The sequence below is a fragment of the Metopolophium dirhodum genome, chromosome 1, assembly GCF_019925205.1.
Source record: "Metopolophium dirhodum isolate CAU chromosome 1, ASM1992520v1, whole genome shotgun sequence".
NCBI classification, from domain to species: domain Eukaryota; kingdom Metazoa; phylum Arthropoda; class Insecta; order Hemiptera; family Aphididae; genus Metopolophium; species Metopolophium dirhodum.
In genome coordinates this window covers 13,320,916-13,465,094 of record NC_083560.1, presented here as the reverse complement: position 1 = coordinate 13,465,094, position 144,179 = coordinate 13,320,916, and the positions used below count along the sequence as shown (strand labels likewise).

The window sequence follows — 144,179 nt, the reverse complement described above, 5'->3', positions numbered from 1 at the left end:
TTGACATAATGTATTGATCAAGTGTTTGTATTACTCTCTTATAATAATATTAACATACTTCTAGGTTGCGTTTATTTCCCACCAAACTCCAAAATCGAATTATATAATAAGCATTGTGATATAATAGAAAAGTTTTTATTAAAAAACTCTATTAAAAATTTTTTAATTATTGGTGATTTTAATGTAAATGAATTTTCATTCACTGATTATACTTTATTTAGAAATCCTATATCCACTACACTTGTTAATTTTTATATCGATTACTTAAATTTAAAGCAGGTTAATAACATTACTAATAGTCACAATGGTATTCTAGACTTGATATTTTCAAACTCTACTGTTGATTCTATGCATGCCTCTAATTGTTCATTAATACCTTTAATTGATTCATATCATCCACCTTTAGAATTTATTTCTCACTTTCCAACACCAAATATTTATTTCCAAACTATTTCTCCTGTAATTTTCAATTTTAATTCCTGCAATTTTAATGACATTCATGCTTTTTTGTCTCATATAGATATTATGGATAATATAACTACCTTGAATTTAGAAAATGCTATATTGAAATTCCATGAAATAATTAATCATTCTTTTGATTTATTAGTTCCAATGATAACTTTAGATCTTAATACTGACCATAACGTTTCTTGGTCAAATTATAATTTAAGAAAAATTATTAAATTAAAAAAATAAGCGCATAAAAAATATAAAATTTCAAATTCTTTATCTGATTATTCTATTTTTTCTAATTTACGCAAGGAATGTAAACAACTATCTAAACAACTTCAATTAAATTACATACTTAAGATTGAAAATAACATTAATATTAATATTAAATCATTTTGGAAATATATTCAATCTCTCAAATCAAATAAATCCAATATTCCAATGTCAATGTTTTTTTATAATACAACTGCTCATAATATAGAAGAAATCTCTCAATTATTTGCTAATCATTTCTCCTCTGTTTACTCTAAAAATAAATTGCCTGATGATATTCTTGAATCTCTTAATGTTAATATGCATGATATAAATATTAACTCAATGTACATTTCTGAGGATGAAATTGCTGATTATTTAATATCTATTGATGATAAATCATCTAATGGTCCCGATGGTATTCCACCGATTTTCCTAAAAAAATGCTTTTCAGTGTTAGTCAAGCCATTACACTACTTATTTAATCTCTCTTTATCAACTGGTGTTTTTCCCACCTTTTGGAAAAAATCATTTGTTACACCTATACATAAATCTGGGAGTAAGAATGATATCTGTAATTATCGGCCAATCTCTAAACTTTCTGCTATACCTAAAGTATTTGAAGCTATTATTTCTAAAAAACTGTCCAGTATATTATTAAATTATATTAGTCCCGCTCAGCATGGTTTCTTAATGAAGCACTCGATTTTCACCAATTTACTATTGTATCAAAATTTTCTAACTAATGCTTTAGATCAAGGTCTTCAAGTTGACACCATATACACTGATTTTCAGAACGCTTTTGACAAAGTTGATCATATTTTACTTTATTATAAATTAAAATCATTTGGTATAGATGGAAACTTTCTTAAATGGCTATATTCGTACCTCACAAATAGAACTCAAGCCGTCAAAATCTCATTTCACTCATCACAAAATTTTCAGGTCTCTTCTGGTGTCCCTCAAGGTTCCCATTTAGGTCCTCTACTGTTTCTAATTTTCATTGATGATTTACCACATTATATATTAGATAACTCTAACATAGCACATATTTTATTATTTGCTGATGATGCCAAAATTTTTTGCAAGATAAATTCTGTAGCTGATCAAATAAATCTTCAATCAATATTAGATAAGTTTGTTATTTGGAGCAAAAATAATTATTTACCATTAAATATTAATAAGTGTAATGTAATTTCTTTTACCCGTAGAGCTAATCCTCTTTTGAATCAGTATATAATTAATGAGTGTTCCTTATCAAGAGTTAATTCAATCAAAGATTTGGGAATTCACTTTGATAGTGATCTTGGCTTCAAATTGAATCATAAATCAATCCTCAAAAAATCATATAAGATGTTAGGTTTCTTAAATAGAAATAGTAAAGAATTTAAAAATCCTAGATGCTTAAAATTACTTTATACTTCTTTAGTTAGATCTAACCTTGAATTTGGCTCCCTTGTTTGGTCGCAAAATCTAACAACATTTTACTCTGAACTTGATAATGTTCAAAACAAGTTTCTCAAAAATATTTCATATAAACTAAATCTTCCTTTCTCCAGAGACTCAATTATACCAATTCAGGTATCATTGGATCTTGATAGTCTTTCTCTGAGACGGAATCTTACAGATATAATGTTTATTTTTGACATTATTAATGGTTTTGTTCTTTGTCCTGAATTATTAGCAATGATTGGTTTCCGAATTCCTCGTCTTTATACGCGCAATCTAGATTTATTTGTTATTCCACATTATAGAACTAATAGTGGAGCCTTCTCTTTTCTACCAAGAGCTCTTAGGTTAGCCAATTTAATCTCCCACCATCTTGATTTTTTTAATTCTACTCGTGTTAATTTTAAACTAAATACTGTATTGCTTCTAAAAAAACCACATTTTATCTAATTATTATTATTACTTAATATTGTTACTTGTCGTATACATTTATTATTAGTCATTTATTTTTAATTTTAAAACATTATTTAAATTTTTGTATTTTTATTACCTACTTAATTTATATGTATTTTGATTGTTGTCATATTGTTATATTATATACTTTGTAAAGGGCTATTGCCCGTTGAATATATTCAATAAATAAATAAATAAAAAAAAATAAAATATCATATACCTATATAATATATACAGTGGGTACACAATGTATATAAATAGGTACCTGGTGGGCGGCGGGTGGGTGGCGGGCGGCGGCCGATACCCGCATACAAGTTTCCCTAAAGATGGCTGATGGACGGTTATTTCAGTGTTATTACTAATTTACTGATATTGTGACTTGTTAGATAGCGATAACATACATAATATTATAAGTTATTACGTAATCCGTATTATTATTTCTGATTCTCGATATTCATATTTCACATAACCCAACTCTCGTAGTCGTCTCATTGATCGTTCATTCGTTGTCAATTGGCTTGCAAATTGTTTACGTTGCGCGTCGTTTTCGAGCGTGTCCGTTGTATACCTACATAAAGCCAGACGATACCTGTATAAAATGGTCTGGTGTGTGGTGCATTTCACGTTGGACGATACTGTGGAAGTTGTTCCTGGGCCATGGTTTCGTAAAGACGGAAATTGTGCGTGGCCGAAAACATCAAATATTAAAGACATAAAAAAAGCTATTGTTCTAAAAACACGACCAAATAAGCAAGATTTCTCTTTTTACGAAGCACGATGTTTGGCTAGTAATATCGGTAAGCATTATGGCAAACTATTTATTATTTGCTGTTTAACTATTTTGTATAATAGGTAGATACTTCAAATATATAGGTATAATATTATCCCTATCGGTAAATTTCAACTGACCAAACTCTTTATTTTATTAATGAAAAACTGATACAGAATAGGTACATCAGTTTTATTATTTATTATTTAATATAGGTACCTATATAATCATGATAAAACTAATGAAGAGTGATACTTGGCTGTATGAAGCATTGCAGTTTGCCCCAAAGTCTCTATTATGTGTGTGGTAGAAATTAGAAATTAGATAGCCAGTGTGGGATGGGAGACTGTCATACCTCCAGTATTATTATGATGGTTATATTGTAGTACTAAGCAACTTTTGTGCATAATATGTAGTGGTGAAACTGGCTTAGGCATACCTTAAGAGGAATAAAATAACCTTATTTTCATTATGTACCTAATTAAAGTTTATTTTCGTTATTATTATTGGGTACCTATACCTAATTAAATTAAATAATTTCGGGTCCATTCCTATCAAGTGCATTTTGATCTAAGCGCAGTACAGTCGAAATAAATGGTAGGTGGGTATATTGTATAATATTTAGTATCTTGGTATATATTGGGGAGGGCACTTATACTTAAGTCATTTGCTTGTGTGATGTATTAGGTATGTATTTATTTAATATAATTTTAAATATTTCTAGACAATTTTCAAATGGCCCAAAAAAAATGTAATGTTGCGAAATGTAAATCTGACCTTTCTTCAATGGAAGATGATAAGTTAAAAAAAAAGAGAAAAATTAAAAAAAGGCAGTATAAAACTCGTTTAAGCTCAGAATCTGGTATGTTTTAATAACATAATATTTAGATTACATAGTTTTTCAGATATAAATGTTAGGTATAACAATTAAATTGTTTGCATACCTTATAGAATATAATGTTTTACTTATTTAGGTATTTCATTTTTATTTATTAATATTAATTTATAATTCCATCATAATTTGATCAAATACCTATTTTGTTTTTAGACAGTGAAAAATCTGATCAGATATGCACAAAAATGCCCTTCCATGTTATCATTCAGGTAAATTATTTATTTGTTTTTATTAAATGTTATTACGTTGAATTAAGTATCCACTTTTGTGTAAACCATTGTAAATCAATTAAAAATAATTAATACCAATTTAATACTTTGTTAGACGCAGAACCTCAACTTCAAAAAAAAAACCACCAAATACAAAACATAACATTAAATAGTATTGAAAGTCGACCCAATGGATGGTCTCCCTTAAAGAACTCCATTATTGATACAGCAGGTGAGAACTTAATATTAAGTAGATACCTATAGCTGCTTAGTAAAATACCTATTTATATTTACATCTGTAATAGCTATTACCTAATAGTACTTAGAACTAATTAATTTGATTTTATTATATCTTACAGCAGTAAAGATTCCTTTATCTAATATTCATTCAGAAAAAGAAACTATAATAATGAGCAATACAAGGACAAATTCTCCTTTAAAACTTTCAAATGAGAAGTTATCATTATTTTCTGGTAATTTGAGTTTTGTTATGAATTTGACATTTTTTTATAGTAATAGTTTATATGCCTATTTTGTTTCATAATAGAAAAAAAATCTCCATACAATCAAAGATCGTCTCCATCAAATAGTATGTATATAATTAATGTATTTCTACTATTTCATCATATAATATAAAAATTTAATTTTTAAGGAATAAAAAGATGTTTATTTTCTGATATTGATAAAGAAATAATTATAGTCACTTAAACTCTAACTCTGCTGATGAGGGCTCTACTAAAGTGTTATCTGGTTAGTAAACCATGTTAAAAATAATCAATAACTATTTTAACAGTTATATATTTTGTTAACAGTAAAAAGTTCAGAAAAAGGAAGTTTATCTACTGATATTTATGAACATTGTCACTCAAATTCTAATTCTCCTGATTTAAATAATGACTCTTCAAAAGTATTATCTAGTTAGTAAATTGTGTTAAAAATAACCAATAACCATTTTATAAGTTATATATTTTGTTAGCAGTAAAAAGTTCAGGAAAAATAAGTTTATACACTGATAATGATGAACATAATCATTCAAATTCTATTACTCTGAATCTTAAGGACACTCCCAAAGTATCTGGTTAGTTAATACTATTTATAAATAATTTATTTTAATTTTAATATTTACTAATTCTGTTAACAGTAAAAAAAATATCAAATACAAAATCTTCGACAATTTTTAAAAAAGGTAATTATGGTTTAATTAATGTTTTGATATTGTATTATTCAGAGTTTTGTTTTATACTATTTTTTTTGACTTATGCATGCAAAACTAACAAAAATCATTTGAAAGTATTTTAAATGTTTGAGCTATGCTATACATCATTTAATAATTTTACATATATAAACATGGTACTTTTTGGTTATTCCAACTGCAATTCAATGTCACAACCTACCGCAAGTCTTACTTCCGTTTTTTATTACACATTACACATTACACACAATTTAACATTAATATTAGTTAAAATAATGTATATCAGTATAAATATAATTTAACTAATAATTTGTTTTAACCTTACATACAGTAGAATCAGTATTTAACATAACACTGTATAGGTGTTAACACTACTGGGTACCTAGTAATTTAATTTTGGGACCATGGCGTTTTCATTTATTTACACTTCTATGTAACAATTTTTTTTAAGTAATCGTCCAGTTTGCCAAATAGATACTTCACACTTTCTCTATAGACTCTGTAAAATACTGGACTAATTTGATAAATTTAGCTTTCAGAAAGTCTTAATAATAATTTTAAAGATAAAAAAGTAATAAGTTTAAAAATAAAAATACCAATACATATCCATATCCATTTATGAAAAAACTGTTATACTTGCATCATTTACAACAAAATAAATTGTATTTATATATTATATATAAAAAAAAATATAATTCATACCTTAATATTTATTTAATCAAGTACAATAACCATTCATGTTAGCTGGTTATATGTATAAAAGCCATGAGGCTTTTACCGATATCTGTATCAAGTGATTATTGTCATACATTATTATTTATCTTTACACAGGGTAATTTTTTAAACATGCTCATGCCCATTTTTCCCTTTTATATAACATTTATTCAAATTTTGATTTTTAGAATTTTTAACTTTACCTAATAAGACTGTATTTTCAAATTCCCAATGTTTTTTGTACTATATTTAAGAAATGTCCTAGCTGTGACAATACAAACATCTATTTTTCAAATGAGAACCGCCCTTTTTACTGCAAATTATTTAGCTGGTAATTTTCTTGAAAACGTTGATGTATCTAAATCTAAATTTTAATTAGTAGTTTTGGAGTTATTAAAATGGTTGTACAAAGGTTTAATTATCCTTAAATATGATTTTACAAAAATATAAGCTATAATAATGTGTAATATTGGATGTAATATTCATTATACTACTATCATTTTTACAAATTATTAATTATATTGCTAGATGAATATAGTAATAAGTAAATACTAAAATTTTCAAATCATCTAAGTCCCCTTAAATATAGAAAAATAGTATACTATTAAATTATATTCAATCCTTAATTTATTTTATTAATTTTGTGATTATTACAGACAATCAGTTTAAAGATATGGTTTTACATAACTTAATCATTTTAAAACACAGCATCAGAAATTTGGATGAAAAATTGGATTTGTTAATTGAAAAAAGTTCAAAAAGAAGTACAGAAAATTCAAATATAAATTATGATGATGATATTGACTACAGTAATCTATATTGTCTTTTCCCAATTGAAGATATAAGTACTCTTAATGATATCGAGGAACAATTGGTGTCGGATAAAAAATATCACAAATCATTGGTGAGTATTTTTCATACAAATGTTTTTATAGTCATTTTTATAATATATTTTTGTTGTAGACAAATAAACTAATTGGTCTTGGTGGCAAAACGGTACAAATATATATAAAAAGAGTTATGCAGCTTTTGTTCTCTGATGAACTTTTAAAATTATATTCATTCAATGGTCGAGGAAACAAAAAAAAATGTTTTTCTAACCTAGTGATTTCAAAACTAATATTTGGTAAGAGCTCTTCTTATAGACTATAGTATAATAATTTGTATTGATATGATTTTTTTACCTTTATACCATAAAATTATTTAATATTTTGTATAATGACCTTGCATGCATATTTAATTAATCAGTTCAATATTCAACTTTTTTTTTTAGCCTCATGTAATAAGATAATAATTTTCATTTGGTACATTCATTAAATTAAATAATAATAATAAACTTTCACAAATCTATAATTTTATATTATATTTTCAGACTTAATTTATTATAATAAATAATTATTGACCGTTGCTTTTTTGGTATACATTTTTCAAACTATTTATCTTCCCTTATACGTAATTATAATTGAGTATAAGAAAAATATGTTGTATAATCCTATTGAAAGTTATTTTTTTTTAAGTTAATATACTTGATTAGTTTTATTATTTTGTAAACTTATTTAAGTCACCAAATATAAATTTTCCTAGTATCTTTATTGTAGTAGGCCAATGCTCTTTTAATACATACTTAAGTATTGAAGACCTTAATAAAATAAATGTAAATACCTAATTAGAAATGAATCAACATTTATTCTTTTTATATATTATTATTCAAAAAAATGTCAAGTCATATCTTGTTTAATTGTTTTATATTTCTAGGTTCTATAAAATTGTTGAACAAATTCAACTATGATAATGCCAATGATGATGCTGAAAAATATATTAAAAATGCTCTTATTCAGGCTCCGTTCAACATCAAAAAAAAAATATCCAATACTGAAACTGCAAATGATTAATTTTTTATAGTTTTTGAAATGTACACATAAATATTTTTTTTTATTTTATAGTTCTTAAACATGCATAAGTCGATGCAAGGTACATGCATAGCAGTATACACTAATACATATTATAAAACTATATAAGATACCAATGTGTTCGTTTATTTGTTATTTTTACACTCTATAGTTCCTTATTTTTAACAATTTATGTATCAATCCGGGAATATTTCAAATTTGATGTTACTACAACTGCAGGGAATTTGTTAGATCTTATGTGAATCATTTCATGTGTTATAAGATGTTTGTGAAGTTTACTGGTAGTACAAGAAAAAATGCAAATTCCAATTTCTAGAGTGTACTAATAATACATCCTATATTATATTCACCTCATCCTAGTAAATGTACATATAGATAAGTATTTGTTTAAGATTATATAAAGATTTGATTTGTGTTGATTAAGGTTTATGCAATAATTAAGAATGTAAGGTATTGTTTAATTAAAGATTTAATAAGCATTATAATTTGAATGCTAAATCAGTGTTAAATATTTAACACTTCTTTAATATTCGATTCGATTTCATTTCACCTTTATACAGCGTTCAGTAAAGACTAATATGCTTCTAATTCCATCTAAAATCAATATTAAATAATGTTTAATATTAAGAAATGAATCTTTGATCAACTTTGATTCAATGTTGACATGCTATGTGGGATGTGGCCCGCAACTGCGCAAGATCATTTGAGTTAGCCATCCCTATGCTAAAGTGATTCAATTAAATATAATAATATAAAAAAAACAGATAAAATGTGTAATTTATAATAGTTTTGAAATGCAATCAATAAAATATTAATATGTACATAAAATACAAAAAAAAATTATTTTGATGATGATGGCTGGTAAATTTCTTTTTCTGCTATTTTTGTGTACTTTTGTGCAGAACTAAGTGCATCGAGTAACGTAGTTTCTTTTAATACAATACTAAAAAATTCACTAAAAAAATAGTTTTTAAAATGTGTTTTCACAATAATAAATGATTTGATAGTTTTATCCAAAAAACGACTTTTTTTGTCTGTCCACAACACAAAAATGGTAGAAAAAATTCGTAAAAAATTTGCAAACACACGCACATATTGACAACAAACTGTCTGTACTAAGTACAAAGTCACAATTTTACTAAGTCACACACCGTTTTAATAATTATAACATTATGTATGTTTTACGTTGCTGAAAACGAATAACGATGTGTCGGACTGTTCTTGTAATAAAATAGGTACAATGACGTTTTGAAACAACATTAATTTTACTAATTAAAACTTGTTAATAGAACCAAAGAGGAAATAACATACAGATCTAAAGCCACGGTTGTGTCAGAGTGCTTATTAAAAGTTAAAACGGGATAAGACCTAACGATTATATTATTTTACACGAGACGGCTAACTTGCTAAACTCATACCTATATTTTGACCTGTGTAATTTTAAGAAAACAGGTCGACGTAAAAGTATTAGTGTATTATCAAGGTTGCTCTAAACGCTTTTTTTTCTAATATATAGTTTCTTTATCAGCCTTTGGTGTTGTACGGTGTGGAACATTTCCGACGACATAGGTTGCAATCGTTATTTGAACAGCAGTCACCTGGTATAACTTTACTCTGCTATTACCTACCTGTAAGAGAAACGCCATCGAAGGCCGCGTTATGTTGCGATTACCTATACTATATAATGAGTGCATTAAAACTCTAGAGCACTAAGCCGATCTCAATTTGTTAACATTTAGATTAACAAAAAAAATTTTTTTTTTCGTATTCTAAAAAAAATATTATGTGTTAGCTACCCTTTACCTATCTACAGCCTATATGTGTTGAAAAATCAAGCTATACACCCTCTAAGTTTCAAGTAATAATCTATGGAAATAACTTTTATTGAACACGGTAATTTTTTGAGGCTATTAATATTTGATAAACCAACATCCAATTTTAGTTGCACCTATAACCCAGTTTCGCCCGCCAAAAAATGAAAAAATATATAATTTAGATTATATAAGTGTATATTGGTTTTGGAGTACCTACCTAGGTACATTAGTTCACAGATAAATTTGGGAGCTTTGTGAAGGAAATCGACCAAGATGGACAATTCATCTGCGGTGGATTGGGTATAGCACTTGGTATAAATCGAACCTACCCACTGTGCAATCGATGTTTTAAAACATCCTAACAATGTAAATTTTAAGTAACATTTCTAACATAATTTTTAGATGTTATTTTTATATTAAATAATAGTTTAAAAGAAATAAGTTTAAAAAGTTCTGTGAATTAACAATTATTGAACGTATGTTGCGTTTAAAAATATATACATCATATTAATGTAATCCTAAAATGTCATAAAAATGTTTGATTACCGTGTTGTTCAATAATAATGTTAAAATTACATCCTATTTATGTTTTTACATAGAATTAAATATATTCTAAAAATAAATAAATATATAAAATAAAACCCTTATGACTATATATAAAATGTTATTGTTGTGTGTTGACGCGCTGAACCGCGGGCATCACGTATTCCCGTCGCGCGACGGGCGACGGCTTGTTCAGTCGCCTGCACGCAATCTTATAGGTACAAAACTGCTAAGAAGATATTAATATATTATCACTCATAACGTATATTGATATTTTGGTGCTGAATGCTGATCAGTGATCACTGTTTTATTTTTATTTTACGCAAGTACGCAACTGTGAAGTGTTTTATAATCGTTTTATAGTTTATACATAATACACATTGTAAAATGTCGACTAAAAAGGTAAGTTCAAAACACCAAGCCGCATGTGTTGTCTTCATCTTACAAATATAGGTACAAGTCATATAAGTGTACACTACTGCAAATTGTCCGTACGTATTGCTAGTTATTAGCTTTAATATTAAAATAAATTAAGACTGAGACAATACATGCGAGTGCGATGTTTTCTCAATGATGTATTTACTATTTAATAAAATAAATAGGTACATGGAAAGGTTTACATTTACGTCATGTAGGTATACAAATGTTTTTTATTTTAGAATAAAACGACATGGGTCATAGTTTTATTTTCTATATCTAAAGATTATAGTGTAGTACCGACTAACTGGCTGGTGCAAAATGAGACATTCAATTTAACAAATTGTAATGTAGAGTATTGTTATTAGCCAGGTGGCCATGTAACTAGCTTGGAAATATCTGAAGCTAAGAATCCAGAACAATCATGGTGCACATACGAGATCTAACGGCGTCCGGTATCGTCGCTAGTACCGCAATAATAATAATAGTTTTTGGTCACAATGACCACACAGTACGGTTGTACAAATTAATTACAAAATATAACAAAAATAATAATTATTGGTGTGTACCAAAAAAGTACTAACACCTAAAAAGGTGAAGAATGAAAAAAACGACGAAGTGAACGAGTGAACGACGAGAGAGAGAGATAAAAATATGACAACAAAGGCGTTGGGCGCAATAATTGATAAAGAAAAACACAAGAAATATTAAGATAATTTACATATAAACAAAGACAATAAATATGATAACTCTAATAATCAATAATAATAATAATAATAATACACAAGGAATCACGATAGGATAAAGAGAGGAGTGGCAGGTGGAAATGACCGATAAGAACAGTCGTGCCGCCGTGCTCATTAGCATATCACAGTTGATAATTTTCAGCGCCAACACCATTATATACAATAATATAATATAATATTCACATATATAAGCACCTTCACACTGCACACCTCAAATATTTATGAATTTCAATAAATAAATAATTCCTCAAATGATTTTTTGAAACATTTGGTATTATTTATTTTATGAAATAAACTCCTTGTAACATACTAAGCTAATAAATTGAATAACCTACTTTAAAAATTATCATTATCATTCATCTAAAATATGATCATTTTATTATTTTAATTACCTAATTATTTATTAATTAACAAAAAAGACGAGTATAGTTTTAACACTAGAATATATTTTATTGTTAATAAAAGCTATTATCTTATACATTTTTTTTATTTGATACCTTATCTAAATATTGTATATTTGAATAAATTAAATAAATAGTATAAATGGAACGATTTATATGTGTTACATAATTAACTGTATAGCAGAAATGAGTTCCTTGGGTTTTTAAATTTTATACATTTTTAACATACAGTGAAAGATAATAAATTAAATAATATTTCAATGAAACTAATTTGTTTGTTATTATGTAATAATAGAATCAATAGGAAGTTTAGTGGCAGGTAATAATATGCTGTTTAGAGTTTCTTTCTGGCTGCGTTCTGTCTGGCACCATCTTAATTTAGTAAAAGGAAGATGAACTACAAATAATAATAACTTCGATTAAACATTTTTTTTGTTATGTCAAGTTAAATTAATCAAATCGTTTACAAGTCGCTTGTACAGATTTAAATTATTAAATTAATTTGCTAGTTAGAAAGAAGTAACAATAAATCATGGCACAACGTGAAATAACAGAATATTCTAGGAACATTTCGGTGCTTCTTTAAAAGATTACTATTTACTGGGTGCTTAGTTTTGTAACCAAGTAAGCAACAGTGTTGCTTAATGTACTAACCAGCACAATTAAACAAATTGTATCCATACAAATGTAATGTAAGCAGATTAACAAACTTAAATTGTTATTAGAAACTTGTATACATGTTAATAAGTACAGTATTTAAAGTTTGTATTTACCCCAGCAAAGAAGATGGACAAATGGACAATAGTTATTACTACACATATTATATACGATTATATTAAATTACAACAATAAATATTATCTGGAATAAAAATAGCATGATGGTTATTTGTATTGTTTTGAAAGTCAAAATAATGAAAAAACTATTTGGAAAAATTGTGTTGAAAATTAAAAAAAAATGTAAAGGGTTTTTTATAATCTTAGGTTCTTGCTTTTTTAGGAATGTACAAACTTTAACCTATTAAAATTATGTAGTTTCGGGTGGACTTTGTGTGTAAATATGTTATAATATGACTTATATCTAATCACTAATAAGTACCGCAGCATTTAGGATTTTTATGACCCAGGATAAAAGATATTATTATGTTTTTCAAATCAATTCAGTAAGTATATAGTAGGTACAGTAAGTTTAAGTTGTGCCTCTAAAAGTTATGTATAATGCCAATTTGGAATGATGTCGATCAGTTCGTCCCACTGCAGGTGACATCGGCGCAGGTCATTTAAATGGGCGTGTGTCACATAAATTGACTATGAATACGAACATAAAACTATAATAATGTAATGTACTCGTGAGCTTGGTACCTACTATCGTAGTACTAATAGTAGATAAGTGGCTGCCGAGATATTATAGTTGCGGGTCGCAGACAGTTTGTTTGATGTTGTAGTCGTGGTTGATAATAAATAAAGACAGTTGTTGTTTTATTGTGAATTTTAATATATTGTTGATAATTTTTCTAAGTCCAAAATATGCTCGTACAGAGTGGCGTGAAGGTGCTTGCACTAATGGGTGGTAGTACACGTCTGAAAACAGGCCGATTCGGGCTCCCTTATATATGAAGTTCCCCGTACCCCCTGCCTATAGATACTGTATCTCGGCTCACGGATGTGATGTGTGTGACCAGCGTTCCGGCCCACGCATTTTATGACTTCCTTATATTTCTACGTATTGCTAAAAATGCTAATCTATGATTCAATTGAATAATCATTCTACTCTTTTATATTTCTATATTGAACTTTGTCGCGTACAGCGTTGTAATTAAATTAACCATTATTTTATATTTTTATATTTGAATATTGTCGTTCACAGGACTCCCCGAGTGATTATATTATTCAGTGAGCCTGTCTTCTCATGCTAAACAGTAGGAAATCCTATTTCCGTTCTAATATCCGATTTATGCCGAATTACAGTATAGCTAATCTATAGTATAGTATAATTACTATTATATTACAATGATGTTGTTAAGTAGTAACTGGCTTACTACATCTCCCCCTTTAAAAGTTGATTTTTATCGTCTAAAATGAGAAAAATTAACTCAAACTTCCTCCATCAGTTCAAGCACTTTCCTATGATTACAAATTTTACATATATCAATAATTATTACATGTTTACATTTTATGTTTTACATAAAATACATCATTATAATTATATGGTACATTTCACCATATTAATTATTATTGACAGAATACAGATTATGATTCACAATATTACAGTATATATTTTGCTTATTATCTAGGTTAGTATCTTATGTGATTAACAATATATTCTTTTTTTTTGTGTTTTTGTTTACATCAATAATCTTATCTTAGTGTTAATATAATATGTGTAATAATATTTTAATATAACATGAATTCTTAAAATCTATTACAATATATTTTTTTTTTTTCGTGCAATATATATATATATGATAAAATAGTGGTGTTTACTATATTTTATTTTCCATTACCATGTTAATTATATTTTAAATAAATTAGATTAATATATTTCTTATTCCATCACCATGTTAATTACGCCAATATATGCTAATATGTTCCTAACTTTCTCTTTTTTTTTTTTCTACGTTTACGTTTGCTTCTATATATATATTTTCCATTAATCGCTATATCATTATATTTTATGCCTAGTTAATATTACTATCCCTATACTGTAATTAGATTGTATCTTTTTACTACAGGTCCAGACCAACAATAAACTATTGTATTCAAGTTTTATTACATGATAAAGACTAGTATTAAATCGATTCTATTCTATTCTATTTTCGCAATGATCTCATCTTGCTAATTGAACCCGTGTCGCCAGAGTGTGCTGCAATTCAAAGCATCCTCCCGCGACACTGGCTAAACTAATAAGATTTTGTAATTTCTTATTGTGATTTATCATGGCCATTTGGTCCCTTGGTGATCCCGTCAAAAAAATCTGCTATTCACACGATTTTCCCAACCAATCACCAAACGATCAAATTCCAACATTTTCCCTTAAGTGGTCAAACCGTTCGGTGCATAATAGTGCACCATTTGTCAGTCTCCAATAAAATAGACAAAATATGCCCCTATTATTTACCGCCCGATTCCTAATGTTATTTCTTAAATTATCATTATCACTATCACTATCCGACCACCACAGTCCAGCTGCTTCAGTCATATTAATATTTCTAATGACAGGCTCCCGTGTCCTATTGTTAGCCATTTCCCTACTAATATTACTATTAATGCTTATATTGTTATTACTAACATTATTTTCAATATTGTCGCTATTTTTTAGTCTATACAACCTATAATTATTAATATTCAAATACTGTGCCCATGTTGCCTTGTTTATTCCCTTATTCAATTCCCAAAATTCATTGATGACCCTTCTTGCCAGTGCTATATTGTCATTTAATTGTTGTTCATTTTCGTTGCCCGTGATTACAGGTGGTTCCGTGCGGTTATATATTATGCTCGCTACGCCTATTGGTTTAGCTCCGCCTCGGTCGGTCATTCGATTGATGTTCAGGTGGTAACAAAATGGTATTGTTGATACGTTACACGCGTATGGGTTCCGGAACCAATCCCATAACGTTTGACATAATTCTACGATTTCCGCTTCCGGAAACCTGCCAGGAGGGATGTTATTCCTATCCCCGTAGTAATTGTCAATTAACGTCCTAAGATTATGTGTTGTCTGTCTCATAGGCTCCTCCCCCGCATATCGGTATATCTCCATTTCACCCACGTACATATCATTTTTTTGATTTGATTAATCCTAATTTAATTTAATCTCTATATTATAAATATATATATTTTTTTTTTTTTAAAGTTGCGAATTTACTATATCGTCGCGGGCTCGTATTGTATTCATTTCCGTACATTCTAACGTTCGTACTAGGTATCGATATCTCTCCTTCCTGACTAATCTATAGTGCCTCACTATAGTTGTCATTATCAACAGCATTATTATTACTATTATTCCTAGTATTCCGCATAATATATATTGGTAATTAATTACACGTTCCTCTGGAATGCACACAACTGCTTTCTCATTATTATCCATATAATAACTGTCCTTCGTTGTTTCGTAATTTATATTTTCACTTTCTGTGGTCCTCCAGTGTTGCATTGATGTTTCGTCCGTAATATTATTTAATTCGTCATTCGATATTGTGCGTCCGGCTCTTGCTGCCCGTGTAGTGTGACCTACTGTGCTAGTTACGCTCTTATAATCATTGTTTACTTCCGTGGCGTTGAACTCGATTGACCCAGTTGTCGTGGTTGTTATGTTTATTTGCATTACACTGTTTTTGTCTACATTTTCCATATCTCTTATCCTAATAAAATTTACAAAATAGTCTGATTCCATTTTGAATTGTTCATAATATGTTCCATTTTTATTTTTTAATTGTACCACACATGATTTTTCCATGAGGTACTCATTTTCAAAAGGATATGGTTGAGGCACACTTCCGTGATATGGCGTGCTACATATAATTTGTAACGATTCCATATTACATTCATTGTATTGAAATTGTGACATGATTATTGTGTCAGATTGATAGTAGTCTATTCCTACCAGATTTCTTCTATAATTTTCTTCGTTTTTATAATAGATCTTGATTTCTGACCCCTTGCCGGAATTTGCATTTTCCTGGCTTTTTACTGTTCCAATTGCTATCGTTATTAATGAAATCCATCTATAATATCCATATATTTTATTCTTCATATTAAAATGCTATCGTGAGCACATCCCACGCCGGCTTATCGTTTAATGTATACCTAATTTGTGTACTATAAATATTCCGTATCCTATGCTATATCTATACTATATATATGTATATATTTTACTATGCTTTATGACTACATTTGATCCTATCCTATTATTACTTAATTATTTATAATTAAAATTTTGTTATGTGTTTATTCGACTTCTTCGTTATTCACATTATTGTCTTCGTAATATAGTTTCACATCGTTTTTGTGTACTGTCACTTTCTTGCGATTTCGCGATATAACTACATTTTCTGAATCTAATACGTCCAGTACTTCGTATGGTCCCTTCCAAAGTGGACTTAACTTATTTCTTTGAGTATGATCTTTAAGTAAAACCATATCATTGATTTTTAATTCTTCCGTATTTGTTTTCCTATCATAATATCGTTTATTTACTTCTTTATTCTTTATTAATCTGTTCCGTGCAATTTGATGAGCTTCCTGGAACTTTTGTTTAAGATCGTATACGTAATCGTCATAATTGTACCTAGGTTCCGGGTTTGCTTTCAGTTTAGCTGGTATGTTAATATTCTTGCCATATAATAACGCGTATGGCTTTTACCTTGTGGACGTATGTTCCGTAGAGTTGTATACAAACATTGCGTAAGGTAAAAGCTCATCCCAATTGTCTAAACTTTTACTTACATAGTGTCTTAAATACTCTGCCATCGTCTTATGGGAACGTTCCAACGCGCCGTTGCTAGCCGGGTGGTAGCCAGAAGTCTTAATCTTATTTATTTTTAACAATCTACATACGTCTTTGAAACAATTTGACATAAATTCGGTGCCCTGGTCGCTTAAAATTTCATCCGGTATTCCATGTATACAGACAAAATTTATTACGAACGCTTTTGCCACCACGTTAGCGGTGTGACAAGGTATTGCTACCCCTAGGCTGAACTTTGTTAAGTCGCATTGCATCGTGAGTATATAATTGTTACCTAACCCGGTTGTAACCAACGGTCCCACAATGTCCAAAAATATTTTTTCAAATGGTTTCGTACTAGTGGTAGTAATTACCATTGGATATTGAATATGTTTGTTAGTATTCTTATTCATCTGACATGCTGTACAATTCTTTATATATTCTTTTACGTCCTGTTTCAAATTCGGCCAGTTAAATTGTTTCTTTATTTTCTTTACGGTTTTGTTGATCCCTAGGTGTCCACCCAATACGGAATTATGTAATTGTTTAAAAATTACTAATTTTTCTTCCCCGCTAAACTCTAATTTGGTACAAATTATTATCTCTATGTTTGTATTACGAAAAATGTATCTTATCATTGATCTAACTTTTGCCCAATCTAGTCCGTCTTGTCGTCCTAATTGGTTCATTGCTAATTTGGTTAATTTATGTTTTTCGCAAAAATACTTAAGATTCAGTAAAGCAACGTGTAAATTTTGGTACGTGGCTAATTGTTTTTTTTTCGTTTTTGTTGTTAAAAATATTATGTACCTATCTCCGCTTTTGAATTTCACGACGTCGCCTAAATCTTTATGAGATTTTAATTGCTTGTCTCTACCAAATCTCATTTTTAATTCGTAATTAATACCTGATCGAAAATTATAATATTTTTCGATTTCAGATACTATGTGGTACTCCGACGGACTATTTATTAGTTCGCCGTGTACTTCTTTAACGTCTTTATTAGATATTACTGTTGTTTCGAATTTTTGCATAAAATTATCATAACTTTCGTCCTTAATTTCTGTAATATTATACATACGCGATAACGCGTCGACATTGGTGTTCAACTTGCCCATTTTGTATACTATCTCATATTCGTATTCCTCCAATTGTAGTCTCCACCTTGCCAATCGGGATAATGGGTCTTTTAAATTAAATAGCCATGACAAAGGCCTATGGTCCGTAAGAATTGTAAATTTTCTACCATATAAATACGGTCGAAATGTTTTTACGCCGAATAAAATCGCCAAACATTCCAGTTCCGTTGCCGAATAATTACATTCCGCCCTATTTAAAGTTCTAGAACTGTAAGCTATTGGTAAATCCGATCCTATTTTACCTTGAGATAATATTGCACCTAGCGCCCTACCGCTAGCGTCTGTCGTTAGTATAAATTGTTTTGTAAAATCCGGATATTGTAGAATTGGTTCTGAACATAATATTTCTTTTAATTTATCGAAAGCTTTTTGACAGTCTTCGTCCCAATCAAACTTTACGTCTTTTCTTAATAATTTTACTATTGGATTAGCAATAGCACTATAGTTTTCTATGAATTTTCTATAATACCCACTAAGTCCTAAAAAACTTTTTATTTGTTTAACATTTTTAGGAACCGGAAAATCTTTTACAGATTTAACTTTCGCTTGGTCCGGTTTGATTCCCTCGTCACTAATAACATGACCTAAAAATAAACATTCCCGTTGTAAAAAACTACATTTGTCCGGTTCTATTTTTAGATTGTGTATACGTAATCTCTCGAATACGTCTATTAATTTTTCATTGTGGTCTTGTAAATTTTTAGCATACACTATTATGTCATCCAGGTATACTAAACACTTCATTCCTATTAACCCTGATAACACGTTTGTCATCATTTTTTGAAATGTCGCCGGAGCTGAACTTAGACCCATAACTAATCGTTTAAATTGATAATGCCCTTGTCCCGTCGAAAATGCCGTAAGTTCTTTTGATTCTTTAGCCAAAGGTACCTGAAAATACCCCGATTTCAAGTCTATCAAACTGAACAGTTGACATTGTCCTAATTGGTCTAATATTTCCGTTATATTTGGTAATGGGTGAAACTCATTTAAAGTTACTTCATTAAGTGCCCTAAAATCGATAACTATTCTGAATTTTTGTTTCCCTGAGGCGTCCTCCTTCTTTTTGACTAATATTAATGGTGCGTTAAACGGACTCATTGATCTTTCTATGATTTCATCTTTCATCATTTGACCTATTTGTTTTTCTATCTCCGGTTGTTGTGAAAACGGTAAACGATATGGTTTTTTATAAATCGGTTTCAAATCCTTAGGAACTTTTATTACGTGTTCTGCTGCCGTAGTACACGTAAGATTATCCCCTTCTAAATAAAAAATGTCCGCATAATGTTCACATATTTTTACTATCGAATTATATTCGTGAACTTGAAGATGATCAGTACGTATCAACGCCCTGACCCGACGCGAGCGTTCAGTGTCAATTGTGTTTATACACCGTACGCTATCTGTCAAAACATCCGTGTCGTATGAAATATTACGCAATTGACCTACATTTATTTCCTGCGTCATTTCAGATATATTTAATATGCTTATTGTAGTTTTGTTGTTTTTGACTGTATTGTAAATATTTGCGCAATATACGCCCGGTATTAATTCTTGTTTATTAATTAAAATATTTTTATTATTCATTTCTGTATCGGGTATATCGATTTGTACTATTGCCTCTGAGCGCGGTTTTAATGTAAAACAGATGTCACTATCGCTTCCGGTTTTATTATTATTTATTGTTAGCGTGTTATTAGCGACGTCTATTACTGCATGATTATCTATTAGAAATTTATTACCAATTATTCCGTCTGCCAAAATCGGAAAAATATTGTTTACAACATAAAATTGTGTTTCGAATGCTTCATTATTAATTATTAATTCTATTTCTGTTTTTCCTATTGTAGAAACTATTTTTTCATTGATACCTTTCAAATAAATTTTTTCGTTTTCGTTAATTTCAGTGTTTCCTTTTAATGCATTAATTTTGATTATATTTAGATCCGCCCCAGTATCGACTAATAATTTAATTTGATTCTTATTAAAACTGGGTGATTCTAAAGTAATGTGGTTGTCTATTAATTTTGCTGTGATGTGGAAAATCCTGTGTGTGGGTCTTGAACTATTTCTTGGACCAATCTGACTCCCACTGGTGATGGTCCGTTGGCGTTTCCCGACGTGCTCCTTTCGTTTTTCTGTTTTGTATAACAGTTTGAAATTTCATGACCTATCTTATTGCAGTAACTGCAAAGTACGCCCTGAGTATTGTTATTGTCCCTACGAACATTATTGCTGTTGTTCGCATGGCGCGTGCCGTTTACACGATTATTGTTATACGTATTTTGTTGCGCATTAGGTCGATTGCTCCAGCAATCTCGTGCTATGTGATTAGATCTACCACAAGTGTAGCATCCGGTGCCTCGGTTAATATTATTTTGTTGTACATTATTGCCATTGAAATTCCGTCCATAGCCGTTTCCGCCTCGTTGACCGCCGCGATTAACCATGTGTGAGCCATATCCGCTCTGATTATTATTCCCATAGTTATTGCGGTTGTTGTGATTAACATATCGGTTGTTATACCCGTTGAAATTATTATTTCTATTGCTTTGATTTGAATTACCGTTTCCTCCGCGATTAACTGCGTTATTTGTATTACCACTATTTTGTCGTTTTTCCTCGTTATTGACGTCTGCCTGTTTTCCATTACCAATTTGTCTCTGCAATTTGTCCATTTCTACTTTTGACTCATATTCGAGCATATCATCGATCGCCGTTTTGAAACATTGTTCCAATGTACTGGGATTTCGACTTTTCAGTACTGTATATAGGTGATGAGGTAACCCTGTCATAAATATCATCATTGCCTGTTTCTTTGTTTGTTTTTTCACTATATCTGCCTCGGCCTGAGCTAGACCTATCGTACTTGCCACGCAGAGTTTATAATATAACTCTTCGATTCTACTAGCGAATTTTGCCACACTTTCTCCCTCGGCCATACGTGCCGTGTTTAAAGCTATTGATAGGGCCCTCTCCGATACTTTTTGTTCGAATGCCCCTTCTAATATTGTTTTTATTGCTCCCCATGTTTCTAAATTTCGATATTTTGTTACTTCTAACGCATTTCCCGTTAACTTAGAAGTAATTATTTTTAATAATATCGGTGTATCTGCTTCCGTTGTTTCTTTAATTGCGATTTCACAAATATTTATAAATTCGGCTACGTCCTTTTTGCCCGTGCAAATAGGTATCATAGCAATTGCTTTATCTAAATCCATTTTACTCATTTTTTTCTTAACCACTGACTCTAACTGCACGTGAATTACGCTTGAGTCTGACCTAGTACCTAAACGACCTACGGTTTGTTTTCGTGGCGTGGTACCTATCTGTTCTGTTAAACTATGTGTTCTTACTAAATTTTTTCTAACAGTTTTTTCAGTTTTAACTATGTGTTTCCTAGTTTGTTCTAAAAATTCTTTCTTTACAGCGTCTTTTAAAACTGCCTCTTTTAATACTTTCCTAAATTTATAATTTTCAACTTTTATTGAACTGTCCGCAGAACTAGTATCAATATCTGAACTATCGGATTCTGACATATATTTATCTAAACATTACATATATATAATTTTTAATAAATTATATCTACTAGGTACTTATAAATTATATCTACTAAATTTATTAATATCCTATCCGCGTGAGTAATTACCAAAAGTATTTACTCTACATGTATATACAATTATTGATTTATAAACTAATAATACGTAACTACCGTCACCAAAATTAATAATACGTAAAAATTATTACTTATAAAATAAATATCATGCACAAATAATAAAAAGAAATTACGTAAACGCGCGTCGTACGTTGGACATGGATGAGTACCTATCTAATAACACGTAAAACGTTCGACCGCCTATGTTACGCGTGTTAAATTTCGATACGGTATCCCCTCACCCGTTTCCCTCGCCCTGTTCCGCGATGTTTCTTATGCGTACGCGCTCGTACTACGCTCGAATATTATAACGAAAAATTCCCTGGTTAGCTACTCCGTAAATCCCTCTAATAATATTCGACTTCCTATCCCCTATTTTTATAGACTATAGACTATAAAAGTCTTATTACTAATTTTTCCTAAATGATTTAATTTCCTAATTTACGCGCTTTACCTATCTTCTAAACTCTAACAATTTTTTTGATTTCTAACAATTATTCTATCAACTTATTCTTAGTAATGTTATACTATTTCTTATCCTAGGGCGCCCCTATAAAAAAAAATTCCCTCTTCTTTTTTTTTCAAAACTTTTCAAAATTTGACGTCAATTACTTTAACAAGGTCATCTACTGCCTTTTAATTCAAAATCTATTTTCTTCAATATATATCAATTAACTTCTTTCAACAATTATATTCTATATTTCAACTCAAAATTCAATATTTCACTTTAATCAATTATTCTCATATATAATTCAAAAATGCTACGCGCGTGCATCAATTTCCTAGATCAGCCTATCGCTGTCTACTTTAATTTATTAGATCAGTCTCCGCTGTCTATCACAAAATATCATAAAACACTTAGGTCAGTCCCTGCTGCCTATCACAAAATACCATAAAATACTTAGGTCAGTCTACAGCTGTCTATCACAAAAAATCTTAGATCGGTCCTTGCCATCTATTTACCATAAAAATCCTAGATCAGTCTACAGCTGTCTATCATAAAATACGTATATAGTTCTTCTCAAGCTTGTTTCCTATTTTTTTTTTTTCTTTATTTAATTTTATTCGAATATTTTTCCCTAATATTTTACACCACCACCAAGTATAAAATAAACGCAGATATATGTATCAACGTGAGACGTGCACTTCAAGCTATACAATTTTAATTTTAATTATCTATCTTCACTTAATTAATATACTCACAACAACGTTGTTGCCACTGCTGTGTTCATTTTCCTTGATTGACTGCTGGCCCGTCTTGAATTGTTCGTTGATTCCGGAGTCGCCTTGGTTGATCAGACCTTGACTGTTACCTCCGTGGAGCTGCTGACGTGGTGTAGCCGCTGCGTCGGTACTGGATCTCCGAAGTTGAATGTAGCCGCCTTGACTGCTAGACTCGCCTTTGGAAATTTAAATCCACCGCTTTGACTGCTCGCCTCGTCTTGAAACTCCTTGAACCTCCTTTTTCGACTGCGCCAGTGTAATGTACTCGTGAGCTTGGTACCTACTATCGTAGTACTAATAGTAGATAAGTGGCTGCCGAGATATTATAGTTGCGGGTCGCAGACAGTTTGTTTAATGTTGTAGTCGTGGTTGATAATAAATAAAGACAGTTGTTGTTTTATTGTGAATTTTAATATATTGTTGATAATTTTTCTAAGTCCAAAATATGCTCGTACAGAGTGGCGTGAAGGTGCTTGCACTAATGGGTGGTAGTACACGTCTGAAAACAGGCCGATTCGGGCTCCCTTATATATGAAGTTCCCCGTACCCCCTGCCTATAGATACTGTATCTCGGCTCACGGATGTGATGTGTGTGACCAGCGTTCCGGCCCACGCATTTTATGACTTCCTTATATTTCTACGTATTGCTAAAAATGCTAATCTATGATTCAATTGAATAATCATTCTACTCTTTTATATTTCTATATTGAACTTTGTCGCGTACAGCGTTGTAATTAAATTAACCATTATTTTATATTTTTATATTTGAATATTGTCGTTCACAGGACTCCCCGAGTGATTATATTATTCAGTGAGCCTGTCTTCTCATGCTAAACAGTAGGAAATCCTATTTCCGTTCTAATATCCGATTTATGCCGAATTACAGTATAGCTAATCTATAGTATAGTATAATTACTATTATATTACAATGATGTTGTTAAGTAGTAACTGGCTTACTACAATAATTTATAAGAAATAAAATCCAATATCGGTTCGATTTTATAAAAGTATTATGGTGATAATTAGGGCCGACATATATTTTAGGAATTTTAATAATTTTATTGGTCAGTCAAAACAATAGGTAGATTATACCAAAATGTCTTTCATAACCGAACGACTCTGTACACAAAAGTTTATTTTGCATATTTTTGTATTTTTAGTACCTACATATTTTAGGATTTTAAAAGATGTTTAGAGCATATTTATGATTCTGATATATTTAACTCTTTGAATCGAGAATCAAAAAATTATAGTAATAATAAATATTAATTTTCTTGTACCTATCGAAGTTATCAGTCCTGGTTTCTAGTTTGGTATACCGTCAATAGATAGTGGTCAATTGATAGCGCAACAATAGATAGTGGACAATGGATCGCGTGGCAGTTGATCGTATACGACAATTGATAGTGTACAACGTTTTTGACAACATTTTCTTTTTATTAAAATAAAAAAATAACATTATCAAATTTGAAATTAAAAAATTAAAAAAAAAATTAATTTAATAATATGTGTTTAAAATATATAAAGAGTGAAAGAGGCACAAATATTTTGGTGGATAGTGAATACATGTATCAGAGTGAATGTAATAAGCCCGAAATAAACACTAACCTAACCTAACCTAACCTAAAAAAGCTAAAAAAGCAACTACCTAGTGTCGCCTCATTGAAAAGAACTATGCAATGTGTTCGTCAAAAGCTATTAGCTCCGTCATATCCAGTTGACTTTAATTTTAATAATCCGGAAAAATTTAAATTAACAGCTGATGGGGAACTTTTTCTTCAGTACGATAGTGGGTCCAATGATTCTAAACGTATTTTAATATTTGCAACAAACAGACATTTTGAATTAATGGAAAATAGTGAAAACTGGTTTTGTGATGGAACTTTTTCTAGTGCTCCTTCAATATTTTCCCAATTATACACGATTCAAGGAATACATTATTCAAACGTTTTTCCATCTGTTTATGCTGTACTGCCTGACAAAAAAAGAGGAAACTTACAAATGATTTTTTCGAGCTGTTAAATCCTAATGTTAAGGCAATTAGTTAGAGAACCTATTATTATTATTATTTTAATTATTGACAACTTTGTTAAAATTTATTTCTGAAAACCTATTATTATTATTATTTTAATTATTGAGATAAATTATTTGTAAATTATTTATTAGGTCTTATATTTAATAAGAGTTAAAAAAATTAAAAATAATGACACTACCAATTGTTGTACACTATCAATTGTTTATATTACCTATCTATTGTCGCGCTATCAATTGACCACTATCTATTGACACGGATCCTTCTAGTTTATACTCATGCGGTGCGTAATAAATCAATCAATTTTATCATTCGATATTTATAAATCAATATTTGCAGTATAATATACAAAAATATAAGTGATTTAATTTAAATTAAAATATTATGATTAATAATTTTTTTTTTATACCACATTTTAGCATAACTGTAGGTATACATACTTTATTGGTCTTTAGGGCATACAATTGTCAGCCCTATTAATTGTATCTTTTGATGACTACCTTCAATAACTTATTGTAAAAATATTATTTGATAAGACGTAATTGGACCATCACTGTCACTTGTCACGTGTATTCACCGCTGGGTACAACCTACGCCTAATTAGGCTGATCCACGATTAGATAAAACATAATAATTTCGGTTAATATAATAATTTATTTGAAGATAAAACTCAATCGTTATTCCAGGCTTGTGAGTTGTTAATAAAATATATGTTATTTATATTATACAACTTTAAATGTTTAAATTGTAATGATAAGTTTCTAATTAATAATTGTTAATACAATATAGGTAGGTAATATTAAAAAAATATTAGATATTCTTCTTAACATCGGTTAGAAGGGTAGTAAGTACGCCCATTAATAGGCCAAGATCTCACACCATTTATCATTCTCCCAAATTCTATATAAACCACATATTATAGCTTTTATTACTCATAAATTATAGCAAAATTAATAATTTTACTTATAAATAACACAATAGTTTCGTTAAATTAAGTTGTACATATCAATAGGTAATAGAAATGTGATAATTTTGTTGGTGTTGTCTAGGATTGGGCTGAGGGCTTCCAAGAAATTATAATGAATTTTTAGGTTTATTCTGGTATCTATATGGTTTCGACAGTAGACAAAGAAGTGCTTGACTGTGAGAGGTTCTCCGCAGGTTTGGCACATTAAAGGTTCTTTTCTACGCATAAGATGTCCTCCATGGGACATCCTTAAGTGACCTATACGTAGTCTGTTTATAAGTACTTCATCTTTGCGATTTGATGTATGGGGTTTGGGCCAGTATACGGTAGTATTTTTAATTTCTCTGAGTTTATTATTAAGTGTAAGCCGTCGTCCAATAATTGGTGCACAACATATTAGTTCAAAACAAATGTTGTTATATTGTCAAATATCATGTATAAGGTACACTCATAGATTAAATCTATCATTCTCAAATTGTATGTCTGGACATTGTACTGCAGTCCAACATCAATCATCACTATGAACGAACCATCATTAAGCAGGTTACGTTATCGGTTTTTCATGCGCAATGTTATCTGCTGTTACGTATAATGGTGGCCCAATCATTTAATAATCGTGGTATTACAAATAAAAATTCAACTCCAAGCAAAATAAATCTATCATCATCTTCGATTTCACCAACGTAATGGATAAGAAATACAAAATATTCATAAGTCCTAATCGGTACAAAGTCCTCGCTACACAAGATGACTTAAATGAAAACACACTTCCAAATAAGACAAAAATTAACATTAATCTAATTTCACCAAAACCACCATCAGTTTATGCCAAATGCGTGAGTACCTAATTTTAACAGTTTTACTTCAAACTTGATGTCAATTATTAACTCTAGAGATTTTATCTATAATTGACATTCACCAGAAATTTCGGTGAATGTGACATTCCCCTTAACACATGTATATATATACTTGCCTATATTAGCCCCATTCACCCAACACCCATTAGATCATGGCATATGCTTTGATAAATAATTAATAATTCCTAAAACTATATTATGTTCAGAACTATTTGTTTAATGATTGCTTGTAGCGTCATACTAAGTTGGTAAACTGAATAACCGTTTTTACACTATTTTGTCTAAACTCTGTTTATTTTGTTAATTTGATTATTCATTTATTAGTTAGCAAAACAACGAGTAATGTTTATATGTTATTCACCAGTATATTTTTTGTAAATTCATAAAAGTTATTATCCTATACATTAATGTCAATACATTTTTATACTTTATAAGTACCTATTCTAAACATCATATTATATTTAAATAAAATAAAATAATAATTGAAATGGACTGATTTACCCTTTGTAATATAATATTAGTATATAACATAAGTTGATTGGTTTTTGTAAATATTATAAATTTTTAAAATACAGTGAAAGGTCATATTAAATTAAATAACATTTCTATAAATCTAACTAGTTTTTTATTTCTTCTTACAGAGGTGGATTGGTTACAGATTTGGTATCTTGAATCGGTTCCAGATTGTAATATTTCATGCACCACTTTGTTTTAGTCCAGTATTCCTTAGCTACAAATAATAATAATTTTAATTAAACATTTTTTTTTTTTTTTGGTTGCGTCAAGTTAAATTAATCAAATTATATTTAAACCATTTTCAAGGTTTTTATATTACTGAATTAGTTTAAAAATTAGAAAGAAGTGACAATGAACCTTGGACGTAACATCATATTCTTAGAATATCTTTGGTACTTTTTTAAATGTTTACTGATTGTTTAGTTTTATGCCAGCACAATGAGAAGATTTGTATCCGTACAAATGCGAATTGAACAAAGTTATAAATCAAAACTTGTTTAGGTGTAATGTATAGTACAATAGTAAAAAACTGTCTTTGATCCAGAAAAATGGTGACCGTATATAAGGGTCGTTTTTCGTTATGATATGATTCATTTTCGAATTCAAATTCAACACATATTTTACATTGACTTACTCAATGATGAGATACACTCAAAGTAAAAGTAGTGTTACCTACTTTCCTCTTTTTTTCTTTTTGTTTCAAAATACTTTTTAAAAGAGGAAAATGTTGTTACAATATTCCGGGTAGCTTCTGGTATAAATTATATGAATTTCCATCCGACTATATGCGAGTTTCCTCCGAACGCACCCTAAATTGTATCGGAACGTAAAGAGTATCTGCCTATTACAACTATACTAGCTACCTTCTAACGGGTAGGTAGCAATCTAGTAAATGTATAAGTGGTTCCAAACATGTTCAAACATTTGTATCAAAATAAGTTTGTAATTTAATGGTCGTAATTAATGACTTTTGTTATATTTGATACGATTATAATATTATTAATGATTCGTAAATTTTTGTTATTATAAATAATAAACTATTTTTACTGATGATATAATAATATATGACATATTACATAAGATACATCGTTTATCTATGTTGTGTATTTATCTTCTGTTATTAAATAAAATCAATTTGGTTTGTTCTTAGTTATTTTTTTAAGATATTGTCAACTCCCTAGGTTTTGATTGGTGGACGCCCTTGCTATACATTAAGATAATTTACTCTTTTGTGTAATGATAAGATAAACATAAATACATAATATAATGCAAACCAGACCTGAGCCAGACTAATGTAAATAATATACGTGATCGAGTAACGTTTAAAGTCAAATAAAATATTTTACTTCATTTTATAACAATCATAATAAAAACTTGAAATAGACGCTTTAAATATTAGTTGCCTTTTAATAGTTTTCAAATCTTTATCCAGTATGGTATCTCCTACTGCAGAATTCATATTTTTATCTAAAAGTGGTTTGACATGAACAAGATGAATATTATTTATAATTAAATTATAGTTATTTTAATAGTTTTAATTTAATTATTAATTCATTTTTACTAAAAAGTCGTCTTATATTCTAAGTCACTAATGTAGCATTAAATTATACTTAATTTATAAACACATACACAATTATTATGGCACTTTGAGTTATAAAAGTCGACCAAATATTTTGCATCTACACCGATTGGTATTACATTATAAAATAATAAAATATAAGATACTATATGTTGAAATCAAAGCACTCTTTTTGGTAGAAATTTTGTATCCAGGATAAAAAAAAATATATAAATAAATACCATTGTAAAACCATATGCTTCTAATACGATTTTGTAGTTAAAAATGTATATATATTAATAAAAGCAATATAAGTATATTATAAAATATCCTAGGTTGCCAAACCGTCTCTGCTCAGAACCGTTTTTTGCACACATGATATAAATAATTGAATTCAAATTTACAGTCACCCACTTGTAGCCTTCTGTATAGCAGAGCGATTTCCACTTACCCGCTTTTTATTTTGTTTATTTAAAAAAAAAAATGTTGTCCCTCCCATTTTAACAGGTTAACTGCCATATGTACCATATATGGTACACTGTTGTATTGCCAAGCAATTAATACAATTTATTACAATGTTTGTCCAATACGCTATACCACAATAATCATAAAATAAGATTTTTAGTTTATGCTTTTAGTATTTGAATGGTTATTATGTAATTATTTATAGTAAAAAATTAATTATTTTAACATGTACCAAAAATGGTACACGATTAGTTTAATCATCATGACTAATAATAATCTAATAAATGTTAGTAAAGTACTTCCTAGATGGTACGCATAATGTCCATGTCTTGGAACTATTATCTTATCGCTCATTTAGACATGAAATTATTTTATTATTCTTTAGGTTTTTCCCTTTATATCTTGTTTATTATTTCTGATTATTATTATTATTTATGTCGTATACGGGCTATCGACAAACTATACACGGCCACACGGGTTTGTCTTAGTAGACGGTTGTATTTCATTGCGTTGTGTTGCCTCGTATCAATTTCAAATTCTTTTGTTTATTTTGTATATTTATAAAATATTGAAATCGAAAATGAATAGACAAGAAATAGAAGCTATGCTGGAATCAAATTCGGACTCATATTCGGAAGATTACGACGATACTGACGCTGATCCGAACTGGTCCTCGGAAAGTGAACCGGACGAAAATATTTACGAACGTGAATTATTGGATAATTGTAACGTAACTATTAATACGATTGGTAATAATTGGAATAACGATTTTTCTAATGGACAGCTAAATAGTCATATAATTTTTAATCCTGATGTAAATACTACTGGAATAAATCCAGATATAATTGAAACTATGTCTGATGCCAGTCCTATCGACTTTTTTTATCTTTTTTTTGACAAAGAAATTATTGACATGTTAGTGGTTGAAACAAACAGGTATGCTAATGCTAAAAAAAACACAGCAGGCTTATCTCGACATGCTAGAATTAGAAAATGGGTCGACACAAATGAGCAGGAAATTAAACTCTTTTTTGGTATTGTTATGTGGATGGGCATGGTGAAACTGCCATCAATTGCTCACTATTGGAAAAATTCTATATTATATTCTTGCAATATTCCAAAATGTATGTCCCGAAACAGGTTTGAAATTATTTTGAGTATGTTACACATTTCTGATAATGACAAAGCTCCTACTAATGATAGATTATACAAAATCCAAATATTGATTGATTTACTCGTCGAAAAGTTCAATAGTGCAGTAATTCCTGAAGAGTCAGTTTGTATCGATGAGTCTATGGTCCCTTACTTGGGTCGATTATCGTTTCGGCAGTATATTTCTAATAAACGTCATCGTTATGGAGTCAAAATCTTTAAGCTGTGTACACGGGACTTTTATACGTCAAAATATAAAATATATGCAGGAAAAGAAGCGACAATGGGTGATTCAGTTTCATGTAAAGTAGTAATGGAACTAATGGAACCATATCTCGATTTCGGTAGAACATTGTATGCAGATAATTGGTATAACTCCATTGACTTAGCGGAAAAATTATTGCAACGGAAAACACACTTAGTAGGAACTCTTAGATCAAATAGAAAAAGAAATCCTAAAGATGTAACACAAAAAAAACTTAACCGGGGTGAAATATTTGCAAAAAAGAGTGATCGCGAAATGATGGTACTAAAATGGAGAGACCGTAGAGATGTTCTTATGATAAGTACAAAACATTCAAACACGATGGAAGAAGTCATGGCTAAAAGAGGTATTAAAATAAAACCAAAAGTTGTTATCGACTATAACCGTGGTAAGGGATACATCGATTTAACTGATCAAATGGGATCTTATAGTAGCTGTCTAAGAAGAGGTGTGAAGTGGTACCGTAAAGTTGCTATGGATATTATTTGCAACACATCATTATTGAATGCGTTTAGTATTTATAAAGGAGTCACTGGAAATTCTAAGACAATTACCCAGTTCAAAGACGACATTATTATTGGATTAATTCAGCAATCAAACAGTGTTCCAGAAGTTCCAGAAGTTCCAGAATTATATGATGAACATAAGTTGGTAAACAATAAAAAAAGAGGTCGATGTAATCAATGCTACAAATACATTTCTCGAACAGAAGGTAATATACTTATACTTAAAGTCCTGGGCACGGCACTGATGTCGAATGTTATTTATTACAATATCACCACAAAACTATTCTTATGTTACGTACCCACGTATTAATTAATCATATATTAACTATGTACAGCGCGCCGCACGTTTCTAATAATATTTGACACATTAACCAATAAGGCAATTAGTATAGTATAACATGCGGAGGTCGTTGCAAAATCGTAGAGAAAACAATTAAACTATAGAAGGTGCCGTCACATACGTATCTTTCCTGGAAAGCCAACGCCCATACGCAGGATACGAGTCGACCAGCATACCAAATACGAGACCCGAACTCTGTCTCATGACCGAGCTTAACCACTACTACAACCACCCACTCCAAAGGACACAATCATATATATAGAAGCCCAGGACAAGAGCTCTTCAGACGGTTAGGGACATTCAGAGTCAGGTCGTAACACCACTCACAGTTTATATTCTATCTTTATATTATAACATTGTATTTTTGTACTACGTTAATAAACATTCATCATACCTAGTACATCACGTATTTTATCTCTGCGTTGATGTATATATCGACGTCGGTTGGGACGTAACACTTACATATTATTTAATTGTTTTGATATCAAGAATTACGAGTTACGAGATATCCATCTAATTGTACACAATATACTTGACGAAGGCTGCCGATAATACAAACCGAACCTAACCTAACGACAAATGAAACACATAGTATATTGTGCATTTGTATGAACACTATAATAATTTCAAATAGTATAGGTAATATTTCATTAACTAATCATAAAACTCCTACCTAATTCTATACGGGAGGCAACTAGTCCCAAAATTCTTGGGAGGCCACGCGTATATAATTATGAACTACCTGGTGATCGGAGGCAACTAATGTAAATTAGTCTTTTTATTTGTGATAATGATGGGAGGCAATTCGTATATTTTGGGAGGCAACTAGTATGCACTGAAAATAGAAACAGATAAAAATTAAGAATTTAATAATTTATCATTATTTTACTAATTAATTTAAAATAAATAAATATTATTATTCATTATAAGTTTGCACAATTATACAAACATTGTTCCTGGGTTTTTAACACTTTTAACAGCGAATTGAAGTAGCCTTGTTTCCACTCTATAACAAAGAATATTGTTCAACTTTTTAATAATTTGAATTATAATATATTTTAACTTTAGGTGAACGACAATATATTACATTATTTTAAATAGGTATTAGTTATGAACAGAGCAAGAATTATCATATATTAAAAGAACGACATTTTGTTAATATATTAAATAAAGAAAGGAAAATACAGTGGTGGAATGTTCATATGTTCGATGTCCAAACGGGTGAGATCTGTCTTGAAAAATATCCCATTTATTTCACAATGGATATCTCTGATTGAATGTAGGTGGTTTAAATCAGTATTTGTATTTAACGCACTGTGCATTTTATCTTTAACTGCCACTCCCAATGGTACTACCCCGATGTACCGTCCTGAACGCACGGTTATGGATAATTATTTAAAATTATCATTACCGTGGACTAATATTGACAATTGTTTTTCTGGGTCATAAAACTCCATAATCTAACTTATGTCGACAATAAATTTAATTTCCTGAAATATATTAATTTGTGGACGTATACTATTGGAAACACGAAATTGTCACAAAACTAGAAAATTATGTATATTTAGTTTACAAATATAATCGTATTCCTAAATTATTAAAATTGTGTAAATATGTAGGAAAAAATGAATATATTGAGAAGAATGTAAAACTATGTAGGTAAAATTATGTATTTATCATTTTATTACAAATCATTTGAAACAAATTTATCACTTACCCAAATTAAATTATTTATCACGGTAAAAATTAGATTTTTCATATGAACTGATCTTTACATATGACCATGGATAGTATTTTCATATAGTTAAAAATAGCTGCCTATTATTTTTATGTTATGAATTATATTTGTATATATTTTTCAAATTTTTACTCTGGAAAAATGATGTAAAAATTATTTACTTGGCCATAAATTTATTTTTTCTGTAACAACGGCAAAAAAATTCGTTACTTAATAATGATTTACGTTAGATGAGGTTAGATTTTTTTTAATCTATCCCTAATCATCACAGTCTATATAGTACAATATAACTAACATACCCTGAATTGTTTTATTGCTACTCTCAGCAAAATTGTAACAACCTACACCATAAAATAAAAAAGTGTAAATTATAAATATTGTTTAAGTCTTCCAAGCAACACGTGATAACTCAGACGGTTGTAAAACATTTTTTTTGCTGCAAAGTGAAAATTAAAAACTGGCTTTGTTTCTGTATTAAAATTTGTAGAAATTTGATCTCTATTAATGTTTATTAGTACCTAAAGCATAATTAATTTAAGTTAACCAATTGAAGTTAAGTAGGTACATTTATTCTATAATAATGTTCTTACTTAAATTATATGATGTAACGATATTTTTGTAATTATTATCTAAGATTTAATAAATACATACTCATATTAATATTTTATTACATTTTATTTGTACTTATATTATTTTAAGATTTAAATTTTATATATTTTATTATTTATTATACAAACACCAATCAGCTTTTACGTATAAATAGTATGAAATAATACATATAAAGGTAATTATTATAACATTAGAATGACATTAGAATCTAGTATGGACGGCTGGAACTCTATGGCTTATATGCTCAAGGAGATCTGGTGCATTGATATTACTCAGAATTAATTTAAAAAAAAATTGTGATCAGCCCTTAGACACCTGTCCTCGAGAGAACAAAGATTTAGCGTATTCATGACTGGTAGATAACAAATTCGGGATGATCAATTTTAAGTAAGAAGCGATTCTGCATTCGTACAACTAATTTTATTTTAATTCGGAAATAATGATTCCAAATGATCGAGTAATAGTCATGAATTTAAGAGCGGAATAAAGAGTTATTAAACAGGATGCTGAGGTCAAATTATTAGTATGGTGACGTAGGAACCAAATTAGTCTAAGGCCTTACAAGTGATATAGTCAATATGAGGTCTAAAAGAAACTGAAAAAGTATATAATATTATATCTAGATTATTTAACTGGGAGACTCGATTTAAGGGTAAATAATCATAGGTATAAGTGTCATCAGCAAGATTGCATGATCTAGAAACTGTATTACTTTACACTTGTCATAGTTTATCAGTTTATGGTAATAGATTTATAATAATTTAATACCAATAGCGTGACACCAATTAACAAGACTATTGAACGATGACTGAAGGAATATACAATCAATATTGGAAGATATACGGGAAAACAGTTCCGCATCATCATTGAAATTTTTGTATATTAATGGTTGCTATGGGCTATAGGAATTGAGAATAATATTTATTTATTACTAGATGTGTCCCGCATGCTCCACCCCTGTGGATAGTTGTTTGCATATAGTGGGGCTGTTACTCGTGCAGTCGTGCATAAGATTTGTTTATTTTATAATATGTATTTCGGTCAAGTGGGTAACTATAAAATTACCTTGAAATTAAACCTATAGCCTAGTTCACGATGTACTCTTTCATTTAAATAAAATCATGAAAATCGAATGAGTAGTTTCAGAGTACATTCGACACATTATCACATATACCATTTTCACATATAAATATATAGCGTATATTTAGCACGTAAATATATGAATATAGAAGTATAGATATATTTAGATTGTTGCAAAGACATGTATTTAATTTCATCTTCAACTATATTGTTCCTAAATAAGCGCAACCTCTTGGCACCATTTGTGGAGTGGCCAAGGTTTAATTTTCTCTTTTTATTTTAATAAAATTCTTCAAAATTAACAACTAAAATCATAACCATTAGCAACCTTACGATAAACAAAATTATTATTATTTAGTTTATTTTTTTCCTGGACAGATAGCGCCACTGTTTTAAATTTGACATCCAGATTTTCTACTTTCCTTGTGGATTTTCCTAAAATGTTCTTTCATAAAAACCTTTTCCTAACAGTTGAAAACACTACAAAAAAAGAATCAGCCAAATCGGTCAAGCCGTTTCGGAGCCAACCCGTGACAAAGATTTCTATTTCGGTTTTATAGTACAGATTATTTTTTTTTATTTGAATATTCAACGGTACTGCTTCGATATGTACTTGGCGTACAAAACGAAGCGTCTCAATTTCATTCGTTTCTATCACTGGATGTTACGATCAGACGAGTACATCCACTTACGTGACGCAGTAGAACAATTAAGTTTCAAATCTTTATATAAATTACATAATAATATGATAACATTAAGTGGCCAAAATAAAATATATAAATTATGTTGATATCTGATTCAGTTCCCGGCAATAACTATTTTTTTTTTTTTTTGATTAGATAAAATTAGGGTATTTAGAATCTGTAATATTTATGTACAATACTAATATAAGGAACATAACATGCAATTACGTGAGGAGGGTGGCCCACCAGTGTGGATACCCTCTAACTTTGGGTATTTTAATAAGTTATATAATATTTTATATTTAAATAAATAATGTATTTTTAACGTCTATAATAATATACCTTTACTATATGTTTGGGTTATTGTATCTGTTTAAAGAATAATATTTCACAAATTTAATATTTATATAACCATAATTATTAATGTTTCAATTTATCACTGATATTCTGTCCCGGATCTCTTAAAACATTTGTGGCAAGATTCTACTTTAGATTCTATGAACATTTAATAGAATTACAATGATCTCCAAAACTATTGCATTCTAATATAGGTAGATTTGTTGTATCGTACTTATGATTAAAACTCACAGAATGAAATTTTAAATAATTTAAAATTTAAAATGAATAAAGGATAGAATTATAGATAAAACCTTAGTAATACTTTTAAATTTTAAATTTTTATAAAACGGAATAAATGGGAGAAATATAAATGTATGTATTACGATGTTAGCTAGGTACATATACATTTCTGAGGCAATCGCCTGCTGATTATAAATCTTTTATCGAGCTATAGGTATAAGTTTTTTTTTTTAAATACATTTGTCATTTATTATAATAATAATTATAATATACTTGCAGTCATATTTGATACTTTCTGTTTAAAAATTAAAAATTGTACAAATGTAATATTGACGGTTAAATTATTATTAATGAATAAGATTTTAAACAATTAAAGTAAAATCGTTAAAACTTTTATAATACAGTTTGATCAATATAATGTTCATCATTCACTCATAAAAATTGAGCATAGTCCCAGGTTGGATTTAGTAGATGTGTTTTTTTAACATGGTTCATAATTCTTACTCTCTAAACTTACTCAGTTTACATATTGAATCTTAAGATACCTTTTTGATTTTTTACCAACTCTTTAAAATGCGAATATCGGAAAATCCATTCTTATTGCACATCTAGATCATTTGAGGAACAATTATTCCAAAATTAAAGTTCGTATGTTTTGTAGTTTTAGATATCAACACTGACCGTATATTTTGTGTACCTATGTGTTTTCTTACAATAATTAAAATTAAAAGAATATAGGTTAATGGAAAATCTCTTAGTAGACCATTAATATTTAAAATGTTGTAAAACATTAATATATAGGAAAAAACGAAATTTATGAGTTACAATGTTAGCATCTTACAAATTTCTGAGGCAGTCCATAGTTATAACTATTTGATTCAGTTGTAAAAGATTTTTACATAATTTATAAATATACATAAATAAATAATAATAATATACTTGCCACCACCATTCTTATTTGGTAGTACTACAATTTAAAAAAATAATATATTATAAATTTTATATTGACATTAACACAAAAAAAATATTATTAAAATATAATAAATCACTTTCTACATTTAATTAAATCTTAAGTAGATACCTTATGAAAACCAATAAAAATAAAATAGAAGCCATGATTGTTAGTAAAGAAAGCAGAGCACTTATTGTTAACAACTTGATTATCAAAAAATTAATCAACTACAATAATACAAATATTAAGGAGTAGGTACATGAATCAATGACACCAGATGTTTGTTTACCTACGCATGGAGTATTATGTTGTATGGTAGAAACAAAAAACAGTTAGAGGCAATGGAAATATGGACCTGGAGAAGACTAATCCACACTAGCTGGATTGAAATGAAAAGCAATGCAGACATTTTTCAAACAAAAGGGGAAATTAAAATACTACTATGTAGTATTAGATCGAGGAGTGGTAAACATATGGGACAGCTAATAAAATGGGTGAATCCATTTTCCTCCACATTATTTTAGACTGATATTATGTCTATTTTCCTCCAATATTTTAGCATTGTTATAGTATTACGTTCCATATTATAAAGATGGAGTAAGGCTATGATCCAGGGCTTGCTAACGTTATAATAACGTTATATTTGACAAATACGATTGAAATTTTTAAACGTAATTATAATGGAAAGCGATAATAAAAAATAATTAAATACCGCAAAACGAAACATAACAATAAATTAACAAAATATACTAGAACTTAAATATAATGTGAGTGTGCTATGTACTAGTCAAGATAATATACATTTTGTCAAAGATTGACTTTGAATAGGCAATAGGTAGCTAATTTCAAGCAACGAATGATAAAATAAATATTAAAAGTTTCTGTAATTCAGTACCCACTATAACAAAATTGATTCAAAACGTGTACCTGAACATTCAAAATATATCTTCTAAATCACTGAAATGGTTTCAAGAAAGGGCTATTTTGTCACCAATAAATGAAGAAGTCGACAATTAAATGATTTGATTCTATCTAGATTTGACGCACAATCACAAATGTACTATTCAGTTGATTCGTTGATACAGTTTTAGAAAAGGAGGATGCAGTCCATTTCCCAACTAAATTTCTTAACTCTTTAACGCCTTCTGGAGTCCCACCACATACACTGATTTTAAAAATAGGGGCACCTATTATTTTAATGAGAAATTTGAGCCCACTCACAATTTGCAGCGGTACAAGACTACAAATCAAAAAAATGAGAAGTTCATTGCTCGAGTGCATAATATTAACGGGCTGTGGTAATGGAAAAACTGTTTTAATACCAAGAATACCAATTATACTCTCAGATTTACCTTTTAAGTTTAGACGTATTCAATTTCCCGTTAAATTAGCATTTGCAATGACTATAAATAAAGCACAGGGACAATCACTTAACGTTGCTGGAAAAGACCTAAGCGTTCAATGTATTTCTCACGGTCAACTTGACAATATGTCGCGCTGTAACGTGTGACATCAAAATTTAATTTCTTCTTTTTTGCCCCGGATCCAAAAAAATTGATAACGTCGTTCACAAAGAATTTTTTTAAGTCTTTGGATTATCAAAATACTGGCATAATTCATATATTTTGTTCCATCCATATTTATATATACAAAATTTACATACATGAACTATAATTTTATCTTTACATTAAATCTTAAAACAAAAAAAATTTTCAATAAGCATAAATTGTTCTATTGACACAAGCGATATAATTTTTTTCAACATTCTGAAGAATCAGCGGTGGCGACGCTAAATTTATATGGCTACATTAGCACGATATAAAAGTAGTCCAAAATAAAAATTATTATTTAACATCCAGAAAATAAAATAAGTGCAAATTAATATCTGAGTAATCTTGCATTAGTGAAGCATTGGCGGGTCAGCTAGTATATCATTAAACAAAACACAACGCAAAACGTAATTTATAGAATATCATTAAATTAAAAATTACAAAAATGTAATTTATAGAATATCATAGACCGAAAAATAACAAAATCGAAATATTTTAAAATCTATTTATTTAAAAGGGATATTGGTTTCGTAGAAACATTTATTTCATACGACAATCTAAAAATTGATTGTATTGTATTTCGTATCAGGGCCATAACCTATCCGAATAAGTTATTATTTTTAAATTGTATAGGTATTAACACTATTTTAAATAACGATAAACGCAAAACTTGGATAACGTTTTAATTCTGGATAACAATAAACGCAAAAGTTGAATAACGTTTTAATTGTAAATAACATGTAACAGATTTTTTTTTTCAAATGCAAAAATTATTTATATTAACTAATTTATTATTATATTTATTTATTGGAGAAAAATGGACAGTGGAATTATCCATGGTATCTTGTTTTTGGAGGAAAATAGCTACGGCCAATAAAATAAGATATTATGTCACAACATAATCCCCTCATGACCAACATAATTGTAGAAAGAATCAATAGACGAAAGGAAGATGAAGACCGAAGACTTTCATAGGATATACGGTTGAAATGGCTGAATGTAACAGGGACCTACATAATATTATGAAGGATGATGAATTAAATAAAGAAAAATGGATGTTAATTAGACAGATGGATCATTCATTAATGAAAAAGAAAAAATTAAAAAATACAAAAAGCGGGAAAGTAGGTAAAGGTGTTCATTTATTATCGACAATAGTTAAAAAAAAAAACTAATAAATATCCAAATTCTCTTATGCCTATAAATAGCTCAACATTCGTAAACAAATAGGTATTCGTTAGTTTAGTAATAATAATATACTTACTTACAATGGTATCTATATCTATTTAAAAACATTATATTTTACAAATTTAATATTGACATAAACACAGTTGGATTTTTATTTACCAATAATAATCAAAACATTACAAATATTCATAATATAACTTGTATAATAAAGGTTGTTCAACTTTTATGAGTAACTACTTTTTATTGTAACTTTTGTACAACAGCCGATTGATAACATTGGTTTGGTGTGTCGTATTGTCAGGTATATTCTACGCGGTATATTGGTAAGAGGTACGTGGGTTCCTTGAAGTCGTTAATATTTAAAGTACTACTTAACTACTAAGGTTTAACGTTATATTATTGTGTATTGATAATTATTATATCCAATGCCTGATCCGGTTGATACAGGTGCTGCGGAGCACGCACGTAAAAAGGCTGTTTTGAAACGGGATGAAAGAATTAGGCGTATTCGCGATGCACGACGGTGTGGTGTGGTGTGAAACCGATTTAAGTTTAGTCGATCAGTTATCGATCCTTACCGTTGAAGTCGATGAGATATGGTCGCAATTTACAATCTACAGCGATGCGCTGGTCTACAGTTTGATGTATTTGGGTCGAGAATCAAAGTATTCTATTGATCAGGTCGTGGAACTTCGCGATTTGATCTTTGTTTGTTGGGCTACTTACTTTGTCAATAGTAACAGGTCAAGTTAATATTATCTATATATATAAAAATGGAGACAACAAATTCGAAATTGTATCAGTTGAGAACGGCTGGGCCGATTTTGCTAATTTTTTTTTTATATGATAGAGAATGTCGGGGAGCGGGTTTATAGCATAAATTATGGACCTAACTGATGCGAGTTAGAGATTTAGAGACAAAAACTGAGTTACACCGGTGGCGCCATCTAGGAGAAAAAAATATAAATAATATAAAAATAATAATAATAATATATAATATAAATAATAATACAAATATCGATAATAGCTGGGCTTGAAATCGATTAATATCGATAAAAATCGAAAAAAAATAATATATTTTTATATTCTGGTTGATATACATTTTTTATTTTAGACACTCATAACTCTAGAGTAAACAAATATAATAGTTGGCACATTATTCATTTTATTTTGAAACATTTTCGTTTTATGTTATCTATTAACTTTTTCAATCAAAAACGACTATTGTTTTTTGGAGAGAATTTTTGTGCTTGAATCATGCCTCCTATGAGAAGAACAAACATTGGACGGCGTACACGTAATGCAAGAAACATTAATGAATTTAGACGTGCTCATAATACACAGGCCAGCGCTGCACAAACGCCGCCTCAAATTCGACAACATGTTAATATAAGAAGAAGAAGTTCAGATGTAGCCTTGAATCGCACTGCTTTCGAATACGATTCCGCATTCGCTTACAAAGATCATTTGTGTGTTGATATCGGCTCATTATATATCGTATGCCAGCATGGCAAGGCATTGAAGTTTAGATTGGAAACCCCCGGCTTATGCTGCGCCGGTGGCAAGGTTAAATTACCAGTTTTAGCTCAACCACCAGAGCCATTGTATTCGTTTCTCTATGGAAATACAATCCAATCAAAACATTTCCTAGCGAATACACTAAAATATAACGTAGAACTCATGAATTACATCGTTAAGCAGAAGGTCTTTGGCGCAATCCGTTGATGGATGTACTCGGTTGAATGGCAGAAGCGTGGTTTACCACATGCGCACATTCTGCTTTGGATGTTTGACAAGGTCCGACCAGATCATATTGATTCGATCATTTCTGCCAAAATACCAGATCCAGAAACAGATCATGAACTGCATTCTGTTGTGACCACGAACATGATACATGGCCCTTGCGGAACTCATAATCCTGGGTCACCGTGCATGCAAAACGGAACTGCAGTAAGCGTTTTCCGCGTCCGTTTGTGGCTGACACAATCAGTGGAATCGACGGATATCCATTGTATCGGCGTCGTTCTCCAGATGACAACGGCAAATCAATCATAATGAAAGTCAAGGGAAAAGATGTCGTCGTCGATAATCGCTGGATCGTTCCATATTGTCCACTTTTGTCGAAAACGTTCTCAAATCACTGCAATGTTGAGTATTGCAACTCCATAAAATTTATCAAATATGTTTGCAAATATGTGAACAAAGGGAGTGACATGGCTGTGTTTGGCATTGCTGATCCAAATGCAAACGATGAGGTGATGAAATTTCAACTTGGACGTTACGTGAGTTGTAACGAGGCAATTTGGCGGCTGTTTTCATTTACAATTCATGAACGTCACCCGACTGTCGTACATTTGACAGTTCACTTAGAGAACGGCCAGCGTGTATACTTTACGGAAGTGAACGCAGCGCAAAGAGCAGAACGACCACCAGCGACGACATTGACAAATTTTTTTTCGACATGCGAAAGCGATCCGTTCGCGAGGACTTTACTATATTCGGAAATGCCACGCTATTATACATGGAATGCTGCATCAAAGAAGTTTCAACGCAGGAAGAAACGTGATGCTGTTGCTGGCTTCGCAGATGTCTATTCGACTGATTCCCTCGGACGAATATACACAGTTCATCCACGCCAAGACGAATGCTTCCATCTTCGCTTACTTTTGGTGAACGTTAGGGGCCCGACATCCTTCAATTCCCTGCGTACTGTCGATGGTGTACTGTGCACAACTTTTCGGGAAGCTTGCCAATGCTTGAATTTGCTCGAAAACGATTCACATTGGGACTTAACACTCGCCGATGCAACCGTTTCTGCGTCAGCAAATCAAATTCGTACGTTGTTTGCGATCATCATAGCCACATGTCATCCATCGAACCCGAATGCACTGTGGAAGAAATACAAGGACGAGATGGTTGATGACATTTTGCACAGAGTTCGAACGACAAATTTTGATATTGAAATTAACGACGAGATGCGGAACGAAGCATTAGTTCTGATCGAAGACATGTGCGTGCTCATGTGCGGCAGTCTGTTGTCAACTTTAGGAATGCCAGGGCCAAATCGTTCGAGGCACGCTGCATTGAATCTTGAATTACAGCGGGAGAAAAACTATGATCTAGATGAGCAGGCTGAAAGAGTCCGAAAAAATGTGCCGCTGTTGAATTCCGAGCAGAAGAATGTATACGATTCGCTGATGAAGGTTGTTGATGATGGAACGGGAGGCATTTACTTTCTCGATGCTCCTGGAGGGACAGGCAAAACGTTCGTCATTTCGTTGATCCTGGCTGTCGCATCCTCTGGCATTGCTGCCACATTGTTGGAAGGCGGTTGAACTGCATATTCAGCTTTGAAGCTGCCAATGAATCTTCTCATGGTTGACAAGCCTACATGCACAACGACCAAGAATTCAGCGAAAGCAAAATTGATGCGAGAATGCAAAATCATCATTTGGGATGAATGCACGATGGCACATAAACTAGCTTTGGAGGCAGTTGACCAAACGATGAAAGATTTACGAGGTAATTCGAGACGATTTGGTGGGGCAATGATATTGCTCTCCGGAGATTTTCGTCAAACACTTCCCGTCATTCCGAAATCTACTGCTGCCGATGAAATTAATGCATGCCTGAAATCGTCGTTTTTGTGGCGGCATGTAAAGATGTTGAAATTGACCACAAACATGAGAGTTGCGTTGCAAAACGACCCATCAGCTGCTGAATTCTCGAGACAACTCCTGGCGCTTTGTAATGGACACATTCCGATTGATGTTTTGACTGGATTAATATCGTTTCCGGCAAATTTTTGTGAGTTCACATCGTCGAAGAAAGAACTCATTACAAAAGTGTTCCCAAACATTGATGTCAATTATAACAATCTTGATTGGATGAGTGAACAGGCAATACTAGCAGCGAGGAATAAGGACGTCGATAGCTTGAATTTTACAATTCAGAGTAAAATTGCTGGATAACTGCGTTCATACAAATCCGTTGACAGCACGACAGACGAAAACGAAGCGGTCAACTATCCGACAGAATTTTTGAACTCACTTGATGTGCCCGGAACTCCACCGCATAATGTGCAGGTAAAAGTGGGATCGATCATAATTATGTTGCGGAATCTAAATCCTCCTAAATTGTGTAATGGTACACGATTGTCCATCAAGAAACTGATGAACAATGTAATACAATCAACGATCATCAAGGGCAATTTCAAAGGGGAGGAAGTCCTTATCCCACGAATTCCAATCATTCCAACAGATCTTCCATTTCAGTTTAAGCGGATTCAGTTTTCCGTTAAATTGGCTTTTGCGATGACAATCAATAAATCGCAAGGCTAATCGTTGGAACTCTGTGGGATCGATTTGGAATTTCCATGTTTTTCGCACGGGCAGCTGTACGTTGCCAGTTCGCGTGTTGGAAAACCGTCTTCGTTGTTTATTTTTGCACCAGAAAACAAAACGAAAAACATTGTTTATCAAAATGCATTATATCGATTTCTGTAAGAATTCATTACAATGGAATACTTGAATTTTATTATCAATCTATACTTTATTTGAAGGCGTATCAGAATTTTTATTCAGGGCAACGGAAAAGTTAAGATTAATTTTGAAACCATACACCGAATATTAAATAACGAATTGAACAAAGTTTGAGTCACATATAGTTAGTACACTTAATGGGCAACGAAGTGCATGGGTTCAGCTAGTATTATATATATTTTATACGTCTCGGAACTCATGTCTGTGAATTAGTTCCAATTAAACGAAGACCTAGAAGCAAATGTAGAAATTATTAGGACCTAGGCGGCGCGTAGCTCGTCAGCAAGTGTTGTAGAAGCCCACACAAGTAGCGGCCGCAGCGATAATTTAATTCCGCGTAGATCGACTAATGTAAAACCAGCCCGGTTTCCGGAGATACCATTGACCATCACATTTTTAAATAGCTAATGTTTCGTGACCAATTTTCCAACCAGGTCCATCGAGACCCTAATATTCCGGACATAGATAAATTTTATTATTCAGTGGGTTGTTTGAGAGACAAAGTGTTTGAAGCAATTGCCGGCAAACTGGTATGCAGAGAAAATACTCACTTTCTTGGTCAACATTAACGGCGCGTTTTGATAGGTTCGTTGCGGATCTCCCCGTTTTTCAGCAGGTAACTGCTATTCCCCTTTTCGTTGGTACTCAACTCGGCGTACAGTGTCATTTATGCGGGTTCTGTGACGCGTCTGAAAAGGGGTATTCCGTTGTCGTATATTTAAGATTAGTTAATCACTCCAGACCTCCGGTAATTTCATTATTAGGTGCTTAGACTATGGCTTCTCTCAAGGCGTCGACGATTCTACGGTTGGAACTATGTGCGGCCTGTTTTACTCACCCAGTAGATGGTTCGGATTAAGACTGCATTAAATATTAAAATCCGAACAGTAGGAATGTATGTGTGGTCAGACTCAATTACTGTTTTGAGTTGGTTGAAGGTACCACATGTTTTTGTGTCAAACCGTATACATACAGTGATAACGTTGGTACCCGACTGCCACTGGGACTATATACCGTCAGCTAACAACCCTGCATATTGCGCTTCCTGGGGTATTTTCCCTACTGAATTGGTAAATCACAAATTGTACTGGGACGGGCCTGATATTCTATATTTGAGGTGCTTGAGGGGCCGGCGATAGACTCAGAAACTAACTGAAAACTCAACCAACTCACTAATCCTACTGAACCGGAATGGTAAACACGTTTTTCTTCATAAATTCATATGCTTCGTGTTGTCGCGTATATGTACCGTTTTATTCACATCTGTAGACGCCAGACATACAGATCGTCATTTTTAATTCATGCTGATTTGGGCCAAGCCACTGAGGCCGTTGCTAAATACTCTCAACGTGTCATATTTGGCAAGATATTTCATGCTCTTATCCACCAAGAAATTATACTGAATATGACAGTACCTTTTGGTCTCTCGTGACCGTTATACGAGACGCTGTCACCATTGCTCTTGTTGTAGCAACAGTGTTAATAAGCACGTGTCTTCTAACGTTCTTTCTGTGAGTGATTTTTGCACCGTTCAACTTGTCGACTTGGCCTTTGCCGTCGACCGTTTTACGCGTCCGTTCATTGTCCAGACCCCTGTGTTCTTTCGACGACGTCAGTGTCAATATCGTTTTACTGCAGAGTGAGTTCTTACAAATAGCATTCCTGACACGTCGATCGTAAGTGTGCCATTATTGATTTATTCTGTGTTTAAATATTATTATATTGTGCAACATCGCCTTTGTTGTCACTATTAAGGAGATTCAGACTTGGACATATTCGGACACCAGTAATCACTAATCAGCCGCAGACGAAGCGACGCGCAGTATCTACAATTATTGTTATATTATCGGAGTTTAGTAACCTGCCGGCTAACACCAGCTTTCAACGGTCCTTCATTACGACTGTCAAATACTGGAGTCAGTGGCGTAAACTCGGTGGTGCAAAGGTATATTTTTGCATCACCAGAAAATCATTGAAATATATGATATATAAACAGGTACAAAATCGTAATGTATATACTTCATGATGGCTTGGATTTGTTGACTTGGTGAGATGTATACCACTACCGCAAGTACTTTCTGTCCATTCTCCAACTAAAGTTCAGTTGTGCATATATCACCAATGGCTTCTACTGATACGTCCATGGCATTTGATATTAACAATGAGGTGTTATTGTTGCGTCGTATTAATTCAACAATTGTATCTTGCGCTGTACAAAACCTGTTGCTGATGAGGCGTCCAAATTCTAGTTTAAGGTTAGTCATATCAGCTGCTTTTCTATGCCCATGGTGAAAGACAGGATAACTTTTTGCTGAAACGATATACAATCCTTGAAAGATGGTGACTCGTGATAGAGCTAAGTATATTATTTGTTGGGAATGACTTTTATCATAATAGTAAACAATCTCATTAAAGATTTCTCCTTGGGATGAATGAATTGTTGTAGCACAGGCAGGTACCATTGGAAATTGATAACGTTTTACACTCATATTTTTTCCTTTATTCCGGAAAATGACCCACGGTCGATGCCAGATTGGTACTAAATGCCGGGGATGATTTTTGCTGCATCAGATCTCAAAATGTCGTTCTTATTTTTCTACCAATTTTTTGGCTCCTATGATCACGTCCAAAATTCATCCAAAGTTGTTTGATGCAATTATCGTCATCGCCATAAATCTATTCTTCGTCTGGTTCCTCGTGTTCAATATATTCATATGGGCAAAAGTTCCATTTGCCATTTCGTCTAACACGTCGATGTTGGCTTTGAGCACGTAAGGCTTGCCTAGGACGAGGTCCAGTATATATGGCATACCATTCGATTCCACAACACTCATTTTGTGAACTGTTCTGAAGGATTTTGCACCGAGTTCTTATAAATTTTAACAAATTACTTATAATGGGAAAAGCCTGCGTGCTTTGATCAGCTTCAAATAAACGCTTCGTTGGAATATCCAGAACGCGCGACGCTATATAGAATAATAGAAAGCCAGACAAGCATGGATTGCTGCTATATTCTCCTGGAATACATTTAAGAATTGTTCAGATCACTTAACGATTCAATTTGTATAGGAGCAAATCCGAATAGCTTGTCCAAATGACCGTGAAGTATCAGTCGCGTATTGTTAAATCGATCATTCAATTCGTTCCACGCCACTTTATAGTTGGGACCAGTAAGAGGCATCGAACCTACCACCATAGCAGTCGGTCCAGAGACAGAAGAGATTAGATAATGAAATCGCTCAACGTTTCCGCAGGCATCCAAAGTTGTTTGATGCAATTCTCGTCATCGCCATAAATCCATTCTTCGTCTGGTTCCTCGTGTTCAATATATTCATATGGGCAAAAGTTCCATTTGCCAATTCGTCTATCACGTCGATGTTGGCTTTGAGCACGTAAGGCTTGCCTAGGACGAGGTCCAGTATCTATAACTTCAGCTTCATCTGGTGTACCCAAGGTTGGGCATTTATTTCCATTCTTGTTCATTATATTCATCAACAAAATTAGAGCTACCTTCAAATGTCGTAAATAACTATTATTTGCAGCGTTTAGAGATCTTTCTACAAATAAATTTGATGAATGATTTGACTCTTTTGCGATGCAACCTAGATGAGTTTACCAAATAGTGTGAAAGAAATAATCTTTCAGTTAACCCCTCTAAATGCAAAGTAGTCTCATTTAGCTGCCAGAGAAATAAACCTACAAGCACATACAAAAAAAATGGTTTTGAATTCAAGCTTCTTCTACCATTAAAGATCTGGCATTATATTGTCATGAGACTTGACATTTAATGCTCATATAGACACTATGTATATTAAAGTATTATAATACTGCTCTCTTATGAGGTCAATTTTAGAGTTTTATTCAGTGATATGGAACCCTAAATATAAGAACCTAATAGATAAGCTGGATAAAATTCAATGGCACTTTCTAAGACCAATGGCACATAAGCTTGGTCGTATTGATGTCTCCTTGGAGATCATGGCTATGGATTTAGGTATTAAACCATTGGTTTCCAGACGGTTATTCAATGACATGACTTTCATACATAAAATAATTGATAACATTGTCAAGTTCAGACCGAAGTATCACCATTTAGATAAATGTAACAATGTAGCAAATTTAATTTTTTTTTTTTTATATTTAAAAAAAATTATTTTGAATAACCAAACTAAATTAACTATTTTGTATTTAGTATTTATAACTATCAATTAATTGTATATAAGTTTGTTTTGGATAACTTCAAAAAATTTTTTTTTATAAATTTCTTCTCATTTTTACACTTTATAATTTAATTAATATTATAATAATGTATATAATTATATACTAGCTGTTCTGACCGACGTTCTTCATGCATATGATTTGTATTTTAATTAAATATATTTGTACAAAATTGATATGCCATATTTCTTCTAATTTATTTTCATATAATTGATCCCGCACACTTCATTGTCCATAAAAAATATCAATGTATTTTTTTAATTAATCGAATCTACGTACTGTACTTACACATTGTAGTTAATTTTGAATTATTATAGAATTTTTAGTCTCATTGTTCTTTCCTTGATTTTGTATAAGGTTCTTTAGATTTCTAGTGGACGATTCAGAAATCAGGAGTTTTAATTTTTCATTGTCTGATTACAATTCCACTAACATTTGCTTCAAGGTTAAACGACTTCAAGGTACCAATACACTAGAATAAATTATTACTTATGAATTAATGACTAGCCATAATTCATAGATGCCATGGTTTTCATTGTTAACACTAACAAAATAAAATAATTGCTCTAAATAAACAGCTCTAATTCCGTTAACTGTAAGAACAAAGCACTCGGTGTGGATAACGCTACTTATATATTTATATGATGGAAATATGTGGTAAAAACTATATTTATTAAACACAATGTAAATATACTATAATTTTGAAATGTCTGATTCTGTTCCTTGTTATAATTATATACTATTTTATCAAATTATATAATATATTTTATTTGAATCAAAATAGTATTTGTGATGTTTATAATAAAACTATTGTAAGTACTTACCACCACATTTTTTTGTTATATCTCCTGTAAGAAAAAAAAATATTTTACAAATTAGATACCTTCAGAATGATATTATCACAATTAACCACGGCTATACAATTATATAAAGATAAATGAATAATAATTTAAACAATATAAATGCATGCCTAAGAACATTTATAATAAATTTTCTTTAAAATAATGTGATATTTTTGTAGTATATTATTTATACACTATATCATATATTCATACACTATTTAATACGTAATACAATTATACAGTTTAAATAACGTATTGCACCTAGACTACCCGGGCGGCCTTTCACACAACGCACAATGGTTGCTGGCGGAATTACGTTAACTGAGAGTGATGCCAATAATGTCGTAATGATCACCTTATACTTAATTCTTATTGACTATAATTAATCTGGACTATAATACAGACACGAGAGCTGAGAGGTAATATAACAAGAACCAAATGAATAAATACTCACCGAATTGTAAGCGATATAATACGATTTATTGGTAGTCGTTGCATAATAATTACGATCAGCAGATTCAATATTCGCGAAACCAGAGAAAAATACAATGATTATCGTGTCCTATGACTGATGAACAAATCATGAAAAGTGTAAAATGAAAATAATTTAAACGAAGACAAAACGAAACGGGAGCTGCTTTAATAGCGAGCATGAAGAGAACACGAACAAACAATAATACTAACTCTTTTTAGGTGAAAATAAAATATAAATTATGGTGTTATTTACATTGATTTAGCAAAGACATTACTTTTGTATGGAATGAATCATGACGTGTATAATGCACAGGAAGAGAGGGCAAAGAGCGAAGAGATAAAAGTTGTCCATTGTGCGTGCTATGCGTTATCGCCGCTACAAATGTGGTGACGGAAATTCTGAACTCTAATTTTATGATTGTACAATAATTTGTGCAAGTGAGGAGGAAGTAATATTATCGAAGATTCGACCTTAGTTGTAATATACCACACGAAGACAAGGGTAACATTTGTGGGATATTCACTTAAGTATAATATTTAAACTTATATCAGGTTCCCTAAAAACTTAATAAAATTACAATTATTTTACAAACTATTGCGTACTGTATACTAGCTTGGACATTCCATGTTATACAAGTTTAATATGTAAATTAATGTTGCTTTATTAGTTAATTTAATTATAAGAATACAAAAATATTGTGAATTTATGATATAATTTAAACCACAAGCTGGTTTAAAACAAAATAAATGTTGATTTGGTATCAGTGATAACCTATGGAATAATATATAGTTGATCCGTACATGTTACAACTATAGCAGAAAGAACTAGGTACTAAGATGAGTGAAAATCATAGAATTACATTAATAAAATAATATATTAAATGACTTCCATAGTTTGTTGGTCCATGAGGCAAGACATTATAAACCGTTTTGTAATTTAAGTCAACCATTTGTATTTGTATTTGTTACGTTGCATTTTTATGTAGAATTATGTATCTTTATTTATTATCTATATGGTTCATCTTTCTATATCAAAAACTACTAAAAGTCACAATACAGCGTTGTTTAAGACAGCAGATATAAAATGGTTATAAAGAGTTAATTATTTGATTCGATCAACTTGTACTTGAAATAGTTCAGTTTAAAAACCACAAATCTAGAACTTAAGCTATATAATTTTTAAAAATAACTTTCCTATTACAACTGATAAGCTTAATAGTTTTTTATATAAAATCGATTATCTTACTTTCACATTCTAAAGGTAATATACAATTGTAAATTAAACAAATATTTTTATAAACGTATTAAATTTAACCATATTTTTTGGTTAGGGAATTCACATTTCCTGAAATTGGACCTTTTGCTCTGCTATTATTTGCTGTCTTGTTCCTTGTGAATTAATTTTCATTAACATACTGACGCCCTTATTGCCTCCTACTCACATCTCCTCATAATATAACCGAAACAACTCAACATGTCTTCTCTGATTTTGTCTAAAATGTATGCCATGCAAGCCATGTTTCCTCTGGTGAGTTATTTTTTATTCTCTTCTCCCTAATTGCAGGTCTTTTGCATTATCTTTACTGCTACAACAAACCTCTCTTCAATTATATTGTGTCACTGTCCGACATTCCGAGCTATACAAAATGACCAGCCGCACAAACCCATCATAAAATCTTTTAATCTTAAAGGAATTATCTTGGCCTTTGTCACACAACATATCCGATACTTATCTCCCCTTCATCCATTGAAAAATAAAAGTATTTATGTCATCATATTAAAAACCACATTTCTTGTCAAACAAAACGTGTAAACAATAAACAATATCATAATAAAATTGACTTTAGCCCTTTCTCTTAAAAACCGTGCATATTATAGTATTATTAGCTGGATATCCCGGTTTCACCCGTTCGCAGTTTTTGTGGCAAATCCTTAACAATATACGCTATATAGGTGTACCTATCTCGGTTTGAGTGTATCTCAGTTTTAGTGTACTTCAGTTACTGTGTGCATGCCATTTCAGTTAACTGTGATCGATTGTATAGTCTAGTTCTCATTGTGTAGTTAATACAAAAATACAAAAATAATAATTAATTGACATTATCATGAAGTTAGCCCTCCACCTTCATAAATATATTCCAAACTAATGTAATTATTTAGCAAATTAATTGCAAATTGATTTTCAGAATTTGCTAATCAAGTACAAATTGGGAAACTTATCTTTTTTACTGAACTTAACGATCAACTTAATAATCATAATGATATAAGGTGGACCCTCCTCCTCACTTAATTCAATCTGTTTCAAACCAATGTAAATAATAAAACAAATCAATTGCAAACAGTTGCAATTTAATTATTAGAATTTGCAAATTAATATTGTAATTTTGACGATTATTTTCAGAGGTAATTTAGGTACCTCCTATACAATTTGTGTATACAGTAATTTAATTTTTCTAGTATAATATAACCTAGTATAATTCTAAATATTTTGTATTATATGTATACTTACGAATAACATAAATCATTTTTTTTATAATGCATATAATAATTGATTATATTTTAGATTCTGAGCGATGCGATGAATGTATTGATTTTACAATTATGATTTATATACATAATTTTTATATCATAAGTTCACAGACCGTCTTCGCCCAGATTCGTTTTCGTTTATATCATTGAATTAAAATGTAACCCTTTATACACTACCTACAATACATGTAGGTATCGCTGCCCACTTGCCGTTTTTTTTTTTAATAATGAATAAAAAAAATTGTATTTATTACAATATTATGTCAAAAGTAGTTGATAAAAATAATAAATTTATTATATGCTATAATTAATTTAAAATTATTATCTGTTATACAACTTTGAATAACTCGTATGATTCATTTTTTTTTTTTTTTATGTTTGATATAATTTTAAAAATTTTTAGATAAATAGTAATTATATATAGTAGTTTTGACAGAATCAAGACAAATTACTATTTTTACATTATTATATTATATGCACATATTCTTTTGGAAACTACTAATTTTCCAAACGACCAATTTACCAAATGTCCAATTTCAGACAACTGATTTTACCACAACCAATTGACTGTAACCTCCATACCCCCCTTCTCGAACCAAAGAATCCATATATTCTAAGTAGAAACTTGAACTTATTCACACTAAATCTCCCCACATCTTCATCACATGCCTAATCCTGATAATTTGTCGACTAAATTCTCTAAATTCATATATATTCATATCTGTTTAACTACTACTTAATTCCTTCCCGGTTCTCTTGTACCTATTACTGTCACCATCGCCACTCTTCAAATCTATAAACAACTTCTTCAATGCTGTTTCCAAAAAACCGGTATTTTCTGCCAACATAAATAGCACCATGATAGCACCTCACCCTTATCTAATTTTTTATCTCGTTCATTAATCACAAACCCGGATTAAGATAATTTTGGGCCCGGAGCAAAACAATTTTAGGGGCCCATAAACATAATTAAAATATTGGTGACCCACAAAAAAACCATTGAAATATATTTCAGAGGTGAATTTATTTTTTCTATATAGGTATATTATATTTAATTATTTAAATACTTTTTTATAAAAGTATACCACTTAAACAATGAAAATAACAAATTTTAAATATTATTGTATGAATGTGTTCATTATTCTAGGTAATATTTAAAAGTTAACATAATAAAAGAGTTTTCTTATAATCTAACCTACCTAGTCATAATGTTTCACTTTTAATCGTCGTAAATTCGCAATCGACGGTATTCACTGAACTCGGGTATGCCTATAAATCCCATTTCCTTACAATTATCATCCTGCTTAATAAAGACAATATTGTCAGTATAATAATAATAATAATAATAATAATAATAACATATCAATTATCGATATATTATAGCAATATAGCCAATGGGAAACTTAAATGTATTTTATTCTAATATTTCTGATTTAATAAAAAAAAAACGTATCCCTAAGGGGCCCACTAATGTTTGATATCTGTTGTGGGCCCGGGGTCATGGCCCACTCTGGCTCCTCTTAATCCGGGCTTGATTAATCATTACAAAGTATAACAGATAGAGCTCAAAACTGATTTTTGTGCTTATTTATTATAAAATATTAGGTAAAATAGTATATACAATGAATCATAATCTTACTTTCACGGGAATCGAACACTATATTAAGGTAATTAATTGATTACTGTTATGCATCATCAATATGATAATATTTCAATAATTTTGTATAGGATAATTATTTTTATGACAAATAAAATACACAGATTTAATTTATAGAACTGTCGACAAAAATGTATTTGTATTGAAGCAGAAATGTGCCAAAAATAGTCGTTTATTTACATTATACGTTATAGACGCTAGTTTTTATTAATTTTTGTAGTTTTGGTAACGTACTAGGTATGAAAATTATTGAATTAAATAAATTATATTTTTATTTAGGAGCAAAGAAAAAATTGTCTTTATTACTCATCATCAAATATCTTGTATAGACAATTTTCCCCACACATTACATACTTATAATAATATGGTTAAAGGACCATACAACACAAAAATCATAATTTTTTTTTTGTCTATTATTATTATTACGAATTTGCACAAACAATAAATTTAAATAAATTTAAATAAACGCTGATTCGTTCTATAGTAACAGCGTTTTAAAAATTACACATGACGACATAAGATCAAACTCTACGGCGCACCGAGGCGGCGGCCGCGTATCCGAGAAAAATAGACGCATTATCGGTTAAACTGTTCGACCGTTATTAATATTTTATTAGTAAAAACCATTTTATTTAAACCTAACACCACGGTCTTAGAAGATAGCACGGACTTAATCGTATAATTATCGTAGTCCGTACTCCGTGGTATCTATCTGGTATCTACTTACGTCTTATAAATCTAAATTAATTAGTGATTCTGTCGATTTATTATCGCTTTTGATGAACATACGTATTATGTAGCTCTTGGATATTTTTTTCAATATCATTATTTTGTTTCATTTTCAAATATACTCGTACTCGTGGTAAGTACCAACCAATTTCAAAATAATATAATTATGTAGAAATATATTTTATTTTATTTTAGTCCTACTTTAGCTGTTAGTAAATTTGATATCAGTTGACAGTTCTATTATTTATTTGTTTACTCCTCCTTATATACTTGGCAGTTAACGGGGTTTTATTTTATTTAGCATAATATACCATATCATAATATTTTTTAATTATAATGAAGTTCTTATTATTTCATATGTGTTTCATTTTGTCATTACTGTAATGCTAAAGTGGAAAATATTCATAATTTTACTAAGGAAGCAATGTTGGCCGTACAAAGTACAAACTAAATGTGAAAATAGACATATTTTCAAATGGATGTCTCAGCCATTATCTGATAAACGACTTGTAGGAAACATTTTAATGGGACCTGCTTCAACGTTATCCGGTGTATTATTTAATCAAATGAAAACATTTTGTTCGTCTTTAAAACTTGCATTTTTTTTCAAGAACCGTTTATGATAAAATTATTAACAACTATACAGCTCCTGTAGTAAAACGAATTTGGGATCAACACAGACAAAATAATATAAACTAACTAAAAATGGTGATTCGTATTTTGCGTTAAGGGGGAATATGTAATTGAGTTTTTGACGAATTCCGTCGGAGCGCGTTACTAGTAATCATAATCGCGCAATACCCCTACCCTAACAATCTTCGACCTACTGTTAGACTCAGCAGCGGTTCCCACTACTCACGTTCGATTGCTATTATTATCTATGCCACTGAAATAATAGTCGCACCACGATATAAAATATAAAAATAATAATATTATTTCTGAATATTACTTTGAAGACATTATAAATGCATATCAAAATATAGATATAATCATACATAATATAATATTATGTTGTTGCTCGTTATTATTGTACAGCTCATATATTTGATAATTGCATTTATGATATTGCTATGTATTACCTACCACTATTGGCAAAGGTCAATATTTTGTCATTTTAGTCATTCTACAGTGAACGTGTAGTGTGAGCTCATATTTTATTAATAACGTATTTACTATTGTGTTTTATATTGGACGAATACATTATGGCAAACAAAAAACACGGTAAACAGTCTTAATGCACAAAAAAAAGTGCAAAATCTAAGTGCATAAAAAACTTAGTGTCTGGTAAATACAAAAAAAAAAGGAAAAAATAAATAAAGAAGATAATACTAATAGAATTGAAGAGGATATCGAAAACCCGACCATAAGGTAACGAAGCAGAAGTATAAAAAGTATTTAAATTTACATTAGGTTTTTAAAAAATGTATCTGCTTTTAACTAATTGTCTCAACTCTAAAGACTAATAATATTTCTTATTAAACATTTTGCAAAATATTTTCCTAGTACCAGGTCTAACACCTTATGACGAACCCAGTGCCTTAACTAGGTTTTATGAATTGAACCTACTGTAGTAGATACCTAATAAAATACTAAAATGAATTACTTTGTTATTTTTTATTTACCTTATTATAGCTTTTATTGTTTATTTTCTTCTCTCAAATTTACACCTAAGGCTTCTATAAATGTCGGTGTCCCAATTTATTATAAACTGAGGCCCCTTGGTGGTGCTGAGCACCCTTGCCCCCCCCCCCCCCCCCCCCGCTAGTTATGGCACTGTACGAACCTTAGGTAAATTAAATTTTCAAGTATTTCTGTTTTGGAAAACAGTTTTATTTGTATAATACCTACCTAATAAAAATACGTAAAAATAACTCATATTAAGTAATACTTATAAGTAGCCCAAAAATCTCCAGAATGATTTGAAAATGCTATTCAGAGGTTTCACTGTATTTTCACCGGCTTTTTTATTTCTAAAAAATGTAAAAAAAAATTCTATGTTAAAAAGCTTGAAAATATAATTCAAAGTTCCTCATAAGTTTTTCTTGTCATAGTTTAAAAATATAGATAATCCATATACCGGCATAATTTTTTAGTAAAAATTAAAAATGTTTTTTATTTATGATACTGTCAATATAGATGAAATTGACCATCCGGGCGTAGATGAATCTACATTACCAAAACTGAATGTATTGTTCGTAAAATCTGATGAACCTATGTTATCAGGACGTCGATTTGTAGATATAGAATATTTTATGAAACAAATTATGGAGTTGGGTAAACACGGTAGTAAGTGTACTATGGGACGATATGCATTAATAAAAGAAATACGAAATAGAGTAGCATTCAAGCTTTATTTCAAATGTAATATTTGTAACCGACATGAAGTTGTAACATCTGAAAAAGAACAGTGTGAAAATAGTGTCAATAACGCATTCGTTTGGGGGGCGCTGTCAATTGGTATTGGACATCGGCAGGCTAAAGATTTATTTGCAGTTATGGATTGTCCATCACCATCTTTTAAAAAATTTAAACGGCACGAAGTTCTTATAGGAAAGGTAAGTAAATTGTATTTGAGAAAAAAGTGTAATTATTGATGTATTTACGCAAAAGGTAATAATTATAGAAAGGTTATACTTTTATACATTTAACTATAGATATGGGAACAGCAAATTTCAGATATGTTGAAAAAGTTCACAGTAGAGTCCCATCTTGGCAATTAAGTCCTTGGAAAAATTAACAGGATAAAATCCTGGGAAGTTGTTCAAACAAAATGTATCTAGGCGTATTGCAATGTCAAAATATAAAAAACAAAACACTTATAGGTGTAGAGTAAATCGTGACAAAAGTACGGTGAAGCATGATTTTGATTACGGTCTAGACGCTGCTGGGCTGGATATGACTGAAGAGGACTTTAAATTTAACGTGAATCAAAAGTTAGGAGAGTTAAAAATACATGCTCTTACGACTCAAGCAATTAAAAATTTAGAAAACAAGACCATTGGTCAGCATGATAATGTACAATGGCATGAAGCAAGAAAAAATCGACTTACCGCTTCCAATTTTGGTTCAGTGGTTTGTAGAAAATCAACTACGTCGTGCCATAATTTAGTGAAAACATTACTGTATAGTAAAAATATTATTTCAAAACACATTGAATTTGGACGTTAAAACGAAAAGGTTGCGATCCGAAAATTCGAAAATCAATGTCACACAACTGTGAGACCATGTGGATTGTTTATTGATGATAAGCATCCATTTTTGGGTGCAAGTCCTGATGGGTTAGTTGATGATGACAAAATAGTAGAAGTCAAGTGTACTCCATCTATAGGCCAAAAAAGTTTAAAAGATGGAGCTCTGGATAAAAAATTGCAATTTTGTTTAGAGCTTAAAGGAACAGATCAACTTCAACTAAAAAAAAAACCATAAATATTATTGGCAAATTCAAGGCCAACTAAACATTACAAAAAAATCAATATGCATTTTTATTTTTTTTAGTATGGGAAATAACCTATATATTCAAGAAATCAACAAGGACGAATATATTTGGACAAATAAGATGCTTCCAAAATTAATTTCATTCTACATGGACTGTATGTTGCCTGAAATTGTAGATCCACGAGTTCCGAGAGGGCTGCGAATACGAGACCCGGTCAATATCACGGAAGCACAATTTCTAATGAAAAAAAAAAAAATAGCTATCCACATATTTTAAATACATTAAAACAAATTAGTTTATAATTTATAAATTTTAAAGTTTTTTTAATTTTATTTACCTATTATAGCTGTCGTGGGGCCGCGCCCTCACATAGCCACAGCATCCTTTCCCAAAAAAAACACACACACGCCCACTCACTCATGGGCAAAAAACGCAAAGGGGGTAACCCTCCTACCAAACATTCACTTAAAATGGCACGTCAACGTTCCGCTCCCCCCTCTCCAACTCCATCAAAAACGTCTTACTCCGAAACCTTAGACTCTTTCTCTGACTCGAGCGCCTCGACTCAACACTCACGATCCTCACTAACTTCCGTACAATCAACAGACACATTACTTCCTGCAATAACCAACACCGCCCCAACAACCCAATCTCCGTGTAAAACTCCACCAATCTCCAGACCACCACCCATAATCATGAGTTCCGTTTCCTGGCGTAAGGTCGCGCCCACCATATACTCACTACCCAACTTGCAACCAGGCTCCCTATCAGCCAAGTCCTCCGGCAAACGGGTAACCTTAAAGGCCACCGATACGACCCAATTCCGGCTAATCCAAAGCACCCTGCTGAAACATGGGACTGAGTTCCACACTTTCTCTCTCCCCGACGATCCCTCAAGGTTGTTCTGAAGGGATTACCTAACGACACAACTTCGGACGAACTCAATGACGAACTTGTATCCCTGGGTTACTCCGTTAAATACGTCCGCCGCTTTGGTACCCCGGAAAAACCAATGCCCATATGTCTCGTGCACATCGCCGCCAACCCGACTGCTAAGGACATATTTCTCCTTACCAATTTATTTTACTTGGATATCTCGGTTGAACCTCTAAAACCCTCCGACCCAGCCCAGTGCTTCTCGTGTCAACGCTTTGGCCATGGTTCCCGTAACTGTTTTCACCCACCGCGATGTGTTAAATGCGCTGGAAACCACACTGCCAACGTCTGCCCCAAAACCCTTGAACAAGCTCCGACTTGCTGCAACTGTGGTGGTCCACACACGGCAAACTTTCGAGGCTGCCCCCAATTCTTGGCCCAAAAACAGCAGGTATCTCCATCACCGAACCAAAACTCCGTCCAACAACAAGTCTCACAACCAATCCCGACCACTCCACCACCACCACCACCTCCCCATCAACAAAACTCTGCAATGACTTACTCCGCAGCAACATCTAAATCAGCGCACACTTCTTTAGTTTCTCCAGTCCCACAATTTAACTTACCAATGATTCTCAACCTGCTCACCAACCTATTGACTGCACTATCTAACAATCGAGATCTGAAAACACTTATAGAAACTACAATCAAAACATTCCTGTCCATACTCTCACCCCAAAATGAATAACTTAAAATACTATTTTGGAACTCCAACGGTATTAAACACAAACTCAACGAATTACGTTCCCTCACACTTCTACTTAAATCCGATAAAATCTTACTTAACAAAACCCGTCTATCCCCTTCTACCAAACTTCATATTCCGAACTATTTCTTTTATAGGAACGATCTGCCACCCATCCGCGGCTCACCTGCTCACGGTGGCACGGCAGTTCTAATTCACCGACGCATCATTCACCAACCTACCACCCTTAACACACTCGTTCAAACCTCTTCCGTCCTTATCTAAATAAATGGCCACGAAGTACTTATATCAGCGGTTTACTAACCACCCGGCGCCACACTCACGACTCGCGACTTAGACTTGCTAACCCAAAGTGCTGAATGGCAAATTTCGACAGGTGATTTCAACGCCAAACACCCTCTATGGCTTAGCCACTCGACAAACGCTGCCGGCCGCTTTTACCACGTTCAACAATCAGTCTATACCATTACAGCTCCCTCATCCCCCACACACTTCCCGACAAATTATCGGTACAGACCCGACATACTCGACATCGCTCTCGTTCGATTACCATACCCTACTCAAATCGACAACCTCAACGAACTATCTTCTGACCACAACCCTATTCTTCTGGAGACCATGTGTACTCCGGTATCATCGTCCCCACCAATTACTAACCGCTTCATAAACTGGACAAAATACAAAACAATCCTCTCAAACTTGCCAAACCTAACCGAACGTCCGACCAACAACAGTCAGTCAATCGATTCGGCAATCGACAGTTTAACTAAAAACCTACAACACGCGATCGCAGCTAGCGTATTTACCCCTAGACATAAAAACTCATCCTTCAAATTACCCGACTACATTAAACTAGCAATAACGGAAAAATATCAGCTACGTCGTCAATGGCAGAGAAACCTTGACCCGACTACCAAACGTCGACTTAATGCCAAAATCTCGCTAATCAGAACTTTACTCGAAACTCACAAAACTGACCAGTGGGACATTTTTCTTAACTCACTTGAGCACCAAGACGGTTCCATATACAAACTAAACAAATGTCTCCTTCACAAACGCCCAGCATCCAACCCGCTGTCTGGCCCAAATGGTCTAGTTTTCTCGGCCACCGATCGAGCCGAGTTAATAGGCGACTTTCTCGAACTTCAATTCCAACCAAACCCTGGCCCCGACCTCCCTGAAGTAACTGCACATTTCAACTCACTACAAAACATTAAAATCACTAAATCCAACCTATTTATCACTCCTGGCACAATCCAAAATATCATCAACAACCTCCACAATAAGAAAGCCCCTGGTGATTACCTCATCACCAACACTGCTCTCAAATTTCTACCCAATAACATTCTACTATCCCTAACACAAATTATCAACTACTCCCTCAGAATTTGTTACTTTCAACGTGCTTGGAAAAAAGCAATAATAATTTCCATTCCCAAGCCAGGCAAAGACCACAAACTACCTGAAAGTTACCGACCAATCGCTTTACTCTCCTCCCTATCCAAAATTTACGAACGAATCATCCTCTCTCACCTGCAAAACAATCTCCGTGACAAAATCCGTCCAGAACAATTTACCTTCAGACCAGAACACTCTACCACTCTTCAACTGACCAAACTTACTCACCAACTCAGCCAGAACTTTAACAACAACGTAAGTACCGCTTCCATCTTTCTTGACGTAGAGAAAGCCTTCGACCGAGTCTGGCACGTTGGTCTCCTCTACAAACTATCTCAACTCAACATCCCGACTGAAATCGTTAAAATCATCGAATCCTTTCTCACTGACCGCACTTTCATCACAAAAATCGAAGACTCATTCTCGTCCACCAGACACATACTCGCAGGTGTCCCTCAAGGCAGGTATATGCCTCTCTCCTACTCTCTACTTGACGTACATAAACGACATACCAACAACTCCAAAAGCTCATCTCTCACTATTCACTGACGACACAATGTTCTTTACTTTCGACAAAAACCCGAAACGCGCAGCCATACAATTACAACACCAACTCAACCTAGCTACTACATGGTTTCATTGCTGGAGAATCAAAATAAATCCGACCAAAATATTGTAGGTATCCTTTTCGGACGTTCAAATACTTCACCCATCCCACCATTAATACTTGACAATCATCCAGTGAACTGGTCCAATCACGCAAAATACCTTGGCGTTACAATCGGCCGCAGACTCACCTTCGATAAACACGTCCAAAACATCAATAAAAAGGCCACTCGCGTTCGCGGAATGCTCTACCCCATACTTAACCGTTCTAGCCCCGTCCCAAAGACTTCAAAACTCAACATTCTAAAACTCTACGTCTCTCCAATTCTCTCTTATGCAGGCTCCTCTTGGGCACCCTTTTACGGTCCCTCACACTGGAAACGCATCGAATCTGTCCAAAACATCGGTATTCGCATGGTAACAAGTATGCCCTCTATCGTTAAAAACTCGGTCCTTTTAAAATCTGCCAATTTCAAGTCTATCCAAACTCCATCCGTACCCAATCTAAATCGATGTTCTACAAAAACTCTTTCTCTGTTCATGCCCATATCCGACTCTTAGGTAAAACCCACCCCCCTCCAACCACTAAAAACAGGATCAAACCCTACCCACTATCATGGGTAGGCCAACAATTTTAAAATAATCACCCTCACCAACTTTCATCCACTAGTAGAGGCAAAAGCCTGGTATAGTTAACGGCATAGCCGCCCCTTCAAAGCAAAGCAAAGCCATCGACACAGTCTTCAACATCTCTAGTAGACCTGTAGACCCGAAGACCACCAGCACAGCAATCCAGCCGAAACTACAGACGATGTGATCGATACGGCGGGGAATACACTCACTACACGAGACGGCAACCGACGAGCATACAGTTCCTGACTACCCCGTCGTCGACATAACAGCGAGTACATTCGCTAAGTAAGGTCATATCTGGTGTCGGCGAACACGCACACCACCATCAGCGTTGCTAACGCATACACGGTCGATCTACCATCGCGACCAGTCAAAAACGGTTCTTATAAAAAACAATCACGTGTACAATTATTTACGATCACGGGACCGTATCAATTAATATCGATCAGTGTTACAGCAGTTTACTTTTCGTCTACTTTTGGATCAGTTGTTGTTCGTTATGTCGAGTGTAAAACCTTATCAATTTCAACTAGATTGTTTAAATAAGCGGGATTCAAACTATTTTACTGAAAATATTGATTTTGAAATTAACGTAGATAATCGAAGTGGTAAATTAAATTGGTGCAAATGTGGACAGTGCGTAGTTATGACGACGGATCAAGAAAGCGTCTGTTGTCAAGATAGTGAAAAAGTAAGTGGAATAGCTAGTTGTGTGTCAAATAATGTTTTATTCAACAAACTAGTTTTAGACGAAGATGTTGTAAATACTTCTCATCATAAAATTATTTTAAAGTCTAAAAAAAAAACAGAAAAAAAAAAGTTTTGTGTAAAAGTGAACCACAAAATAAAGTCTGGCGATACTTGGCTTATAAACAGTTTATTTCGTGGATAAATATATGAACAACGATTGGAAAGGAAAATAGGATAGTAATTCCATCATGTGTGATTTATAAAATAAGACAGACTTATCCAGAAAAAAATAGTGTTTATGTAGGATTTTGGCCCAACGATACTTCCTACCTAATTTCTGTATTTGTAATTATTCACCGTATGTACAAATATTATGTTTTTTTTTTTTTTAATAAAATACTTATCATAATTCTAAATCAATTAAAATTTTTAACTACGTTTGTATACGTATTAGTTATAATAACAATAATAATAATAATCTATATATATATATTATATATATATAAACGGATTGAAGTTTACATTGGAAATTTTATTTTTATTTATAAATAGTTCCCATTGGTTACATTCAACATTTGTGTTTATTTACTATCGGTTGCCATTGGTTTTTTTCAGATTAAGTACTACATCGAATTATTGAAAATTGCCTATCAAGGTGATCGGTGAAAGAGTTGCCCTTTATCCGCGATTCGACGTAGTCGGATTGCCTACCAGGGTGGCTGAGTTGCACTTAATGCAGGCTGCAGCATGTTACACCCAAAAGTAGTTGAACAATCATATTTTTTTTAAGATTTGCGTTTCTTTGGCGGGTAATTGGGTGCTATACAAATTAATTTACCATTAATACCACTATTAATATTTCAATACGTTTTCATTAACCGTTTTGTATATTCAATCACATTAAACGATGGCATTTAAATAAAACATTATACATCATCGTCCGAAAACAAAATAAACAATCAATCACGGGTGAAGCTGTGACGGGTTGGCTAGTAAGTTAATAAATAATAATGATTAATACGTAATAAAATACATTGTTTTGTTACTCATATGAACCAGATGTTATTCGTCTTAAATAAACAATATCATAGCATAGTATTTAATCAAAAAGATAATAATTACATATTTAGAAAAATTATGTGAAAAACAAAAGTATAGGAATCAATTTACCAAGAGCAGTAAGAAAACACCCGATAAGTAATAGGCACGTGTACACGTTGCCGCCGCGAGTAGGATCTTATGACGTCACGCGTGATTTTAAAGACTTCGTAACTCAAAAACTATTGAACGCAGAAAAATATTATTGTAACCATTTTTTTAGTCTGTTTTTTTAAATAAAAGGCAATTTTGAGTGTTTTGTGGTTCTTAAAGAGGATGTTACACTCAGATTGCATACTTACATGCAATATGGTTAAGTAATAAGTAGCACAAAAGCGTATTAAATTTAATACAGTATTAAGAATCAAATTTGTGGACTTACAACGCGACATCCAGGCTATGTACAAATAATCATATATTAAATAATTATAAATTATTACGAATTTGGTACAATGGTAAATTTTAAGAACAATTACATAATTATTTTAAATGGAAAAAAATGTTTATGTAATATTTCACAATTTTATATTAATAGTGAATTATAATCTATAATAATATAAATATTATGTATTAAATATAAATCAAGAAAATGTACTCAAAAGCTAATGAATATATTTGTTAGCACTTGGCATCCATGTCATCATCAATATAAAATAAAATTTAATAAAATCATGTTATCATTAATATCATAGTATCATTAAAAATTATCTGACCACGGTTGTCAATTTACATGTATAAGAAAGAGAATAAATTAATAAATATATAAATATGAAATTTACTCAAACTATATAATTTATATGAATTATCATTGTAATTTAAAATAAATGTATTATTATAATACCCGAAATTCCACTTCCGATAATACCTGCAAATTTATTAATATAAATATTTGATGTGTAGATAAAATGTTATGATTTGAGGTAAATACTAAATATTACTCATAAAAATGAAAATTATAATTAAATACCTTTAACTTTTCAAAATTTAAATTGTTTAAAGAAAACACAACGACTTGCCCTTAGAAATATTGTCATTATTCAATTTTATGATAAGTATTTTTACTCTAGAACCAACATTGAGAGAATTCTACTCGGACTACGTAAATACATTTTGTCAATGTCGTAAGTGTGTAAGACGGAGACAACACATGTGGGTGTGGCGTCCTCTTAATGTTAATAACAAAATATATTTGAAAACATTTTGACTTATGTCAGTATGTCACTGTTCGTGACTAAATTAATTATTTTTTGTGTATATTTCCTGCTGAAAAAATAGTGACGCAACTCAAACTGAGTATTTAATATTATTAAGTACCTACCTACTTAAGTCAATTAAAATAATAAATTGTATTAATAATATTATTTAAAATAAACCCATTGTAACTTGTATTTATAGTTTACTAGCTGATCCCGTGCACTTCGTTGCCCGTTAAACGTACAAACTCTATATGACTCAAACTTTGTTCAATTCGTTATTTTAATATTTTAATATTCGGCGTATGGTGTTCAAAATTACCTTAACTTTTCTGTTGCCCGGGATAAAATGTCTGATTCACAGCAGTGGACAGCCCCCTTTTCGGCCAAAATGTACCCTTCCCTTTTCGGCCAGTACTTACAGTTTTCTTTAAAATTTACAATTATAGTTTATAACAACTGAACTTTAAACATGTGATTTTGTTTTATTCATTATTACCTACAACTAGATATGTGGATTTTACGTACAAAATTTTTTTGGTCAATTTACTAAATTTACTGTAAAATTGGTAAATTGTTATTAAAATTAAATTTATAGTGTACCCGTTGATTTTTTTCACAATATTATGTGCAGAAGGCAAGATAAATATAAAATAAAGTATTAGTATTTAAACATTTTATTAAAAATAACGACTAGTAATTATTAATTATAGTAAAAGATAAAATTAAAATAAATCGTGGTAACCACATACACCATATTATCACAATAATATGTATCACGTAACTGTCATTATCATTTTATAAAAATCATGATTTGTATAATAATCCTAATAATACAATAACATACAAATAAAGTGGTCACTCAACTGTTTGAGCGGTAAGAAAATGTGAATTGTAAATTTTTTTTTGTAAATTTACTTTACCGGTAAAATTTTACATCGTAAATTTACGAGACTCGCATCACTACCTACAACTGTGTGATAAAATAATAAAATAAAATAATGGTTTTATATTCCACTTGTATTTTTTCTATTAAAAGATAAGCAAACATTGAGTTACTTTGAGGCATTTCAAGCATTTAATCACGAAATAATCAAAATAAATCCCTCATTTTCCCCAAAAATAATTTACGTGGATTTTGAAAAGCCAATATACAATGCAGAATAGAACATGGCCAAAAACCTTAATAAGAGGTTGTCGATTTCATCTCGGCCAGTCTTGGTGGAGAAAAATACAAGAACTAGGCTTGGCTACAGACTATATCCAAAATAATGAAATAGGCAAGTACTTAGCATTGACGTTTTGATTATCTTTCCTAGAACCACAAGAAGTTGGAGATTTTTTTCGTTTGAAATGTCTGCTATTCAACCAGATGAACACTGTTGAAATATACAATTAATATTAGTATTCAAACCATGTAAACACACGTGCGTGTACAATGTCGTTTTCTAATAGATACTTATGCAGCTACGATATAGCTGTAGTAACACCTTTACTATCGCTTTCTATATTATATACGGATACGGGATGGCCTCGATTGTTCATATAAATAGGGCCTTTGATGTATGTAATAATCACTTGCACAGACGCTGTCATACCGAGTGTACGCGGTGTGTGTGTATAGTCACAGTTTAATTGTCCAGTTGTACGTTATTATATATTATACTTATACATAATCATATTGTCGTGTTATTACTTATTATATTAATGCTAACATCATTGGTCCGTCAAGCTCCACTTTCAACAAACACAAAATTACAGAATTTGCTAATTATTTAGTAGATACATACATACACGAAAATTCAATATTTCCTCCAGATTTATGGGCAGAAAAAAGTGCAAGCTCACAAAGAACCACAAACGCGTGCGAATCATTTCATTCAAAATTTAACAAATTTTTTGATTCTCCTCATCCAAACATATACACATTTTTAGAAGTTTTAAAAAATATGCAAACCGATACAACAATATTGATAAGAAGTAGTCTTGAAAAACGACGAGTACCAAGAAAACCAATAAGGGAAAGAATACAATTTATAGCAAATAAAATAAATCAATAAATTAAATAATAATGAAATCACGATTAAAGATTATGTTAACATATTAGCCAATAAATATAAATACAGATAAAATTAAATCAATACTTTTGATATCAACCTATGACTTATAAATCTAATAAACTTTTTTTAAAAATATGTGAATATGACCATAAGATATTATGATTTTTCAATTTAAATTTTTTAAAAATATATGAATATGACGACTTATTATATACGAAATTATGTTTTCACAGCTTTAATTTTTTTTTTTTTAAATAATATGTGAATATGACTATTTATACCTATGTTATTATGATTTTACAATTTAAATTTGTTGAAAATATGTGAATATAACAATTTATTATATACGATATTATGTTTTCACAGACATATCTTTATTATTTCAATGTCATTGTAAGAACCACTCAACTGTAGATAAAAAGGTAACACGAATTGCGTCCGGGACACAATTCGTTCAAAAAGGTTTGTTTACCTGTTTTGGTACGCAATTCGTGTGCGCCCCCTACACGAGAGTATTATTTCCCGCTGTTTGTACGTAAATGTAAAACCCGATGAAAAAAAAAACCAAATTTAACCATTATTAAATTAGCCTACCTTTTTCCCAGAGGTCTAATCTACCCACAAACATTCGTTTATATATATCTTATATAACTTCGTTGCCCCTAAAAAATGAAAACCCTGTTGTACTAATTATTATTATATTTATATAAACTCGTATATTATAATGTATGTATAATGTATAAGTATAAATATATATATTTTGATATATAATAATAATGTATGCATTACAAATCTTTTTTATTTATAATTATACAATTTTTATCAAGTATGACAGAGAAAATCGTAATAAGCTACTAGATTTAATGGAATTCGACACGCAAGTGTTTGTACTCGTTTACATTTGTTCTATAAAAAAAATTGGCACTATGGCGTCTTGCTGGAATTTTCAATGAAACAAACAAATAGAAAATATTGTTCGAATTAAAAAAAAAATAATATGGGTTGCTATGGGTTATAGAATATGAGAACCATATTTATTTATTATTATTTTTTTTAATTTGAATATTTTCTATTTGTTTCTATGCAACCATTAATAAACAACAATTTCCATCGTAAATCTCAAAATTCTTGTTTGAGTTCTTATTTAAATAAATATTTTTATATAATATAGCTTAAAATGGAAAACAGCAACGTTGCAGAGTTTTGTATGCTCAATCGTGTACGTTTTCTTTTGTATTCCGATTTCCTTTAATATGCCGACAATTTGGCTCAACCGTGTCGCAAAAAAGGTGTCTTATGCTCAATCGTGTCTCAGCCACCACCCGGGAGGTGATCAATTCCCTTTTTAAATGAGCCTAAAACGTATTCGCAGACCTACAAAATATACACAGGAAATTTGATCAAAATCGTTCGAGCCGTTTCGGACGAGTTCAATCACTAACAATGTGACACGAGAATTTTATATGTTAGATATACAGTGTGATCACGATAAGTGGAAACACTCAATAACAACTATGTGCAGGCTTCATATATTTCAATTCTGCTTTTTTGACTAACTTATTAACATTATTATACAATTAGACTATTTTTGTGACAAGTAATTTTGCGAATGCGCACAATAATTTTTTTTTTAATCGAATGACTTATTTATGAACACAAATTATTTTTTTTTGTATTATTTAATGAATTTTAGTGGTTGAATTTCTTTTCTAAGTTAAAAAAGGGCCGAGTTATAGTAATCTGATTTTATTTTATTTGCGTTGGTATAATTGATTATAAAATACGTATTTATTATTATTAAATAATATAATAAATAATAATTAATATAATAATAGTAATAATAAAAATATCCATTTAAATCAGATAACTATGACTCGGCCATTTTTTAACTTAGAATAGACAAATTCAACCACTGAAATTCATTAAAAAATACAAAAAAAAATTATTTGTAGTCAAAAATAGGTCATGCCATTAATAAAAAAAAAATATTGAAGATATTCTGTAGTATTTAGTATTTATATATTACTAGCTCTCCGAGCGTCGCTGGGGGAGACCCGCAAACCCCCCGACTTGGCGAAGAGTTTTAACCGTCGGAAGCTGCAGTGTTCTTTTGGTCTGGTCTTCGGTCTCGAGCCGGTTGGTGTGTGATAAAGAAGTCTGGTGATAAGGTTAAGACCACCGCGGTTCGACGGTTTTTTAGCGTCTAGCAGGTCAGTCACCTCAGCTATCCGGGTAGGCAATCCGACTTTGTCGGATAGCGGACAATGTGTGACGGCCGGGTCACGTCATAAGGTATGCAATCCGACTGCGTCGGATCGCGGACAGCGTTCATTACTGTCACCAAAAAAGCAAAAATAAGTAATAAATTACGTGAAAAAAAATGTAAAAAGTTTCGGGAGTCAATGCAAATCATATAGCCAACGAATTTGTTTGGGTGTCTAGCAGGTCAGTCACCTCGAATGACGTTCGCCGTAGTATATAACTACACTCAATGCAAACGATATAGTTTATTGAATCAAAAAAGACATGTAAATATATCAATAAAAAAAATCGAACTTTTCGACGCATGTATTTATGCCTGTATATAGTAAAACTCGACTTTTCTAAAAAATTATCGATAAACACGCGCGACGGCGGCACTCTGTTTGCACGTTATCTCCGCCGCGGCGGGCCCGCCGGGAACAAAGGACGGCCGCGCGTCCTGTAAATTTAGCGGAGAACGCGAATAAGGTCCGAGCGAAGACGCAGGAAGTCCTCAAAGAGGGTAAAGATGAAAAATCTGAAGAAATTGATATCTTCATACATAAACTAGATTATTTATATTAATAGATAAAAAAAATATTAGTTTTTATCTTTAATCTTTAAATATAAATACAAAGTTCTTCGTAAATATACCTTTTTTTTTCTGATAACATTTTCTATACATTTTCAAACTTATTATCTCTAAGTTCTTCGTAAAAATACTTTTTTTTTCTGTTATTTATAATATTACAAAGCAGAGACCTGGGGGGCCGACCATCGAATTTATTCATTGGCCGTCTCTTACGCTAGTACAAAAAATCGCCAAAGGATCGCCACACAGGTCTCTGCTTTATAGTTTTAGATTTATTCTTAAAAGATGTCTACAAAATGTTATTAAAAATACACCCGTGTAATTCCAATTCTAATTCTAATTTATATGGTAAAACAACATTTGCCGAGTCAGCTAGTATATATATTATTATATATATACCAAATCAAATCATACCATTCTATGATATGTTGGTTAACATGAAATTTATTAATATGTACTTATATTGGACTTTTTACAATGTTATGATTTTATATTTAATTGATTATACTCACTGTTTTTATGACAATAATCATTTGGGGTATTTCGGCGGCCTGTAAATAAGTTAAAAAATAATTATTGTACGTATTCAGTAGGGTTGTTTTTTACACTCATTACATGTACTTAATTGCAATGCATTTTAAACGTAGGGTGATGAAATACATAGGTGGTGAATATAGGTAGGTACCTACTGCCTACTACAAACTATATGGTAAACGAACACTTTGTACCATCTATTGTTTGAGTTTCACACCGCCGACATTTTGTACGGTGAAAATAAATTGATAAAAATCGATCGCGGACACTTTGTACGGTGAAAATAAATTGATGAAAATCGATCGCGGACACTTTGTACGATATAAATAAACCGGGAAATATATTTTATAAGATAAGATAAAATTTTTAATTGCTCAAAACTTTAGATCGAGTATCGACGATCAGTATGAGACATGAGTTTGGCGACACAGTACACTTCATACGCAACCCATACAATAAACAGTATGAACCAAACTACTAAACTTAATCCAAAAATTTTCAAACATGGATATGAGTATACCATTTTAAGAATAAATTTATCAAATATTCGTTGGAAGTGCTCAAAACTGACTTGTACGGGTAAAGTTACTACAAACTGTCACGAACCGGTGAGTTATAAGTTATAAATCATTTTATTTTCATAATATAATAACATCAGAATATATTTTATATAATTTTCGATGTTTATGTCATAGGTAGTACATATTATTTACAAAATGTACTAATCATAACCACGATCCGAGTGATACAATATTGAAGCTGAAAAACCTTGCACTAACTCATATGAAAAGCCGAGCTATTATTAGTAGAGAATCGACAAATCAAATTGTATTTATATGAATTTCTATATTATTTTATATTATTTATTGATATTGAAGTGTGCTCCACCGTCGAATGACGTTCAACCGTAGGTATTGGTGTTAAATAAGTAACACGTAGATTACGTATACTAAGATTACCAATTTATGAAATTAGACACTTGTTGTAATAATGTATATAATGCTTTTATAAGTTGATATTAATACTAAATATTTCAATTGAACACAAAATAATTAATGTATATATAATTTATGTAATGAATCTATATAAATACTGACACTGAGAGAGGTTCTGATTAAAACTATATGAGGCTCTGTAATACACTATAAAAGATGCTCTGACCAGTAACACGGGTGTTACTCACTGTTTCGACCTTACACGACTGCCGTCCGCCGGGCGAGGCCCACCGCAACGGTCCGTCCAGGCCTATAAGAATGTGCTGACCCAGCCCTTTCGGTCACGTAGACCATCGTGAGAACCGAATCGGTCACACACTCGTCTTACCCCGAGTCAACATATTTATCCCTATATATGTATTACATACATACATATATATACATAGTACATATATACATACATACATACGCGTGCATGCATATACAACAATATTTATGTACAACTCAATATAACTTTGGTCTGTGAACGGCAAACAATTTGTCCACCATATACATTTTATTACTACCTGAAATAATACAAACTGTCCGCCTTATTGACTGTTGTTACTACCTAAAATCAAGGCTGGGCAAGTTAATGATTTTTTTTTTACTCAGTTAAGTTAAGTTAATATGCATCAATAACAAAAAGTTAAAAGTTAATTTAACTTTAGGTTAACTCAGTTAAGTTAAAAGTTAATAAAAACTTTTTGTTAACTTTTTATCAAGTTAAAAAAAGTTGATTTGTTTATACAACACTAGCGTACTTAATTTTTTTCCAACCCAAAACTAAATTGTAAGATATAGTGTTAATACTTCATTCATAATTTCCATATAAGTTATATTCGAATGATATATATTTTTAACTTCAAACAATTTATGACACATATTTTTTGACATGAAAACAAAATAGACTGAAATAGTGAAATATTATAAAATTAAAACAAAATAAATTAACTTAACTTACTTCTTAAAATGAAAAATTAACTCGTTAATATCACGTTAGTCAAGAAAGATATGTAGTTAGTTAACAGTTAAGTTAATGAAAAAACCAAAAGTAACTTGTTAAGTTAAAAAATTAAAATAAAATTAACTTTTTAACTTAATTTAATTTTTTTGACTCGTTAATGCCCAGTCTTGCCTCAAATAGTACAAACTGTCCGCAGTTTTAGTTTTTTCCAGGTGGCCGTACAAAGTGTCATACAACCACAAATTATGTATGTAAATAATAATAAAAACAATTGCATTGAACAATAATACTTACTATTAGATTTCATCTTAAAGTTATCATTGAAGAATTCAGTTAATAAAACTAGAAATTAAAATAAAAAATAAATTGTAATTTATATTTATAACATTTATTATCTAACCTATCTATACGTGTCCCACTATGCAACAGAAGTTACAAAACATTGATGCTATGGTGAATTTTGGTTTCTCCGAAATTTTAAATACAAAAATCTTTAAATACTCTTTTTTAATATGACATTTTTAGGAATTTGGGGGATAATATCAAAATTGTGGGAATTATGACTTGACGACAAATTCAAATCTGTTTTCAGAATTCTCGTCATATAACTTATACATCTGTTTGTACAAATACATGAAGGTTTGGAAAATTATGGATCTTTTAAAGATAAGAATTATTTTCAGGAGATATAATATTTAATTAAAGAGGGAATATATCCCTTCCGGAAGTTATGTAATATAATATTAAAAAAACAAAAAGTATTTTTGTCTAAACCAATAGGTATAAATTACCATTACAAAATTTAACTTTAACATTAAAATAAATTGACAATACAACTTCTTTGTATTATAAATATTTTGCATATTTTGCATAAGAAATACATGTAACTGTGTACCTATTATTTAATTGTTATTATTATTATAATTAATTTTTATGCATTTATTTATTTTGTGAAATAATTCATCATACTGTAGGTATACTTTGTAAAATGTACGTATGTTACGTATTGTTCAATGTTATAGATTTCTTTTTAAACATTTACCTATTTTAATTTATATTTTCTTAGATAAATACCTTCTTTTTCGGTCATTTCACGCTTTCCCTCAATATAACCTATTTATGACAAAAATAATTATTAATTTCGGTAAATCTTTTATCATGAAACACTCATTATTTCAAAAAGTATTAATTTTTTCGAAAATATTTATTTACATAGTGTCAAGTTGTTAAAAAAACTACGTTTTATTTAAAAAATTCTATTTTAAAATATTGTTATCCTTATGGTTTCTTAAGTTTTTACTTTTTTGAATGACAACATTGAGTTTTAATTTCATATTCCAAAGCATAATATTTTTCTAAGTATTCTGATTCATAAAAATTGAATTTAGGACTAGTAGTTTATGAGTTATAAGCAGGGCTAGGATTTATGTGCAACAGCATTTTTTTTTTTTGCTGAAGATGTGCTAAATAATATGGTGTTTCTGTGTTATTAGAAATAACATGGCAGGTGTTGCAGTAATATTATTTGTACACGCTTGCGGCATGCAACTCACATTAAATGTTACATGTCCCAATAAAATATTGCTGAAATGTTGATACATATTATTATATGTTGTTGTACTGTATGTTATTTTTGGTTGCACAAAATGTTATAAGGGTACCTACCTAATAAAATTCGGATAAGTCAAGTTGTACATTTTATGGAGAAGTTGTTTTAATTTTTTCGGTAATACTGAACAAACGTCGTTTTTCTCTCCGTTATGTTGGCTTGACGATTTTGAATTAATGTCGCAGGGGTGCATAATATGTTTAATATCTATTCAGCCATCATGTATTTTTTTTAGGACGACGATTGATACAAGATATACAGGACGTTACTCAACGAAGCTTCTTTTTTGTCGCACGAAATATTAACGATTTCGTCATAGCAACGATTAAAATTAGCGCATTTGCCATATATAGTCGGGAGAATGAAAAGTGGCTGCTAGCAATATGATAGCAACCTTTTGTTTTCTTTAAAAACAGGTGTTCTAAAACTCGTAACATTATTCTAATACATTTGTATTAGATAATTGTGTCTATATCTAATACGGTTTAAAATACAAACGCTTTATTTTGCGAAACCATCACAACAATTCACCACCAGAAACGGGTGCATCAGTGGCCACTTAGTTAACCACGCTTGGAGGTTGGAGCGTTAGAAGCTTTTCTCCTATCGTTTATCTGCTGTTTTAAATCTAAATGTTCGCGCACCACCTTTGTTATGTATGAAAATAGGGTCGAAGAGTAACCTGTAAATAATAAACAGTGCGTTGGACGCAAAAACAAAAGTTGATTAAAAGAAAATTGCAACAGTTGCAGTAGCATCATCCATGTTTGTTTCCTTTATCAGAAATGTGTGTTTATTTTAAAATCGGAAACTATAATACGGTGGTAATTTAGTATAATAATGGCAAATACTCACCTACAAATGCAATTTCATCTTTTTCCAAAATGTTCTTAAATTCATTTAAATCTTCTGGTATAGTACATTTTTCATGATAATTATCCATCCAAGTGATGATTGACAACAAATTCATGAAATATAAACTTGTTATAAAATATAATATTATTATCATATTATTATATTATAGACATTTTACGGTAACCATGAACTAAGATAATATGGAGTAGAAACGACGTGGTTGGTCGGTGTGGGGGGTGCCGATTCGGTTTTCGTACGGATTTTATATGGAAGAGGAAATTGACGGATCACTCTGATCCTGTTGCAGAATTATTATAATTATAATTTTGTAAACGATTTTCATAAACGTTTATATATAGGGTCATAGATAAAAAATTAAATATATAAATAGAACTATGGCAATTATACGCCGGGATAAGACAAGTTACTGGCACTGTAGCCTCCCAATTTCCCCATAAACGGATTTTCCGTACGCAAACTGGGCCACTGATACGAGTGCTGTTTACAGTCCATATTATCTCAGTTCATGACGGTAACTAACTCTGGTTATACCACCTATGGGATCTACGATTTTATCATTTATGAATACATAACTATAGAGGAATGTACATAGATATTAAATGTCATAAACTAGTTTTACTTTTGAATACATTGTAGACTTGTGATTTTATATATTATTAACAGGGCTAAGATTTATATGTAACAGCATGTTTTTTTGCGACTTCTGATTATTGATTTTGTCAGTTATGTCCACGAATCACCTCATGATGAGGTAAATGGTGGTATTTTTATTTTGCATGTATTTGCATATTTTGGATGAAATGTATATTATTGCATATATTGAATGAAATGAATATTATTGCATATTTCGATTATAAGAATGCGAAAAATGAATGTTTTATAGTATATTTCATAAGACTTGGTTTTAAATATAAACATAAATTTTATTTTTATAAATACAATCTTATGGTACAATAGGTATGCTATAAAAGATTAAATAGTTTGACATTCATTTTCGAAGTTTTGAAAAATATGTGGTCGTAGCATGTAAAACACGTAATGAATGTGAATTACAAATTTTATTTCTAAATTATTTTTTTTTCTCCATTATATAATTATTAACATGCCCGGTTTCGATGCCATTTTGTCCTCAAAAATACATTCAGCGGGAATAACGATACCATCTTGTAGAATCAACCAAATTTCCTAATTTTTTTTTTTAATTTCTTGAGGTAAATATTCTACAGCCCGCATCTGATCTCTGTTTTTCAATAATTTATTCTCAAACTTTATAATATGTCTAAAAAAATACAAGATAAAAAGCATTTTTTTTACAAATAGTTTAATGCAATAATTTGAAATAAAATACAAAATCAGAGATCGATTAGGGCTGTAGGAAGTTTTCTTCTTTCAGATAAAAAAAAATCATCAAAACCCGACAATTCTACAAAGCTTGAGAGTTCTTCCCGTTAAGTCATTTTTTTCGATATAATATACCCTATCAACCCCTCTAAATGGGTATCGGGTAGTAGATTAGAGTAAAAGTCTTATAATTAAAGTGGCAACTAAAATATAAAATTTAATTTTCAAATTTTATAGAATTGTGGAAAATTTGAATAACTGGCAACGTGACCCTTAAGACAAACAGCCTATCACTGATGTATTTCAACGAATAAAAATTTTATTTGTAATTATATTTTTGTGTTTATCTCATTAAAGTTTAAATGCATAATATAAAGGTGTTATTGTTTTTTCATCGGATAATAAACACTTGGTTTCTCTGTGAAAACAAAAGAAACAACAATTTATGTTACTATTGTTACTCTTAATTATTATTAACAATTTGAAACACAATATTAAAATCAATTTGCTTGGTTAACAATTCTAAAGACATCCTTATATATTATTATTATCAATTTTACAATTTTATCACTTTATCATCTTATCAATGTTTGGTTATAATAATAATAATAGTAATATCTAAAGAAAGTATTTTCTTTAAATGCATATTTTTGCATATTTTGGTAAATAAAATGCATATTTTACCATTTTTTATTGAATACAAATCCTAGCCCTGATGATTAATATATTACATTTGACAACTAAAATTATTACAAGTGTATACAGCGATACAGTAGCATTGACGATAAATATAACGATTCTATTGCTATACAATAGTGGTTTTTGATGTATATGGGTGGGAATGTTCGTATACTTTGGATCCCGATTCTACGAACTAAAATAATACGGATCATCATTGTATTACACCAAATTACAACTACTTGGACTTAGAAGCAAAATGAGCCATATTGGTGTTTTTAAAACCTACTTTTTCATACATACATGATTATTGATCAGTGCTCTAAAATCCAAGCTCACATCCATCCTTGAAGAACCATTTCTTAAAGTTACCCATAACTAATACATGCTTAATCGATAAAAATGTACAAACTTGTGATATATTTGATGTATACTATTTTTACAAATAAGTGTAATTGGATAGACTCATGTCAGCGGATGATACGAAGGATTACGTGTACTATTACTAGTATGAAAAAGCCAATTCTAGGTCACCCACATAATTACCCCTTACTCATATACTACACTAGCCCCGCAAACAAACCTATCCGCAAAAACTGCGCTACACCCACACACTCCTGTAATTAACAATAGTGTGGTTGAAAAATGGAAAAGTAGTTATTTTAAAGACAATTCTTTACAAAGTTTTTTTTTAGAACTTGTGGAACTTTTACCATTTCATCACCCATTAATCACAAAACCAGATGATATGAATCATGAGAGTTTTCGAAAAGAAGATCTTGATAAAAATCGGTGTGCTGAAGAACGATGCACAAAGATTGTTTTAAGATTTGAATAAATGATCAGAGAAAAACTAAAAGAATTATGTGGAGAATTCTGCAGGAAGTGAATCATATTCAGAAACAAAATAAAATGACTGAAACATCTTTCAGTTTTCTTAAGAATGCTTTGAAACGTATAATATAATTTTGTTGTACACAACTAACCCATATAAAAATTATTTACAAACTTTAAAAATTGTAATTAATAGATAATTATCACTTTAAATTACTTACTATATTGACATATAATACAGCAGTTAAAGAATCCAGAACTATCTATTGGTAGGTACATATAAAATATCATAAATGTATTGTTACTTGATGTTATACTTGATGCTTATTGACCAAATGTAATACCAATCATTATAAAAGAGTTTTCTTATTTTATCCAAATTATATATAAAAAAAGTTGGAATAATCTTTAATTGACAACACATTATTATTAAAAATCACAACATAAGTTTTCGTTATCATAATACATAACATTAAAATATATATGTACATACCCAAACACCCCAATTTTGATAACAAAGCTGACAAATACAATTTTTCAATTATAAACAAATTATGAATAGTTATTAATTTTGTCAAAAACTTGTAGTATAGTTATGTTAATTTTTTTTTTTTGTTACTCACTCATGACTAAAAATATGTAGGTAGGTACTTGGAATTTTTAATTTTGTTATGACCGACGGACAACGAAAATATACAAAAGAAGAAACACAAGTATAATTGTAAAATTAATACATGTATCATTCCATCCAGAACCTTAAAGATGGTTCAAATGAAAACCTGTGATATAATTATATATATATGATTCAATCAATCTATTTTAAATTTTGTGTCAAAATTCCAATTTCGAGCATCGATTTATCCCCAATGGTATAATAATGAATTAAAGGATATCCTTACAAAAAAAAAAGCACACATACTGAATACAAATTAAATGCTAATGCTGTCAACTATACTAAATTTTCTGTCCTTCAAGATCGGTTTGAATTTATACCAAAAGCATGTTTAAACGAATTTAATTATCTTGTAGAAAATTTTTTTTTTAAAAAATCTTATGATTTCTGGAAATATATTAATAAAAACCGAAAATGTAGTGCCATGCCTAAGGAAATGTCATATTATGATGGTGAAGTATCATCGGATAAATAAGTAGTTGCAAATATTTTTGCGACTCTATATTCATCAGTCTATTCAACAGATAATGTAAATGTTGACAGTAAGCTATGTGATATCCCTACTTTTTACTTACCCAATAATGTATATTTTTCCATTGAGGATGTCTTTTAGGGATTATCCCTTCTAAAAGAAAATTAGTCAGTAGGTCCAGACGGAATTCCTGGAGAAATCTTATATTTGATGGATTATTGCGTATCCTCTATTTACACTCTTTAGGCGATCGCTGGATGAAGGTACTTTTTCAACATTCTGTAAACTGAAGTCCGTTACCCCCAATTCCAAAACCCGGTAGTCTAACTAACGTTTTAAACTAATCGACCCATTTCCATACAATCCCATACTTCAAAATTATTTAAGACTCTTATTGTAAAATATATACAAACTTCCATAAATAGAATTTCAATGAAAGAACGACATGGTCTTCGTCCAGGATGATCTACTGTCTCGTGCAATCTTGTTTTCACATTATCCGTTTTAAATGCGTTCAAAATTAATGCTCAACTAGACATAGTATTTATTGACTTCAAAAAAGCATTCGATTTAGTAAACCACGATACACTAATAAAAATACTCATTGCGTCAGGATTTGGTGAGACTCTTGTATCATGATTTAGGTAATTTCTTGGGTACACATATTCTAGAGTCAATGTATTGGATGTTTATTCTGATGTTTTCTTGACCCATTCTGGTGTTCCACAAGGAGGTCACTTATCTCCAATATTATTTCTCTTATTTGTCAACAGTGCGTCTAAGGTTTTGTCTTATAGCCTACTGCTCTGTTTTTCTGATGATATGAAGATTTTTATGCAAATCAACACTCTAGAACCGGGGTCTCCAACCTACGGCCCGTAAATTTTTCACCAGCACGCTAAGCTTATTAATATTTAATATATTTTTCTATTTTAGTTTTCATTGTTTTTAATTTATTATTTTTTCTTTTGATGTTATTCATAACAGTTTATAATAGTCATAAAATATTTTGACTCTTTTTGAATTGTTTACGGACATTATCAGTTTTTGATTATTTTAGTTTTTTTTTTATAAATATCAATAAAATTTTATCTGTTGAGTAAAACAGCTTGAAAATTTAATTGAAAGCTCCTAGGTTATTGTTTCAAAGGCAGATGAAAAAAATTAAAAATTCTTAGTCACAGTTTTTATTTATAAGCATTTAAAGTTCAAATTTTGACAAAATACTGAAAAATCTCGAAAATTAGCAAATTATTTTGAATTGAGAATTCATAAAAATTTTTCTTTTTAAATCTAAGATTTGAAAATGTAATATAAGATTACTCATAAGTTTGTCTACCTTTATCAAAAAAAAAATGTCTACAAGAAACTTAAATTAAATTTTTATGACCGTCTGAAATTTATATTTTTACAACATTTGATATTCACTTGATTTCTCATGTAACAATTTCCTTATTTTATTGTAATTAAAAAACGAATGACTGTAGATACTTGAAAATTTCACTGAATGTTTATATTAGCATTTTCTATACACCATACAATTTTGAAAATATTTTGACTCTTTTTGAGCTGTTAACGGACATTGTCAGTTTTCAATTTTTTCATTTTTTTTTTTCTATAAATATCAATAAAATTTTATTTGTTGGGTTAAAAAGTTTGAACATTAAATATGAGGCTCCTGATATATCGTTCTAATAGCAGTTGAAAAACATTAAAAATACATAGGCACAACTTTTTTTTATAAGCATTTAAAGTTCAAATGTTGACAACATTTATCAATTTTATAATTTATTAAGTATTTTGTGGTTAAAAATGTATAAAATGTTTAACTTTTATGGCTAAGGATTGAAAATTTAAAACAAGGCTCCACGTAAAAAGGTTATATATAAATTACTTTATTTACAATAATATCATTAAATATACTTGGTAATATCATAGGCTGACTGACCGTTTTCGCTCAGAATCGTTTTTTTTATACAATGATATTATATCATTGAATTCAAATTTAACACTATCCATTACAGTGACCCACTTGTAACCTACTATACAGCAGAGCGACATCCACTCATCCAACTTTTTTCTTTTGATGTTATTCATAACAGTTTATAATAGTCATACATAAAAATGTTGGCCCGGCGTGGCGTAAAAATGGTTGGGGACCCTTGCTCTAGAAGATTGTCATAGGTTACAAAGTGACCTTGATAATTTTGGTGAGTGATCGCAGTCATTAGGCCTGACGCTTAAAAATTTCATACAATGTCATTCGCCAGAAAGAGTTCTTCTATAAAATGACCCTATGAATTATCCTGAATTATCTCACGTGTTGATTTTATTGTTTACTTGGGTTTTAAGTTCAATAATTGCCTTATCCACGTACCTCATATTGATATGATATGCTGTAAAGCCTACAGAATACTTGGATCTATAAAAAGTCGATCCCAGGATTTTAAACTTTGTTTATTTTTAAAAACCCTACAACCAATTCTAGAATACGGCGCTGTTTTGTAGGATTCACATACCTCTGGTCACTCTCGACAAATTGAAACGGTCCATTGAAAATTCCTTAACTTTGATGGTTTGATCCATATTCAACATCCACCTAATAACCATAAGCCCTTCTCTGACGCACTTGACAGTTAACATTGAAACACTTGCAAAACGGAAACACTCGGATGGACTTAAATTCTCAAACGAGCTATTATCTGGGAAAAATGATTTACGATTCTGTCTTAATTTAATTCAATTTAAAGTCCCTCAACGTCATTTTCGACACTCTGTTTCTTTCTATGTTCCTCTCTATACCTCTAATTATTTAGTTAACAAACCAATTACAAGACTGTTAGGTATCACTTGCCAATGTCGATACTTCCCAACTTACCTTAACTATCTGGTATTATATATGTAAATCTCCTTCATAATTATTTTTATTTTGTACATATATACACATTAGCATTTTAAAATTATATATACATCTAAAAAAATAGTGTAATCATCGTGGTGTCCTTAAAAGAACCAATACGTTATTGGATTTTTTAAAATAAAATTAATACCTATGAAGTTTGTTTCACATTAAAAATTTAAATAATAAAGATAGTTAGGCCTAATTGTGCTATATTATCATGATTACAGTGCATAAATAAATTATAAAACGAATTATATATTACATTAATATGAATTCCCTTACCTTGGCAATCTAGATATACAAATAAAACTGAATTAAATAAATATAATGACATTTGAATATGATGAATGTCACTGAGAAGGCTAGATAGGCCAGTCGAGCATTCAAGAACATCTCGAGGGTCCACTAACATTTTGGGCTGGTAGGAGAAAATACTATATAGCCGCAATGCCATATAACGATTTTTTTTACTGCTATATAGGACCGTGCCCGGGTAAAAAAATAAGTGAATTTTTATGAATAAAAATATTTTGTTTTGTTTTCTCGATAATTTTTCGCCGAGTCGACCTGTGACACTGCGATTTGATAATATCTCTTTATAATGTTGTTATGATGTTGCTATTTTATTTATTATAGAATACTGTCAACAAATGTGATAGGTAACTACTGATACGGTAATCATTATTTCTTAATAATAATGTTCGGTGAATATGGGCCGGTAGAAAAATATTTCTCAAAGGGCCGAGACTATCCAGTCCCGGGTATATACTATATAATATATATATATATACTATGTATTACATGATATCATGTCTTATAATATTTTACCCGTCAATATTATAGATAGTTAAAGTTGATTAATAATTTTTGTTTTGCAAATATCTAAGACTTTCATTATGATGAATTTTATGGCTATTGTGTACCTACCTATTTAAAAATTGACTTACGAATAACAAAGACGTATTACAAACTTTGGTTGGGTTACAGACAATAGGACCATACCTTGATATAAGATGACGCATGCTAATTAAAACCATTATGATGACATTTTGGGATTAAATAAGAAACAATTAAGTTCTTTAAATAAAGATAAAATTAAGTATAAACAGTCGTTAATTTTATTGGGTATAGAGTTTATACCTATGTTTCAAAATTTTCATTTCACCGTGCAGTAAGAGGGTTGTCAAAAGGCAAGGTTTACCACATTTTTAAGATTTGAGTGAATGAATGTCATGTTTAGGCTCTACAGCTTATATCCTTCCAGCCGTAAGTAAACATATATACGCTAATATACGCTAATATACATAATATACGCTTGATCTACAGCTGAATCGAACATTTTTATAATATTAGTCATTAAACCCTCTTTAAAACTATGATGGTAACGACGTTGTTAGCATAACGATAGAAAATTATCGATTTTTATTGATGCAAAGTCTTGTAGAACTTACACACATCATAATATGTGTGTGTAGATTATCATCGTGGATGATACGGTGACGTGCTTTGCCGAGAGTGATTGTACCACTAGTAGGTGTTATGGTGTGCTACGTTATACCACGGAATAACCAGACTAATAGTGTTATGAGCACTGTCGGCATGGCACGCCACAGTACGGTCACCCGAGACATGATCATTTACAGGTCATGCAGTCTGGCTACGGCACGGGCAACGCATGAATAATGAAACGGATATCTGATAGGTTACACGACGTATGGAATTAGATAGGTTGGCGTTTTTCAAATCATTATGATGAAATCTTGGGATTAAATAAGAAACAATTAACTTCTTTAAATATAAATTATAATTGTGTTAAAATTTCGTCATGAAAATAAATTACGTTATGAATTTTACTTCACTCTTTCAAAATCAGTAAACTTACTTTTAACTTCTAAAAAAAAAAATGCATTAAATATATTATTACACCTTATAGTACATGATATACAATGCTCCTATATTATTATGATTGATTTATTTGATAAATCAAACAATTTGAAATCAAAATGTATAAGCAGTCGTACATTTTATTGGGTATAGCCATGTTTCAAAATCGCCCATTCCCCATGCAATAAGAAGGTTGTCAAGATGCCGTGTTTCAACACAAATTTATGATTTGAGTGAATGAATGTCATGTTCAGGCTCTATAGCTTATATCCTTGCAGCCGTAAGTAAACATATAATTTACGCTTTTCTACAGCTGAATCGAACATTTTTACAATATTAGTCATTACACCCTCTCTAAAACTATGATGGTAACAACGTTGTTAGTGTAACGTATGATATCCGTTTGTTCACAGCATATATAAGATAATCAGCATAGATCATTAATTAAAAGATATAATACATAACAGTACTGCGGGCGAACACAATAACAATTTGGCAATTGTCAAATACGCAGATACACAACTATGGTAGAAAAGGATGTCAGCTGAATTGTCATATTGTTCCAGGAGTAACACAATACATATTTGAATCTTAAATGTTCAATATAAAAAACCACTCCATATATGCAAACCATGAATCATATATGCGATGACAGGATATGGATATGCTACGTACGGGACCCCTCTACTCTGCTCCTACACATCGTTAGAATATACGAATATCTAATGTACTAGGACAGTGGTTCTCAACCTTTTTTCATTCACGCACCCCTTGACCACTCACTACTACTTTACGGACCCCCAAATGCCAATTTGTCATATATTTTTACATAAGATAGATATGAATTTACGAAATAAGTTTAATAATGAAAAATTTGATTTATTTTGATCAACATGCGCAATACATTGTATGTATAAAAATAAATAATAAAAATAATATTGAGTTAAAAATGTAATTTTAATGTGATCCTTGAGCTTGTTTGCTAGCACTTAACTTTTTGAAATCTGGCTCCACGGATGATAAATAAACTCATAAGTCTGAACTCACCGAGAGTCTATTGCGGTACTTATTTTTAATAAATGTGTATGACGAAAAGGCTCTTTCCACTAATACAGAGCTCGTAAACGGTAGCAAAACATTGAATGCTTTGTAAGAAAGCTCAGGATATTCGTCTTTCACATTAGCCCAAAAGGTGATCAGTGATTTTTTTTCAAGAAATGCTGCTTGGAGTGAAGAGTCCGTTTTCAGTTCAATCAATTTTTCTTTTTCACGGGCTGATAAAACTGCAGATTTGAAATAAATTTCACTGAAAGGGAACATAATCCAGTGGTCTTCTTTTCCACATTTAGGGAAGTATTTTGCAAAAGCTGTTTTAAGCTCATTCAAATGTTGAACAATTTGGTGTTTGATGCCTTGTGATAAGTTCATATCAGTTTCACTGAGAAAATCATGCAGTGCTTCAAAAATTTCTGGTTGGTTATTCTCAATACACGTTTTCCAAAACTCTAACTTTTTAACAAAAGATTCTATTTTGTCATTAACTTGGAATATTGTCACTGCACTGTTTTGAAGAGTCAAATTTAGATTGTTTAATTTCAAAAAAACATCGGATAAGTATGCTAGTTTTTGAAGCCATTCATGGTCGTTAAATTTTGATGACAGTCGAAAAGGGTGGTCTTCAAAAAACATTTGAACTTCATGCCTAAGTTCAAACAAACGAGTAAGGACTTTACCTCGTGATAACCATCGAACCTCAGTATGAAGAAGGAGGGTTTTGTGAAGACTTCCCATGTCTTCACACAATAATGAAAATATTCTGGAGTTCGTGTGGCGAGACTTGATGAAATTGACCACTTTACAAGAATCGTCCAGAACGTCCTTCAAATCTGCAGGAAGAGGTTTCGATGCAAGAGCTTGCCGATGGATACAACAATTACAAATACGTTGTGTGTGTGACACGGTCTCTTTGAAAGCAAGTGACTGACTAAATATTGGAATACAAATATCAAACAAACCATTCACAAGAATAGTTTTATCTAAATTTAAGATAAAAATAGTATGTAATTGTGACGAGCAACGCCACATAACCAGATTACATACAATCTTATCGTACCGCCGCGCCGCCTAGAATGATATATTATACCTATTATAGTATTATACACTTATACTAAATCGTATAAGTTACGAAAAACCTATTTACAACATTTACAATATTTCACTACTAGTTTCACAAGTAATTTCAATTAATAACAACAAATAACTAGGATAACACATAGATAGTTGGGATGATGTCAGCGTAGTGCACAAGACCCTGGGAGAGCAACATTATAATTGTTAGCAACAGATTCAGCATCCACCAACGGCCAGTTGATAGAATCCGAGCTGGTGAGAATATCTGTGGGAACTCCGCGACGCGCAATAGATTCTATGAATTAGATCTTGGTACTGTGACAACACGGCCGTGGGTATACGCAGTTATTACAACGAAACCCCGCATCGACCAAAGGCACATCTGCAACCCTGAGTCATAGGTCAGTGTTCGCACTACGAAATAGTCAACCATCTAATTATGGAAGGCCCCACGGACTGCGAGAACCACCGACACAGTCCGCCAGGAATCTAGTAAGAGAGGGGATAGGACTATATAGGAGCCCTGGGAGCGGCCCATTATTCATTTTGGTTTTTTTTGATTTTAGTTCTTTTAAATGCAATATAAGTTCATCATATTTAAATTTACTGAAATATGTACTGTTAGGTTTTTCAAACTCTAAAATATTACTTAAAAGATTAATAAATGTATTTTCCATTTAAAGAACAACACGCATAAAATATACTACACAATTATAACACAGCACTAAACGGTACACGTAACACGTAAATGACAGTATGTCTCTATTATTGAAACCATAATATTTTATAGCCTACAAAATATATCCTTACGTGGGCATAGAGATGATGGTTCTAGATATTATGTTAATGACGATATTAAAAATCATTAAGAAAATTTCAAGGCTTTATTAGAATTCTATATTAACGATGGAGATCAAAGGCTGAATATGTAACTGGTGAATATTTAACTCTCACCATTACACAAATATTAAAAGAAAAAAATTTACATCTAGTTCTGCTTCGAGGACAAGGATATGATGATGCCACGAATATGAATGCGTTTAAAGGAATACAATCTCGAATTGCAGGTTTACAGACTCTTGCATTTTATACTCACTGTGCCAACCACAGATTACATTTAGTGTTCAGTAAAGCAAGCACGGTACCTTCAATTCGCAACACAGTCGGAATAATGACAAATATTTCTAACTTCATAAAGGAATCTGCTTTAAGAACTCAACTTTTGAGTAAAAAAATTACAGAACTTTTTCTACTCTAAAAAGCAGTAAAAGCTATAACGCTGTGTAAAACACGTTGGGTCCAAAGACATGATGGAATTTTACATTTTTTGGAAATATAACCAGCTATAATAGTTACATTAGACGAATTAAGCCTTAGCAACCATACAGGAATCAATGCACAATCTCTATCTGCAGCTATTTGTAAATTAAAATTTTTAATTTCCTTAAAAATAATAACGAGATTTTTAGCCATAACACTTCCACTTTCAATTCAGTTACAAAGTATTAATATTGACTATACACAATCTATAGAAATGATCAACAATCTTAAAAATGTGTTATCTACAATAAGACAACATTTTGGTGTGTGATATTATGTGATCAAAATAACCTATATCAAATATATTACCAATTTTGTTAAAAAATAAGAATATTTGTTATTAATCATGATTGAAGAATCATTATACAATTTATATGTGCCCCCCCCCCTCCTATCAAAATACCCAAAATCCGCCCCTGAGGAGGGGTATGGACACTCACGATGTGGGAGGGCTTGTGGTATGACCACCTGCCGCATAGAGGGGGGACACGGTATGGTTAGGTTAGGGACGGCCAAACACAATGGGATTTATGGTATTTGCCTGGGGGCAGAACATATACTACTCTCCTCCTTTAATCAATTAATATAAATACTGAGATGAAAACTTAGTAGTATTTGTCACCACTCAGGGATCACCCCAGGACGTAATAATGCAGTAATTTCCTCTTGCTTTCTGAATTGCAGTTGATTCTTTGAATTTTTCATTGATGAAATCTTCTTTTTCAGTGGATTTTTTACTGATTTTGGATTTTTGTTACTAATTGTGGTTACGATTGTGTAAATACAATTATGTTAAAATTTTATTACTATAGAAATAAACCTGATAAAATATAAAATTTTGCATTATAAGATTTTTATTTTTTTTTTTAATCATCATATTTTACCGTGTAGGAACTAATGTATATAGTTGTTTACCTGCTACTCTCGTGTAGGAACTTACTATTCCCCGTGATTTTTATACGAATAAATTGTGTCATTAATTATTTCACTCATATAAAATCAGTATACTTACTTTCACTGTCTAAAAAAATAACAATTTTCATCATTTTCATATGAAAAAAAAATAACAAAATATAATATTTAAGACGTATCTATACAATTAATAATGGAACTATTGCACGTTATGTAGTAGATACAATTAAATTCGTACATTTTATTAAAAAATGAAATAATATTATTAATATTGTGTAGTAAAACGTCATTTTCCCATAATAGAAAAATCGATTATTTTATGTTAAAGTAAATCTTAAAGTTCTCTTTTAAATTTACACAAAAATATACATTTTATCTTTTACATTCCGACTAAGTATTCAAGTTCAGTAAACTTTGTATTCACATTTTGTTTTTGATACATTTATTTTACATTAAATAGGTTGATATCAACATTAATAAATGGTTATTTTGTTGATAATCACATACCTAGGTGTAAAATTATATTATAATATTGAAAATATGTGTCCTACTTAATATCAATTTTATATTTAAATATAAATACAAATATAATATTAATTATTACCTTCTACATTACCAGCTTTAGAGCTTATTATAAATATAACAGTTAATGTCATAAAAACTTTATAAGAAATCATGGTTGTTATTGTTCAGATCACTACACTGAACGAGCATAAACTTTATTGTGCAAAGAATATGATATGATTGTGTTCTGAATAGGTATTACGAAGACGCAGTATGATATAATATGGACTATTGAAAAACTAAATAAACATTTCATACAAACAATTTGGTCGTTTATAATATATATTATTTTAATTCAATATTTGTTGTTGGATTGTTGCTATTGTTCTGTAGATACCTATTATGTAGAAAACACGATAACATACAAAATACAAACTGTGTTACACAACTGCAATTTCTTTGATTCATATGACGTGTTTAATACAACCATACTGCAACTTAAAATCATGGTTTTCAATATTTCATTTATCAATATATATTATTTTCAAAATACAATAAATGAAATTAATTCAGTGGATTGAAATCTAAATAATTTACGAGCTAAACTATGTACGACTTTAAAGTTGAAAATTTAAATGTTTAAAATTAAATTGACACATTTGAAATAAGTACCTACCACAAAACAATTAAACCGGCCCTAAGTAGAATCACATTGCACATTTGACAAATACAAATTTCTAAGACCGGTTTCTGTTTAATTAAATAAAAAGGAAAATTTTGTCTAGTTGAATTCAAATCGTCCATAATGTAATTAAGGTTTTATATGTTATACCACCTTGGTTATACCTACTACATCAACATTATAAAATAATAAATATTAAATTATTAAATTATAGTGGCGCAATTATCGGGAGTGTGAGGTGTGCAATTCACAGGGACTCCTAGTTTTTGGGGTTAGATTAGAGATTTCATATACCATATTCCTACTATAATGTGCAATATACAAAATAATATAAAAATAATTTAATATTAATACAATTAATATAATATATTCTTTATAGATATATTATAAAATAGAGCCTCCTTTTTTGTATGTACGATCATATCTCGAAAAAACTTCTACTTATTTTAATACGGGTTTTACTAATAAATCAGTCAAGTCATTCCCCGTGACATTCCCTGGTTTTAATGTATAATAATTTTCCTTGGTAAGATTAATTGGGTGGCCGAAAATAATAACAATCTATGTCTATATATAATATATATAAAAATACATTTTTATCGGTATGTCATTGATCTCCTCCTAAGCCACTGGACATTTTTTGTGTGTTTTTGAGTGAGTCCCTCAATGGTTTAGAATCACAATTATACCCAGTTGGTTCAGCCCGGAGAGGTGCTCAAACAGGTATTTTGTTTATAAATGGTTGCTATTAGTTCTAGAAAAAATAATTAGAAAAAAAAGGTGAGAAGGTGGGAGTCGCTCTGCTGTACAGTAGGTTATGTGTGGGTCACTGCAATAAATGGTGTTAAATTTGAATTCAATGATATACTATCATTGTATAAGAAAAACGATTCTGAGCGAAAACAGTCAGTCAGCCTATGATATTACCAAGTATATTTGATGATATTATTGTGAATAAAGTAATTTATATATAACCTATTTATGTGGAACCTTTGTTTTAAATTTTCAATCCTTAGCTACAAAAGTTGAACATTTTATAAATTTTTAACTACAAAATAATTATTAAATTATAAATTTGATAAATTTTGTTAAAATTTAAACTTTCAATGCTTGTAAAAAAATTGTGCCTATGTATTTTTAATTTTTTTCAACTGCTATTAGAACGATATATCAGGAGCCTTATATTACGCTTTTTTACCCAACAAATAAAATTGTATTATTATTAATAGAAAAGAAAACTAAAATAATTGAAAACCGACAATATACGTTAACAGCTCAAAAAAAGTCCTAGTATTTTCAAGTATCTACAGTCATAAGTTTTTAATTACAACAAAATAAGAAAATCGTTACATGAAATATCGAGTGAATATCAAATGTTATAAAAATATAAATTTCACTCATAAAAATTCGATTTGACGTTCATGTAGTCATTTTTTTTTTTTTTTGATAAAGGTAGACAAAAACTTATGTATATTCTTGTATTACATTTTCAAATCTTAGATGTAAAAAGAATAATTTTTATAAATTCCCAACTCAAAATAATTTGCTACTTTTCGTGATTTGTCCGTATTTTGTCAAGATTTAAACTTTAAATGCTTATAAATAAAAACTGTGACTAAGGATTTTTAATTTTTTGCATCTGCCTTTAAAACAATAACCTAGGAGACTTCTATTAAATTTTCAAGATTTTTTACCCACCAGATAAAATTTGATTGATATTTAAAGAAAAAAAAACTAAAAAAAATGGAAACTGAAAATGTCCGTAAACAGCTCAAAATAAGTCATAATATTTGGAAAATGTTATGGTGTATAGAAAATGCTAATATAAACATTCAGTCAAAATTGCATGTACCTACGGTCGTTTGCTTTAGAGTTGCACACAAAACCAAAATCGATTTTCTCAAAAACAAATTTTGCGTAAAAATTCCTGTTTTTCCTTAATTTTTCTTTTGTTTTTCACGGCACTTTTTTCACCTCCCAAAGTACCAAATAAATTCACTTTCCTATCAGAAAATATACTGTTGAAGAAAATCTAAGAACTTTTACTGTTCCAAAAGGTGATGACAGGCAAAAAAATATAAAAAAGTTTGTTTGAACCACTTAAAACTGTAATAGTAATATCTTATTGTTAAATACAGAAAATTAGAAAACTTAACTTTACAAAAAAAAAGGCCAAGGAGTGATCAACCCCCCCACCGTTAATACGCCACTGTTTTAAATTATGCTTACCATTAGTTACTCTGGCAGATGAGGTAAAAGGATCCATCAAATCGTCGCACGCTTATAGTTTTGAATAAAGAAAATATATCTTAAAACAAATATTAGAGTTGGATGTATATTTGTAGCTAATATATAGGTTCTCAAAAACTATTTGACCAATTTTGTGAAAATTTCAAATTGTTCTTGGAGATATTTGGAAAGTTTAGAGAGTAGTTTGAACTAGGTTCGATTTATACCAAGTGCTATACCCAATCCACCGCAAATGAATTGTCCATCTTGGTCGATTTCCTTCACAAAGCTCCCAAATTTATCTGTGAACTAATGTACCAAGGTAGGTACTCCAAAACCAATATACACTTATATAATCTAAATTATATATTTTTTCATTTTTTGGCGGGCGAAACTGGGTTATAGGTGCAACTAAAATTGGATGTTGGTTTATCAAATATTAATAGCCTCAAAAAATTACTATGTTCAATAAAAGTAATTTCAATAGATTATTACTTGAAACTTGGAGGGTGTATATAGCTTGATTTTTCAACACATATAGGCTATAGATAGGTAAAGGGTAGCTAACACATAATTTTTTTTTTAGAATACGAAAAAAAAAAATGTTTTTTGTTAATCTAAATGTTAACAAATTGAGATCGGCTTAGTGCTCTAGAGTTTCAATGCACTCATTATACAGTATAGGTACTCGCAACATAACGCGGCCTTCGATGGCGTTTCTCTTACAGGTGGGTAATAGCAGAGTAAAGTTATACCAGGTGACTGCTGTTCAAATAACGATTGAAACCGACGTCTTCGGAAATGTTCCACACCGTACAACACCAAAGGCTGATGTAGAAACTATATTTTTGAAAAAAAAAGTTTCGATCAACCTTGCTAATACAGTAACACTGTTACGTCGACCTGTTTTCTTAAAATTACACAGGTCAAAATATGGGTACGAGTTAGCAAGTTAGCCGTCTCGTGTAAAATAATATAATCGTTAGGTCTTATCCCGTTTTAACTTAATAAGCACTCTGACACAACCATAGCTTTAGATCTGTATGTTATTTCCTCTTTGGTTCTATTAACAAGTTTTAATTAGTAAAAATGTTGTTTCAAAATGTCATTGTACCTATGTTATTACAAGAACAGTCCGACACATCGTTATTCGTTTCAGCAACGTAAAACATACATAATGTTATAATTATTAAAACAGAGTATGACTTAGGAAAATTGTGACTTTGTACTTAGTACAGACAGTTTGTTGTCAAAATGTGCGTGTGTTTGCAATTTTTTTACGAATTTTTTCTACCATTTTTGTGTTGTGGACAGACAAAAAAAGTCGTTTTTTGGATAAAACTATCAAATCATTTATTATTGTGAAAACACATTTTAAAAACTATTTTTTTAGTGAATTTTTTAGTATTGTATTAAAAGAAACTACGTTACTCGATGCACTTAGTTCTGCACAAAAGTACACAAAAATAGCAGAAAAAGAAATTTACCAGCCATCATCATCAAAATATTTTTTTTTTGTATTTTATGTACATATTAATATTTTATTGATTGCATTTCAAAACTATTATAAATTACACATTTTATCTGATTTTTTTATATTATTATATTTAATTGAATCACTTTAGCACAGGGATGGCTAACTCAAATGATCTTGCGCAGTTGCGGGCCACATATAGAGTTGCCAAAAAAAAAAAAAAAAAGTCATCAGCCAAAATATTAATATAATCAGTGATTATTAATCACATATTGTTTTATTCAAAATTAGGCCACATATAAAATTATAAAAGTATTTAAAAAAAATTAAAATATATAAAATAATAATAAAAGTATTTAATACAAAAAAAATGGAATGAACATTACTATTTAGTTAGATATTTGTTTCTCAACTCGTTCACTAAACTTTTTTAAATCAATAGAAATGCTTGTATTTGCACACCGTAATTGATGTTGCAGGTTTTCATCTGTTAGGTTTGAGAGTGATTTATTTTTGTGAATTTCATTTTCAAAAAAAAACGATTCGCAAGTGTAAGTCGATCCAAAAGCACTCACAACTTTTTGTGCCAGATTTTTCAAATTAAGAAAATTTTCATTTGTGATATTAATATAATAAAAATCTATTTTTGATTTTGATGTTTCAAAAATGTGTTTTAATTCATTATTGCATTTTAAGTCAATGAGTTTCATTTGAAGATATTCTGGGGAAAAATTCACATCAGTATGAAAAGGAGATGAATATATTTCAAATATTGTCTTGTATTTGTCTAAATAACTTTCAAAAGCAGCAATAAGTTTCCTTATTTCTTGTGCATATTTAATGCCATCGATATGTTTTGAATTTTCAATTCGTTTAGCAATGGAAAGTGTTGGACGTTATTATTTTGTAATTGAAATTCAAATAACAATAATTTATTCTGAAATCCATTGATGTATTACATGAGTCAATTATTAAATTATCTATTATTGCTATAAGCTGGTGTCTACTCGTATATATTTTTATTAGATTAGATTAGAATTATTATTTTTGTTGCGATTACGTTATTAATAGGGCTGGGATTTCGATGCACTTTGCATTGTTTTCCAAAGCTTACTGTGCAATGCTTGTCTTGTCACAAATTTGTTTTATGTACATTGAATGTAATTAAAAGCTGATATTCAAAAAGCACCAAATCAAATCGGAAAAATCATATACCAAAAACATACTACTACTTTAAATAAAAACAAAGGATTCAAAATCATTTCCGATGTATCTAATATTTTGAACGTTCAAGGCGCAAATGAAATTCCGGGTGATCTTACAGCGAATGATTTAGTCTTCTTCAAATATTCGCCAATCACTTCAGTAGATGTTGAAAGGAGTTTTTCCATCTTCAAGAACTTACTGGCAGGCAACAGAAGATCATTTTTATTTGAAAATCTGAAACAAGCCCTCTCGTGGTTCAGTGTAACAGTTCAGAATGTACAGGTAAATAAATATACGATCTAAACGTATTATATAATTTATAAAAATATTTTTTTTTCAGATTGAACGAAGTCCACGTCTATGAGATTAATACCGGGTTGCATGAAACCGTTCCTTAAATTTATTTAATGAATAGTTTTATTGAATCATTAAATAATTTTATTAAGCGATTTGGGTTGCACAAACAGTTGAATAAAAATGAATTGGTTTCAAATATGATACCAAGGTTTATGTTGAAGTCTGAAGCTTATCACTGAAAATTGATAACAACTAATCAGCTGTTGTTTTAGTTTGAAAATTTAATCGGTAGTTCGGTACAAAATAATTGCATTTATATTGTATAATATTATACTACCTAGTACCTAACTATTGTCTATTTAATGTGTTTTTATGTTTACCTACGTCCTACGTCTGTAATAAGTAAAGTATAATTTTATTATGTCAGAAGTGAATGTAAGTGATTTTAAATTAAAACGGCTAAGGGGAAAAAACTTTACCGAATGGGAGAAAGATATGTTCGTTAGTTAAAAAATAAGAGTGAATTGACTTCTTATAAAATTAAAATGTAAGATTATTATCTAGGAAATCTCATAGGCTATTTATTATATTTTAATTTTAAAGCGAGTTATAAGTATTTTTAATTTTAAGATGTACCTACACACAATTTACAATTTTAAAATACTTATAACTCGATTTAAAATTAAAATATAATAAAAAAGCCTACGTGATTCACTATAGATAATAATCTTACCTTTGAATTTTATAAGATTATTTTTATATTAATTTTAATTTTATTAGATACATTTTATAATTTTATATTCACTTTTATTTTTAAAATAACGGAGCTAAACGTGATTTTCTGAGCGTAAAATGTGCAATGCGTACGTATGTAAGACCAGGGGGTGGCTAATTGGCTATAAAAAGTGTAAATAAAAGACATATTGTATTTGTATACTTAGCCACCTCCCCTATACAAAATTCCTCACTGTGTAAGACGGAGACAACAAGACAACATAATTTGAGGGTGCGAGTGTGCGACGTCCCCTTGGGCTGCCCGTAACCGATTTTTTCGATCAAAAACTCGCCTAGCACGCCACTGCAACGTAGTGAACTGATTTCGGAAATTTTTTTTTAAATTGGTTTCAAAACCAGGCACAGACTTATCTAATCATTTATGACTAATACATGCCTTGGATGGCAGCGAAAAATTGCAAATTGCCACTATTATAGACCAGAGCGGAGGTCTTAAATCTTAATGCATCAACACATGTGTTCAGTTCAACAGTAACTTTACCATAATATATAACGTTACATTTAGAAAAACAAATAAAAATATAGGTAGGTACTATACATTTTGATGTAGGTTACACTATACATACTTGAAAGGTACCTGTAGCATAGTATCTTAAAGTCACCAAAATTTGTATTTCTGGAGAAATGGCGAAGCTTCTATTTGTAGAACGTCGCAAATCGTTTCCAATTAAATGTAATAAAAATACAAAAGTTTCCTTTGATAGTCTATTGTAAAAAAATGCATTTATTGTGTATCAAATTAGGTACGATTTACATTATATTTAACTTATTGGTTATTATAGCTATTAGTTACTTACCTAAACCTACTTTTAAAGTCAAAATCGTCGAAATCCTCCAATGGGCTTGACCTATCCCGAAAGAATCTTGGTCTGGGTAAATAAAATAATACATCCAACACCATTTCATCATCAGAATTAGATGAGTCGGAATCAGTCATTTTTCAAAGTGTATTTAATTACTTTGTGATGTAGGTATTAAATATTAATAATTAATTATATACGTGGTAAGCAAGTAAAAATTCAAGAATGTAACATGTAAGAGTGTGTAAGTGGTGTAACGCATTGACAAGACGCATAGGTAGTTACTGACGTAGGTACCTACTGTATACTACTGTTTAATGAACGAATAAATTTTTATTCAACCGAAATCGGATCATTAGTTTAATTGACCGGTAACCAATAGTTTAATGACTCAATAACGTTATTGAACGTTTATTTTACATTTAGTGGATGAATAACTTTTTATTCATTCAATAGCGTACTATTGGTTTATTAAATATTTAATGAACGTTCATGCAACCCGGCATAAGTCTACCTAGCTTTGTGTGCAACTTTTTTAGATTTATACTAAAACTATGTATAAACACTTGTAATAGATTTTATAATGCATTTTTTAAAACATTTTATTGTAATTTATACTAAAATAATTAAAAATAAAAAAATTTTTAGATAATAAAAGCATTTTTTTAGGGCATTTTTCGGGGTTTTTTAGGGCATTAAAATCTCAGCCCTAGTTATTATTATTTGATAAATGTCGCAGCCCGCAAATCTGTCCATGGTCACAGGTTGGCCATCCTGCAGATTAGCATATACTATTAATCCCGGAAATGCACTAAGACCTTAAACATTTATTTAATATATTATAAATCCAGCATAAAATTTACTATAAATGTACTAAAGAATCATAATTTAAAAAGAGAAGGGAAGTAGATAATCACTCTGCAGTAAAGTAGGTGTCGAGTGTTCTTCATCATTGAGTAAGTCACTGGAACGGTTGTGTGTTAAATTTGAATTCAATGATATAAAATCACTATACCTATATACAAAAAACGGTTCTGAGCGAACGCGTTCTGTTAGAACTATAATATTAATAAATAATATATTTTATAATATTTTTGCTATTAAAGTAATTTATTTTATTATTATACATTACTACATTCTACATTAGTGTAAGTACACTAGATTGAAATAATTTTGTCAAACAATTTGCATTTGAAAGTTACATTGTGTGTAATGGTATCCAATAATATACTTTAAAAGTTTAATAGTAGGTACCCACGGATAATATTTTAAAATTACAACAAGATTAGCAAATTTTATTTCATCAAATGTTATTCGTTGTTTAAATATCTAATTATGTCCAAATTTAAACTTAAAATATCTATTAAAGTAAATTTTTATATATATTATTATGGCTTTACCTTGATTTAAATTATTAACCTTTATTCTTTAGCAATAAAAAAATTAACATTTTATGTATTTTTAAACTCAAAATAGTTCATAAAATGTTTGAGATGTCGATGAATATGTAAACATTTGATCTTTAAATGTTAATAAAAAAAAAAATTTTTTATATATTTCTAATTTATTTCAACTTTGTTCACTCGGCCACTCCGTCCCCCTTATAGGTATATTGGATATATTATTATTATTATTATTGGAAAGGCTTATTTTATAATATTATCTGTACAGTAAATTACAAGTGGGTCACTGTAATGGATGGTATTACCACTATTAGGTACATTTGATTTCAATGATAGCATGGTATACGAAAAACAATTTTTTAGCGAAGATGGTTTGTCAGTCTAGGATATTTTATATTTTATTTTTTATTGTTTTCACTTATTATTAATACAGTAGCCGGTAACATGAATTAATATTATTAAATTACAAAAACATAACCAACTAAAATATTGGTTATTAATATGTAATTTCGTCCTAATTTGAACTTAAAATAACTATAAAAAACTCTGTTTATGTATATTTTTAAATTTTTTGTTACAGAATTAACTACTTGCGCGGAACCTTGTTTTAAATTTTCAATCCTTAGTTAGGTATGAAAGTTGAAAATGTTATACAATTTTTAACTACAAAATCATTTTAGATTCTGAGCGAAGCGATGAATGTATTGATTTTACAATGATGTGTGTTTTTTTTTTATTTTTTTTACTTTTGTGACTGTCATCACCTTTTAGGACAGTGAAAGTGCTTGGATTTTCTTCAACAGTAACTTTTCTGATAGGAAAGTGAATCTAGTTGGTACTTTGGGGGGTCAAAAGTAAAAATTTCCTAGTAGTTTTCAAAAGCGACGTGAAAAACAAAAGAAAAATTAAGGAAAAACGGGAATTTTTACGCAAAATCTTTTTTCGAGAAAATCGATTTTGGTTTTTGGTGTAACTCTAAAACAAATGACCGTAGGGACATGACATTTTGACTGAATGTTTATATTAGCATTTTCTATACACCATAAAATTTACAAAAAATTTTGACTCTTTTTGAGCTGTTTACGGCCATTGTCAGTTTTCAATTTTTTTAGTTTTTTTTTTCTATAAATATCAATAAAATTTTATCTGTTGAGTAAAAAAGCTTGAAAATTTAATAAAAGGCTCCTAGGTTATTGTTTCAAAGGCAGATGAAAAAAATTAAAAATCCTTAGTCATAGCTTTTATTTATAAGCATTTAAAGTTCAAATTTTGACAAAATACGGAAAAATCACAAAAATAGCAAATTATTTTGAGTTGAGAATTCATAAAAATTTTTCTTTTTAAATCTAAGATTTGAAAATGTAATATAAGATTACTCATAAGTTTATCTACCTTTATCAAAAAAAAAATGTCTACAAGAAACTTTAATTAAATTGTTATGAGCGTCTGAAATTTATATTTGATATTTACTCGATTTCTCATGTAACAATTTTCTTATTTTATTGTAATTAAAAAAAAAAATGACTGTAGATACTTGAAAATTTCACTGAATGTTTATATTAGCATTTTCTATACACCATAAAATGTTGAAAATATTTTGACTCTTTTTGAGCTGTTTACGGACATTGTCAGTTTTCAATTTTTTTAGTTTTTTTTTCTATAAATATCAATAAATTTTTATTTGTTGGGTAAAAAAGCGTGAAAATGTAATATAAGGCTCCTGATATATCGTTCTAATAGCAGTTGAAAAATATTGAAAATACATAGGCACAATTTTTTTTATAAGCATTTAAAGTTCAAATTTTGACAACATTTATCAAATTTATAATTTATTAATTATTTTGTGGTTAAAAATGTGTAAAATGTTTAACTTTAATGGTTAAAGATTGGAAATTTAAAACAAGGCTCCACGTAAATAGGTTATATATAAATTACTTTATTCACAATAATATCATCAAATATACTTGGTAAAATCATAGGCTGACTGACCGTTTTCGCTCAGAATCGTTTTTCTTACACAATGTGTTATGAACGCACTTAGGTATTTAGTCACAAATAAATAATATAGTCACAACACAAATTGAAAAAAACTAGATTAACTTTATTGGGTGTCATTAATAACGGCAGATGCTTCTAAAATAATATAATTAATATTAAATGTTCCGAATGTTATGTGAGGTTCTGACAATCATAAGGCTCTGATTTAAAACCGAGACTGACTCGCTTGTGTTATACACAGCGAGTCGTTGCTCCGTCCGGGCCGAAAGGGTTTGCTCAGCACATTCCGTTTTGGCCGGTGGTGGTGTACAATATCACTAATACTAATAACATAATATGAATATATTATATTCTACATATAAAGTAATCAGGGGTTCTTAGTATTCACAACACCCCTACCCCTAAATGGAACATAGGGGCTATTTAAAAAAAAAAAAAATACTAAAATAAATATACTAAGTATTAATAATAAAATAAAATACTATAATAGTTATTCTATTGCTAATTAATTTGTTGAAGTCTCAGTGTCAGGGAGATCTGGCTCATACAATTTTACATTTTCCTTTTTGATTTTAATGAGAATAAAAACACTTATCATAATGCAAAATATTATAAATATATAGATTAAAATTATGTGTACATCAAAAGCTTTAATAAATGGAGGTTCTGTTGGATTTTTGTTAAGATTTCCTAAGTTTGGAGGTTCTGAGAAAACTTGATTAAATCTTTTACTATTTGTACATTACTAAAGTTTTGGGGTACAATCAAATTCAACAAATCCTCGAAGGACTGTTTCATATTAACTTTAGGGTTTTCTGGGATTATATCTAAATGTGTATTTGATTTCACATGATTTAAAGGTAATAATAAAGATCTTTCAGTATGAAGTTTACATGTCATTGAAATAGAAAACCTGCCTAACCCATAGATTTTAAAAGAAAATGCTCTGTTTGGATTTACACAATCAATCGTTATCATTTCCAGTGGAGTGTAAAATAACCACGTATTTGAATATGATAGATGATTCCAAATCACTAAATTTGAGGTAACAAATTTAATTTTACAATTATTTGGAAAGTTCTGTGGGTTAAATAGCAGTGCTATTTCACATAAATTAGTACTTACTCTATGGTAGATAGGTTGGTTATTTTTACATAATGTATAAGTTTTTAATTGTTTACACGTTTTCCACTGTCTGTTTGTCATACCGAAAAAAATTCTCTTTATCCTGACTAATTGCTAATACTTCAATTTCAGGTTCGATTAAGACTATACTTTTACTATCGTATTCTATTGGTAAAGGTATTATATTGTAAACGGTTAAGTCATTACTATGTACTAAAGGGATTTTTGTGACAAATACCAAATATTTGTCTCTATGGAAAATTGCCACTTCAGATAATTTAATAATTTCTGAAATAGTTTCTTGTGTTATTTCTAATGGTAGGGCGGTTCCTAATGTTAGGTTTATTTTTATTTCTCGGAGCTTTGTTAACCATTTCTGAGCTGATAAGATGGTAGTATGTAACTTCACATTTAAAGCTGTGTTGACAATTTCGATTAGGTTCTGTGTTTCGTATGTGTATTGGTTTAACATAACTTCGAATAGCACTGTTTGTTCTAATAACGTAGTTTTTACCACGATTATGTCAATCTTTTGTGTATTTCTTTTGCCTTGTTCGCTTAAGACTTGATTATTCTCTTCTTACTTTTGCTGGTTTGTTAATACTCTTGACAATGTACTTTTGTTTTCCGTAAGCTTCGTTTGAATCATCCGTATTTGTTCTGGTACCAAGTTCAAAGTGTTTTTATTGGTTTGTGTTAATTGTTTGATCTTACTAAAGATAAATTCCATGTCGATGTTCTCAATGTTTCCATAAAGTACACTGGCCAGACGACTTATAGCATTCCTGAGTCCACGACGGAATCTATCGTTAGAATTCACGCTTTGTCCTAATGTAGATAAAATATTTTGATGATTTATCTCAATCTCATATAAATACGGTAGAGTAGCTTGTGAAAACAATTGACAAATATATATACTATCGTTGTTTTCAAGTTTTTGTCGTATTTCCCTACAAAGTTGAGAAATAATGTGATAAAGCTCTGACAACATTAAATACTTTATCGAATAATTATCTAGGTCAAGGTAGTTAATCAATTTCCACTCTGAATTTGATGTCTTCATAGTCCCTACATATTGATAATATAGACCTTCATGGCTGTTAAAGTTAGTAATATTAACTGCCTCTTCTAATGGAAATTTCTGTGGTTCTCCTACCATCACCTGCAGAATGGTCATCATTACTATCACTTGTGCACTGACCATTGTAAGTTTCTGAAAAGTATTAAAGGTTATTTATTATTATTCATGAAATATTTTCAAAAGATTCTGATGAATTGTGTGCCTCCGACCTTTCATGTTAATTACAACGTTTTTCCGTTCCGGATCAACGTCTAGGACTTTAAATGGTCCTAGCCATTTGGGAGCTAATTTACCCTTTGAAATTTTATCTTGTTGTAAAATTTTGTTTCCGACTACTATGTTCTGGCTTCTCAAGGTCTTGTCATACCTCTCCTTGGACTTATGTTTTGCTTCTAACAGGTGTTTTCTAGCGATTTCCTGTGACTCCCGCATTTGTTTCTTTATTTCGTAGTTATAATCGTCGTAATTATATCTAGGTTCTAGGGTATTCAACCTTGGTACTACCAATGGGTGTCCATAGACCAGTTGATATGGTTGGAACTTTGTCGCCGAGTGAATTGTCGAATTATGACAAAACATCGCGTAGGGTACTTTAGTGTCCCAGTTCAGCTGGTCCTTCTCTATGAAGTTCCTCAAATATTCACCCAAAGTTCTGTGGCTTCTTTCAAGACTTCCATTGATTTCGGGGTGATACGGTGTTGCTGAGGTTTGGCGTATTTTCAACAGTCGACACACTTCTTTTTGCTTAGGAATTCTGTTCCGCAATCCGTCATGAGACTTTGAGGTATCCCATGAAGACATACAATTTGCGTAACGAAATGGTAGGCTACTGTGTTTGCCTCATGATTCTCCATGGGAACGGCCCATGCCAATTTGGTGAGGTCGTCTTGTAAAGTAAGAATGAAATTATTTCCGTTGTTTGATTTTGGCAAGGGTCCTACATATCTAGGAAAATTTTCTCGAATGCTCTGTTTGCTGTGGTGGTGATTACCATTGGCTCCTTCAACGTTCTGATGTTCGTTTTATTTTTCTGACATGTTGGACATTTCTGTATATATTCCTTAATTTGTCTCCTCATACCTTTCCAATAGTATTGAGAGTTGATTCTGTTAAAGGTTCTGGTGATTCCCTGATGGCCTCCTAAAGGATTTTCATGCATTTCTCTAATTTTCTGTTCTTTATTCTCTTCAGTAAGCGCATCCTTACTATACACTCGAATATATATTGGAGAGTCCCGAAAAATATAACGCAACATATTTCGCACTACCTCCCACTTGAGTCCGTCTAAACCGCAGCCTAGACGAGGGCAAGCAAGCGTAGTGATCTTATGTTCCATGCACGCTTCTTTAAGATTTTGAAGACTTTTGTAAAATGTTTCGTGTGACGGCTTCTGCCGATAATATTCTTTTGTGATTAAATAGAAAACCATTCGTTCATCTTGTCTAATATAAGCAATTTCTGTGAGTTTCTTTCGTTGTCCTCGTAATTGTGTAACTTGTCCAAACTTTCACCAAAATTGTAATGCAAGGCCTCTCGACATGTTTAGGTCGCCAGAGACACAATGAACTAACGAAACATCTGATGAAGTATCAAAAATATCACCATTTACTTCTGTAACATTAGCCGTTGGTGAATGTTCTGCTGCTAAAAATTATTGGTATGGTTCCGAAATACCCGAAGCTGTTGAAGCTGTAGTACTGGCATTTTGCAAATTTTGATTATCCGGGTTTTCTGTGATATCTGTTGTATCCAGATTTTCTGTGATGCCAGGAGTTTCTGAAATTTTCGAAGCGCTTTTAGACCTAGTTACTACAAGATGAATTCTACTTAAAGCGTCTGCATTTATATAACTGGTGCCTTGCTTGTATTGAATTTCATATTCATATTCTTCAAGTTTTAATCTCCACCTTATTAGTCTGGATCCTGGGTCTTTTATGTTAAATAGCCATGTCAATGCTCGATGGTCTGTGATTATCGTAAACTTCTGTCCTAAGAAGTATGGCCTGAATTGCTTTACACCCCAAACTATTGCACATAGCTCTTTTTCTGTAGTGTTATAATTTTGTTCAGCCTTATTTAGATTCCATGATGCATAGGCTATGGGTGCATCTTGCCCAATTAGACCTTGTGAAAGGACACAACCTATAGTGAAATTTCTGGCATCGCACGTTAAATTGAAAGCTTTAGTGAAATCAGGGTACTGTAGTAAGGGTTCCTGAGTCAGCGTAGCTTTTAACTTTTTGAAAGCTTCTTGGCATAAATCAGACCAGCTAAACTGCGCATCTTTCTTAAGTAAAGCTGTAAGAGGCTTCGAAGTTTGTCAATACTTGGGTATAAAACGACGATAGTAACCGGATAACCTAAGAAAAGACTTGAGTTCCTTGGTATTGGTTGGTATCGGAAAACCCAAAACACATTTAATTTTCTGCGGATCGGTTCTGATGCCTTTATCCGTTATTACGTGTCCTAGATAATTAACCTCTTTCCGCATAAATGAGCATTTTGAAGGGTTCAATTTCAAATTAAATTCCCTTAGTCTCTTGAACACTTCTTCTAATTTTTTAGAATGGTCTGTAATGTTCAGTTCATATATTATTATATCGTCTAAATAAACGAATGCTTTCAGTCCATTGAGTCCTGTTAGTACAGTGTTCATTAATCGTTGAAAGGTAGCCGAAGCCCCCTTTAAACCAAATGGTACCCGCAAGAATTCAAAATGACCCTTATCTGATGAAAAAGCGGTTTTACTTTGATGGTTAGGGTGCATCGGAACCTGGTGATACCCTTGGGATAAATCTAGGGTTGAATCATATTTTGACTTTCCTAATTGATCTAGGATCTCGGTTATGTTTGGTAAGGGAAAAGCATCCCCTACTGAAACTTGGTTCAATTTTCGAAAGTCCACGCACACGCGGTATTGCGTGGTGCCGTCTGCAGTGGGTTTCTTTGGAACCACCAATAAGGACTACTACTTGGTGTGCTTATATCATCTTCTTGAAGTTTCTGTATCTGTTTATCGATCTCTTGCTTATGTTTATAAGGAAGGCGATAAGACCTTTCATTAATTGGTTGCGTCGCAGGGTTTATGTTAATTTCGTGATAAACAGCGTTGGTACAAGATAATTTGTCCCCTTCTAGGTGAAAAATATCAGAACAGTGTTTACATATTGTCATTAATGAATCATACTCTTCTTTATTTAAATGTTCCGTGTGAATTTCTTCGTTCAATTTACTGAGTCTACTTCCATTTGCTGAAGTTTCTTCATTAGACCGAATGGCGTTAATTTTACTTTCCATAAACTCTTCATGCTTGATTGAAATCAAATTCTGATCTGGCACTGTCACAACATGTTCAGTCGGGTAAATCATGGAAATAAAGACTTTTCAGTCGTTTACTTTATTTATAGTATTGCTACACATTATCGTCTTAGCAATTGTCTGCGCTGGCACTAAAACCATTTCTCCATATTTTCGATCGGTTATAGGAATACTCACTTGAGTTTCCGTCCGTGGTCGTAATACGATGTTTCCATTTGTCCGATTATCTGTTATGTCTTGTAGCTCTAATGATCCATCGTCTCTTCTGGTTTTTGGAGATTCTGCCTGTTCTGAATTATTTAAACTTTCTGTAGTTCCGATACTTTCTGAAATGTCTGTTAGCATTAATTCTTTACGTTGGTAGTCTATTACTGTTTACATCCCGATGATAAAAGGTTTTCCCAGGATACCCTTATGAGGAACTGGGAATGAAGAATGGACCACCTGGAATAATGCCTTTCGTTTTTCTTGTTTAATCATTAGTGTTAACTCCACTGTCCCTAGTGATTGTAGTACATGTCCTGTTATTCCCGTTAAAATGTGTTCTGTTGGTTCATAAACCATAACATCATCTTTTAAGGAGGATAATTTGATGAAGTTTAAATCGGATCCGGAGTCCACTAATAACTGTATGTTCTGGTTCATTGTCTCTGAACATTGACGGGACAAATGATCATATTTAAGGTTTTGGTAGTTAAATTGAAGCACGTTCAGGACGATTGGGAAAACGTAATCGCGGCTATCTTTAGGCTCCCAGCCGGATGGCTGCCGCTGGAGCCTGGCTGTGGTTGGTTTCCCGACTTATTTTCTTCATTACGTTTGCCAGTTACATATTTTAATTTCCGACATTCCTCTTTGGTGTGCCCTGGCTTTTTACAGTATTGGCAGTTAACTACGTTAATAGTATTCTGTTTATTTTTTGATGCTGTTGTATCCGATTGGTAACTTGAATTCCCTGTGTTTTTGTATCTGCAATCTCGAACCCAATGTCCAAGTTTTTTGCATACATGACACGGCCCGTTTGGTTTTTTGGCTGAAGTATAAGATTCTGTTCCCCGTTTCGTTGGTTGATATAGTTTTTTGGTTTCCACTGAAGCAGTTTTAATTTTTTCTTCCTCCCTGGCAGCTTGGATAGCCATTTCCAGTGTATGCGGCTTTCTTGCTTTAATAAAATCCTTCAAAATTCCCAAGCCTTCCATAAAGACTTGCTTTGTTTGACATTTGATGGATGCTTCCGTGGCCCGTGCAGCCTCAGCTGTTACTTCCGCTGTCTCCTGTTCAATTAGGAGCGTTTGAAGTTCCTCTATTCTCATTGAAAAGGATAATATATCCTCATCCTTCTTCTGTTTGGACGAATATAATTCGAGGTATAAGTGCTGTGTAGTACGTTGAGGTTCTAGGTTAGCCTTCAGAAATTCTCGTAATGCTTCCCACGTATAAAATGTTCGTTTCCTAGATACTTGACGAGCTTTACCAGTTAGTCTTGTCATTATCACCTGTAGTAGACGATTCTTGTAAGGCTCTTGTACGCATGATACTGCAAATTCACAATTTTCTAGAAAAATATCTAATTGTTCGATGTCCCTTCCATCGCATGATTTTGGCAATAAGTTAAAAGCTTCTTTTATTCCAATGTAATTAGACATTGACGGTTCTGGCTGTGGCGTTCCAGTGTATCCTTTCTTCCCTAAAGCTGCTATTATCTTAGCATCAATTAGTTCACGTATTGATTCTAAACTTGTTTTTTCTTGATCCGCGTTTTCCGCCTTCAACGAGTAATTTTGGCATAATTCTTTCATTCGTTGGTTAATCAACGCATCCAAATCAAATTCCTTCGAATGTTCCGTGTGAACTGAATTTTATTTTTTTGATTCCATTGAACTGTTATTCGTTTCATCATTTACTTTGTTTACTTTGTATCATACTTTGTTTATTCATTCCTTTTGGTTCCAGGAAAATTATGATGCGAATCACTTGTTTTTGCGAATTACGAATTTTCTTGTTATTAAATTCAATTATACTTTTATCTACTTCTTTCAGTTCTTTCGTGACGTTTAACAATAAATCTTCTGTATCTGAGTTTAAATCTGATTTTCGGATTAATAAATGGTCAACTGAGATTTCTGCTACCTCTCTACCTGCAAAAGGGTCTCCGGGATTAGCTCCCCTAATAGGTAGGCTAGCCCGGGTGGTTGGTACAGGTGTGAAAGGTAAAAGGGTTTGTGTGTCTGGGGGGAAATTATTAACTGAGGGAATTGTCTGGTCTAAATCTTTAGATGACCTATCTACGCTCCCCCTTCGACTCATTAACTTAATGCCCCTTAAGTAATAGTAATTATGTCACAATATAATTTAATTGTACAGTAATATTGTTCTTATTCTTATTGAGAAGAAGAAAAAAAAATATTCGTTGACAAACAAAGCGGAGGTTAGGCAGTTACAATTCAGCAGAGCACTAACTTTTATTGCTAACAAAAAAAAAAAATACAATCCCGTACGAAAATTATTACTCACGACGCGCGATGGTCAAATGAATATCCGTGGCTGTAGTCGTCCCCGTGACAGTTGCTGTTGAGGCGTAATGTAACTCGTACCCGTGTGACCTTCGCTGCGGCTCGTGGCTCGTGGCTCGGGCGGCTTGGCTTGGGCAGCTTGGCTCGGGCGGTTCGTGACGTCAGCGGCGGCTCACGGCGGCAGTCCCAGTGGCAACGCTGGTGGTAGTACTGGTAACAATTCCGGCGGCGGCCTGCGTAGCGACGTCAGCGATAATTCTCTGAATTCTATCGGCGACACCGACGACTGTTGTGGCACTGATATGTATAATATGTCCCTCCTATGAATTTTGTCGATGTCGACCCGATTATCGTCGAATACGTCGTACTACAAACGAGTATAATATTATAATAACAATAATGAAATATAACTATACCTCCTTAACAAAAAAAATAGATCGGTGAGTTTCTGTAAATGCTTCGTATGATTTTCGTCCGGTTGATAAATGCACTTCATATTTGACACTAAAGTTTTGATTTTCTTTCTTCCGATTTATGAAATGACGTAGTAGCGAGATACTGTAATTTGACTTTCTGGAAGATATTTTTTTATTGATAAAAGTAGATAAACTTATGAGGTATGAGTAATCTTGTATTCATTTTTTAATTATTACAACATTGGATATTCACTCGATTTATCATGTAACGATTTTTATATTTTGTTGTAATTCAAAAATAAATTACTGTGGATGCATGAAAATTTCACTGAATGTTTATTTTATAAATTTGTATACTTGATAAATTTTTTTAAATATTATGATTCGTTTTGAGCTGTTTACGGACAATTTCAAAATTAATTTTTTTGGTTTTTTTTTCTACAAATATAAATATAATGTTATTTGTTGAGCCAAAAAGTGTGAACATTTAATACAAGAGCTTGATATATTGCTACAATAGCAGTTAAAAAATACATAGGTACAATTTATTTTAATAAGCATTTAAAGTTTAAATTTTGGAAAGATTTATCAAATTTAAAATTTAATAATTATTTTGTAGTTTTAAATTTATAAAATGTTCAACTATTATAGCTAATGATTGAAAATTGAAAACAAGGTTCCACGTAAATAGGTTAAATATAAATTATTTTATTTACAATTATATAAGCAAATTTACTATTCGTAATACCATAGGCTGACTGACTGTCTTCGGTCAGAATCGGTTTTTCTTATACAATCGTATAAAACCATTGAATTCAAATTTAACACCATATATTACAGTGACTCACTTGTAATCTACTGTACAGCAGAGCGATACCCACTTGTCAACCTATTTTTTTATTGGCTGTCATCGGTATTTGATGGTAGGTATACATTATTATGCGGGCCGTGGGGAATATTATCTATAATGTTGAAAATACGCTACAATATTTTCTAGTTATATTGTCTATAACTCTGTTGACATTGTTCAAAATGATTTGAAAAATACAGCATGCACTTGAACCTGAAATTTCTAATTAAATGATAATTTTTTCAAACCTTATTATTTAATTAAACATTTTCTATGATTTTTCATATTTTTTTTTTGTGAATCGTGTTAATTCACGTAATTATATTTAGTGTTGTATTGCCCATGTGTGTATTTTAAGGTGCTATTTTCTTTTTATACGTATACTTACCGGGTCGTTGGTATAATTGACGCGGTCCCGCGTAATAGCTGTTAGTAGGTAGTATATGTAGGTTCTATCCCAGTTTTTACAATTACAGGGAGTTTTAAAAACGGTTATCCACGACTTTCCCCCTTGAACGATCAGATTTGTGGGTGCTTACTACCCCAGTTTTTTACTGTTCCAGGGTGATTTAAAAATGGTTATCCACGACTTTCCCCCTTGGATGAACAGATTTTTGGCTGCTTTCTATCCCAGTTTACACTATTTAATTTTTCCAATTTAAATTTTACCCAAAAAAAAAAAGATATTTACTCAGTTTCACAACAAGTGATTATTATTATTTTTTGCCCATACAAATATATTTACTGTTTCCAGTTTTTTACTGTTCCAGGGAGATTTAAAAACGGATATCCACGACTTTTCCACTTGGACGATCAGATTTGTGGGTGCTTACTATCCCAGTTTTTACAATTACAGGGAGATTTAAAAACGTGTATCCACAACTTTCCCGCTTGGTCGATCAGATTTTTGGCTGCTTTCTATCCCAGTTTATACTGCTTAATTTTTTCAATTCAAATTTTACTCAGTTTCACAACAAGTGATTATTATTATTTTTTGGCCCATACAAATATATTTACTGTTTCCATTTTTATCTTACTTTTTAATTTTTTCATTATTTTAACTTATATACAAAAATAGTAATTAAATAACTTGTAGACTCATGGCCTAGTGGGCTAAGGCGTTGAGTGTAGAGTTTGATAAATTTAAATTTAGGGTAAGTATGTATGTTAATACTACACCCAGTGTCATAGTCCACTATACCATGGGTCTACATTTTTTTTGTTTTTTTTTTTCATGTTTTTATTCATAAACTGTAATTTTTAATTTTATAATATATTATGTTTCAATTTTCGGGTTATTAGATTTTGTAATAACTGTTTATAATATGTTATATAATAACGCACAACTTAATCTGTATCAGTTTATTAGTAACCGTTGAATTGTGCGTTATTATTTACAATGGACTTATTAAAAGAAATTGAAAGAGACATTTCAGAAATGGGTATAATTCATCCATCACATTTTTGTTACAAGGAATTAGCTGAATTGTATACATTATTATCAAAATTAAAAAGCCACGCTATTAAATGTGGAACAGAAAAAAACAATAATCATTTTACTTTATGTGCGTGGTCAAATCAAAATTGTGATTGCGGACCTGATACATGTTTGTGCATTGTTATCAATTATCTGTTTACCGATTTGAAAAAAATATTGATCAATAAACAAAAATCATTAGTTAAATAATCACTTTTTAACTTTCATAATGTGATCAAACTGTTATCCAACACACTATATTTGACTTTTTTTTGATTTTATTTTAGTTGTGTTTTTACAGTGTAGTAGTGTTGACTATGCTGCATTTTATTTATTTGTTAAGGTACTAATAATTTAATTAAAATTGGAACATATATTTCAATCGATAAAAATCAATCAATAGGTACGTCAACTCTGCCAAACATTGAAGGCACATAGAAGATTCACTATACTGAAATCCAAACCAAAATATTATCATCTTGAATTCAATAATTAAATCAATACTGCACACATCATGGACGCCGTAGTAGTCAAATCAATATTCAGCATACATCAACAGAATAAAAAAAACATTTATATTGGATACCTAGTTGATCAACCTTTATCTGTTATTATTTTATTCATGTGTAACGTAACTAAACGATATCTAATACTAAATGTATTTCAATGGAATAAGTTTATATCTGATGATAGTTTTAATATAATTGTTTGTTCTTTATCCACTGTTCAACATTCAAAACGATTACATTTAGATAATAATTTTTATTATAAAATATGTGCAAAATCTGAATCAGTTAATTTACATCATAATAATAACAGAATCACATTATCCAGTGATAATTTAAATCGATTGAAATTATTGGAAACATGTATAAATGCAAATATCATAGAGTTATCAAATAAATTAGTGGCGTATCAGACTGTTTTCAATAATGCATGTATAATTATCAAGTGTGATATTTTATATTTATCACCTGATTGTATTAGAAGTGATTTTATCAGTACATATATTAAAGATTATAATTTCAAAATGAATGACCTGAAGGATGAAGAAAAGTCATTTTTACTTGAATTACAACAAATCCATCACGAAACGTTTGCAGACATTATACTAAAGCCTGATATAACCAGCCAATAAACCAAAATAATCATGATATACGACAAGCTTACTATTTAATAATTAGATTATACCTTCATAATAAACATTATTTATTTTGTCAAATGCATACCTTTATTTAATAATAAATGATAATAATATAATTAATATATTATATATTATAAATAATCTTAAATGTTAACTGGTTAAAATAAACCAAAATATTTTCCATAATATAATCATATTGTATAAATTATTGAATCAAATGTAAGCTTTCTAAAATAAAATTGAATACAAATATTTTAACCGTTTGGTAATAAATAAAAAATACACAAATATTAATGACGGGTTTCATTTAGTGAAACTATAATAATATAAACATATAGTTATTATTTATAAGATTCAATTTTTTTGTTGTTGTTACACATAAATTTATCCATTAATAAATCTTGCAAATTATTAAATGCCGATATTATTGTATTGTCAGCTTTATCTTTTTCGTTCAGCATAGTTTTTGCGTTGAACGTTGAGGTTTTCCATCTATTAAAACAAATTAATGATTGTATATTATAAATGCATATATTTTCATATTATCATAAATATTTTATCAAATAAACTAGATGACACAATTGTTGAGCAGTTAAATATTTTACATACTGTGTGAATATTATTAGTATCAACGACGAAACATCATCATACCTATATTCACAAAATTGCTTGGTTGTAAGCATCGTGCCTATTTAGGTTATAAAATAGTACTATGGCATGATATGTTTCCCCAATAATTTACAAATATTGTACTTAATTTTTTTTTTTTCTTATTCATTTTAATGATACCTAGTGTAAATCTTAATATACTCTGTTTATACAAAATATTAATAGTTACCTGTCTTTTGACTCTACTTTTTCCATGTCCGATGTTTTGTATTTTTGAATAACCAAATAATCACTTGCTGTTTTGATTTCGGGTATTTTGATACAAAAATTTCCACCATCTGATTTTTTTACGCGTATGCAGTTTTCATTAACCATAGTTGTTAAGCCATTATATTCTTGTTCCAGTTTTAATAAATGCGACTGAAACTAAAATCAATATTAAATTGATAAATATATTATTATTAAAATATGGAATATTTTACTTTCTGTTTTTTTGGTTTAGGTTTTATAACGGTTTCAGGTTTTTTAGAATTCTGCATTTGCTCATTTTTCCGATGATTATAAAGTTCCTAAATTTATATACCCATGTTTTTAACATATTGATGTGTAATGTAAGGAAATTAAGAAAAAAGTTTATGATATAATAATAATAATAATAATACCGGTGCACATACATCAATTTCTTCATCATCTGAATTTTGATCGCTTGTGTTGACCATTATTAATTTCTGTTTTTTTGGTTTAGCTTTCATAGTGATTTTGGGTTTTTTAGAATTCTGCATTTGCACATTTTTTCGATATGAATAATGATCCTAAATTTAAATGATTATGTTTTAAACTTATTGTTAATAAATGGTGTTAAATTAAAGTATATTAATAATATATTATAATTATTATAATAATGTACTTACATTGATTTCTTCATCGGCCGAATTTTGTACACTCATGTCGGACATTATTACTATGCACTCGTATTGCTTAAAATTAATTGATGAAATTCACATTAGGTCTCTTTATTTTATATAAATTAATATCTATGATATATAGTAATAGTCATGTCAATGCCTGTTACACATGGTGTTGGTAATAAATAAAAACTGATATACACATTGTTTTTAACGATAAACAGAGAAATTAAAAGATATTTGGCATTGACTAATGTGTGGAAAAGCAGATTATAAACTGTATGCCCAAAATCGTTTGATATATCCATCACTTATTCGCACTGCACTATTTTTATTTTTAGTATTTTGTACATCAATGATTATAATTAAAATTTGATCGCATTTTATGTTTACATTAAGATATAAGGTGCCGTGTTGGTAATAAATAAAAACTGATATACACATTGTTTTTAACGATTAACAGAGGAATTAAAAGATATTTGACATTGGCTAATGTGTGGAAAAGCAGATTATAAACTGTATGCCAAAAATCGTTTGATATATCCATCACTTATTCGCACTGCACTATTTTTTATTTTTAGTATTTTGTACATCAATGATTATAATTTAAATTTGATCGCATTTCATGTTTACATTAACATATAAGGTGCTAATAATAAAAATAGTGCCGTGCGAATAAGTGATGGATATATCAAACGATTTTTGGCATACAGTTTATAATCTGCTTTTCCATGTTACTTAAATATTGGGGTTCATTAGATCAATAATAATAATACTCAACAAGCTGGTATGCAAGAACGCCGCATGCAGCGAGCAGAATATTTCATTGTAAGTTAATTAATTATAACATTTTAATTTTTAAAATATAATCATTTTATTCATTTTTAGCAAAGATATGATACCTGACGACAACCTCGATAATGTAATTAGTCATATACCACCGATCACAATACAACATATTGCAAAATATCCATTTACTCACAGTGAACGTGAAGTTTATGAATATTTTCGCCAGTTGCATTCAGCTTTTGTCGTGAGGGAAGTTCGATATTCATTTGATGATAATATTATCGATATATTTTGCTCATTCGAATGTGCCAATTATATCAATCAGGCGTATTTTGAGTCGAATCTTGTAAATTTAAGTTTAAAAGCGTACCATGTTATGTTTAAGGATATAAATGTGCTACAAATGTATTGTCAAAGACGAAGGTGTTTGGCATGCCAAAAATACGTCACTGTCTGTGACAATCGCAATTTATATGCTGAACCCGAAGAGGATTATGTAATACAAGTATTTCCAATAACCAATTGCACCGTCAATCTACTTCAATCAACAGTTCATACATAACTACATAAGTGATATTTTATTTTAATGCGGTTTTGAATTAATTGTTAAAAATGCCAAAATTTAACCGCATTAAAAAAATTAATCGATTAAACATCACTGGACAAAAATTAGTAGAAATTGAGAAATTTAAAAATAATCGCTCAAAAACTTTTTATTATAAAAACAACGAAAACCTTATTGACTTATTGTCATTTTTAAATTCTACTTCTTCTTCATTAAAATCAAAACTAAAAGAATTATGTTCTTCATCCACATATAAATTTAATTTATTTGTAGACTTAGTATATGAAAATTTAATTACGGGAGAAGTTCGGGATGTTGCATTTAAAACAACAAATGTTTTATGTTATTTTACTTCAAATTTTTCTACCCTTTTTAAAAACATGTTCGATAAATTATTAAATGAACAAGAGTCATTTCTGTTGAAGGGTTCTTCTTGGAGACAAATTAGTTTAGATGGTCTCCAATTAAGAACAAATAAAGTAAATTTACTAGGGGGTTCCTCATTTATAAAATTACCCCAATCAATTTATAATAAAAAAGCAATAATAAACGTAATGAATTATGACAATAGATGTTTTAAATATGCAATTTTATCAAAATTTAATGAAAAAAAAAATAAAAATAATTTTAGTATTAAATATTTTAATTTTTTGGAAAAAAAAAGTGGTCTTAATTTTAATTGTATTGATTACCCTACACCAATCAATCAAATAAAAAAATTTGAAAAAATTAATAACATATCCGTTAATGTTTATAGTTGTGATGATAAAAATCAAATTTACCCACTTCATATAAATAATAACGAAAAATCCGATCATTATGATTTGTTTTTTTTCTCAAATGAACCAACAACACATTATTGTTACATAGCTAATTTCTCACGACTGATTAGATCACAAAGAACAAAACATGAAAGTAAAATAATTATTTGCAAGCGATGTTTTACGACTTTTAATGTTAAACCAAATAAAAACAAGGCATGGGGGCAGCATGGTCTCGATAGGCATAAAGTAATCTGCCAAAAACATAAACTTTGTAAGCCTGTAATGATTGATCCACATGATGACAAATTTATATATTTTAATAAATATAATCGGGCTGACCGAATTCCTATTGTAATTTATGCCGATTTTGAATGCTTTTTAAAACCCACTAATAATATCATAACGGTCAATACTAAAAACACGCATTATCATAAGCCCATGAGTTATGGGCTATATGTTAAAATTGATTACAACATCGTCCCAAAAAAATTAGTAAAACAATTTAAAATTCCTAAAAATCCAATAATTTATAGAGGCAAAAATGCATCAAAGCATTTTATGTTAACTATAATTGATATTTCTACCAAAATTTATTATCTATATAATACTAATAAATCAATGCATAAATTAACAAAAAAGGAAGAAGGTCAATATATTAATTCGAAAAAATGTGAACTATGTTTGAGATCATTTAATAATGAAACCGTATTTAAAGTTAGAGACCACTCACATCTTACAGGGAAATATTTAAGGGCTTTATGCTTAAATTGTAATTTTTCGGCACAAAACCCATCATTTGTACCAGTATATTTCCATAATTTATCGTATGACGGTCATTTTATTGTACGCACCTTAGGCTGTAATGATAATGACATACGCATTATTCCAAACTCGGGTGAAAAATATTTGACCTTTAGTAAGCAAATTTTTGATAAATTTTATGTAAAATTTGTAGACACTTTTATGTTCATGTCAGAATCACTCTCTAATTTAGCTACTAATTTAGCCGAAGATAAAACAAGATTCCGTGAAATTAACCATCATTTTCCTTTAGAAAACATTGATTTAGTTATTCGGAAAGGTGTATTTCCATATGAGTATGTAGACTGCAACTCAAAACTTAAAGATACCTCATTACCACCTAGAATTAAATTTTATAATTCGTTAACAGATGATCATATTTCAAAAAAAGATTACATGCATGCATGCAATGTTTGGGAGAAATTTAATATAAAAACATTAGGTGAATATAGTGATTTATATTTATTAACGGACATATTGATTCTGGCTGATGTATTTGAAAATTTTAGAGATATTTGTTTGAAAACTTTTAATTTAGACGCCTCTTATTATTTGACAGCACCTGGTTTTGCGTTTGACGCAATGTTAAGTTTTACTGGAGTTAAACTTGAGAGATTAACAGATTATTTGATGTTACTCATGATGGAGAATGGAATAAGAGGGGGGGTATGCCAATCTGTAAGACGCTATGCCAGAGCTAATCTACCAGATGTTGATGGGATTAATTATAACAAAAAAAAACCACACATTTATTTGGCATATTTTGATTGTGTAAATTTATACGGCAAATCAATGCTTGCAAGTTTACCATATAAAAATTTTGAATGGTATAATGATTTGACATTAGACGTTACTACTATAGATGACGATGCACCTATTGGTTATATACTGGAAGTGGATGTGGATTACCCCGAAAAATTACATGATATTCATAGCGATTTACCTTTTTTGCCACACAATAGTTGTCCACCTAATTCTAAGATTATTAAACTGCTGACAACTTTAAATAATAAATCAAATTATGTCGTTCATTATAGATTGTTAAAGCAGGCAATTCACAACGGATTAAAAGTTGTAAAAGTTCATAAAATAATTAAGTTTGATCAATCAAAATGGTTAGCCCCTTATGTTGATAAATGCACTAGTATGAGGGTCTTGGCAAAAAACAAGTTTGAATATGAATTTTGGAAATTACTCGTGAATAGTGTCTATGGGAAATGTATGGAGAATCCGCGTAAAAGATTGGATATAAAGTTGGTATCAGATGATCAAAAAGCTCATAGGCTAATGAGAAAACCTAATTTCATAGATAGAACTATATATAGCAATGAGTTAATGTCTTTACATTTTCAAAAAGAAAAGATTAAATTTGATAAACCAATCTACGTGGGATTTTCTATTTTAGATATATCGAAAACCTATATTTATAATTTCCATTATGACGTAATGAAAAATAAATACGGAAAAAAAATATCACTATTATACACTGATACCGATTCATTAATATATCGTATTAAAACAAATAATTATTTTAATGATTTAAAATTTGATTTATTGAGTCATTTTGATACTTCTAATTTTCCAATTAGTCACTTTTGTTACAGTGATAAACATAAGAACACCCCAGGATATTTTAAAGACGAATTGAAGAGTGAAATTATGACGCAATTTGTAACGCTAAGACCCAAATTATATGCTTATACAGTAAGTGGTATTGAATACAAAAAGGCAAAAGGTGTAAAAAAGTATGTTAGAGACAAGTATATGACGGTCAATCATTATTTAGATATTTTATCAAAGTTCAGTATACAAAATTCCTCACATTTGGATGCACAAAATGGTGAATCTAGTCAAATTAATGCATACTGTGATATTAACTCAATACAGGCAACAAAACATAATGTTTATTCCAAAACAACCAGAAAAATAGTATTGAGTGCAAATGACGATAAACGTGTCATATTAAAAGGTGGTATTTGCACTTTACCATACGGACATTATAAATTAAACTAATCAAAAATAATTATGAATATGTTTTATTACAAACGTATTTTATAAATAGTAAATCATTTAACTAATTAGCTATTCGACAAATCGTTATCGATGATAAAATTAATTAAGGGAGCTATAGTAACCTAATCATGAAGCAAATTGTTTAATTTTTATATTATAATATATTAATGTACAAAATATAACAATAATCATTGTTTTTCAAATTTAATATTTCTAAAAGTGTTATAATATTTAATTCATTGAACATTTTATAAATTGTAAAAATGGAAAATGTATGTTATTTAATTTGGTTACAAACTTTTTGTTAAAACTATGTATATATTTTAATATTCTAACATTGATCATTAACTTTTATGTATGATTCATTTCTATTTATTTTTTATTATTAAATAATAATATACATAATTGTATTGTGATTGACTTTGGTCGAGATTCATTATGTTAAATTGTAAGTAATATGATTTATGATACTGTAATTATTTAATAATAAATTAAAAAATTGTAATATGCCGGTTCTATGAAGATGATGAAGCAAAATGTATATAATTTTACTTTTTATTGATCCTATTATATTAAATATAGAAGTCTATTTATGTTTATATACTTTAGTTATATTGATTTATTTAAAATATGTTATAATTGGTAAATATTATTATACTTTTGTTAATATCGTTATTCTATATTGTAATTGAACATTGGCCTTGTAAATATTAAATAAAATTAAATAAATAATATATAGAATAATGATGCATTTTATACTTGATCATTCAATTTTGAAATTTAGTGTTATAACTTATAAAATTATGTTTTTAATTTTTTTGAATCTTGTATAACTAAATCATTTGAAACAATATTGTACTTAACCAATTGTGTAATTTTTATATAAACCTGATCGCTTATTATCCCGTGCTAGTAGTATACATCTGTATGTTTACAGTTCATTGACGTGTTGTAACGTAATGATTAAGACTTAATCTGGATATCCCTCCGGGGGGTCACCGATTTACTGAGACACACATTACTGAGATTACACACATGTTGTAAACCTATTTATTCATTACACAAAATTATTTGGTGTATATACATCAAATGTTTACACTATAGTCAAAATTATTTTTTATCAAACCTTACTATAAAACTGAAATAATATTTAATGAAAATATTACAAATTAATAAATAATAGTTTTTTTATTGTTATAAATTAATTCTTAATTATATTTACACAAGCTTTCTTACTTCTCTAGTAAAAGGTACATATTCTACAATTCTATCATGAATTAATAAACAGTAAGCAGTCACACCTGCTAGTGATTCTGAAGCTTCAATTTCCAATTGAACATCTACTGCTGAAGCAGTGGCTGAATCGTTCTGTTTCGAAGTATCGATGACTATAATTGGTGCGTTTGTCAGAAAAGTAGAAGGACTCAATATGGGGTTACGAATACTTTTTTCATAGTACGATTCTTGAAACGATGTATACATATTATATAATAAGGTGAAATTATTTTTAGTAAAATCTAAATTCAAATTATTGTACGGATAAGCTATCGAGTTCAGAAACACTTTAACGTTTGTTAAATTACAATGGTCAAATATACTACAATCTTTTGTTATCAAATTTTTGCGTCCTTTTTGTAATCCAATTATGATAAATCGGGGTTTTTCTAATTTTGATGCAGTTTTCAAATTCCATACAACTTTTTTAGTGGTACCAAGTTCAGGATATTCAAAAGTTTCAAAAGATCTAAAAGGGATAAATAGGCTTTTTTCTTTTTCTATAAGTTTCAATAATTTTAATCTTTCTTCATCGTCAACAGTGATATGTGGTACCATCCAGACAATTTTATTTAAAACGACTTTACCTTCAGTAGCAGTTGCACCAGTTTTAACTTGTAAAGCATTTAAATCACTATGACTTCGGGTTAATATTAATTCCAATCTAGAATTCACTAATATTCTTTTATAGTCTTCAAATAAACCTAACCAATATTTCAATGGAATGCAAGCACTAAATTCACCTTTATCATTTTCCGATTGTGTTGCGTTTTTAAAATTCCAGCCAGCATTTTCATAGCAATTGTAGTTGTCTGGCGTACCGGATAAGTAACCTTTCAACGAGCTAGTGATTCCAAGAACACGTGCGCTATCTACTTCTATCCCATTGATTTCCAATCGTATTTGTTCGAAGAGGTAAGAGTAACCGTTATTAGATAGTTTCACTTTGGTAGGATCAGTAATTGTTCCTTCCAAAAAAATGAAGCTTTCGTGTAGGTATGGATAAACATCCGTTTGCTGGATTGATATACGTATTTCATCATTATTATTAAATGATGTTGTATACGGTGCGTATGAATGATATTCAATTTTCGTAATTTTAGAATCCGTTTCGTACTGTGAAGTTATATCCAAAATATCACTTTCAGGCATTTTGCTTCAATTGATAACCCAGAGCTTGTAAAATTTTTTTATTCTTCACTGTCAATTTTTTTATTTTATTTGATGTTACTGGTAGCACTTTAGTCTTATGACTAGTTGTTCTGATCCGAAGTAGTGGACTTATATTGAATTTTAATCCCATCTCAAGACCCGTAACGTTTAATATGTAACACAATTGTCAATGCCTCATCAAAATTATCAATCGGATTATGATCTTGATCTACTAACTGAACGGTTATCGAGTCAATATTTGTTTTATTCAATTTGTAATATATTAAGTTTGGTGGTGACTGTATAACTTTAGATCCTGTTTTTTCACTCGGGAAAAACTCATAAATCGAATGACTTTGAAGATGGTTGTTGAATGATCCTTGAGCTATATTACACATTACTTTTATAGAATTAATTGTGTTTAAATTGACAGCTTTTTTTGATCGAAGAATTTCATTGTATGGGTTATATACTCGTTTTTCAAAACCGAATACAGGTGCTATACTATGCGGATACTCAAAGTGTAGTATCCCATTACATTTTATATACGATCTGAAATCGTTAGGATCAACCGTAATGTCGAATGTTAAATTGGTTAAGTTTTTACTATTATAGGTATCTATTTGCTTCTTAACTCGTTGCTTAATATCTTCAATTTCATAACAACCCTCTTCCAATGTAATAAAACATATCATAGGATCATTATTGTTTTCATTCTCAGCTACTTGTATAGACAATTTATTATTATTATCATTAATATTTGGAAACGAATTAAATGACTGTAAACATAACAAAGCTATTTCTGAGTCCTCGTAAAGGCCTATAGGTGGAAAATAATTTACAGATAATATGGTAGCATTCCCAGTTAAACTTAAAGTAACTGACTCATACATTACAAAATCTAAGATATAAATTTAATGATGAGATCCGTGACGTTTAAAATGCAGAACAACTGTTAACGTTTCGTTAAAATTGTCAATTGGATTATTGTTTTGGTCAACTAACTGAACAGTAATTGAATTAATATCTGTTTTGTTTAATAGGTAATATATAAGGTTTACCGGAGATTGAACAACCTTTGTTCCTCTTCTCCCACTCGGGAAAAACTCATATATCGAATGGGTTTGAAGTTGGTTGTTGAATGACCCATGTGCTATATTACACATTACTTTTATAGAATTAAATGTGTTTAAATTTGCAGCTTTATCCGATCGATGTTCTTCATAAAACGGTCCACAATCTTTCTTTCTATACCCAAAAACAGGTGCTATACTATACGGATGCTCAAAGCGTAGTATTCCATTACATTTTATATACGTTCTAAAATCGATAGGATCAATACGTACATTGAATGTTAGCTTTGTTCCGTAGACTTTATTAGCTTGAGGTAACTCTTCTACCATATATTTGTTAATATCTTCTATGTCACAGCATTCGACTGGCACAAAAAATTGAATATTTACTTTTCTATCTGGAGGAATTGATTTTATTCTCAGCCGGTTATTAGTTAGATTTATAATATTTGGAAATGAATTGTATGTTTGCAAAGATAACAAAGCTATTTCTGAATCCTCGTAAACGTTTAGAGATGGAAAATAATTCGTGGATAATATAGTTGTATTTCCAGTTAAACTTAATGTAACAGATTCATACATTGTAAAAATTCAAGACATAAATGACCACAGTTAAATGTATTGAAGTCTTGATAGTTGGAATAGTTGTATACTATTTTGAACTGTCTGAAATAATGTTGTAATTCAATTGGTGGTGGTAAATCACCAAAGCTATCAAAATATACAACTTTGTCCTTATTTTTATAAAACGCTACCCAATGGCTTCCGTCGCCTGAAGATATATCCAAGTTTAATATACCACATTCAATCGTATGCGGTTTTTTAGGTAAGTTATCACGTGAAAAGACACCACGGAAATGATTGATTTTCAACTTCCCGACGTATTTTATAATATCCTGAGACGAAAGCGGTCTGTCAGGTAGCGTAATCATCAGTTTTTTTTTTTTCTTGATCTATTCTTGTTTGAATTCAAACCACTTCCTTTTTTTCTTTTTCTATTTTGAACCGCATTATACACACTAGCACCTCCAGACATCAAACTACCAAGTGCTGACAATCCTGCAAATATAGGTATTAAAGGAATTACACCTCCTGACTGTCTCGGTGCTAAAATCAGCCTTTTACCACCATTCTTTTTCTTTGAGATTCTTTTTTTCTTCGCTGCTAATATACCATTTGTTTTTATAGCACGTTTCCGTTTACAACCCATACCTATTTTTCTTTTAGCTTTCATCGCATTTGTTACTGCATACGCAACTAGTTTCTCTTTTTTAGGAGTATCTTTTGCTTTAAATCTTTCCCAAGCACGATTTTCTAACACTTTATCAGCTCTATGTCTATCGTCTAAATTTTTACTCGCTGCATACACAATATCGTGATCGCGACAAGCAGCATCCAATGGGTTTATTCCTTTATCACCACGATCTAACCTCTTTTTTAATTTCGTACCTGGACCGCAATACTGATATCCTGGTACATGGGCTTCAAACGGGAGACTATTTATAAGGGAGTTTACAAATCCTTTTCCAGTCTTGACTGACTTACACTTACGAGTTGAACGTGTCATCGATAACTGATTACAAATTGGAAAATTCTAGCGTATTTATAAGAAAAAATGGATTTGATTGAACAGAAAGATAAATTGGATGTTATAAATGTGGATGTTCGGACAGTTAAAAAACCATCAAGACACGGTTCGTTATTTCCTGATACTATACGTGCTATACTAGTTGGTCCCAGCGGTTCAGGAAAAACAAATATAATGTATAATCTGATCACACACGCAAACGGGTTAAGATTTGAAAATATTTATTTATACTCGAAAACCTCCAATCAAGAAAAATATGTTTTATTAAAAAAAATTATAGATGATATACAAGGTGCTAATTTTTTCATATTTACAAGCGCTGATAAGGTTATAAAACCGAACTTGACTAAAAAAAATTCTATTATAATTTTTGATGATGTAATATGTGGTCCACAATCTGTAATCAGAGAATACTTCAGCATTGGAAGACATTCAGGTGCTAGCTCTGTATTTTATTTAGCACAAACATATTCTAAAATATCAAAACAATTAGTAAGAGATAACTCAAACTTTTTAATGCTGCTGAAACAAGATGATACAAATTTACGACATATATTCAACGATCATACGTCAGCAGATATAGATTTCTCAAAATTTCGGGAAATTTCCCATTTATGTTGGAACCACAGTGATTACGGGTTTCTGGTTATCGATAAGACTCGAGAAATGAATGAAGGAAGATATAGATGTGGTTTTCATACGTTTATTAAAATAAGATAAATTAGTATTGTATTATGTTAACATACATATCATTAATTTTCTGATATTATAATTTACAAGCCATTTAATGATGAACTTTGTAAAAATTATTGTAAACCTTAATATTATTTTAATAAAATACTTTATAAATATATATATATACCATAGTACGCAGTTATTAACCACATAGTGATATCAGTAGTCATACGATACAGTTAAATTGTATTTATTATTTACAATGGATAAAGAAAAAGTTTTGCTGGAAAATTTAATAACATCAAAAAAAAATATTAAACGAAAAATAATGGAAATGAAACGGGGCGTTATAGATTCTGAAAACTATTTCCGTGAAGCATTTAAACCATTGAGTACAAGTATAGAAAAAAATAATCAATGTAACTCGCACCCAGCTGATCAAAAAAATACGGAAACCTCGCATATTAGTGACGAAGATGACGATGTATTAAATTCAACATTTTCAAATTTTTTTAATAATCGACAGACAATACAACGTTATGATAAATCCTATGGTATGTATTATGATAAAGCTAGTGATTCGTACAAAATAGGAGATCACACAATAACTTTTTGTCATGGTAACTTACAGTTGGTTAATAAATACTATAAATGGACTAAAGGGCTATGGTCGTTATTATGCGAGAAGGAACCAAAAAATCACACTATAGAAGATATGGAATCTTATTATGATATTTTAAGAACAACACATGTTCATTTAAAACCCGATGGGAAACCCAAAACCTCAAGATACTTTAAATGGATTAATGTTGTAAAACCTCTGTACGAACGAATGAAAAATGAGGATCATCAGTTAAACAAAGAAATAACTAAAATTAATACCCCTAAAACTCCTCAAATTAACTTATTACCATTTAACGAACATATATCTAGGTTGAGCGCTAAACGTAGTAATATTCATAATAATACAACCATGGGAAATGCGCCGTTTGAATTTCAACCAACAGCTAACAGTTCTATGATTTCAGAACCTGTTGTTGAAAATATGTTTAGTTTTACTTCAACACCGCAGACTAATAATAAAGGTGCTGGTTTATATAAAGATGTAATACCTCAAACCCAGTTAGTTTATTATGACGACCCAAATGAGCTAGTGACTAGATTAAATCTTTTAGCATCATCACAAAGTGCGGGTAATACTGGTGTTAATAATGAAATTATATCTATTTTAGAAGAGCTACGTGAGAGAAATATTATAGTTTAATGGTAACCTTAGATAGTATAGCTAATGAACTACATCGGCCAGCCAGAAAAATATTTCCTAGACGATGCGTAGTAACACGGTTTATTGATGACCTCTGGCAAGCTGATTTAATGGATATGCAATCTCATTCTAAAAAAAATCACGGCTTTAGATATATTTTAGTTGTTATAGACACGTATTCAAAATATATTTGGGTTGAGTCACTGAAAAATAAGTCCGGTGAAAATTGTACAAAAGCCATGTCTAATATATTGAAAAAAGCTAATCCAAAATTGTTACAGACAGATAATGGCACAGAATTTTATAATATTCAATTTCAAAATTTAATGAAAAAATATAAAATTAAACATTTTAGTTCATACAGTGTTATCAAGTGTTCAATTTGTGAACGTGTTATACAAACCCTTAAAAATAATATATATAGACATTTCACTGCAACAGGTACATGGAATTGGTATGATAAAATATCAAAAATTATACAAAACTATAATAATACAAAACATAGAACAATCAAATGTACACCCAATGATGCTCGGTTGGACGCAAACAAAATTAAATTTAATACCCATATAAATGATAAAACATTATATAAACCGAAATTTAAAGTTAATGATAAAGTAAGAATATCTAAGTATAAACATGCATTTAGTAAAGGATACACCCCAAATTGGACAACGGAAATATTTACAATTTCAAAAGTCTTACAGACAAACCCAGTAACTTATCGACTAAAAGATGGAACAGGCAATAAAATCTTAGGTGGTTTTTACGAACAGGAAATTAAGTTAACGGATTATCCAGACACTTTCCTCGTTGAACGTATCATAAAAAAAGTTGGGAATAAAATGTTTGTCAAATGGTTAGGCTTTGATTCGAGCCAAAATTCATGGATAACATCATCAGATATTTTAAAATAAAGATATTTTATATGTTATACTTTTTATAATAAAAAATATAAAAGTTTTTTATCAAGGCAAATTAATTATTTACATAGGTTATCTCCTGAAATAAAAAAAGATTGATTATTGTATACAAAAAAGTTTTATTTATAAAAAAACAATAATTTATTATACTAATAGGTCTTGTAATATCATATCAGACATTGTGTTAAAATGAAATTGCAATATTTCATGTAAAAATGATGTGTCATCGTTTTGTAGATGCGAATAATAACTAAAGTCATAGTTTTGAATATATTGGTTTGTAAATTCATTCCTCTGGCAAGTGATGGGAAGACCGCGGACATCGTTTTTAATCAGTTCGTAAGCTGTGTCAAATGTAACCTGATAACTTGACAAACGTTTCTGTTTTTCTGCAATATACAAATCGATCAAATTTTGTATTTGCTTGAGACGGGCGAAGTCAATGTTCGTCAAACTAATGTAATTGTCGTTTATATGCAAGGTAATTAAACTATGTTTAACATTGGTTGAATATGAAAAGTTATCTGTTATTTTTACACGTCTACATCTGATATGTAAATTATTCATAATTGAATTGTAATTAGATTCAGACATAAGTGTAAACCATTCTTCCAAACTTAATGTAATAATTTTCTTTGAAAGTTTACACTCCAATAGCAAAATAATAGAAATCTGATTATTAATTAATAACCCCACTGTAATATTTTTCTTGCTAAAAGCACGGATGTCAAAAGTAGACTTACAGACAATTATTGGTGAATCCATTGTTAAATAATTTTGTTAATTTTTTTATAAGTTAAAAATATTTTGACCACTATAAGCATAAATATAAAGTGAAATATAACTGCTAGAAGTCCTACGTTGAACTGTGAGTTTTTATCGTTTGTAAACATATTATATACTAAAATCATGGATAAAAAATACAAAAAATGTAAAAAAAATATATATTATAAGCAAAAACACATGATTTAACAAATGGTATCGTCCGGATCGGTTTCACAATTACAAATAACATCGGTTTTACAATAATTACTTAAGACTTTTTGTATATACTGATTTCCCTTCATTAATAATAGAAATACACATTTTGGTGAATAACGAGTATGTTCTATAAAACAATCGTCAAAAATTTCAAAATTATGTAGAATTATCCCACACCAGTGACATTGAACTGCATCCCCGATGTTTAGATACTGGAAACCACACTGGGCCAATTTATATTTGTTCTGGCCCGTATTTGATGGGTATGTTTGAAATGATCTTAGCCTTGATGAAAATGCGGTGAATTCTGGATAAGCCGGTGTTGAATTGAATCGTATTTGACTAACCAATGACCGGATATCATTTGTACATTTTTGGAAATTCATTTTTTTTAAAAAAATTAAAGAAACGACGAGGAAATTAGAAACTACAAAACACAACTTGGTAAAACAGCTAATCGCAAGCAACTGAATATATTTAAAAATTATTAATAATTTGTTTACCAAATTTTGATAAAAAATACAGTGCAACCAACAAAAGTAAAATTTAAGTTTCTCCGGAAAAACAGTCTGTGAATGAACAAATACATCAATGAAAATTTAATTCACATGTTCTCCTGGTACACCATAGTCTGCTTTAAGCAAAAAGCGATATCTAGCAGTGATGAAAAAATTAAACAGTATAAACTGGGATAGAAAGCAGCCAAAAATCTGTTCATCCAAGGGGGAAAGTCGTGGATAACCGTTTTTAAATCACCCTGGAACAGTAAAAAACTGGGGTAGTAAGCACCCACAAATCTGATCGTTCAAGGGGGAAAGTCGTGGATAACCGTTTTTAAATCTCCCTGTAATTGTAAAAACTGGGATAGAACCTACATATACTACCTACTGCTGTTTGAATTCAAATAGCCTTTTACGCGGAAAGCCGCGCTACGCTTCTCAAACAAACCGCCAATCGACGACGGACGACGCCGGCGCGCGACACCCGCGCTGTGAACCGTCGGCCGGCCGTTGGGTGAACCGGATTGTAAAGTCACTAGTTTTTCGACGACCGAGACGAGAGGTGCAACCCGCGGCCCGAGATCGTGCATCAACCGTCGACCGTTGTTTTTTTTGTTTTTCTCTTTTATAGAGTTTTACAGTTTGTTCTCTGTTACATATTTTTTTTCTTTTCTCTCGTTCGTCATTTACGCTGCAAAAATAAACACGCCGGTTCAAACCAAAAACCATCGGTATTTTGTTCTTCATTTTTGTTTCTCTTGTGTTTCACGTGGTCAATAGACCTCCCACCACCTCATCCTCGTGACTCCTCACAGGACCGCGACATAATATATTATTAAACTAAGTACAAAAACAATAATTTATATCAAGCTTTCAATAATATTGTGTTAATTTAATCAATATATTATTATTCTGAAGTCTAGAAATAGTGAAGCATTTCCGGGTTCAAGCGTTGTGCACTTGTGCGCGGTTGTGCGTGCCAAGAGAGCTGACGAAGCACATTGCTCGACGTATAATCGAAACCAAAAATTTAGTTTGTGGTTGACGTCTTATTTCAATTAATGTCACTTTTTAATAAATCGGGTAGGCAACCTAATGCACACGACGACAACTGATATCAGAGTAGGAACGGGAGGTGAGGTGTTAATGGGAAACAGGATGTTACAATTTAGTTATTGGGGGGGGGGGGGGGGGGAGTCCCTGTGGTCGATTCGGTTTGGTGCAATGACCAAAGAGCTCACATGAGTTGGCTAAACCTTATTATTAACTTAAAACCATTGAAGTCTTGACGTCGATCCGGACTGTCGGCCCAAAGTGGAGACACCCGTTGTACTTGGACTCTAAAGACCCGGGTGGCCCCCTACACACTACGGCGAGTGCTGGCGGACTTACGTGGGAGTAGTTGGCACTTGAGAAATGAAAATCGGGGCGGCCTCCCACACACTACGGTGAGTGCTGGCGGACCTACGCGGGAGTAGGTGGCACTTGATAAAGTTGAGGGTCACAGTGTACGTACACGCCGCAGGATCAGGTCACCCACAGAATGACAATAGTATAAGATGAAATAATAACTCACGGTGTACGAATGAAAATGATGGACGTTTATTTGAAAAATAATGTTGATGCCGTTGCACTAACGGCGTCCGGTATCGTCGCAAGTACCGCAATAATAATAATAGTTTTTGGTCACAATAACCACACAGTACGATTGTACAAATTTATTACAAAATATAATAATAATAATAAAGATTGGGGTGTACCAAAAAAGTACTAACACCCGACAGTAAAAAGGTGAAGAACGAAAATATAATACAATAGCGGAATAATAAAAAATAATTAGCGAACGACGAGAGAGAGAAATCAAAATATGACAAAAAAGGGCGTTGGCCGCAATAATTGATAAAGAAAAACACAAGAAATATTAAGATAATTTACATATAAACAAAGACAATAAATATGATGACTCTAATAATCAATAATAATAATAATAATAATACACAAGGAATCACGATAGGAAAAAGAGTGGAGTGGATGGTGGATGGTGGAAATGACCGATAAGAACAGTCGTGCCGTACTGCCGTCGTGCTCATTAGCATAACACAGTTGATAATTTTCAGTGCCAACACCATTATATACAATAATATAATATATTCACATAAATATATTAGCACCTTCACACTGAACACCTCAAATATTTATGAATTTCAATAAATAAATAATTCCTCAAATGATTTTTTAAAATATTTGGTATTATTTATTTTATGAAATCTATTCCTTGCAACATCATACTAAGCTAATAAATTAAATAACCTACTTTAAAAATTATCATTATCACTCATCTAAAATATGATCATTTTATTATTTTAATTACCTAATTATTTATTAATTAACAAAAAAGACGAGTATAGTTTTAACACTAGAATATATTTTATTGTTAATAAAAGCTATTATCTTATACATTGTTTTTATTTGATACCTTATCTAAATATTGTATATTTGAATAAATTAAATAAATAGTATAAATGGAACGATTTATATGTGTTACATAATTAACTGTATAGCAGAAATGAGTTCCTTGGGTTTTTTAAATTTTATACATTTTTGACATACAGTTAAAGATAATAAATTAAATAATATTTCAATAAAACTAATTTGTTTGTTATTATGTAATAATAGAATCAATAGGAAGTTTAGTGGCAGGTAATAATATGCTGTTTTGAGTTCCTTTCTGGCTGCGTTCTGTCTGGCACCATCTTAATTTAGTAAAAGGAAGATGAACTACAAATAATAATAACTTCGATTAAACATTTTTTTTGTTAGGTCAAGTTAAATTAATCAAATAGTTTACAAGTCGCTTGTACAGATTTAAATTATTAAATTAATTTGCTAGTTAGAAAGAAGTAACAATGAATCATAGGCACAACGCGAAATAACAGAATATTCTAGGAACATTTTCGGTGCTTTTTTAAAAGATTACTATTTATTGGGTGCTTAGTTTTGTAACCAAGTAAGCAACAGTGTTGCTTAGTGTACTAACCTGCACAATTAAACAAATTGTATCCATACAAGTGTAAAGTAAGTAGATTTACAAACTTAAATTGTTATTAGAAACTTGTATACACGTTAATATGTACACTAAATTACAGTTTTTAAAGTTTGTATTTACCCCAGCAAAGAAGATGGACAAATGGACAATAGTTATTACTACACATATTATATACGATTATATTAAATTACAACAATAAATATTATCTGGAATAAAAATAGCATGATGGTTATTTGTATTGTTTTGAAAGTCAAAATAATGAAAAAACTATTTGGAAAAATTGTGTTGAAAATTAAAAAAAAATGTAAAGGGTTTTTTATAATCTTAGGTTCTTGCTTTTTTAGGAATGTACAAACTTTAACCTATTAAAATTATGTAGTTTCGGGTGGACTTTGTGTGTAAATATGTTATATTATGACTTATATCTAATCACTAATCAGTACCGCAGCATTTAGGATTTGTATGACCCAGGATAAAAGATATTATTATGTTTTTCAAACCAATTCCGTAAGTATATAGTAGGTACAGTAAGTTTAAGTTGTGCCTATAAAAGTAATGTATAATGCCAATTTGGAATGATGTCGATCAGTTCGTCCCACTGCAGGTGATATCGGCGCAGGTCATTTAAATGGGCGTGTGTCACATAAATTGACTATGAATACGAACATAAAACTATAATAATTTATAAGAAATAAAATCCAATATCGGTTCGATTTTATAAAAGTATTATGGTGATAATTAGGGCCGACATATATTTTAGGAATTTTCATATATTTATTGGTCAGTCAAAACAATAGGTAGATTATACCAAAATTTCTTTCATAACCGAACGACTCTGTACACAAAAGTTTATTTTGCATATTTTTGCATTTTTAGTACCTACATATTTTAGGATTTTAAAAGATGTTAAGAGCATATTTATTATTCTAATATATTTAACTCTTTGAATCGAGAATCAAAAAATTATAGTAATAATAAATATTAATTTTCTTGTTCCTATCGAAGTTATCAGTCCTGGTTTCTATTTTGGTATACCGTCAATAGATAGTGGTCAATTGATAGCGCAACAATAGATAGTGGACAATGGATCGCGTGGCAGTTGATCGTATACGACAATTGATAGTGTACAACGTTTTTGACAACATTTTCTTTTTATTAAAATAAAAAAATAACATTATCAAATTTGAAATTAAAAAATTAAAAAAATAATTAATTTAATAATATGTGTTTAAAATATATAAAGAGTGAAAGAGGCACAAATATTTTGGTGGATAGTGAATACATGTATCAGAGTGAATGTAATAAGCCCGAAAAAAGCATTACCTAAAACAGCTAAAAAAGCAACTACCTAGTGTTACCTCATTGAAAAGAACTATGCAACGTGTTCGTCAAACTGAGCTATCAGCTCCGTCAAATCTAGTCGTTTTTAATTTTAATAATCCGGAAAAATTTAAATGAACAACTGATGGGGGACTTTTTCTTCACTACGTGAGTCCACTGATTCTAAACGTATTTTAATATTTGCAACAAACATAAATTTTGATTTAATGGAAAATAGTGAAAACTGGTTTTGAGATGGAATTTTTCTAGTGCTCCTTCAATATTTTCCCAATTATACACGATTCATGTGATACATTCAAACGTTATTCTTTCTGTTTATGCTGTACTGCCTGACAAAAAAGAGGAAACTAACAAACGAATTTTTCGAGCTGTTAAATCGATTAATCCTAATGTTAAGCCAATTAGTGTTATGAAAAAGCAGAAATGAATGCAGTAAAATGTGGATTTCCGAATGTAGTTATAAATGGTTGTTTTTTGCACATATCTCAGTGTATATGGCGACATGTCCAAGGAATTGGTTTATCAAAAAAATATAAAGCGGACTCAGAATTTGATCTACATGTCCGCATGTTACCAGCTTTAGCATTCGTACCTCAAGAAGACGTTATTGAATCATTTAGTATTCAAATATGGAACTGTTTTTTTCTTGTGGAAGCAAATTTGCCTCAAACAAATAATTCAATGGAGGGCTGGCATAACTGCTTTTCATCCATGTTGAATTTATCAATTCATCCATCTATATGGAAATTTATTACTGCACTACAAAAAGAAAAACGTGTCAATCGATTGAAAGTTGAACAATTAGTTGCAGGAAATCAACTACCATCGAAACAAAAAAATACAATGATCGAGAAAAAAAACTTAAAAATATATGCAGTGATTATAATAATAGAAGTATAGAAGATTATTTACGAGTGGTTGCACATAATTTTCAACTGCAAGTATAATTTTTTTTTAGGCACTGTTATATTAAATTTTTAATTATTGAGAACTTTGTTTAAGTTAGTTTCTGAAAACCTATTATTATTATTATTTTAACTATAGAGATAAATTATTTGTGAGAACCTTTTATTATTATTTTAATTATTGACAACTTAAAGTTTATTTCTGAAAACCTATTATTATTATTATTTTAATTATTGAGATAAATTATTTGTGAATTATTTTTTAGGTCTTATATTTAATAAGAATTAAAAAAATTAAAAAAAAACATTAAAAATCATGACACAACCAATAGTCGTACACTATCAGTTGTTTATACTACCTATCATTTGTCGCGCGATCTATTGTCAACTATCTATAGGCACAAATAGTAGTGACGTCACGTCAATAGTTGATAAGAACGACGGTTGAAAACAAACCGCTATCACGGTTCACCCCGTTTAAAATACCTGAACGCACAATAACAATTCTTCTTAATTAGTTTCTTTTGTATTCAGGTCAATTTTTTAGCATTCTTACTATCCAAAACGTATTTACTACAAGTTTTTACTTGTTTTTAAGCAATGTCTGCGTTAAATGGATTATAATTTTGTTAGTTATTGAAGAATACAAATTGTGCTATATTTGCCATATTACTGCCATCAATATGACATCAAATAGCATAATTAAAATATCTTCAGTCATTAGTTTTATTAATGATACTAAAATATTTTCCAAGGCAGAAAACTCATTTGAATGTGGTTATGTGGTAAACTTTCATTATTTACATGATGTAGGCATATTAAGTGGTCAAGTACATGCCAGTATGAAAAATAGATTGTATGATGTTAAGGTAAATTAATTTTTCTTTTGATATCATGAAGTACTTACTTACTTTCTTATTTATTTTATGTTTTGATATAGTAAATACTCGAATACCTTTTTTTTCAACTATTTAAAATACTGCTTAAATACTTTTACTGTAAAGTAAACCTAATTAGATTTGTCTGGAAAAATTCACAAAACATTTTAAAAAAAAGTCAATACATATTAAACAATATAAAGATATAATAAATAAAGTACCTACACATAATTACCACAATTAATTTGGAGTAAACACAATGTGAACATACAAATATATTAAAACATACAGTTAGTGTCGGCATGGCACACCAAAGGCCCATGTATCAGTTTTTTAAGGGCCCCCATAAATCATAATGAAATACAAAGGCCCCAAAAAACTTTATTTAACATTTTCATTACCATTTGTCCTTTAAAAAAACATCATTCAAATTCTAATTTTTAGAATTTTTAAGTATACTTAAAGACCATATTTTCAAATTTCTGATATTTTTCTTACTACTTATTTAGTGTTCTGTGGCTATATAACTTCTATTTTTCAAATGATAACTCATTTTTTTTCTGCAAATTATTTAACGGGTGATTTTCTTGAAAATGTTGATATATCTAAATAAAAATCCTAATAAAGATAATCCTTAAATGGTACAAAAAATCTCAAGTATTCAAAAATCTTCGAGAGTATTTAAGAATTCCAAAAATCAGAATTTGAATATAATATGTATAATAATAATAGTGATAATAGCATAATAATAGTGTAAGGATGCTTAAAAAAATCACCCCGTATGATATTAACGCAGCAAAGCCTGACGAGGGGAATAATGATTCATTTGTTTAATATTAAACTATGAAACTATTGAAAAATTTACTCTCTCTCTATTTTACTTTAATAATACATCTATTCCAATTCTGATTTTTGGAATTTTTAACTAGGTACCTATAATAAAAAACCATCGTTTTAATTACTTTGATTTTTCATATCATTTATGGAGAGTCCTGTGGAAATACAAGCTTTTTTTAAAATATTATGTACTAATAGTCCATGAGAATAGGTTTGAAGATATTGGGAGGGCAAAATTACATGAAACTGTAGTAAAATATACTCATAAATTAACATTTTATAATTTGTAAGAATTGACTGGAAACCAAGTTTGTATCATCATATCTATCACGTTTTAAAATATACTCTTTATGTATAGGTACTACAAAATTTCATGATACAGAATTTGAATAAATAAATGTATTATTAAAATTAAGTAGTGCATGCTTGGTAAATCATCCTCTATACAACTAATATAAATTATAATACATTTAAATAAGCTACATATAAACATAAAATCACATGAATAAGTTAATTTTTCTTAATGTATACTTGGTGTGTTTTTCAGGAGATTCAAATGAAAAATGTACATTTTTATTCCATTCAAAAATACTTGGACCATTTTCTCTTAGCCTTCCTTAAAATGACAACTACAAATTTTATTATTTTTGTTAGGTACTGCATCAGCCCGCCTGTAATTATTTCATAAAATAGTATCTTACAAGTGACATTATTCAATAAACAAAAATAAATTCTTCTAGACAACTCTTAATAATTTAAAATTGGAGATTATTTATTTACCTAACAGATTTAGCCCATATTTTGCACTCAACATCTGGAAAACGGAAAAATTTACAATTTTCTCAATTTGATAGATGATAACATAAAGGAACCCACTACTGGACCATTGTACATATCAAGATTACTCAAATATATCAACAACTGTATTCATCAATAATTAACGAAATTATAGTCCGTTTAACGCGGAATTTGTTTAAAAATAAGTAAAAACTTGTAAACAATACGTTTCGGGTAGTTAAAATGCTAAAAAATTAACGTGAATACAAAAAAAACTAATTAAAATTAATTGTTATTGTACGTCTAGGTATTTTAAACGGGGTGAACCGTGATAGCAGTTTGTTTTGAACCGTCGTTCTTATCAATCATTGACGTGACGTCACACTATTTGTGCCTATTGTCGCGCTATCAGTTTACCCCTATCTATTGACATGGATCCTTTATACTCAGTTTATACTCATGTGGTGCATAATAAATCAATCAATTTTATCATTCAATATTTATAAATCAATATTTTCAGTATAATATACAAAAATATAAGTCATTTAATTTAAATTAAAATATTATGATTAATAATTGTTTTTTTTTGTAGAGCATATTTTAGCATAACTGTAGGTATACAGCCCTAGTGAATGTACCTTTCGATGACTACCTACAGTAACTTACTGTCAAAATGTTATTTGATAAGACGTAATTGGACCATTACTGTCACTAGTCACGTGTATTCACCACTGGGTACAACCTACGCCGAATTAAGCTGATCCACAATTAGATTGAACATAATAATTTCGGTTAACATAATAATTTATTTGAAGATAAAACTCAATCGTTATTCCAGACTTGTGAGTTGTTAATAAAATATTTGTTATAGTAGTAAGTGGGTACATAAAGTACACTTTTTTTTATTAAAATTTTTTCTTATTAAAAGCATAAAAAACATTAAATTAAACATAAAAAACCATAAAAAATACAAAAAAAACCATAAAAACAATAAAAAAATAAAAAAACATTAAATAAAACATAAAAAAGCATAAAAATTACGAAAAAAAAAATAAAAAAAACATCTAAAAATTACATTGCAAAAACCGACCTTATATTTTCCTGTTAAAAATTACAAAAAATCTAAACAAATCTGTTAAAAATACAAACGATTTAAACTATTATATATTTTATATATTTTCTCTAATTGTATTATTGATAAGATCATAAAAATAAACGGTGTAAAGTCACGCACACTACTGAAGGTAAAGAGCTCAAGTAGTTCCAAATAACAGACTAATAAGTAATAGTTAATTGAATACATCGTCCGACATGATTAGATAATAAAGGTACAATCAGTCAACAATCAACAATTATTTGTAATAATTTATTACCCATAAAATCATATCTAGTAATAATATTATACTGATAAATACCAAACCCAGTAATTGGGCATATGGTTTTTATATACATTTTAAACTTATGAAACGTAGACCGCGGTGCCCCCAGAAAGTGCTCGCGGTGCCCCTAGGGCACCACGGTGCACAGTTTGGGAACCGCTGCTTTAGGATAATTAGTACCATCAGCTTGTAAAACTTGGCCAGAAATTTGAAATTTTGCTTTTTTAACATTTAAGAAACTATTTTCTTCTTTTATGTTAAAAGTAGTAATCTGATTAGGTGCATTAAGATTTGAGGTTGATATAGGGTAAAATACTTAATCCTGTTCACGGATAATAGCATGGTCATTTTGTGCAAATATATTTTCCATTTATAAGGAAAAAATTTAATAAAGTTTTATATTGCTTGCATTTTTACAAGCCTGTCTTGTGAATAATTTAAAATTCTTAATAAAATCTTAACATAAATGACCACATATAGGTGGATCAGTATAAGTTTGTAATTGTTCAGTGGTGTAATATTAATCATCTTTTCCTAAATAATTAACAATTTCTTTAACCGGAGGGGAATCTCCAAAAGTGTCAAAATATACTTTGTTATTATCATTTTTTAATTAGGCCACCCAATGTGAACCAGGCTGATTAGAATTATTTAAATTTAATATTCCACATTCATTTTTCCAAGTTTTTTTTTGGTAACTCATCTTTCATAAAACAATCTCTACAATTCTTAATATTTTTTCCTGCATTAATAATATCATAATTAGTTAATGGCTTTATTTCTTTCTCCTTTTGTCCTTTTTTTTGTTTTTTTTAAGACTTGAACCAATCTGTAAAGTCTTATTTTCCTAACATTTTCTTCCATCATTTTATCATGTCTTTCTGTCTCATCTCGTTTTAGTTTCTTATCTTTTGCATCAATAACAGTATTTGCAATAGCACTAGCACCTCCGGCTAATGCACTAAGAGCACCTATACCTGCTATGATAAGAGGTAAAAAACTACCTAATTTATCTTTATTTCCAAATTGGGATTTTGTAATTTTTAATCTCACCCTTTTTTTTTATCTTTTTTAGCTTTAGTTAACTTATTATTTTGTCTATCAGTAAAATTAAATTTGTTTTTTCCGTTTCCAATCTGTGTATGCTTTAATTAAATAACTACATCAATTTTTTTTTTCATAAGCTTTTACAAGCTTATTTATTTGAGAATCACTCAAATCTAAATTCATTTAATAGAAATAAAATTCATTAAACAAGTTATTAAATCAAATTAAATTCATACCAAAATACCTTTTTGCTTTCATTGCATTTGTGGTGACATAAGCAGCTGTTTTTTCACCTATAGACGCATTTGGGCTTAAAAACCTATCCCATGCTTTATTTTCCATAATTTTACCTCAAATATGTCTTGTTCCGATATCTTTACGTTTTTTATAAAAATAATCATGTTCCATTGCTGCCATATCTAGTTTATTTACTGGTTTTTTATTTTTTTCTAAATCAGTAAAAAGACCAAGATAATTATAACCAGGCCAATGTATTTCTGGCATAAATTTACTGTTTAAAAAATTATTCATAAGACTTGATCCTTCAACAACTTTCTCGGGCAAACTTGTTACATAAGATATTACATAATAAGTTAGTTTTCCCTGATCCAGATAGTTAAACATCTTATAGGTATTGGAAGTATTGATTTTGATATATTATTATCTAAATAAAACAATGAAATTTCAAATTTTTTATTCATTTAATGCAGAAAAATAATATAAGCTTAAAAATTAAAATTCCTATTAAATTTTTTTCTTATTAAATATATATAAATATAAAAATGTCTGAATTAAAAATGCCTAATTCAATTGATTCAGTAGAGTTAAAAGTGCGATTAAATAAATATGGATACAGGTATAAATGTTATTAAATTATCAGAACTGGCCACTGACAAAAATATGAAGTTACTGCTTTTGAACTTCTTAACATAAGTGGACAGGATAAAGTATCTGTTGTATTGGATAATAAATATAAGCTCTTTTTACCAGATAGATTTTTTTAAATTATTTTTGGAAATATATATGAAATGAATGGTAAAGAGTGGTCTACACTTTACCTTTATTACAGATATAACAAAATATTTGATAATGGAGATTTATAACATCGTATAGAGTTTGAAGGTAATTCTCTAGACAAAACTGTAATCAATGTTTTAAAGCAATTGAACGCAGAAGATTACAAATACAAATATATACAAATATCTGATCTAAATATTAATGAACTTTATAAAATATCATCATTTAAAAAAATAGATACAAAATATGGTGAAAGAGTTTCTGTTTTATTAGACAATAGATATATGCTATTATTGCCCTATAGGTTTGGAAATAGTATTACTGAGCTAGATATAGACAGATATGATGGTGAAATTTGTATGATATATAAAGGTAAAAAAATCTTGAGAATAGGAAATCAATCCATTTGATAGAATTTGAATAACTTATTAACATTTTTCGTTAATAAATGAAATTAATTAAAATCATAAATGGGTCTATCCATTTAGAACATTATATGCATAATGAAAAACAAAATATGTCCATTGGATTATATACTTTGGCATTTACCAATTCTGATAATTTAATTAAAATAGAAAATGATTGCTAAATAACAATTAACAATGACATAATTAACATCAAAAATGGTCTTTAAACTATTGAAAAGCTGAACAAATTAATTAATCCAATAATTGTCTTTTTTTTCGATAAAAAAATAAAAATAGAATCCCCATGTTACTATAATTTGAATGAACACTTAAAAAAATATTTGGGCTTTAAAGACATAAACTTTGTAATAACAAGTATCAAAAGAATGATTTACTATCCTGCTTCAGATGAAAAATATATAAATATAGAGAAACAATGTGAATTTAGATTAGGTCGAAATGGTCAAATCCCACTAGGTACAACATTTATAGGTATTTATTCAATAGGTGAAATTGAAAATTTATTTAATTCATTCGGAGCTAAATTTGTGGCTAATTGTTTTAAAATAAATCTTGAAGTAAATAAAAATGCATTAAAAATAACTGCTTCAATTTGTCTGTGTTTTGATGAATATTTATCAAATTGTTTAGGTTTTGATTTTATAAAACATATGATCCCTATAAATAAAACATGGCTTAAAGGGAAAGAAATAGAATTAGGTGTTGAGTATACACCACCAGATATTGCTTATACAGTAATAGGAATAAGGCAGCTCTCCCATTAGCACGACGCGATTGACGCGACGCAACTTAAAAAAAAAACCATGAAACTGTCGTACGCGACGAGTTTCGCGTAGAATCGCTCATTCACGCGATCGAAGTCGCATCAACAATATTGTGCTACTGTATTATTTTTCAGTTCGTATATTTAAACAGTATATTATAACAGTTTGTCACCCGCATCATCTTTGTACCTATTGAAAATGGAATCGGATAGTTCAGATGATAGTGTGATAGTGATGTGGTCTTATTTAAAAAGTAAAAAAAAAAACGTAAATTTTGGATTCATCCCTACTTAGCAAATAATATCAACAGAAATGCGTATGTTGCTTCGAGAGAACTATTATTACATCCAGAATTTTTTCAGTCATTCTACAGAATGAGTAAAGAAAGTTTTTCAGAACTTTGCAACTTGCTTGAACCGGCCATCAGCCGAAAAGATACTCATTTTAGAAAATGTGTCGGAGTTGAAGAAAGACTTCTAATAACAATAAGGTATGTATTGTATACTCGTATATTCACGCGTTATGATTGTTATTAAATAATAAAAACTTACACTGTACGTTGTAATAAATAAATATTGTAAGCATCAAATATTGTGCATAAACCTGTTAAAAAATCATATAGTATAAATGGACTATGTCATCTAAAAATAATAAATAAAATAAGTGAGATACAATTTTTAATTTTTAATACTTCAAGAAAACTTAAAAATAATTGTTGACATAAAATTGTTTATTAAAAAAATTTAGATTTTAAATGTTATAGAAAATGTATAAATATACGTCTTAATTTAAAAAAACAGAAATGCGATTCATATATAATATATATATTATTTTTTTGTAAGATATTCTTGCATATCGAGTGGTATACAAGACGTGTTTGGATTGATCTGTACTTGTTCAATGTTACTCAAATTTAGCACACATTGGTACTCTTGTAATGTTTGTGTATGTTGAAAGTTATTTGAATTTTGTATGTACATGGGTGAAGTTAAAACTGAACTAGATTCAGAACCGTATGATGTTACACTTGATGAATAGTCAGAATAGTTTTGTGAATGAGTTGAATGGTTTGAAATAGGTCGAATAGGTTGGAAATGGTCAGCTACTCCGGTACTTGAGTCTCCCAAAATATCATCTATTGTATCTAACATTTTACGTTTGAATTTCCTCATTTGGATGTCGGTCATTTGATGTATTTCAGGTAACATACTGTTTTCTTGGATCATCTTCTTTTTTGGAATTTTGTTTTTTAGTATTAATATAATCAATAAAACATTGATCTGCAGCATCTGAAGTGTTTGTCTTTTTTTTTTTAAGTTTTGGAGTAAATACTTGTTCGTTACTTGATTTAGTCATGTTGAAACTTTCTGCAGTCGATTCGAATTCATTTTCTTCGGTGTTTTCAACTTCATCATTTTCATTAACTTCATCGTCCATCACATTCGGAGGGGAAGGAATATTTCCCGTACTATCTACACTTCTGACTCCTTTAATATACGGTAAAATAAATTGCATATGTTAAGTCATATAGTATACTTTACAATCTTTTCTTCCGGAACCACTTGGTGGTATTTGTCTCCTTACAAACACTGTACGAAGGTTCCTCCATTTTTCTTTGCAGTTTTCCGCTATAAGGAATTTATATGGTAATTAATATTTATATCATAATTAGAGCTCTAAAATGTCATGAAATTAATTTTATAATGAATAATTATAGTATTTATACAAATCATAATATTAAAAAAAATTTTTTTTCAGATATTTGTCTACAGGTTGCAATTTTAGTGCCTTGGCATTTTATTTTATGAGAGGTAATAACACTGTCAGTAAAATCGTTGCTGACACAACAAGAAATATATGGGAATGTTTAAAAGATTTAAATAAACAATTTTAATATAATATAATATAATAAAAAAAAAATGGCTATTTTATGATGTACTATAACATTGACCACAAACCATTTAAATATGTATAGAAATGTCAAATAAGCATCTAAAAGTATATTAAGACTAAAAATAACATTTTTGTTTAATTATCTATAGGTGCTATAGGTAGGAAGCACATTAGAATACAAAAGATTCCAAAATCTGGTTCATCTAATTTTAATTATAATTCGTACCACTCACTGGTACTTATGGCGAGTTGTGATGCAGATGGTATATTTACAACAATTGATGTTGGTTAGGCAGGGAGAAATAGTGACGGTGGAGTTTTTAGAGCTTGTTGTTTAGGCCGATGGTTAGATATAAATGGTCTTGATATACCAACAGGCATCAAATTACCTCACGACCAAGGGGATATACAAATGTTTCCATACTATTTAGTCGCGGATGAAGCATTTCCTCTTAAGTCCTATTTGATGAGGCCTTATCCAAGAAGAGTACTTGATAACAAAAAGAGAATTTTTAATTATAGATTAAGTAGAGGAAGAAAAACAATCGAATGTACTTTTGGGATGATGGCTAGTAAATTTAAGGTACTAAGTACACCAATTATATGTGTAAATAAAGAAACAATAAGCAGTATTATACGATGTATGTGTGTATTACAAAATTTTATTCGGATTAGAGAAGGTAGAGCTTATCAACCGCAGTACCATAAGGAAACTGAAATGAATATAAATATTGGAATGAATTTGGAATTAGAAAATGAAAACAACAATTTACCAACCAGAAATTCGGCATCCAGACTTAGAGATTATCGTCTTACTACTTCATACAAGTGGCGGCGGATACAACCACAATCTGCATTACCTTGGCAATGGAATTATTGTACGTCGTAAAATAATAGTATTTATCTTATATAATATTTATTTTTTTTTATAATAAATATTATGTTAGGTCAGTTTATATTACTTATTAGTTATTAATTAATATTAAATTACTATTGTAGATTATTTTTACTTAATACTTTAATAAATAAATTAATATAAAAAATTATTTATATATCAATATATACTACTTCATACTATATTTACTTAATACTTATTTATTATTATTAAATTACTATTGTAGATTATTTTATTCAATGATTAATTATAAACGCGTACCTTTGTCCTTTAACGATTTTGCCACATTTTCCCATGCCAAATCTGTTACATCTCGTTTTGAATAGTCGGATAACTTATAATTGTACAAACAAGGGTGTTTTTCAATTTCTTCCACAAGT

General features: G+C 30.4%; 6 protein-coding genes and 1 pseudogene across 7 annotated transcripts; 2 read left to right on the top strand and 5 right to left on the bottom strand.

Annotated features, from left to right (window-relative positions):
- The first annotated feature begins 6,434 nt into the window (after positions 1-6,434).
- On the top strand, positions 6,435-8,362 carry LOC132953844 (uncharacterized). Its single transcript, XM_061026177.1, has 4 exons — positions 6,435-6,462; positions 7,040-7,287; positions 7,347-7,509; positions 8,139-8,362. The coding sequence occupies exons 1-4, from the start codon at positions 6,435-6,437 to the stop codon at positions 8,273-8,275; spliced, it is 576 nt and encodes a 191-aa protein (XP_060882160.1). The 3' UTR covers positions 8,276-8,362.
- Positions 8,363-27,861: 19,499 nt separating this feature from the next.
- LOC132953842 (uncharacterized) lies at positions 27,862-37,980 on the bottom strand. The gene is made up of 9 exons (XM_061026175.1): positions 37,968-37,980; positions 37,574-37,624; positions 37,306-37,323; positions 36,792-36,818; positions 34,668-34,706; positions 34,377-34,418; positions 34,239-34,259; positions 33,289-33,345; positions 27,862-28,267 (listed from the first exon to the last, which is right to left on the bottom strand). Exons 1-9 carry the CDS (start codon positions 37,978-37,980, stop codon positions 28,173-28,175), a joined length of 363 nt encoding a protein of 120 aa, XP_060882158.1. The 3' UTR covers positions 27,862-28,172.
- A 6,100-nt stretch (positions 37,981-44,080) lies between these two features.
- On the top strand, positions 44,081-44,689 carry LOC132953840 (uncharacterized). The gene has a single exon (XM_061026174.1). The coding sequence runs from the start codon at positions 44,081-44,083 to the stop codon at positions 44,687-44,689; it is 609 nt and encodes a 202-aa protein (XP_060882157.1).
- A 5,076-nt stretch (positions 44,690-49,765) lies between these two features.
- On the bottom strand, positions 49,766-81,559 carry LOC132934426 (uncharacterized). The gene is made up of 12 exons (XM_061000724.1): positions 80,359-81,559; positions 79,604-79,630; positions 79,332-79,373; positions 76,237-76,290; positions 74,847-74,885; positions 74,067-74,114; positions 71,810-71,848; positions 66,053-66,076; positions 65,594-65,608; positions 54,962-54,979; positions 50,302-50,325; positions 49,766-49,949 (listed from the first exon to the last, which is right to left on the bottom strand). The coding sequence occupies exons 1-12, from the start codon at positions 80,378-80,380 to the stop codon at positions 49,924-49,926; spliced, it is 378 nt and encodes a 125-aa protein (XP_060856707.1). The 5' UTR covers positions 80,381-81,559; the 3' UTR covers positions 49,766-49,923.
- Positions 81,560-86,070: 4,511 nt separating this feature from the next.
- LOC132953831 (zinc finger BED domain-containing protein 5-like) lies at positions 86,071-87,126 on the bottom strand. The gene has a single exon (XM_061026167.1). The coding sequence runs from the start codon at positions 87,124-87,126 to the stop codon at positions 86,071-86,073; it is 1,056 nt and encodes a 351-aa protein (XP_060882150.1).
- Positions 87,127-112,812: 25,686 nt separating this feature from the next.
- Positions 112,813-114,726, bottom strand: LOC132936322 (uncharacterized). Of its 2 annotated transcripts, none has more exons than XM_061003024.1 (5): positions 114,236-114,726; positions 113,987-114,136; positions 113,807-113,893; positions 113,554-113,750; positions 112,813-113,207 (listed from the first exon to the last, which is right to left on the bottom strand). In XM_061003024.1, exons 1-5 carry the CDS (start codon positions 114,278-114,280, stop codon positions 113,057-113,059), a joined length of 630 nt encoding a protein of 209 aa, XP_060859007.1. In that variant the 5' UTR covers positions 114,281-114,726; the 3' UTR covers positions 112,813-113,056. The 2 variants fall into 2 exon arrangements, with proteins under 2 accessions (XP_060859007.1, XP_060859008.1); XM_061003025.1 differs by having other exon boundaries at positions 112,817-113,207; positions 113,999-114,136; positions 114,236-114,724.
- Positions 114,727-141,838: 27,112 nt separating this feature from the next.
- The window catches only part of LOC132933652 (uncharacterized), a 2,376-nt pseudogene continuing 35 nt past the window's right edge, over positions 141,839-144,179 (bottom strand).

Excerpts from the sequence above, each read along its gene's own strand:
- LOC132953844 (XM_061026177.1), top strand. The coding sequence starts at position 6,435 with ATGAGGCTTTTACCGATATCTGTATCAA. Across the intron at positions 7,288-7,346 it reads AAAAATATCACAAATCATTG|ACAAATAAACTAATTGGTCT; the intron begins GTGAGTATTTTT and ends TTTTTGTTGTAG. Across the intron at positions 7,510-8,138 it reads GATTTCAAAACTAATATTTG|GTTCTATAAAATTGTTGAAC; the intron begins GTAAGAGCTCTT and ends TTATATTTCTAG.
- LOC132953842 (XM_061026175.1), bottom strand. Across the intron at positions 34,707-36,791 it reads AACCCAAACATATAGTAAAG|ATAATAATTACAAAAATATC; the intron begins GTATATTATTAT and ends ATTAAATCTTAG. Across the intron at positions 33,346-34,238 it reads AAAAATAAATTTATGGCCAA|AGTGGAAACAAGGCTACTTC; the intron begins GTAAATAATTTT and ends TCTTTGTTATAG.
- LOC132953840 (XM_061026174.1), top strand. The coding sequence starts at position 44,081 with ATGAATCTTCTCATGGTTGACAAGCCTACATGCACAACGACCAAGAAT.
- LOC132934426 (XM_061000724.1), bottom strand. The coding sequence starts at position 80,380 with ATGGAAAAATATACATTATTGG. Across the intron at positions 79,631-80,358 it reads GGAAAAATATACATTATTGG|CTTTGTTATCAAAATTGGGG; the intron begins GTAAGTAAAAAG and ends TGTATTTGTCAG. Across the intron at positions 74,115-74,846 it reads TGAAATGACCGAAAAAGAAG|TTTTATTAACTGAATTCTTC; the intron begins GTATTTATCTAA and ends TTTAATTTCTAG.
- LOC132953831 (XM_061026167.1), bottom strand. The coding sequence starts at position 87,126 with ATGTGGCGTTGCTCGTCACAATTACATACTATTTTTATCTTAAATTTA.
- LOC132936322 (XM_061003024.1), bottom strand. The coding sequence starts at position 114,280 with ATGTCCGACATGAGTGTACAAAATTCGGCCGATGAAGAAATCAAT. Across the intron at positions 114,137-114,235 it reads CGGCCGATGAAGAAATCAAT|GATCATTATTCATATCGAAA; the intron begins GTAAGTACATTA and ends ATTTAAATTTAG. Across the intron at positions 113,751-113,806 it reads CTAAACCAAAAAAACAGAAA|TTTCAGTCGCATTTATTAAA; the intron begins GTAAAATATTCC and ends TATTGATTTTAG.